At 36.7% G+C, this 144,179-nt stretch overlaps 1 protein-coding gene across 6 annotated transcripts; it reads left to right on the forward strand.

The window, feature by feature from the left end:
- The first annotated feature begins 33,452 nt into the window (after nucleotides 1–33,452).
- LOC145688299 (synaptophysin-like protein 2) lies at nucleotides 33,453–96,797 on the forward strand. 6 transcript variants are annotated; one of them, XM_081762301.1, is made up of 9 exons: nucleotides 33,489–33,609; nucleotides 37,521–37,556; nucleotides 51,557–51,586; nucleotides 57,198–57,224; nucleotides 69,218–69,292; nucleotides 75,139–75,251; nucleotides 78,957–79,161; nucleotides 86,832–87,017; nucleotides 88,779–96,797. In XM_081762301.1, exons 1-9 carry the CDS (start codon nucleotides 33,595–33,597, stop codon nucleotides 88,887–88,889), a joined length of 798 nt encoding a protein of 265 aa, XP_081618427.1. In that variant the 5' UTR covers nucleotides 33,489–33,594; the 3' UTR covers nucleotides 88,890–96,797. The 6 variants fall into 6 exon arrangements, with proteins under 6 accessions (XP_081618430.1, XP_081618427.1, XP_081618428.1 ...); XM_081762302.1 differs by lacking the exon at nucleotides 51,557–51,586; XM_081762303.1 differs by lacking the exons at nucleotides 51,557–51,586; nucleotides 57,198–57,224 and having other exon boundaries at nucleotides 33,492–33,609.
- Nucleotides 96,798–144,179: the final 47,382 nt, after the last annotated feature.

The following is a 144,179-nucleotide window of genomic DNA, read 5'->3' on the forward strand; positions in this document are numbered from 1 at the left end:
TCCGTGAGACTGCAGGTATTTTGAAACATGCTTCGTTTCTGTAAACAAGTCCTGAAACACAGATCACATCATTACAGTGTTAAATTCTGTTAAGAGCTCCTAAGTGGCTAAGCGGTTAGCGTACGCGCCTTTGGCGTGGGAGACCCGGGTTCGATTCCCGGCGGGAGCTCATGTGGTTCGGATTCCACGTTAATCAGTAGGTCCACGTCTCATATAGCCTCGCTGCTGAAAGGGACGCTAAACTAAAATCAACTCAACTCAAATTCTGTTAATTTATTCAGCAAAGTTTAGCTTGAAATGTTGATTTCGCATTAAAACTCCTGTCCTGTACATCATCATTGAGGAACAATAAAAATGAAAGAAATCTTGACGATGATAAAAAAGGACAGTCGTCTCGTCTTGGCTTCACGTTTCGTAGCGAAACTCGTTAGTGTCGACTACCGCATTCAGTGCCCTGTTTTTGCTCCACAATCGTGTTGCACCAACTTGTTGAACTTTTCGTAGTTCGTCATGTTCCTCGTGGCTTGCATCAATCATTTTCTTCCAAACATTTTTCTTCTTTTCTAGTATTCAGACAGAACACGGTACTGGTTTCAACCACACTAAATAAGTTTGCAGCTTCAGGGATCTAGTCAGTCAAATTTGTCATAGCCAAATTAAGAGTATGAGCCATGCATTGGGTGTAAATGATTTTAGGATTATCCTTCTCCAGTAATGCTTTAACTTCTTTATAGCATCCACTCAAATTAGCAGCTCCATCAAAAGAGCAACTTACAATATCAGAGATCAAAACATTGTTGGCACAAAGTACTCTTTTGTTTTCACTTTAAGTTGCTTGTCTTATAGTGTCACTCTTTACAACAACTGCTAACAGCCGCCCAAATACTTGACCGCTTATAACCCAGAGAATTACTATAGTAAGCTGATTCAGCACTGAAACATCTTAAATAGAATCAACCATTATGCTGAAAATGCCCGCTTTCTTGCCGTCTTCCACTGTTTTCTCCTGCAATTTTGTAAACGTTTTTGATAGAAAATATTTTTTAAAAAGTACGCCGTTTTTCCATTTTTGAGTTATCAAATATAGACCTACAAGATGTATTAACATCCATAAAGGACCAATCAGCCTGTGGTTAAATATGGACCCAGCTACAAACCAGACCCCAGTCTTCAACGATGAAAGGGCCCCATCTGCCCAACATAATGAAAAAAGTTCCAGGTCCCAACAGCTCAACATGATGAAGAAAGTGCCTAGGAGCCCAACTGCTCAATGAAATGAAAGAAGGTCCCCAACTGCCCAATATAATGAATAAAGGACTCAGGGCCACAACTGCTCAATGTAATGTAAGAAGGTCCCATCTGTCCAATATATTGAAAGAAGGGTCCAAGGCCCAATGATAATAAAAGACCATAGTGAAAGATGGACCTAGCCACAAATCCAGTAACAAAAGGACCTTATTGAAAAAGATAACTTACTGATTGATGAAAGGATGGAAGAGAAGTGTGTGTTGGCAGCATAATAACAGTGATCTACCGAATTATTTAGCTTTTTTCTGTTTTAGCTTTTCTCTCTTTCTCTTTCCTTATTCTTTCATATTTTTTTCTGAGAGGGCCTAGGCCGCGATTGCGGCCTAACGGCTCTGGCCAGTCTGCCCCTGACTCTTGTCTTTCTGAGTTTGTATTCTCGTGACATAGCCCAATCAAACTTTATCTATTGCTGATTTTCCCCTTACTTGTAAAATTCCATTTCTACCCCTGGATCAAAGTATAGTATGAAAAATATTCTGTGGAAAAGATTAGTTTAATTTTACTGTGAGAATACATATGTGGATCTGCATACAGGGTTAGTGAAAGGTATTGGGACAGAACAATAATAACGACAGGCGCGGACGGAGGAAAAATAAATATTACAAATGGTATTATTGCAAAACCTGCATTGCTTTGGAGTGTGGTCACCTTGGAAGGCATCTTGAATTCCGCCACATTGCATATCACACAATATTGTTTTAAATGTAAAAGGTTATGATTTTACACTTCAACTTAAACTTGAATATTCCCACAAATGAGAATGTGAACTCATTTATTACACATCATTTGTTTGAGACAGTGTGCTATGTTTGACATATGTATCTAATAGAAAAAATGTATCATGTATAACGACTCACCAAGGGTAGTCGTCAACCTGGTTCGATCGTTGATATACAAATCTCGAATGGTAACAATTGTTTGCATGCAAAAATATCTTTAATAATTATATATACTATTATTCTCACCTTTTCTATCAGAATTATAAAGTCGATGAACGGTATCAAATGGTTTATTAGTTGATACACTTTTATGTATTTTCATTCAAACTGTCATGCACACAGACATGATGATTCGGTATCCATAAACAATTACATAGCAACTAATTACATAACACTATCTATATCTCTTACAGATATTAAAAACCTTCTTTTGTTAATATTAAATTAACATCCTATTAAGTATAGTGCACATGTATGAGCACTTTCTGACCAAGGTACAGGTAATTATTAAACTATCCAAAGTATTTCGTTATATAAAATGTCGCCCGACAATTGGACTGAATATAAAAGTCATAAGCGAGCTTGGCTTTTATCTTCAAGAACCACTGGTCCGTTTACAATAATGGTCTTACATTACTTATGCCTTTCACATTTTGATCGCCCCTCGTATCTATCTTCATTTCATATATATATACATTTATAACAAATCTTTCATTTCATTAATACTTATCTTTTATTACATTAATTATATTTATTTCATTATCATTCATTACATTATTATTATATTTTATTATTAAAACGTCGTCGCCTATTTATTTAATACTTGAAGGGTGCGAAGTCAAAATCGAAAGAAGCAATTACAGCTAAAACATGAGTTACCATTATCCAGGGCGCTTTATATAATAATTATATTGGGTGATATTTTAAAATAAACATTGGATCAATAAGGCATCAAAATATAGAAGAATCTCATTCAAGACAGTCGTTGAATAATTAACTTAATAGAATGAATTTTATACTTAACATAATCTTTGACAGTTAGGTTTTCAACACAAGTCAATCTAATATAAATAACCTTTGCTTTTAATCATTTATGAATCGAATTATAATTCTTCACATTAACAAGAGAGAATTAAAATCATTTGAAAATTAACTTTCCAGTCTATCTAAAACTATATCTAAGCACTTCAAGTATTCATAAGAGTCGTTTTCATTATCAACATTAACTCACAAAATTGAAGATAAAAGTTCACAAGAATCTATAACTAATATGGGTTTAACCTAATTTCATTAACGGTAATCAGCTTACATTCGTACTTGCATATGATTCTAATAAAGTACATTGTACAGCACAATCATGATTAGGTTCCACAATATGTTGTACATGTATTTCATCGTGATTCTGATTTTGGTACGAAGTGCCATCTCTTGACCTCCAATTACGTCTATCCATGTAGCTTGTTGTATTCCTGTAATTTCGCCCTATATTCCGATTGTTTTTATGTCTACTTCTGTTGGGTGATCTGACATCAGGATTACCACGATTAATTAGGTTAGGCTGATTCCCTACATAACTTTGCCTATTTTGCTCGTTTTGATTGCTAGAGTTTACTCGGCTTAGGTTGTGTTCCGTATCGTTCACACTTCTGATATTTAGATTCCGAACAGGTACAAAATGATCTGAATTATTCTTATTTTTACCTACTCCTGCTTGTTGACTCATAGCATGGTATTGAGTTTCATAGCATTGGACAAGCATTAATAAATGGTTGAAACTCATACACTGTGTAGAAAACAAGATCTGTTGTAACTTAAATGGGAGCAAATTTCGAATCGATGCTATTATTCTAGATTCCGATTGTAATGGATTAACGACTTTTAATTCGTTGTATGTATTTACGACAAACTCAACAACAGATTTGTGCAAACGAGGATTGAAATGTTGATTTCTAATGGTGGCATCTCGATTTGCAAGCAAAAAGTCATTTTCATAATTCGCAATTAGCGCTGTTTTGAATTCCTCATAAGTATTGATGTGATCACGTACGGCTTTAAACCATAAAGAACATGGTGGGAGTAATACATGAGGGATTAATTTCATATATTGTGATCTATCTATACACATTATATTGCATTCGTCCTGAAATTTTTCCAGGAAAGAAGTAGCGTTCTCATTACATTTACCACTGAATTTACTCATAGCCCGTATTTCACTCATCTTAACACTTAATTTTACCTTCCTTTTATCATTCCATGTACTTATTGGGTGACAATTCCTATCCATGACGTGATGTGTCGTTGCACCATCCCTTTTCCGCCCATCTGTCCTCTTCGGATGAATTTCTTCCAAAATAATATCCTCATCAGACACGGGTGAAGGCGAAGTCATCTCTGGTGAGTGGGGAAAATCCAAGCGATCACTACCCATATTATTGTGGTATGTGTTGTCCTTAACCTGTAGCGTTCTAATTTCTTCCTGTAGAGTAGCTATCAATTGCGTATTTGCACGTATGTTGTTAGAATTATTGATGACCTGAATCTTTTGCTGTTGAACAGAAGATTCTATTACTTCTAAATCCTTTTTTACACCACTGATTTCTTGGATTTGGTGGTTGTGCTTATCCTGACAATCCTCGGATATTCTTTTTAATTTTTCCTTGAACTGCGAGGTGATGTCATTCATCGCCTGGACAATTGACTGTTTCGTTTCATCTGACTTCTGTTCTATCTTCTGTTCTATCGTCTGCTTTAACTCCTCGTATTGCTGGTTAGATTCTTCGGACTTCTGTTCTATCTTCTGATCTATCGTCTGCTTCAATTCGACCAAATTTTGTTTCATGGCTTCAAAATCGTCCTTTCGACATTGTTCTTGCCGCTGTAAGGTTAGCAAGATTCGTTCTTCGAATGTCATTCCTGGTGCTACACTATGTTCACCGTTATCACCATCATTGGATTCATTTTCTATTGCCTCACCGTTCATTTTTCTTATAATTATTTTACCACTTCTCAGTCTTGTAAAATTTGTATTCATTAACTTTATTACAAAAGTAAATTCACCCTTACTTTGCTTCAGGATATGAATTTACAGCAAATCCCGGGTGAGGTAAACCAAAATTTTTATAACGACTCACCAAGGGTAGTCGTCAACCTGGTTCGATCGTTGATATACAAATCTCGAATGGTAACAATTGTTTGCATGCAAAAATATCTTTAATAATTATATATACTATTATTCTCACCTTTTCTATCAGAATTATAAAGTCGATGAACGGTATCAAATGGTTTATTAGTTGATACACTTTTATGTATTTTCATTCAAACTGTCATGCACACAGACATGATGATTCGGTATCCATAAACAATTACATAGCAACTAATTACATAACACTATCTATATCTCTTACAGATATTAAAAACCTTCTTCTTTTGTTAATATTAAATTAACATCCTATTAAGTATAGTGCACATGTATGAGCACTTTCTGCCCAAGGTACAGGTAATTATTAAACTATCCAAAGTATTTCGTTATACATGATACGGCAGTAACAAACAGATGCATAGATAGAGGAAAAGCAAATGTTACAATTTGGCATTGGTGTAGAAACTGTGTTAATTGATTTAGTATACATCATAGTAGTCATCTTGAACTCCGCATATTGTATACCACACAATATTTTTAAATAAAAAGAGGTATGTGTTGAGTTTTGATTTTGAGTTTAACGCAGGGGCAAGGCCTGAGGGGAGACAGGGTAGACAGCGTCTACCCTTTACAATGTTATATGTATTAAGCCATTAAGCCTAAATTACTAACTTAAAATTTTGCAATTTAGATTCTGAACTTAAAATTTCCTATAATTTATTCTGAGCTTTTTTTCAATGCTTGCGTATGAAAGACAGAAAACAGTGGATTTCGCGAAACCTTGAATATTATTCCTATAGAAGCGTAGGAGAAACAAACAACCACGTGCGAAGTCCAAATACTCGTGCTATGTAGTACAGTGAAACCTCTCTAAAGCGGACAGCCATTCGGAATCCAAAATTATCCGCTATAGAGAGGTGTCCGTCTTAGAGAGGTTTCAATATTTTATGACGTAAATTAGTAAACAAGGTAATTTACAATTAGAAAACAAATATTTTTGCTTGAATCATGTATTTACGAATATTACAAAAATGCCTGAATTATCCTCCGCCACCCAATACTCTATGTTCGAGGCACAACATGGAAATAAGATGATATAGTTCTCTGCTCTTTACACTTGCTACTACTTACTACATTTTCGGTATGTTGTTTTAATTTGTGAGTTAATTGCAGTCCAGTATTGTCTTTTTTCAGACAATATGTGTACCCGTGGGCCAAAAATACCAAACTTGTCTTCTGCTTGCTTACAGATTCTAGCGGAACAGTACCATAACGTGTCATCCCAAATTGTGGGTAACTGTTAAACACTTTTCTGTCTAAAACAGTTTGGGTGGGAGTGGATGTAAGCAAAGGACATGAGAGTGTTGTTAAACAGAGACTTCGTCTGGGTTGCTGAGCAGCCAGTTGAGAGGCAAAATGTCACAATGCTTCCTTGATGACACATGTATGAATTACTAAAAATGTATTTTTACTGCACTTTCCAACTTGTTTCTAGAGAAAGTGTCCGTAATACGGAGGTAAATAATACCTATAAAAGACAAGAAAGACTGTCCGTGTCTGTACTAGAGAGTGTCCGCTTTAGAGAGGTTTATCAATATGTTTTTTCCTATTACAGTGTTTGGGGATTACAAAATGTGTCCGTTACGGGAAATGTCCGTTGATAGAGGTTTCACTGTAGTACTTGCGAAAAGACAGTTGCTGTTCTGACTACGTTTACAGGGCTACCTATCTTCATTTTAAGCTGGATTTGTAAGTGACAGAAACAGACCGCTATTTCTTCTTATTTGTTTTTATTTTAAACCATCTTTCGAGCTCCCTCTATAACATGTTAAATTGTTGTATCCTTGAAAAACATTAGTATATATATATATATATATATATATATATATATATATATATTGTCCCTACGTCTCCAACATCAGAATAAAAAAAAGAAGACTCCCTAATGAAAAGTTTAGATGTATTGGCAATTCTATCACTTTTATATTTTTCGCGAGAGTGACCAGTACTTTTACTTGTCTCGGTAAATGCCCCCCCCCCCCCCGGTTCGAATTTTGAAAAAGAGAAACCTTTTTGTCTTGGTCTGGGGCCTGGATCAAGGTACCCGTGACCAAATTTTGGTAACTCGGTCCACTCGTCTCCTCCGCTGGCGCATACAGATAAAAAGATATTTAGATAGACACACAAAGAAATTCTACTTTATTTATATTAGATTCTTCGCTCAATAATTGTGCAGATGAAAGATTTGAAAAATACAAAAATCTGGTCATTAAAGAACTAATAAATTATAGAATATTTAGTATGCATCAACAAATTATTCCATACGGCAAACTGAATGACTTGATATCCACCTTTCCTAATATTTTTTGCTCAGATCAGCTTAAGAATGAACTTATCAACATATGTTCCGATAGAACAAACACATTTCTCTTCGTGAATACTTGAAATATATTCTCAGTAATGAACCTCAAAGCATATATCAGGAAATAACGAAGCTGCTAAATATGGTATTGAGCATTCCATCAACTCCAGTTTTTTGTAAACATTCAATGAATGCCCTGAAAAGAGTGTAACTTACTTAACAAACAGCATGACAAACTTTCTGAATTACGGACACTTACAATAAAGAACTTGGTATGGAAGCTTTGTAGGAACCTGAATTCAAAAATATATATATATATATATATATATTGTTTTCGCCGAAATGAAGAACAGGGTATGGAGCTCATTCACAAAACTGTAAGGTATTAGTTAAGGTATTTGGTATTAGGTATTAAGTTAGGTGTTGTAAACTGTTTGGTTCTTTACTTCTATCGTTTTTTTTTTTTTTTTGTTGTTGTTGTTCACTTTACAGTTCATTTCTAAGGTATTTAGAAATGACTATCCCTAAGGAGAGTATGGGGAAGTAATGTTCCCATTTCTTGCAAGTGAGATACCATTCAGAAATCTATGCTTTAAAAAAACTATTCACCAAATTTCACTAATTATAAAATTTTATACTTAAAGAGAGTAAACATATGCCTTACAAATACTATATATATATGTACAGCGAAACCTGTCTATGCTGGCCAACATTGGTTCCATTGAAAAGTGGCCAACTTACAGAAAATAAGTGTGATTCGTGTATTTTTAGAATAGGATTTCTATTATTATTTGGTTGTTAATAAGCAATGGCACGGCAGTTACTTTAAAATAATGTATATAGATTAATCATTTAACTACTTTTTGTTAATGAGCTACAAGTGTTTTCCTTGGAGCAAAAGATGTTTTGAGAAATGTTCATTTCATGTGTGGGAATTCATATTTCAAAACCTCCACTGCCTTTGGCAAGAAGTCATGTGCCAATAGTTGAGAATTGAGATGGTTAGCTTTAGCCTTGAGAATTTTCCGAAATTATTAAAGCTCCCCACTGATGAACGGAGCTCATAGGCTATAGCTAATGATTTTACCAAAACAGATAGGGCAAACAAATACGTCCAATCATTTCCGGAATTTCTGTACGTGCTTTTTCTTATTCATGTCTTCCTTCCCCAACCCTTTATCAGGGTAGTGTTCTAGCCTTTGACTTCCAAGAACAAATCGTGGGAGTCTATGCTTCTTTGTCTCCACTTACAAATACAGAACATCTGCATCGCGTATGGGAATACGAAAGAGTTAAGAAAAACAACAAAATGGTACTTTGCGTGGCCAAGATATGCAGGTAAATTTATCATTATCATCATAGGGTAAACATTGTTTCAATGTGGCCAACTTCCAAGATAGACAGGTAGCCAAGTTGACAGGTTTTACTATATATATATATATATATATATATATATATATATATACATTGTGGCCCATTTTAATCTTTCCACGGAAATATCTCAAGAACGGTTGAACATTAATAAACTGAACAAAAACTCAAATAAGAAATACCATGGGGCAAATCGAATGACGATATCAGGATGCCCCCAGGGCCGCTCTTCAAGTGGGCCCGAGGCTAACTTAAAAATTTTAAATGGAAACATGGGGCGAGTGACACTTCATTCGATAGATCTTTAAAAACTAAAAAAACGATGTGGCAAACGGTATTTCATATAGGTCACCGTATTCAAAATGGCCGCCAAAATATGTTACCTATATCAGATAAACGTCCAGTATCACTAATATGAAAACGGTTGAAAATAATAGCGGATGAACAGAATAGAACTCCTATAGGAAATCACAGAGGGTATTATTCATTTCACGCCTTGAGAATGATCCTATGGAGAAAAAGATTATTAAAGTATAAGTGATAATGCTAAAGAGGAACTCTAATTCTTAGAAAATTATCTTTCCGATCTCCTTCCGTAAAGGGTGAAGCGGGGATCTACTGATTAACGTGCAATCCGAACTACACGTGCTCCCGCCGGGAATCGAACCCGGGTCTCCCACGCCAAAGGCGCGTACGCTAACCGATTAGCCACGGAGGAGCTCCTGAAACACTTGGGGTGTACAAGTGACTGGTACTGTAATGAACCAATATTCTGCAGACGACTTTTGAGAAAACCAACGTTTCTACACATTGTTCTAAAATTACATTGTTCGACAAATTGGTTTCGCATTTCAGTTGATTCATTTTGCACAAATTATTTCCTGCAATCAAAATGGAAGGTACCGTGTAACAAGAATTTTACCTACTTTTTTCAATTAGAGACACATATCTCATAATAAACATGTTCAGATAATTTTGTTGTGTAGATACAATTTGCAAAAACTAAAATGCTCGTTTGGAATTTTACCGTTCCTTGCCGTCCCCTTCACCCACTTATCGTTGGACTGTTTTCTAGGAATTAGATTTCCTGCTTTGCATTATGGCACGTTTACTCTAATCATCTCCTCCGTTGCAACATTTTCGAGCCATGGAATGATAAATACTCTCTGTGATTTCCTATAGGAGTTTTATTCTGTTCATCCGTCATTATCTTCAACCGTTTTCATATTAGTCGTACTGGCCGTTTTATCTGATACAGGCAAGATGTCTTGGCGGCCATTTTGAAAACGGTGGCCCATATGGACAATCTTTTTTCACAGCGCTGTTTAGTGTATGAAGACCTATCGAACGAGGTATCACGTGACCCATATTTTCATATAAAATTTATAAGTTGGGCCTGGGCTAAGATGAAAGGCGGCCCTGGGGGCACCGCGAAAACATTATCCGATTTGCCCCACGACTTTCCTATTTGAGTTTTTGTTTTGTTGATTTATGTGCAACCGTTTCCATATTAGTGCTACTGGACGTTTATGTGATACAGGTAACATATTTTGGCGGCCATTTTGAACACGGTGACCGATATGAAAAATCTTTTGCCACATCGCTTCTTAGTTTTTAAAGATCTATCGAATGAAGTCTCATTCGCCCCATGTTTCCATTTAATCTTTTTAATTTAGCCCCAGGCCCGCTTGAAAAGCGGCTCTGGGGGCATCGCGACATCGTCGTTCGATTTGCCCCATGGTATTCCCTATTTGAGTTTTTGTTCAGTTTATTTATGCTCAAACGATTTCGAGATATTTCCGTGGAAAGATTAAAATGGGCCACCCTGTATATATAATGTGTGTCTACTCCGCCACTGATTAAACGTCCCGTTCAGCAGCGAGCCTATATGAAAAAAGGCATGTGTCACAAATCTTCCTACAAACTACGTTCATCGTCCGTTTCAAAAGCACCGTAGTCTACATTATTTATTATTTCCGTAATTTCTCGGGGCGAAAATACGCCACTATCATAAGAACCACGACCTGTCGCGGTGGTATTCATAGCCAAAAGCTCAACTAAAAAGAAGGAATGGTAAGCAAACTACATGAGGGATGTGAAACAACCATACACACTTCCACTGGCTAATAGAAAAGGGGAAAACAAAAATAGCTACATGTTTTTGCCTTTTGAGTACTCATATCTTGTTGAGAATATATACTTGACACATGTCATTTAATCTACGCAATACGTGACCTGTACGCATGAAGGTGAAAAATATTCGTGAAAAGTAAACAGAAGGGATTAGTTGTTGCTGCTGGAACTGACCTTGATAGGTACTGACTAAACGTCTTGTAACAAGAGGGCAACTAATTACCCATAGGTCTCTTGCAGCTATACAGCGAGCTGTGTGCGTTCTGTGTCACTCCCTCGCGAAAATGTTGTTTGCTTTTCTTGCCTTGGGGCAAGGATTAAGAAGGCACCCTTGCGCACCTTGGGGAGTGGGACGGAGTAACATAAAATGATCGAAAGACGACCGATGTTAATATAGAGTTAATAGTTTCGAGCAGTGGCATATACTGGTTTGAAAGCATGTGCTACCACTGACCTTGTATATTATTATTATTATTAATGATGATAATAGAAAAAGTAATAATAATAATAATAATAATAATAATAATAATAATAATAATATAATAATACTAATAATAATAATAATAATAATAATAATAATAATCATTAAATTTGCTTAACAATGAACAAAAAGTGTTTTTTTTGAACGTTTGTTTTGAGACTAATGTTTTCCACCTTAAATGAAATTCCCCCATACATTTGCGCAGTTCTCGTGGATTACATTCGTAAAACGTTAATTTTTAAAATTGTAACTTCCATCAAAAGTCGCCTCTGTTACTGACGTTGGTTCTCATTCCTTAACAGTCTTCGCAAAAATTCTGAGTATAGTAACGTAATGCAAAAATGCAGACAGTCATTATAATTGTTATGTTTTGTATGGCTACATAAATCACAAATTTTTGCGTTAACAAACTATTCTCGGGCCCTTTTGTTGCGGAGATCTTTTGACCGGGGCCCTTTTAATGAGGGGCGTTTTAATTCGGGCCTTTTGACTCGGGCCCTTTTGTTGTGGAGACATTTTGACCCGGGCCCTCTTGACGCGGGGCCGTTTGACTTGGGCCCTTTTATAGCGGGCCCATTTTTGACAAAGGCCCGTTTGACGCAGGTTCTTTTGACTGGGGTCATTTTGTCGAGGGACCCGTTTGACCGGGCTTTATTTATGAGGGGCGTTTTGATTCAGGTCTTTTCGATTTGGGCTCTTTTAACCCGGGACCGTTTGACTCGGGACCTTTTGCAGCAAGACCGTTTTTCACCTGGGCCCGTTTGACGCAGGGTTTTTGTCTTGGGTCATTTTATCGAGGGAGCCTTTAACCCGGGCTATTTTTATGAGGGGCATTTTGATTCGGCCCCTTTTGACCAGGTCCCGTTTTTTGAAGGGCATTTTGATTCGGGACATCACTCGCGGCCTTTTGTTGCGGAGATCATTTCACCCAGGCTCTTTGACGCGGGGCCGTTTGACTCAGGGGCCGCGGTGGCTCAGTGGTAGAGCGTTCACCTCTGCTGCTTGGGATCCCGGGTTCGATCCCAGCCCACGCCAATTGAACTTTGTGGTGGACAAACACCGTTTCGTGGGTTTTCATCCGAGCTAGTTTGACGCAGGGCCTTTTGACTTGGGTCATTTTGTCGTGGAACCCGTTTGACCAGGCTCTATTTATGAGGGGCGTTTTGATTCGGTTCCTTTCGATTCGGGCCCTTTTAATCCTTGGCCCTTTGACTCTGGCCCTTTTGCAGCGGGCACCTTTTTCTCCTGGGCCCGTTTGACGCAGGGCCTTTTGACTTGGGTCATTTTATCGAGGGACTCTTTAACCCGGGCTCTTTTATGAGGGGCATTTTGATTCGGATCCTTTGACTAGGGCCCGTTTGATGAGGGGCGTTTTGTTTCGGAATTTCACTCGCGCCCTTTTGTTGTGGAGACCATTTGATCCGGGCTCTTTGACGCGGTGCCGTTTGACTCAGGGGCCGCGGTGGTTCAGTGGTAGAGCGTTCACCTCTGCTTCTTGGGATCCCGGGTTCGATCCCAGCCCACGCCAATTGAATTTGTTGGTGGACCAAACACCATTGCGTGAGTTTTCACTCGGGCTCGTTTGACGCAGGGCCTTTTGACTTGGGTCATTTTGTCGTGGAACCCTTCTGACCCGGGCTCTTTTTATGAGGGGCCTTTTGACTCGAGCCCGTTTGACTCGGGAATTTTTTTAGCGGGACCCTTTTTATCCTGGTCCGGTTTGACTTAGGTCATTTTGTCGTGGCACCCTTTTTACCGGGCTCTATTTATGAGGGGCGTTTTGATTCGGTTCATTTCGATTTGGGTCCTTTTAATCCGGGGCCAATTGACTCAGCCCCTTTTGAAGCGTGCCCCTTTTTCTCCTGGCCCCGTTTGACGCATGGCCTCTTGACTTGGGTCATTTTGTCGAGGGCCCTTTAACCAGGACTCTTTTTATGAGGGGCATCTTGAGTCGGCTCCTTTCGACCAGGAGCCGTTTGATGAGGGGCGTTTTGATTCCGAACTTCACTCGCGCCCTTTTGTTGCGGAGACCATTTGACCCGGGCTGTTTGACGCGGGGCCGTTTGACTCAGGGGCCGCGGTGGCTCAGTGGTAGAGCATTCACCTCTGCTGCTTGGGATTCCGAGTTCTATCCCAGCCCATGCCAATTGAACTTTGTGGTGAACAAACACCGTTTCGTGGGTTTTCATCCGGGCTCGTTTGATGCAGGGCCTTTTGACTTGGGTCATTTTGTCGTGGGACCCGTTTGACCAGGCTCTATTTATGAGGGGCGTTTGATTCGGCTCCTTTCGATTCGGGCCATTTTAATCCGTTTCACTCGGGCCCTTTTGAAGCGGGTACATTTTTCCCCTGGGCCCGTTTGACGCAGGGCCTTTTGACTTGAGTCATTTTATTGAGGGACCCTTTAACCCAGGCTCTTTTTATGAGGGACATTTTGATTCGGCTCCTTTTGAACAGGGCCCCTTTGATGGGAGACGTTTTGTTTTGGAACTTCACTCGCGCCCTTCTGTTGCGGAGACTATTTGACTCGGGTTCTTTGACGCGGTGCCGTTTGACTCAGGGGCGGCGGTGGGTCAGTGGTAGAGCGTTCGCCTCTGCTGGTTGGGATCTCGGGTTCGATCCCAGCCCACGCCATATGAATTTTGTGGTGGACAAACACCGTTGCGTGGGTTTTCACCCGGGCTCGTTTAACGCAGGGCCTTTTGACTTGGGTCATTTTGTCGTGGAAACCTTTTGACCCGGGCTCTCTTTATGAGGTGCCTTTTGACTCGGGTCCGTTTGATTTGGGACCTTTTGTAGTGGGACCCTTTTTCTCCTGAGTCCGTTTGACGCAGGGCCTTTTGACTTGGGTCATTTTGTAGTGGGACCCGTTTGACCCGGGCTCTTTTAATGAGGGGCGTTTTGATTCGTGACCTATCGACTCGGACTCTTTTAACCGGGAAATTTTGACACAGGGCCGTTTGACTCGGGTCCTTTGTAACGGACCCCTTTGTTCCCGGGCCCGTTTGACGCATGGCCTTTTGACTTGGGTCTTTTGTCGTGGGACCCTTTTGACCCGAGCTCTATTTATGAGGGGCGTTTTGATTTTGCCCCTTTTGACCCAGGCCCTTTTGATGAGTTGCGTTTCGATTCGGGACTTTTGACTCGCATCCTTTTGTTGCGGAGACCTTTTGACTCGGGCCCTTTTGACGCGTGGCTGTTTGGCTCAGGGGAGGCGGTGGCTCAGTGGTACAGCGTTCACATCTGCTGCTTGGGGTCCCGGGTTCGACCCCTGCCCGCGCCAATTGAACTTTGTGTTAGACAAACACCGTGTGCGTGGGTTTTCTCGGGGTTCTCCCGTTTCCTCCCACTTTCTTCATTCCACCATTTCATTCATTACTCATCATCACCGTCTCCCTTAGCCTAACCGGCAAAAACGTGGGACGTAAAACTCAAAGATTTTTCTATATGGGTCTTTCCCCCTTCCCGTTGGAAAAAAATTCTGCGGGCGTTAGTGATTATGATGTTGCTTAGTTACTGTATTATGTTGTTTTATACACGGAATAAATACTTCTGTGTTTTATATAATAATGAGAACCTTATTTACATTTATTACGGTCCTTGCTTTATGACAGCGAAACATATTCACGTTCAGTGTAATCAGTTTCCATTCCCAAATAATTACAGTGAGGCGAATGATATAATTCATGCACAGATTTAGGACTTAGGAAACATATCGTAGTAAATTCCTGAAGAGTGAAAAGCGCTAGTAGCAGTAATTAGCTCAGTCAGTCCCTATAGTTCCTTAGTGAATTACATAAATCTTACAGATGTTGTATCTCTTTCTTTCTCTTCTCTCTACATCATGTCTGGAGATTACTGTTTGGACAAATAAGCTAAAGTGGCAATTTTAAAAAGTAAGATGATCTACGCTATAAATGACAGATGTTGTAATTTTTAACTTAACATATAAGGCAATAAATTCAAAAACAAAGATGACAGTGCACTGATGCTTGAAATCTGTGCCTTTACTCTCTATACCTACGTTATTTCCCTAGTCAAAATAAAAACTCTTCAAAATTAATCACAAATTCTTATGCAACCATCCCTTCCTTAGAGTACTGCGCAGTCACATACCCGTCACGGCGATGTAAAGGCACTTTTGGCGACGAGGATACATAGTTTCACACCCTCTTTCATGTCTGATACATGTCGTTCGGCAACTCGAGTGCCCCATTTGGACCCTTCCCTGGTCAGTGCTATACAGTGTTGCCCCATACTTTAGTGTTCCACTTTTATAGTGTTTCCAGTATATTACAACTAATGTTCCGAGTTTTTTTTGTGTCGGTGTGTGTTCTCCATCTAAAAATAAACTTTTAGATTATTTATCCTTACCTGGGAATGGAATATCCCTTCATATTTAGAACCAACACCACGTGCTTCAGCACAAGGACCACCAAGCAGCCGTTTGAAACAATGGAAAGACATACAGAAAGAAGAAGGAAAAGAGGACGTACAGAGGCAGAAAACATCAGTCTCCAACTGATCAACTTCTACCGTTTTCTCCAAGCTGCTTTGGGCGGGATAGACTACCTAACCTTACCTCTGCGCTGCTACGGGCAAGAGGTTCCTTACCAATCTCTCCGCTGCGCTGGACAAGAAATACTAACCCACCTCTGCACTGGTATGGGCAAAAGGTTATTTACCAATCTCCGCGCTGTATGGGCAGGAGATACTAACCCACCTCTGAATTGCTACGGGCAAGAGGTTCCCAACCAACAAACCACAAGACCTCTGGGCAGGAGATCCAACTTATAGAGAAAGGATAATTTAGAGACATTGCTTATTTGTAATTCAGTGTATAAACTGTATAAAGATTTTTTATAATAAAAAAGGTTAGGGATAAACACCTGCACTGATTGTCTACACGTCTGTGAAGTTGTCTCGCCCACCTAACGAATTTTTCTTTTTTTATCTACATCGTTAGTTTATCGTTAGTTTACGTTAGTTTTGCTAAAATTATCGTTGCAAAAATAACGATTTTATTCGAGAAATAAATGGGCAGGCCAACTTCACGGTTCCCCGCCCACAAACGAATTTCAAAAGTTTTTCATATCACATCGTTAGTTTATCGATAGTTTACGTTAGTTTTGCTAAAACTATCGTTAGTTTCGCAAAAATAACGATTTTATTCGAGAAATAAAGTTTCCCGCCAACTGTGAATTAGCCCGCCCATATTGAATTCTCATAAAATTCCAACTCATATCGTTAGTTTAACGTTAGTTTACATTAGTTTTGCTAAAATTAACGTTTGTTTTGGAAAAATAACGATTTTATTCGACAAATAAAAGTTCCCGCCAAATGTAAACCCTAACAGCACATTTACATAACAGGCATACGTAAGAAGTATATAAGGCACATACTGGACACATTCTCATGTACTGTACCTGAGGGAACATGATAGGCGTATGCCTGCTATGTAATTGTGTTTACATTTGGCGGGAACTTTTATTTCTCGAATAAAATCGTTATTTTTGCAAAACAAACGTTAATTTTAGCAAAACTAACGTAAACTAACGATAAACTAACGATATGAGTTGGAAGTTTATGAGAATTTAATATGAACGGGCTAATTCACAGTTGGCGGGAAACTTTATTTCTCGAATAAAATCGTTATTTTTGCGAAACTAACGATAGTTTTAGCCAAACTAACGTAAACTAACGATAAACTAACGATATGAGTTGGAATTTTATGAGAATTCAATATGAGCGGGCTAATTCACAGTTGGCGGGAAACTTTATTTCTCGAATAAAATCGTTATTTTTGCCAAACTAACGATAGTTTTAGCAAAACTAACGTAAACTAACGATAAACTAACGATGTGATATGAAAAACTTTGGAAATTCGTTTGTGGGCGGGGAACCGTGAAGTTGGCCTGCCCATTTATTTCTCAAATAAAATTGTTATTATTGCAAAACTAACGATACTTTTAGCAAAACTAACGTAAACTAACGATAAACTAACGATGTGAGTTGGAATTTTATGAGAATTCAATTATGGGCGGGCTAATTCACAATTGGCGGGAAACTTTATTTCTCGAATAAAATCGTTATTTTTGCGAAACTAACGATAGTTTTAACAAAACTAACGTAAACTAACGATAAACTAACGATGTGATATGAAAAACTTTTGAAATTCGTTTGTGGGCGGGGAACCGTGAAGTTGGCCTGCCCATTTATTTCTCGAATAAAATCGTTATTTTTGCAAAACTAACGATAATTTTAGCAAAACTAACGTAAACTAACGATAAACTAACGATGTAGATAAGAAAAAGAAAAATTTATTAGGTGGGCGGGACAACTTCACAGATGTATTGTCTACCATACATTACAATATGCATGAACTTCCATAGATCCAGTGGGGGACGAATTTATTGAACTTCTATGAGTGTTTCTCGCCTTAAACCTACCACATAAGAGTTGACGATTATTCTGACTTTAGGCTAGTAAAAACAATATAAAATTAGTGTTTATGTACACTATTTCTTTGTAAAGTTATATATTTTATTTTTCGATATTTTCCAAGTATCTACCTATTTAACTTTATAGCTAATTGTTTGAATTACAAATGTAACACTTGCATATGTGTCTGTGGCTTCGTGTGTATGCTTTGTCAGTATAATTTCAGATGTAATTCAACTTAAAATGTAGTTCAAGAATATTCATTCGTCCCTTAAATGGTTGCGTATAGGGGCATATTGCTTGAAAGTACTAGTCTTGTACAGTCACTCACATAAGTACCTAGAGCCCTGACTGTTATAATTCCATTACTCGGGGTCCAGGTCATTTGCAGTTGTGAAAACGCCTAGACACATGCAACCCAACTTACACGTAACTTTTTTTTTGGCACTAACAGCAGTTGGTAGCACTGGGTCAGATCTTTACGCAAGTAAAATTGTGAGTAGATGACGCACAAAACATTTCTCTATTCTGACAAGTAAACCTTACGTTTGGGTGAATCGAGTTGCTGACTGAGACACATATGAGAAAGTAGTACTAAATGTGGTCAGTATTTCAGTGAAGTTGTAGGTGCGAAGCTCCAGGGGTTTAGCAGATACAGCTACCAGAACATCACATGAAAGTACAGAAGAGTCTTCATACAGTTGGAGGTAAAAGCGCTGTAAGACCTCTTGTAACGACAAAAGGTGAATAACAAATATATGGGTACATATTAGGACAAGGGGGAAGTCACATAGTAAGGGTATACCTGACGGTGGCCACCTTGAAATCCGCCATTTTGAATTAAGGTTAAGTTTTTAAAATAGGAATAGGGTCATGTGATACATGATTTAAGGCGCAAATTTAATCAGAAGAACAATGGTGACGTTAATTTTGATTTACGCGCAACTGGTAAAAAGTTACAGGGAAATTAAATATTGTTGCAGCATATGTATTAGTCCTTTACCCCACCTTGTAAATTTTGTGTTAATGATAATAATTAAATAAAAAGCAGTTGGATAAATATTAGGTCTATGGTAAGAGTTGTCTTGATGGCGGCCATGTTCAAATCCGCCATTTTGAATCACACAAAAGTTTTAAACAAAACGCATAACATCGCGTTTCCAAAACGCGGGAAAAATGTCAAAGTGAAAGTTTTGGAGGGAAAAATTTTTTTCTCGAACTTTGGCCCCCCTGGACCCCCCCTGTGTGAACGTAGCCATCTAAAAAAATCTGATAAATTGTACTTGGTATACTGAATGTGTGTGCCAAATTTCAAGTTTCTATCTTGAATAGTAAGGGCGGGAGAAATTTTATCAAAAATTCCCACAATGCCCCAAATTACCACAAAACACTATGATCTCAGGGAAAAAATTTCCTGAGACATCCCTAATTACCCTAGGGTCACGTGTTGCCCATATTCTCTTCTGGATAGAACTGCCTTTCAAGTGGTACCATTCATATGTCTCCATCATGTATCTAAGGCGGGAAATTCCAGAAAAAAGGGATTTTTTGGTCCAAATTTCCCTTTTTTCAACTTTTACCCCTCTGGACCCCCGTTTTAACGCAGAAATCTGAAAAAAAATCTGTTAAATACTACTCAGTGGACTGAATGTTTGTGCACAATTTCAATCTTCTAGGCGCAAAAGTAAGCCCGCCAAAAAAATATACCGACCATGTCCCATTTTTCCCTGTATAGAAGTATATTTTTCAAAAAATCCCTGAGACGTCCCTAATTACCATAGGATAATGATTCGACCCTCATTCTCTTCAGAATAGAACTGCCTTTCAGACGGTATGACTCACGTGTCCCCATCATGTATGTGAGGCGGGAAAATCCTGAAAAACGGGATTTTGGGGGTTAAAATATCCCTTTTTTAACCCTTTGCCCCTCTGGTTCCCTTCCTGTTTAACAGTGACATCGGAACAAAAAATCTGGTAAATACTACTCGGTGGACTGAATGTTTGTGCAAAAGTTCAATCTTCTACGTGAAAAAATAAGCCCGCCAAAAAATAATGAACATAGGCTTCATAAGGGAAAATTTCTATTTCAAAATTATGACGTCATTACCTCCTATGTCTGGACGCAGGACGGTCTGAAACCATACGTAATGTCTTCTACAATGTCTCTCGACTTGAAAAAAAACGGACGGAAAAGCTCAAATAGAAGAGAAATAACGCAATGTACCATGAAAAACGCGTATGGTACAAATTGTACCATAAGATCCCACATTACATACACAGCAATATTGAAATTAATATATGGTGTTCTTTGGAAAACACGATCCGAACCATAGAGATTCATCTTAGAATGGAGAACTGTTTCGTTAGTCACTTACTTTACAATTTTACCTGCATAAACACCTGGATCAGGGATACCAACTGCTGTCAGTGCCGAGAAAAGTTACGTGTAAGTTGGGTTGCATTTGTCTAGGCGTTCTCACAACTAGAAATGACCTGGACCCCAAGTAATGGAATTATAACAGTCAGGAGTCCAGGTACTTATGTGAGTGACTGTAATACGAGTGTAAAATTTTTCAGAATCAAATATTACAAAACTGTATATAACATGAACTCAAGACAAAGATATCAGCATTAGTATTTAGAAATAACATTTACTATTATTCTAGAATTTTTACTTCATAATATTTTAGGACCTGTAAAGAAATGTATTACAAGACTTGTTGCGTTAAGAAATAGGCCCCAGCTGTCATTAAATTCCGAAATCGTAAAGTGCATATAACATATTTTGTTCTTTCGTTTATAACAATTTGTTATACGAGCGTCGCATCGAAAACCTGGTGCGAAGTTCTGCCGCCCTTGAAGAAATGAGTCAGTCTTTTTTCCGCTAGAAGCAGGAAAATTCCTCTCCCAAGTATGTACTCCCATGCGCAATAAAAATTGCGCGTATACTGTAACTCACGATTTTCCGTATTTATTCCTTTTTCCTTACGTTTATGGGTAAAATTGAGTTATTAGTATGTGGAGATAATAGAGAGCAATCTATCTAATTAGATATTTCCAAAAAATATAATAAAATAATAAAAATATAAACAAAAAACAAAATTATGCTCGGTTTTGTGTATACTGGCAACGATGATTTCTAGGGATTTTTTCAGTAGTACAGCACGATTGCGGAGGGAATTCAGTAGGGAAGTCGAGGAGATGGATCAAGGAACTGGATACTGAATTAAAATGTTGCATTTATTGGTTAAAACCTAGTGTGTAGATTGCCTGCCAAATATAAATTAGCTTCTGTAACTAAGATGTCGTACGAAAATATAGAATTAAACAGAAAAACTCTTATGTTAAGGTTCGAAGCGATACGCACCATGGTTATGAAGATTATTTCTTAAGAAAAAAGAACAAACACAACGTACCCTCTGTTGTTAGGTGGATAGAGTGGCGGACTCGTGGATATTTTATTATTTTGACACCACATCGAATCCCATCCTATCCCATCCCATTTTTTAACAAAACATTATTGGAAGTGTATAACTTTGATGTTAATAAGAACCGAAACAGTATAATAAGGAAATAACTTATTGATAGTATCCTTTAATCGACGTATTTATTCAGTATTAGAATACGTGTACTATTGCAAACAGTTATTGTTTTCAGTTTATGGTCTTGTATGTTACCTGCCCGTTCTTGAACAGCAGACAACTCACTTCGGATTTGTGTGTCAAGAACAGGAAAAATAACATACGCGACCTTGACAGTCTTCCCAAGTTTACCCCTTGTTATATCGACATGACGTTACATCGAATGATGCTTGTTGTCGTGAAAAAAAGGAAGAAAGGAAAAAGCTGATGTCAAATTATCGTTTGTCTGTGTGTGTGTGCGCTTGTGTTTTTTTTTTCTTTTTAGAGTATTGACTTTCTCCCTCTCTCTCTTTTTTTCATATCCACAATTGCAAGAAATTATGACCGACTTTTGTGGGTTTATTGGGAATAGGACGATTTATTTTGGATTGCTAACAGACGACATTTTTTTAACCATTTGCTTTAAACTTTGGCTTTGTGGCTCTTAGCACCCACAAAAGGTCATTATAAACTATATAAGCAGTTCCCGTTTTCACCGGCCGCTGAAAAAATATTGGGGAAGAGAAAAGTGCTTGCCGTAAAGATAATGAATTAAAAAAAAAAACAAATTAAAACAAATAATTTATAAATCTTTATAATACACTGTAAAGTTACGAGCGATTACGGCTAAGAATTTAACGTGAGATTAAAATTACGAGTATTATGTATTATGATTAAACAAATAATATACAATAAGTAAACTACAAGCAAATTATATATTTAACAACCTGAGTGCTTAAAAACAATTACTTTATTTTTAATTTTTATTGTTTTAAAATTATTTACTTTGATTAGATGGCCTTTTTGATTTATAGGAATGATTTTTTTAAAAAAAATATTTATAATTTCCGCTAGCGGCAACGAATGAGAGTAGGGGATAATTTATATAACACTTGCGTTTTATTATGCACTGCACAAGGAGGGTGGGGATTAAGTCAGCCGCAACTTTTTTCTTTTGGGCTTTTTTTTTTTTACAGAAATTTGGTTTTCTGTAAAAGTCAAAACCTAATTTGAGTGTTATGCTTATATTTACTAAATTCTAACGACGACAAAAACACGATTTCAAAATGCAATCATAAGTCGGTGTAAGGAATGTTTTCGTTGAACAAAGCTAAATTATACAGATCTATGTATGCGGAACACGAATATTTCCAAAAGATGGCATGAATATGAACGATAATCATACCATATTTCTACATTATATAGTAGCGTGAAAAACTGATCTTAAAATGATATAACAAACAGGCATAAGCTTTTTTTCTAGCATGGCAACACATTAAACTTAACTCATTAAATTTTGGGAATTACAAATTATCACCTTACGTGTCGTTGTATTCCTATTCGTTTTCACGTTCGAGCGACGAAAGAAGAAATTGTAGCAATACTGATAAAAATCGAAGTCGAGATTTCAATGAATTCAAGTTTCACGCCCCCACATATCGAAAAAGTGATTTTGATGTCTGTCCATCTGTTCGTCTGTCGGTTCGTCACGCTTTTTCATGTATTCAAATAGAGGCCATACTGTTCGACGTATCTGGACCGAATTCTAGACATGAAGTTTTTATAACACTTTAAAAAAACTAACTAACTATACGGCCTATGGAACCCGGAGGTTCAATGCCGCGTTCACAAAAGCTCTCCACTGACTTCTATTCTTAGCTAACTGCATCCAGTTTCTACTTTGTATTCCTATCTCTGCGAGATCCATCTTAATATTGTCCTCCCATCTGCGCCTAGGTCTTCCTAATGGTCGTTTTCCGATTGGTCTTCCAGTCAAGACTTTGAAAGCATTTCTATTTTCTTCCATTCTAGCTACATGACGCGCCCACCTAAACCTCCTAGACTTGACGACCCTAACAATGTTGGGTAGATCATATAAATTGTGTAGTTCCTCGTTATGAAGTTTCCGCCATTCCCCATTCCCGTTCCTCTTGGGTCCGAATATTCGTCTCAGGATCTTGTTCTCAAATACTTTCAGTCTATGTTCTTCCCTCAGAGTAAGTGACCATGTTTCGCAGCCATACAGAACAACAGGCATAATAATCGTTTTGTATATTTTAAGCTTCAAATTCCTCGACAGAATTCGCGACAACAAGAGATTTTGAACCGAATAGTAACACGAATTCCCTGCTTTGAGTCGACATTTAATTTCTTCGTGAATATGATTTCCCTCTCTTAATATTGATCCTAGATATTTGAAACTATCCACTTTACCAAAAGCATTATTTAATATTTTAACGCATCCATAATTTGCTGTATTCCGGTCCCGACGCACTTCCATGTATTTAGTTTTCTCTGCATTTACTTCTAAACCCATGTCCCTGCAAGAGTTTAATAAGATCTCTGCATTTCTTTCTATTGTTCTCCTATCATCCCCTATTAAATTTACATCATCAGCATATGCCATAACCTGGTCAATACCGTTCAACTGTAGGCCCTGGTTGCTATCTTTGATTTTCCTTATAGCGTATTCCAGAACGAAGTTAAATAATAATGGCGACAACGCATCTCCTTGTTTCAGGCCATTTTCGACGTGAAAGCTCGTGGACAAAAATTTTCCTACCCGGACTTTACTTTGGGATTCATTTAAACATATCTTAATTAATCTAATTAGCTTTCTCGGTATTCCAAGTTCTGTAAGGACGTTGTATAATGTTTCTCTCCTAACCGAGTCGTACGCCTTTCTAAAATCAATAAATAGTCGATGTACCGGGGTATTGTATTCCCACTTTTTTTCGAGTATTTGGCGAATGGTAAATATTTGGTCGATAGTTGATCGATTTCGTCTAAATCCTCACTGATAATCTCCAATAATTTCATCTGCGTATGGGGTCAGTCTTGCTAACAGAATATTTGAAAGGATTTTATAGGATGTTGATAGAAGAGAAATGCCTCGATAATTATTACAGTCAGTTTTGTCGCCTTTCTAGTAAATTGGAACAATGATTGATTCTTTCCACTCTTGTGGCAATTCTTCCTTGTTCCATATAAGGAGAATGAGTTTGTGTATTTTGTTCCACAATTTTTCGCCCCCAGCTAAAATTAACTCAGCCGGAATTTCATCTACACCCGGAGATTTGTGTTCATAACACTATCGTTTCGAATTCTATATCCTCCGACACCTAAAAATAAGGGTAGTTTACTGAAGGATGAAAATTTAAAATCATTAAATTGTCTCAAAAACGGCTGTAAAGATTTTGTTTGTATTTTTACAAATATAGTATGAATCATTGCTCTGAAAAAATACGTAAGGTGTAATTTACTGTATGGGATGCATTTTTTGAACAATTTTCTCAATCACATTTTATAAATAAATGTATCATTAATAACCTGACAATATGACACAACTCGTTCGTCCTGAAAACATTCAGAAGAGGTAGTTTAGCCTACTTTTCGACGATTTTCCCATTAACGCCTGACCCAATTTTGTTCATATTTCATAAATAAATGTTACATAAATAACCTAACGATATGGTATAGTTCCATCATCCTAAAAAGCTAGAAGTGGTATATTACTTTTCGGAGCAAGTTTTACCCTACGATTTTGTCGATAATTACTCTGGCAATTTTGTTCGTATTTCATAAATAGCATAACTCGTTTGTCCTGAAAAGATATACAAGGGATATTTTATTCTTGGGGATGACTTTTTTAACGATTTTCTCAGAAAGTACTCAAACGCTTTTGCTCATAGTTCACATACAATTATCTGCTTAATAATTCTAATGTATGGCATAAGTTATTTCTAACAGAAATATGACGAATGGGTACTTTACTTTTGGACGTAAGTTGCTTCGAACAAAGTTTTCTAAAACACATTATTTTATTCGCATTTCCCAAATAAATGTTTCAGTAATAGCTGCAGCCTAACACGAGTCAGTTTAAGAAATTCGAGCGAGAAAATTCAGTGCGTTTCATCCGTACTCATTCTTAAATATATTTTTAAATGTTACACCCAATCACAATTTTCCTAAGAAAATCGAAACTTCTTTTTAAATGTGCCTTGCTGTGGCCAAATGGTTCAAGTGCATTGGTTCTGGATTTGATTCCCGGTGAGAGCTAGTGTATTTTTATCCAACGTTAAGGAATAGGTGCAAAGAGAAAAGTGTTTAAACAAGTCTAACCAAGCTAATGAATAATACAAAGAAATAATACAATATTACGAAATTCTAGAAGAAACGTTGTTAATATTAGATATTTGCGTGTAAAAGTCCAACCCATGACTGCCAACTCCAAAGGTAAGAAAGTGAAACATCCAATACCAGGTTAATCAGTGGTCTCTAGTTAAAGCTATCCTACTAGGAAGTGATTGAGATACCAAAAAATATTGTAATCGCTGGGAGACATGTTAGGAGAATACATTGGGTGAGAGAGTTTAATACTGGAACTCATGAATAGTCTCTGCACCTTCGTTTAGTATTGAAGTGCATAGGTCTATATAGGTTTGCATTGAAATGAGCATTAATGCACAACATCTGTTGAACATTACGGGGGGCTTGCGGACAGGTTTGCAGTACATTTTACAGGGTTCGATATTGTAACGATCCTAGAAAACTCCTCAGCCTTTCCGCACTGTACTCTATAAGTTAAATTCGTGCTTAATTAAAACTATGTGTTTAAATTTAACACTGTTAACCGTTAATACCTGTGCACAACGGGCAACAATCCGCCAGTAATTCTTTATTTTTGCCCTTTGTTTTAGCGCCATAAATGTCTTTGTTCATAAATTTCTTTGTCTATGGTTTTGCATATACGTAGCGTGGACATTAAATTTTGACTTCTACGCCATATGCATCTAATTACAAACACACCTATAGAACGAACACAACAAACTTGGAATATATAGTTTATGTATGGAAAATCATACACGAGGCGCTGCACGGGAGAGCAGTGTGCATACATATGGCAGTCAACTTCCTAAGAAATTTATAATAATAATAATAAATAATAAAAACAGAAAACGAAACAGTTATTTACATAATGTATTTATTTAAGCATGGAAGTGCAATAGACTTAAGTTATTTCTCTCTCTCTCTCTTTGAAGGCAACAACCTTTAGGGTGCCAAGACGTAGAAAAGGACTTGTGGCACTCATGACTATAGAGTGGTGTGTGTTTGGCACATCGGGTTCCTTCGTTGTTAGCCCCAGCTTTCTAGACCGGATGCAGTTATTCCCGGTAGAAAATACAAGAAAATATACCTTTCTATTACTATTAAAGTAAATAATTACACTCATTCCCTCAACGTGATACTTGTTTAACTGTATACAGACAGCTGATCCATGGGAGAATCGTTGATAATAATAAATAAAATAAACTCGACAAATATTCTTGTAATTTGCTGGACACGCCAGTGTGCCTGTTATCCGGTTGTGGCACACTGGAATATAGGGTATGGCTTTCTAATTTTTCCCCAACTATTTTAACTGCTTCAATTGAAATTAATCTATAACAATAAGAGTGAATTTAGTCTTCTTACCCTTCGATTTAGAAATAAGGTCCGCTAGAATTGTATATTTAAAAAATATCAGAATTTTATAGAGTAGTTTGTTTTATTCGAAATGACACACTTCCTGCAACTGTTTGGGTTGGAATTATTTGAGATCAAATCTTTAAGTTTTACGACCCATGGTTATACCGACTAGGCTAAAGGACACGGTGATGATGAGAAATAAATGAAATGGTGGAATGAAGAAAGTGGGAGAAAACAGGAGAACCCCGAGAAAACCCATGCACATGGTGTTTGTCCACCACAAAACTCACTTGGTGCGAGCTGGGGTCGAACCAAGGATCCCATGCACCAAAGGTGAACGCTTTATCACTGAGCCACCGCGGCCCCTCTGAAATTATTTATAGGAGAGAGTGACTATTTTATGAAAACTTGATATCGAACACATTTGTTTAAAAATATCAGCTTTTTGTGAAATATTGCTTAATATTCAGGAAAACCTAAGTCAATAAAATAATAATAATAATAATAATAATAATAATAATAATAATAATAATAATAATAATAATAATAATAATAATAATAATAATAATCTTAAATTAAAAACTCTCTGGACCTAGTGCATTGGCACAATTCCACGAATTAAAAAGAGTTTGTTTACTTCTCATGTAAGTGTAGAAGGACTTAATCCCTGTTGCTTTCAATATACGAAGAAAGTGTCCAACTGTCAAATGATATGCTACATAAAATGCCCTATGCAATATAATGTAATATAGAGTCATCATTTCAGGTTGTCTAAAGAACACTTTCGTTTTAGCAAGAAAGGAAGAAAATAGAAAATACTCAGTTTTAACCTAGTAGAAAGTTTGCAGATTTAAGAGAAAATGTACAGAGTTGTTGGATATTAAATGTAGTTCGGATTAATGGAGTAAGACACCGTAGTTCATTGTATGAAATATACTGGGAGTGACCAAGCCATTGCCTATGGAAATATCGAAAGAGATACGTTAATGGTGTTAGTTGCCAACTGTTGTAGAAATGAAAAATTTAAGGAAATCTCTAAAACTCTAAAATCACAGATCCAAATTGACTAACTGCTAAGTAAAACTGCTAAATCTGACTAAAGCAAAAAAAAAAAATTAATGACCTGTGTTACAGTTTCAGACACATCATTCTCATATCAAAACTACGATAGAAGTAAATTATGAATACAGGTGAATTTGCAGTTCTGGAATACCAACAAATGATTTTGCTAGATGTAAATTTTGGGAAAACATTTTTATAAGGTTTTAGATTTATTTATTGGTTTGTTTGTTTATTAGCTTCTCCATGCCGTAAACGTCGCCAACACCTAGTGGCCCACTTGCTGGTAAATGGCGATCGTCAATATAGCGACGCGTCGAAGGATTGCCGCTAGTGTGCCACTAGTGGCAGGGATTCGTCGAGTCGAAGCGGATATCTAAAATCGGGGATATTGAAGTTGCCACCACGTAACAGCGAGGACTTCATTTTGATCCCCGCTCCTTTGATTTGTCACGGAGAATTGCAAAGGGACCAACACGAACTATCCCAGTCATGTGCATGCGGTTATTATTATATATTACTTTTCCCTGACGAATTGTTATTATAAGGACAATACTTGAGCTCCGGGGGTCAAGAGTAACTCCTGCCTTTACATCATGAAGTGAAAAATCTTGAGATGGGTGCGTATAATTGTATGAATTTAGTTGGCAACTGTCGCCGATCACTAGCAAGTGAATATGGGAGAACTATGAAAAAAGTAAACAGACGCTTGCCATTTTGTTATAAAATTACATGACGAGTGCATTTGATCTGATTCCAAACAGTTATCGTCAAATATACCCGGTTAATGGAGCACTCTGATTAGAAATATTAAAAATACTTCAGCGATTTATCACTCTACAAGCTGTGTCTTTACAATCGCCTCCGTGGCGAATTCGGAAGAACACGCACCTAATAACCCTAAGGTTGGTGGTTCACGCCCAGCTCAGGGCACTTCATTTTTACTTTTTTTAAAAATGTTTGTAGACTCACCTTAATGCAAAGGCGATTTAACGTATTTTAGGGGAACAATTTTGTGGTTCGTTGGCGTTCCGTCGCTTCTCTGCCAGTGGTGGTATAGTTTTCAAGGCGGAAGTGAGACCAAGTTTTGGCTGCGGGACCACCAATTTTTGGGGACATGTCGCTAGTTGCCTATCGGTAGTCCACCGACGCTTACGGCATGGGGTTGTCCCCTCACAAGTGAGGCAGATTGTAATCGATCAAGAGTGTTTGGGAAAAATGGGAAACATCTTCCGACTTCGACTTCTGAATAATCCGTTTAGGATCAAGTCGAATCAAGGCTGAGTCACGGGAAGGTAGAACAAGTGAGGCAATCTTTCCAAGCACTACGCTGTAGAGCCTCTGTCTCATTCAAGACTTAGACTCTTCAGGAAAAGTAACAAGTTTATTACTTGTAATTTATTCGTTGAGTCAAAGTATTTTGCAATAAACCATCGTTTTGTAAGATATTTTTACGATTGTATACTATTAATTTCGAAAATTGTACACATAATATAATTTTCCATCATGGATTTGAAAAAAATCAAAGTTCGAACAAAGAAAGATCTTCGATCCACATGTCTCTTTCATTATTGATCCTTAATTTATTTTAGTCCTAGGCAAAGCGAATCGACGGGATGGCTCTAAGTGAAAACATTCATTTAGATGGTTAAGTAATCTGGAAATTCCTGCTGTTATTTCACGAAACACAACAAATCTTGAGAAACAAAAACAATTTTGCTTACCAGGGGAAGGGAATAAATCATCTGCTTACGTTTGCTTAACTAGGAAGAAGGCAAGGGCGCCGATCCTAAGGGGCCGGGCCCCCCAAAGCTCATGTAGGCCCCCTTTATATTTATGAATATACAATATTTGGCATAATTTGAATGCAATTTGCCTTAAAATCCTAATACATATCGTCTGCATTTGAATGCCCTCGCAGAAAAAAAAATTACAGAGAAATCGGCGCCCTTGGAAGAAGGTCTAGTGAAAGGAATAAAAATGTGATAACGTAATGCTTGAACAACTCTATCTAATGGAGAAAAGTAAATTAGTATTCAACACTTCTTTCAATTTTAAGAATTTCAAAGATTCTCGTAATTTAGTAGCGTCCCGGATTTGCATTTTTGAAGTACGGGTACTCTATCTATACCTTAACATTTCAGACCACGCACTTAAGCCGCTTTGCCACAAGAGGCACATAGGAGTTTTTCTTTCGATTTCCTTAGGAATATTGAGAATGGTATGACTTTTAAAACTATGTTTAAATAAAGAATACATATCGACACAATAAGATGATAATCTAATACCTAGGAAATATATTGAATTGTTTTTAATTTGTTCTCACGCTACCAAAACAGTATTTTTTTTATTCCAGCCTTTTAATATAAGCATTTCACACTATTGTCTGTTCTAGGACAATACAATTCTAGTTCATGTATATGCTAGCTTTGGAAATACAGTAGAATTTCGCTTATCCGACATAAACAGGCAGGCAGAACGCTGGATAATATGGATGTGTTAAGAAAAGACCTGTTAAAAGTAAAACTTATGTTATAATTTTACATATTACACATCTAATAATAATGTTTTATAACAAATAACTGCACTGCACTGAATCAGGGACGTATCCAGCGTGAGGGCCTGAGGGCTGTCCCCCTCCGAAACTCAAGCACTTTTTAATAAACCTGCTTTTACCCTTTTGAGATTCTTTTATATCAGTTTACTAATAGTCAGTGTCCAAACTTTGGGCAATGTGCTGTTTTCTTGTTATAATTCTAAGAACATACATTAATGCCATTATACCATTTGGAATTAAAGAACAGGAATTAAATAGGATTAACATTTTGTTTCCGTTCTGTTTTTAACCTTAATATATTAGAACGATACACTCAATGTCTTCTTGCTATTTTTGTTATGTGATATACGTAGCAGACAGTTTTCTTTAGTTACATATATGTTTCATTTTGTTTGTGCTATAATGCAGTTTCCAAAGTAAACCGGTTTATAAATGAAAAGTAGGAAAAAGTTTAAGAGAAATACAGAACTGTTGCATTATTATTATTATTATTATTATTATTATTATTATTATTATTATTATTATTATTGATATTGATATTGATATTTTTAAAACATTAGAATTCGGTGCTTACGAGGATTCGTGTTGGGCCCCCTCCGAATAGAAAACCTGGATACGTGTCTGCACTGAATGATAGATGTATGAGTCAACGTGTAGACGGGCGCGCTAGGCGATATACTCCAGAGCATGAAAAATAGATTAAGACCACAACTTGCAGTTCTTCTTGCCGATTGGTGCTTTCTGCAATGATATATCGGATCATACGGTATGTGTAACAAAGGATGGTCGGATAAGCGAGACCATTGTGTATTGGTGTTTCACGCACCTAAACCTGTAAAATGTTTGTATAAACGATTATCTTTCACTCCCTAGCTAAATTTGTGGGTATGATCACACACCTTGCCTCATAAAGTATAGTCTTATAAAGAAAAAAATATTTTTTTAGCTAAAAGCTAAAGAGAAGTCAACTTCAGTAATTTACTTTAGTTTTTTTTTAATAATGGCAAACTAGTCCATTTCATCACGATAAATCACGTTTGATATTAAGATGTCTTTTTCTGTCCGTATATATCCTTTACATTTTGTTGGAGACAAAATTGTTATTTTCCCAAGAAAACAGGGCGAGAGAAGCTATACAACAACATGAACTGAAAACAATAGCTATTACCAATAATACTGTAATCCTGGATATCAATAAGTTGTCCTTAGTATATTGCTTCGGTTCTTATTAACATGAAAATTATAATGTTTTGTAAAAAAAAAAAAAAAAAGGATAGGATGGGATTCGATGTGGTGTCAAAGTAATAAAATAACTGCGAGTCCGCCACTCTATCCACCTAACCACAGAGGCTACGTTGTGTTTGTTCTTTTTTCTTAAGAAATAATCTTCATAACCATGGTGCGTATCGCTTCGAACCTTAACATAAGAGTTTTTCTGTTTAATTCTATATTTTCGTACGACATCTTAGTTACAGAAGCTAATTTATATTTGGCAGGCAATCTACACACTAGGTTTTAACCAATAAATGCAACATTTTAGTTCAGTATCCAGTTCCTTGATCCATCTCCTCGACTTCCCTACTGAATTCCCTCCACAATCGTGCTGTACTACTGAAAAAATCCCTAGAAATCATCGTTGCCAGTATACACAAAACCGAGCATAATTTTGTTTTTTGTTTATATTTTTATTATTTTATTATATTTTTTTGGAAATATCTCCTTAGATGGATTGCTCTCTATTATCTCCACATACTAATAACTCAATTTTACCCATAAACATAAGGAAAAAGGAATAAATACGGAAAATCGTGAGTTACAGTATACGCGCAATTTTTTTTGCGCATGGGAGTACCTTCCCTCCATTCCACGCGCGATTCCTTTTGTCTGTCCTTTTTTTTTTTAATACCTGTCTCATATTTTTGGTATAATATAAAAATGCTATAGATGAAACGATATAGAGAAGCACCGTACTCAATATGAATATATGTTCGGTCTTTGGTAAAGAAATATAGGCCTATTCTGAGGAAAGTTTTTGGAGAAGATGAACACCAACAAACGGGTGTGTTATACAGAGATATTTTTACTGAACTATGCAATATGAACAGCCAATATGCTGCAGACAATTAGGCCAAAATCAAAGCGTCTAAGATGGTCAGAAATTATAATTGAATTGGAAATACGCATGTAACAAACTAGAAAGTCGATAGGAAAGATAACATTTGGGTGTGCTAGGAAGTTGATGAGCGGGTAATATAAATCAGAATGATTTAGATCAGAATATATATATATAGTGCCTCATCCAGTCTCCTCGATTTCGGGGGAGACCTGAAGCTCTATGGAGAGACAATATTCATAATTTACATGCTACAGCTATGTCTTTTTTTTTTTAATGGGGGATTTAGAACTGTGGAGGGGGATTTTTCGTTCCTAGCGTGTCTGGATAGAATACTGGTGTAGAGTAAATAATAACAATGTTGATTCAATTTATTTGGCAAAGATTTAGGAGCTGGCGAACGTTTGTTTCTGTGGCGATGAATCTTCATGCCCACAGAGTGATTTTTTTCTGAGATAGCCAACATTTAAGAAAAAAAGTATTAAGTAGGTCTACATTAACTCAAGTTTCAAGTATATGAAATCAGGAGATTTGATAAATAATTTAAAAACTGATTTATTTCTTTTTAAAAATAATGTTTGAAAGCAATATTTAAAAAACTATCTGTTAGGTCATTTTCATTTCAATTCCCATACCTTAAAACTATGCCGTGTAAATTTGAATTTGGAAGATTGTCATGCCATCTGACGTCTGAAGTAAGCATTTGCTGGAATAGAAATTTATTGTAATAGACGAATTTGGTGGAAGCCACCAATAGTTCGTAGGAGGAAGGAGTGGCGGGTTGCAAATTATTTGGCAGGTGGGGATTTGTGTTGGTACAGAATGGAATCCGCACAGGTAAGAGAAAATTTCATACTTTTATCTTATTTATGTGATAAATGAAGAAAAAAATCTCTAAGTTCGCTATTTGTAAACAGAACATTATAATCTAGAGTATTGATTATTGCATCGAATTTTGGTTCACAAACAATGAGTACATTTTTATTTCTAGTTTTTAGTTTTCATTTGATAGAATCTAATGCGTATGCCTATTCTTAATTGATGTTATAGTAATGTAAAAGGAACAGATGAGCTATCGAGAAAAATATTCTGAATCTGATATATGTTTCTGATAAAACAGGATTTTTCACTATAAATAAATTGAAGTAATTAAAGTTATCCATTTGCTAACACCAACCACAATACAATTTTCACAAATCTACATTAGTGTAAATTCAAAATACAATACTACAGATAGAAATATCGCTTTTTTTACACATATAATACTACCAACTCTACCGGTAAATTGTTTTTACTGAAGCTTTTAGATTCCGTGTCCAATTGAGGAACAAATATCTAGCTACTGTGGTTGGTGGAAGCTAGTGGCATATTGCCAAACGGAGATTTGTTTTCGTTGGGATTTAGCTAGAGGTATCATCAGTACTATCGTCTGTGCTCGTACGTGAAGGTATTTCTGCAACGTATAACAGAGGAATGGTGCAAGGATAGGCGCCTTAATAAGAACTGATAGAACAGAATACATTATATTATTGATTTTATACGGCTCGAGAGGTAACAATTCTTTCAAGAAGCTATTTCATGTTCAGTTTTGTTCTTAAAGATAGTAGTTTAATAAATAACATATAGTCTACAGTGTGCTCTATTGAACAATTAAGTTCAGGTACAGTGCCGGCATTGTAGGGAAATACGTTCTGAGTGCTTTATATGTAATAGTCTTTTTTTTTTTTTAATGTTAATATAAGTTCTGTTAGTAAATCATGTATGGCGATTTAATTTTTACCGGTAGAAATAATTGTTCAGCTTATTTGCGTCTTACGTAATATTTTGAAGTCAACCGAAATTGAAAATATTAGCACATTAATTACAGAAGAAAGAGGAGTAAATTGTAACTTACGGATTACTAAATTAGTAGACAAGCTTGTGCCATGGCATCACGTGTAACATACATGCACAGTTTCTGATTGCAGAGCTTCTGTTGGGCTATATGATTACTGTGCAGGCTTTCGGGTGGAAGATTGGGCTCAACACCCAGTGGGAGTTCGTTTTTGGATTCTACATTAAGCTATGGCTCTGTCTCGTATCGCCTGATACTGGAAGGATTGTTAAGACTCTTAACCCAGCAGTTTTGTAATTTACCTTATAGCATCGTTAATATTATTAGTAAAATTTAAATACATGTAACGATCTAGTGGAGATTACTAACCTGTGTCCGATTCAAAAATTGGAAAGTAGGGGGTAAGGTAATTCCATTGGATAATATATTCCTTGCATTCGATTACAAATTGTGGATGAACTTCACAATGACCGTTCTAGTTGGTATCCTTACGCATACACGAAAAATTATACTCTTTTAATTTTAACAAAATGGGTCCACCCCAAACTTCCCTAACTTGACCCTACCCTACTCTAATATACCTCTTTAAAGCGATTCTATTTATCAATGCACAGCTTGAACGTGTATTGTAAAGTTTACCCCAGATTATTTTGTAACAAAATTTGATGAGGGTTGTGAGAAGTTAAAAACGAGACGTCTGAAACGAAGTGTGCACAGCATAGCAGCTTTAAAACGTTATGTTGTACGCTGCAGAAATGTCATGACGTAGCACAGATTATAACGTGAAATTTGTTCTAATGTTAGTTTTGAGGAGTAAAATAAATGTATGATGCACCGACAACTCGGCCAAATGTAATCAGAGATCATTACTTTCACGATTTTGTTTTTTGGTTATCAGAGTCTTCTGGAATAAGCATTCCAGGTAGGAGCATTCTGGAATAAGCGTCTGGTAGGAGCATTCTGTTATCGTAACCATGCCTAAGAGGGTCCCCACATACCTGAGCTAGATGTTCTGAATTACTGTATTCATCCCTGGAAATAAGTGTCCTGTTCGGTCTGTTCTTTTCTACTATTTTTCCTTCTTATCGTTTGTACTCATTTTATTTATCTATATGTATTTGGTTAGCTGTGAAACGACTTTAATACATAGGTATGCTTTCATTTTTGTTAGAGATTAAATAAACAAACACGGGCCGCGGTGGCTCAGTGGTAGAGCGTTCACCTCTGGTGCTAGGGGTCCCGGGTGCGATCCCAGCCCCCGCCAAGTGAACTTTGTGGTGGACAAACACCGTGTGCGTGGGTTTTCTCGGGGTTCTCCCGTTTCCTCCCACTTTCTTCATTCCACCATTTCATTCATCACTCATCATCACCGTCTCCTTTAGCCTAACCGGCATAACCGTGGGACGTAAAACTTAAAGAATTCAAAATTAAATAAACAAACTAACTCTCCGGCCTATGGAACCCGGAGGTTCAATGCCGCGTTCACAAAAACTCTCCATTGACTTCTATCCTTAGCCAACTGGATCCAGTTTATATTTTGTATTCCTATTTCTGCGAGATTCATCTTAATATTGTCCTCCCATCTGCGCCTAGATCTTCCTAATAGTCGTTTTCCGATTGAACTTCCAGTCAAGACTTTGAAAGCGTTTCTACTTTCTTCCATTCTGATTGCACGACCTGCCCACCTGAGCCTCCTAGATTTGGTGACCCTAACAATGTTCGGCAAATCGTATAAGTTATGTAGTTCCTCGTTATGAAGTTTCCGCTATTTCCCATTCTCGTTCTTCTTGGGTCCTAATATTCGTCTCATGATCTTGTTCTCAAATTCTTTGTCTATGTTCTTCCCTCAGAGTAAGTGACCATGTTTCACAACCATACAGAACAGGCATGATTATCGTTTTATATATTTTAAACTTCAAATTCCTCGACAGAATTCGCGACAAGAGATTTTGAACTGAATAATAACACGAATTCCCTGCTTTTATTCGACATTTATTTTCTTCGTGAGTATGGTTTTCTCTGTTAATATTGATCCTAGATATTTGAAAGTATCCACTTTATTAAAAGTATTTTTCGATATTTTAACATATTCATCCATCCATTTTTTGTTGGAGACACGGAATTATAAATGATCACAGAGCATCAAGATGTTGCTTCTTGTATCTTGTCTGACATTGTCTAGACAGTGTTTTGGTTGTTTCCAACGTTCGTAACGCACTTTCTTCGCTGATAACGTCTCGAACTTAAGGAATGAGCTTTCAAGCTGTTGTCCGAAGTAATCTAAGCATTTTTAGGGCATTGAATGTAATTACCTCTGGACTGTTTTTATGCCTCGCTGTGCTTGAAATACAGATAAAAACCTAAAGTATTGTATAATTTTGCCTATTTCGGTTAGTTGAGAAGGCTGTATTCTCAGTCTAGTAGGAGAAAATACTCGAAAGGTCATGGGAACAAAAGGAAGCGTACTTTTTAAACAGAAACGACTAAGGGTGCATGCGAAAGATTTATGGTCCATAAACTACCTGCATTTCTCTACTAATCAACGTATTCACAATACTCTTTGAAGCATTTACTGACCCATCACTGGTACCTTGCATAAGCTCATAGGTTTACGAACGAGTATCGTAAATGGATGAAATAAGAGTAGGAATTATTTTCATATTACTCCTTTTACTACATTTAGAAGCTTCGAAGGTAAGTACAGTTTTGTTTCGAGTGCATAAATGAATAAATGCATAAACAAATTGATTTTATGTGCATGCACGTCGATTGTTAGTTGGAGGGTTATATGAGTTTTATAAAAGTGGATGAATGATTTTTAAAACAAAATTGAAATTTGAAATTTTACATGTTAAAAATATTCAAGTCTCATTTAGTACGTAATTTTTGTTACTAATTGTATTTTTTCTTATAGCTATCAGGAAATGTGCAATATGAGAATGATATACAGGTAGGATTATTTACGAAAGTATACGTAGGCATTGAAAGTTTAAATATAAGTGTGTATTGCAGTTGTTGTATATTGATTGAAAAAAAAAGTGTACATATAAAGGTCAAGAGCGTTTTTAAATAATTTGTGCCCCTAGGGAAAGTACCCCTTAACTCTTTGAAGCACAGTAGTACTTATATTACACCACCTTTTACATAACGTTTGCGGAACTCCGTGCCACAAAGAGTTAAAAAATACGAGTTTTGCTCTTTTCCTTTTTTTTTTTTTTTAATTTAAGCAATTGTTTCGCAATAACGCTTTTGTTGTTGTTGCTGCTGTACAGATTCAAAATCTGTAGTTGATTTTTCTGTAATTGTAGTGTAGTGACTTAAGAACAAAGAAGAACTCAGTTTCAATGTAAAACACGCGTCTTGTTTCTCGAAAATGCAAGAATCAAACTGTTATAGTCATCTTCTGATGTAATTTAGCTTTCATTGATTGAGATTACTGTCTTAATCTTAATTATATATAAAACTACATGAGCTGACATAAATTATTGAGCACTTCCTGTAGGGCTACAATGATTAAATTTGGCATGATTGTAGCTTTTCGGAATGAACCCACAGGAAAATTGCCAAAAGTGAATATTTTAAATTTTTTATGGGTCTAAAGGGGTATGAAGAAATTCCGTTGTTATTTAAATGGGCGTTTTCTTGGGATAATCTTTTCTTTTAGATAGTTGAAATAGGAAAAGAAACGATAGAATTGTCGGTTCAAAAGGTGCGAGGCCGTAGGCCGAGCAAAGACAGTGTGTAGGGATGAAGCCCCCGGATGGGCAGACTCAGGAAATATTAAGAGCAAGTTCACGAAATTCACTGTTGATGCAAAGGTCGATAGATAAGAAATGCGAGGCCGTAGGCCGAGCAGGTCTGGGGCCCTGGGGGCGGAGCCCCCAGCTAACCAAAGACTAGTCTGTATATTAAAATGCTAGGTTTATATGTTTGTCCCCAATCCTTTCAACAATGAGATCTCGAAAACCACAAGTGTTAGAAACGTGCCGTTTTCGCTGGTTGATTCCAAATTTTGTGTAAATTGTCCAGCTCTAATTGAGTATTTAAAATATATGGCCGTTATTTCTTTATTACGTTTTTTAGGAGTGCGCTGGAAGTGTTGAAATTTTAAAAAAGTAAAACATCATATCCTACGAGTTACACATTCCACCACCACATTGTTCTATAAGGGGTTGTTACATAGCCAAATGATAGTGGAAAACGAATAATAACCATTTCTCCAGTCTAAGATGAATCTATCTTTGTTTGGAATGTTTCGCCTAATGAACATCGTATATCACTGACATTATAATTAATTGCGTATGTAATGCATTTGCTTATTATTCACCGCATGCAAGAAGAAAGAAACCATTGATCATACATGAATTAGAAACTCCAACTGCAAGTAGCCTCAAATCTTGCAAACGGTGCGAGATATTGGAAAAATAATCGAAAAATCTCTTTATGGTAACCCTTGGTGATTTTTATCAAGACGTCTTTCACTTGTGTCTGTAAAGAGATAGGTACAGATGTGAGGAATGACAAGAAAAGGGTTGCCAGATTTTGTATACGAAAAACCGGGACACCAATCTCAGGCTATACAGGGTGATTCACGAAATTCGTAGTAGGGCCTTAACTCAGGTCCTAGTGCACAGAAATGTTTGAAGAAAAAAAAAAAAGACCAAAGCTCACATGCCAAATTTACACTGTGATGCTTCTGACATCAAGGGCGTCTCAAGAATACCTCTACGGGGGACAAGTTAAAAGTTATAAACCTAAACAGGAATTATTTTGCCCCCATTGAAATAATCGCTAAATTTTGAACAAGTTTGGGACGAAACATTGTCATCTCTTACCGTTTCTTTTGGGAGCTACAGGAACTCGTTAACACTTATGCGAGGATTTCCCCATGCTGCAACTCAAAAGGAATAGCAAATAATTGTTTGAAACTAAAACGAAGTACGAAAATGAATATGAGAAAACAAACTATAAAATTTTCGAAAACATCAGTGTCTCGGAAATATCTCTATTGGGGGGCGGCCAACTTCACAATGTCAAATAGAAACAGGGGTCGATTTGGCTGGCCCTGAAAGAAGTACTAAATATCGTACCACTGTCATAGACAATAGTTCATGACAGTTTGTACCGTATAGCTGCTAGAGAAGCTGAGTTGTTGGGGGAAAATATGATGAGATACGATTTACGATGCTAGATTTGGGTGTTTTTTTTAATCGTTTATACTGCTAAATATCTTGAAAAACATCGGACGAAACAATGTACGAAATAAACAGTGAATATTTTGCAGGGAGAAATTTACGTATCCATGCTAAAATTAGCCTCAGCTTCGTCACTTAGGGGCGGGACGGAGGAAAACTGATATGGGATGGGAATTCCGTCATTTTAATTGCAAATTTAAGTTCTAGAGGAAAAACATGTGAATGTTATTTGAAACATTTTTTCGAACTGTGATAGGGGTGGTGTAATCAGTTAAGTCTAGGTTCACTAAGGTATCTTCAATTAGATTGGTTAGATAGGAATTTAGTGTCTTTCTCGCATCAAAGCTACATAAAACGCAGACAGACCATTTAAGATGGAATTTGAACCACTGTAATGGGTTCAAATGTCAATATTCTCCCATCGGGAATTGAATATTTCATATACAGACGTTACCTTAGTCGTTAGTGCAAATTTTATATGAAATTAATTTATAATATGGAAGCGATGCAATACGTTGTACTGTAATGTAAAGTCAAACATCATATCATTTTTTGTATGCAGAAATAGCTACCCCTCCTGTATCACCTAAGAAATTAAAGTTTGCGTCGTCACTGCTGTAAAATTGTGCCTCAGAAGACGGCAGGGACATTTTAAATGCAGTTAACAGGTAGTGACTGAGAGCAGTATCTCCATTGTTCAAGTTCCAGCAAGCAGTTCTTCGCTGCCGATTGAAGTATAAAATAACTAGTAGTTAAAGCCCGTCACCAGGAGAAAGACGCTCTTTTCTATTGAAAGTGATATTCAAGAAATTATTGTCATAACCAGGGCCGAATTAAAGGGTGGAGGTGCAAAGGTGCACGTGCACCCCCCTTCGTTGTGAATTTACAGTACCTAAAGTGAGAAGCTAGCAGTGAGTTTTGCAAAATCGATTCATCGAGAGCAGATACTTAGCATTTCCAGGACAACTCCTCATTCACACCACAGGTGCCTAAGGGCATTTAAAAAACTCTTAATTCAAATGTACTAGCTGTTATTTGGTGCACCCCCCTCAGAAAATCGTGGATCCGACCCTGGTCATAACATATGCTCCCTCTTGAATATGTGTAAACCTACCTCCCCTGGAAGCTAAACAAACAAGAATGGATGTGATTTTCAAACTCCTTGTTGTTTGGCTATGCAAATTTTTCGAAAACCTTCCGTTTTTGGGTGTGGCATACTAGTTCTTGCTCGTTGATTTTTTTCAATCTGAAGAATGAAAACCGGGACAAACAGGCATCCCGAAAGCCTTTTCCGGGACGGTTAATTCTTTCGTTGAAAACCAGGACTGTCCCGGAACGCCGGGACGTCTGGCAACTCTAGACAAGGAGATTCATGCTCATATGTGAATGATGCGTTCAGAGCGCAGGTTCAGCTAGTGTCGTTTTAACGGTTTTCTGTTGATATCCCCCTTACTTAAAATCTACATTAACATTTGAATAGGATATCAACAAGTTATTTTTCCTAATCATTTTTAATAGTTTGAGAGCCATTTCCATCATTTTGATTGTTCCACGAAAGTCTTTTGAGTAGTATTTTAAGCAGGGTGGATTGATTTAAATTAGTCTTATTTAAATCACTTGATTTTTTTAAAATAAAAATCGTTGATTTAAATCAAATTCCGAAATAAAATAATTTAAAGTGAAAATAAGTAAAATCCCGTTTCTGTTCTGTTATTTCGGTTACGGAAGTTAATAATCATAATACAATGAGACTCAAATATACAGTATGTACAGCATAATATGAAAACAAGTGTCATGCACAGGATGATCAGGGAAAATCCCGTTTTGAACGGGTAACGGAGCAATCCTGCTTTCTTCTCTTCGTAACATTGGGTTTGGGTTTTTAAATCGTTAACTGTTCCAACGGGGGAAATCACCATCGACATTTAAGACGAAAATTCTTTCGTGTGCGCGTCTGCTTGTTTGTTTCCAAATAATAGGGCGTATTTAGAGGGGTCCTATCCCCTCACTTTTTTTTTTTCTTTTTTAGATTTATAACTTTAGGCGAAATTTATGTATTTCGTGCCTCAAGCTAGTTCCAATTTTTTTAAAATATGCCCCTACCAAATATCAGTGACTTTGTGAAAAAAAGTGTCATTTTGATAAACGTTGCTATACTTTTTCCTTAATGCTTAACCTTTTAAATTAGAGGGTGGCCGGGAAATACGGACGAATATTAAAGTGCTATAAAACTACTATAAAATACATTGATTTTTTTTTTTTTTTTTAAATAAACACATTGAGTAACTTCTCCATTTATGTATAATAAATTGTATCCGGCATATGACCACCCAAGGCTGCACAGCAATGAGCAACGCGTTCATTGAATTTTTCGATGACGCGTTCACAAACATCTGGTGTGATGCCGTTAATAACCCTCTTAATTTCATCCTTCAGTTGTTGTATTGTCTGTGGTTTGTTCACGTATACTTTAAATTTCACAAATCCCCACAAAAAAAAAAAATAAAATAAAATAAAATAAAATAAAATAAATAAATAAAAGGGTTAAGAAACATTGTTTGGGATTGATATAGGTTAACAATTAGGGATTCATTCAAAACTCAACCCTAATGCTTTTTCTTCAGTTCGCGACTTGTAATTTACGAGGAGAAAGATTTGATTTAAATCCAAAAAAATCAACAAAAATGATTTTTTTTTTAAAAAAAAAAAGAAAAATCATGATTTTTTCCCACTCTGATTTTAAGACAATCTGTGACTGGAGTCTTACTACAGCTCTGAATCAAGAGTATTTCTAAACAGTGCATGCTTTTCAAAATAATTTTCGTAAGCTGCACAGAACCGAATAAGTTCTGTCTCCAATTTTGCAGTGGTAAGAAATCCGGTACATTTTTTCGGTTTCTTTGCGTAATCATGGTTGTTTATTCTTTCATTCTTTTCTTCGCTGTCACCAAAGAAGGGCTTCTCTTTTTTCCTTTGAATTTCAGTTTTATAAATTTTTGCGTGAGATTTCAAATGTATCAACATCAGATTTCGTTAACTAGCTCAGTGAGAGATTCGTACTGCTCTACAACCATAAACTGACTGAAGCTTTTACTTACAGCATTCAATCTTTTCAATATAAAGAACCGAAATACTGCCATAAATGCAGTTTCCAACTTTCCATATTCTTTCAACAGTTCAACAGCCTTGCTTAAAATCAATTTTATTTTCATGTGAGTTTTGTGAAATCACAACCAGAGTCTTGTGGATTACGTTCCAAGGTACAGACAGAGAATTATAAACATAAACTCTTGCTGCCCATCTCGTTCCTGAGAACCACCACAGCTTTCATATTTGTCCTTTAGCAAGAAAGAATGTTAGTACTTTACCTGATATGCTCGCAGATTGTTAACTGTGAACTAAATCAAACCAAGTAAACCATTAAGATGAATTGAAACAATTACATTTTCCTTTATATGACTGGCGGCTCGGTACCCTCTAGAGCCTATCGCTTCTAGACAGGCGGCTGTGGTTACTTTGTGGTAAAAACGCCACTGCTAAAGGTAATACTTGATTATTTTCAGCCAAAGAAGAAAACAGTGTAAGTTTTCTAATGTATTTAATTCATTGTAGTTAGCTTTTCCCCTTGTTTATTCAGTAAACAAATTATAGCAATGCATATATAAATTACAAGAGAAAGTTCTTTCAGATGTTAGCCTATTTGCTTCTGTGGCATTCGTGAAGATACTATGGAAAAGAAAGGTAATGATACGGAGTAGGTAACGTTTTTTAGTTTTTATTTTATTCTTGAAATTATTATACCAAGCTCATTCAGTAAATAATCAGAAATATGTTGGCACGTATATATTACAAACAGCAAAATAACTACATTGTTCTTTTCCAGCATTGTCCCCCCCCCCCCCTCCTCTGTTAACGCATGGACAATAGCACTGATTCCACAAGAAGAAAAAAAACAAAAAAAACATTTTAACTCGTGTGTAATCACTCATGTACCCCTGACTGGATTTTCTTGTCATTATAGAACCCGATCCACTTACTGCATCTATAAGTGGGCAAAGGCTGTCGAAATCTGAGCCCAACTTTCGTTTTCAGTGAAAATACAATAAAGAAATACCTCACCGACAGCTTCATACTGGCGGAAACACACACACACACACACACACACAAACACGTCTATTTGTTATTTTAGTGTCACTTTTCGGAACCCACCTCGCACATGGTTTCCTGAACCAGGGTACGTCATGAACGGTTTGCTGGGCTGATCCTGCAGTTATGTCAATCAATGAACTTATTTTCAATTCAGTAATACGCCAGTTTTTCCATACCAATCAGTGTTGCTTTCCGTAACTGCAGTGAAAGAGCGACTGCACGTGGAGAATCTTTAACACTGGTTATTCAGTGTTTGAACTTTTCAGCCCACTCGTAATCTTGTGGTCAACTCGTGCAATTGTCACCTTATTGGGCTGTCATATGACGAAGAATTTTTCAGTCAGTCTCACTAATTCACTCAACAGAAATTTAACGATTCTCCTCTGCTTCAGCCTGGAGCAATTTTGTAAGATCGGCCGTATAATGGACAGAGGACGAGACAATCTAGCGGAGGTTCAATACCGTGAGCAGTTCAATAAAGCCTCGTACCGCATATTGACTCGAGGACGTGCTCGACAAAGGCCAAAGGGAAGGGGGGGTGCGATGGCTCAATGGTTGAGCGTTACTCTCTTGTCCGTAAGGTTCCAGGTTCGATCCCAGCTCGCACCAAGTGAACTTTGTAGTGGAAAAGCGTCGTCTGCGTGTTTTTTTTTTTTTGGGGGGGGGGGAGAGGGGTTCTCCTGTTTCACCCGACTTCTTTCATTCTCATGATCAGTCTCCTTTAGTTTGCACGGCGTGGCCGTGGGACATAAAACTGAAAGATTTCATTTCATTTCGTCAATGCCCTACGTTCTGACTGAAACACGCAGTCAATGCATGTAGACCTCTCGCTTCGCATCCACTCGTACCTCACTCTGCCTTGGCTTGGCTGGCCTTCCTCTGGTCGATATGAGGCCGGCTTAAGGGTGCCACCATCGTGTGTAACTTTTCCAACGGCCCTTGTGTGCTAGTCCGTTATGTCACCACTAAGCAACACACACATTTAACAATGTGGTCGTATTTTATGCTTTTTATACTTTGACTGTTCTGGTAATTTATTGAATGAGGCTTCTAATACTAAATTTGGTACAGTAATCCAAGACTAGTTTTGTGACAGACTCAAGTAATTTGTGTGGGGTATTAAACGCGATATGGCATTTTACGTCGTTCTATTATTTACAAATTTCCAACCCAGCAAGCTAGTTTAGAGATAGGTGTTCTTAATTTGTGTATTTAGAGGCTGCAAGCTCAAATACCAGAACAGATATGTTTCATTTTTCCATCGTGTGGTACAGTTTAATATTTCTGTAATGTCCAAAATGACCCTTTTATCCCTCCGTTTACATGAACTATCTTGTTAAGAAGAGACCACTGTCTACATTCAAAAGCTCTGAACTCTTACTTCTGAATATACAAAATAATATATTGCTTAATAAGACGTATATGTATGATCTATGTAGGACACAAGAAGTAAAATTTTGAAACTTTTCCCATGCCCTTCAGCTGACGATAAATTTTCTTTTTCCTGATAGTACAGTGATAATACTGTTATTTCTATTTGATCCGTACAGTCTTGAAGCTTTTTACTCACGCCAATAGTTAGTATTGCGGAACACGTAGACAGAGTTAGGATTGCAGCGCGTAATCTTAGCCCATGGCTATTCATAAGCGTTAGCTACGCGTTATTTCTCATGCGTACGCTTGTAATACGCTGACCATGTATTTAAATGTGGATGGCTAATCACAAATGCGAAAGCAATAAAAACGCGGAGAAAACGTCTGCACGAGCGTATTTAGTGCGTTTCGGAACAATAGACCGCCTGCTGTTTAAAAGATGTCTAAAGGAAGGAAAGAAAGGAAAGACGTGTTGCCGGGCAAGGGGATTTTAGCAAGAAACAGCTGCTTTTTAAGATGCTTTGTGCAGAGTACTGGAACTCTGTTATTATAGACCTGGACTTGGCCAAAAAAAAAAAAAAAAAATGGAAACCCTGACTGGCTCACAGTATGATTTATAACTCTGGCAAAAGTAAAGTTACCAAATAGCCACCTTCGTCGCGTTCGCTCTAGGGGGTAACGCTTCGAAAACGCATTCTCAAATAGCCACAGACTTGGTCTCCTTCAGATCTCTTTAGTATCAGAAGCCAATCTATTTACGGGTGGAAATTGAGCTGATTTTAACAGGACTAGACTTATGTATAGATTTTGTTAAAAGTAGTGGTTATATTAGCAACGTTTATAATGGTTTACGTTCTTCACACACTACTCTCAACATGTAAACTGTTTACATCTTCACATATCTTCTATTTGTTGGCAGTAGCTTGTGTAATGTGTTTCCTGAGCTCCGTAAGCATGGCAATGGGTCGGATATACAAAAATGTGCAAAAAATGTCGCATACGCTGTGACTGTTTGTCGAAAGTACCTCCGTTTACTTCATATATTCGAAATCGCTGAAGGATGCAAGATAACGCAAGACTATTGATAAAGGGTTGTATAGATGCGTTTGCATATACGCTAAGGATTGCATTCAATCTCGCTTTAAAAATATGCGTTTTTCCGGATAAATGGAAATCATCTATAGTTTGCCCAGTACCAAAAACCAATGATAAACACGAAATAAATAACTACCGGCCTATATCAATTTTACCTACTTTTGCAAAGATATTTGAACAAATCCTATACCGACGGATAATTGACCACATCCAACCCGTAATCTCGCCATATCAACAAGGCTTTATCCCACACAAATTAACAACAATAAACCTTGCACTTATCACAGACTTTATAGCAAATTCGTTAGATGTAGGATGTCAGGTTGATGTAATATATATAGATTTTGAAAAGACATTTGACAGAGTCAATCACAAGGTACTATTACATAAGCTAGGCGAATATAATTTCTCTTCTCCCTTGATCAAGTTCTTTTCATAATCGAAAACAAACTGTTATCTACAAAGAATATAAATCATCTGATTATATTGCATATTCTGGAATTCCCCAGGGCTCTAATCTAGGTCCGTTATTGTTCTTTTTATTCATTAACGATCTCTCTGATCATATATTATTAAGTAACAAATTGCTTTTTGCTGATGACCTCAAAATATACGGTAGGATAAAGACCATCCATGACTGTCTCGATTTACAACGTGACATGGAAAATATTGCTAATTGGTGTTCTCTTAACAAACTCAATGTAAACATAAACAAATGTAACATTTTATCGTTTACCAGAAACAAAAGTCAAATAGAGTTTGATTTCTCAATGAATCAGACCTTACTAAATAGATTAAATTTATTCAAAGATCTTGGAGTTATATTTGATTCGAAACTGACATTTAATAACCATATAGAGAACATAGTTAACGAATCTTTCAAGATGTTAGGGTTCATAATTAGAAGTGGAAAGGAATTTAACAATAGTACTACACTAACAAAAATGTATTATGCCTATGTCCGATCAAAACCGGAATATGCTGCTGTGATCTGGAACCCATCACAACAGCAATACAGACACCAACTGGAAAAGGTCCAATCTAAATTTATCAAATACTTGACGTAAAGGACAACTAGAATCTATCCATATTATGAAAATTATCTAACATTAATAGACAACTTCTGTATCCCTACACGTGAACAAAGGCGAAATGTGACAGATATGATTTTTCTCCATAAAATAGTACAAAACGAATTTAATTGTACGGATCTCATATCAACATTAAATTTTCATGTCCTGACACTTAAAACTCGTGCTTATAACTCTGGTCTGTTTTATTGCAATAAAGCAAGGATCAACGTATTATTGAAATCACCAATTTGGAGAATGTGTTCCAGTACTTGTAACAAAATATGTATCAAACACAAAGAAATTGACATCTGCAATATGAACTGTATGTTTAAGAAAACTATTGTAAATGTATTAGTATTGTAAGCCCAACACTATAATTGGGCTTATGTCTGTTGTGTTGACGGCAAATAAATAAATAAATAAATAAAAGTTTTCTCAGTATTTTTATTCAGTACTATCTGAAATGCTCATTCTTCACATGGGGAGAATAGGTTTATGGAAAAGATTTCAATTCCTTTCCCCATAGGATACACATTTCAATGTAAGTGTAATTGACAAATATATATGTTCCTTTACTCCATTTATGATATATATTTTGAACAATCCTTCCTTATCCATTGCTTTCGTGACGGAAGGAATGTTTTCTCCAAATTTCATGGTTCTTCCTATAGTAGTATGGCCTGGGCGATGATGAGGCCCTCACTTCTACTCTTTTATGTAATAGTATAAGTTTGAAGCAAAAAACTTCAACATGGGCACGCGACTACACTCTGTGGGTCAAGGCTGTTCTGAAATTATAACAGATATTACTTGTAGTAGTTCAATAATTGTATCAGTATATTGATTTTACATACATCTGAGGTAAACAATGAAAACTATTCACATACGCAAATTGCAAACGTTGCTTATTGACTACACACACAACTCTTTGTGAAAATAAGTGAAAATAAACAGTCGAGTGATCGAGAACGGTGGGCACTGAAGGGAATCAATTGGTAAAACCAGTAAACACCTGACATGATACCGAGACAATCCTTTTGATGAACATAAGGTCAAGATAATAAGGTAATTTCTTTGTAAACGAATGCAGACGCTAAAATGTCTTCCTCATTCATTCATTGATTTTGTGTGTGTGTGTGTGTGTGTGTGTGTGTGTGTGTGTGTGTGTGTGTGTGTGTGCTCTAATTTTTGCATTGTAAGCACATTTAATTAAAAGTGTAACCTGTTTTACAAGAGCTAACTCAGTTTCAAACTAATAATAATATTTTGATGAGTCTTAAATCCTTGAGTGAGGAACGAAACTTAGTCCCAATAGGGTACGAGAAGTTAATCTTTGGTTTTATCAGCTTATTGCGTACGCCACTTAACTACCTCTCATACTGGCACAAGACTATTTTTGTTTTGTTTGCGATTCGCATATTTCTATAGATAATTTCCATTGTTTACTCATACATATGTAAATTAATGTATACAGTAATGCGATATTGCAGGTGAGTAATAATTTCATTAGAACAAAAAAGGTTTGACAGAATATTTCATACATAAATTTAAATCCACTTAGCCTTGTTCTTCGAAATGAAGTACCAATGCTCATCGTTGAGTAGTAACATTCCCTGTAGCTCTAGAGAATGTAACCAGTTTGTAGTGTTGGCACTGGAAGAAAATATGTTCATATTTGTCTTACTTGTAATTCTCTTATTTTATGCTACTATCGAACAAAAATATAGTGAAAATATCTTTGTCAGTATATTTTCTTCTGTTGAAATCTCTAAAAATTTCAAGTTTGTAAGAGAACTGGAGACATTGTCGGCAAAATTTTACAGAATACGCATGTTTTCCTCTATACGCTTACTTCGATAAGTGCCGCATACAAAAAGAATCCATGGGTATAAGGTCAGGATAATGTGCCGCCCACGTCATATGTCCCCGCTCCCAAGTTATCTCCCACGAAGCTGAGCGTTATGGGATAGCAACAGGGTGTACTGTATTGTGGTATATCCATCCTGGAGTAATGGAGGCAGTGTAAAATGGGTATGTAGATAGGTTGCCTCATTAATGGGTCCTTCGACCAAGTAGAACAGACTAAACCCTGTCAGACATTATTCCGATTCTGATATATATATATCGTGGCGATCACCGTATTACCGACAGGAATTGGAAAACCGTGTTCCAATTTATGGTAGGCTATTAAAACGTTGATATTGTGTAAGGCATAAACGCTTCCACTTTTTTACTCTGTTGTTTTACAGCAAGTAGCATTTGGATATCCTCGGTAATGTTTGTATTGCATCTGCACTATAGGATTTATTGTCTTAAAACAAAGAAAGAATAATCTTATTAGATCAAGCTGAACGTGTGAAGATTCTCTGCTGATTCAAGCTGAATTGTGTGGTTGAAAATGCTTATTTCCGTATGTAATTAATTTGTGCTATAGTACTTGCTACTATATTTGAAAAGCATAATATTGACGTGACCCAGACGAAGAATTTTTTTTAAAAAAATCCTAATTCTGTGGCAGATAGTCTAGTAGATCATGTGCTGGAGTCTTGATTTGTAGCAAAAGTCTTAGTTCCGGCAAAAAACTCCGAAATTCCAAATGAAACTCAATTTTTGATCTTCTACTACAACGTAGTCCACAAAAGATAACGGTTACCAAGTTGAATCCTTCCTATCAGTCTTTGCAATGTATGTATGTGTGTACTGTTCTCATCTTCAGAAGTTTAATTCAGGCACTCTAATATTTTAACAAAATAATTGGTTGAATGACTTTATATTAGTAGGGTCTTGTGATATTAGCAAGACCTTTTGACGGTGAGTATGTAATGCCTTCATTTATTGTACATAAAATATCAAGCTACCGAAAATAAGCTCATACTGTAACACACAAAGAGTGAAAAAGTGACTGACTGGACCGAGAATCAGACCCGGGGCCTCCGAGATACCGTGCCAATGAGTTAACCACTACGCCACCCAATCCAGTCGGTAACTTTTTCACTCTTTGTGTGTTATAAAATTCGCACCTAGTGAAGATCTGGTGTGTTAAAAAAAAATCGGTTGTTTCCTCCTTTCATTAGTATATAAGCTCATACTAGTTTAATTTCTTTTTTAATTGCCTGTGAATTCAGCATTTTCCTCTGTGGATGGTCTCATTTAAAATTAAATGCATAATATCATTGTTACTTTAAAATACATTAACTTAAAAGTGTAGAAGTGGATGAAAATAGAATAGCAAAGTTTTAACTTCCACCATTCTTCCTAAACTGCAAGAGGTTGGGCAATCGATGATTACAAGGTTCGATATAGACTCATAGGAGATTTATACAGGAGGTACATAGGTATATTTACCTGTCGTTCAATCAAGTTTCTGCTCCTCTCTGCGAGTATTTCTGTATTTGTCACTAAAAATGAAATGTGCACTGACTTCTACTTTCGAATTTACGTGTAGTTATTCAGTTCCACTTCTCATTGCACGCCGATGAAAGTTGATCTTAAGCAGATGAGTATGAGGTACAATTGAAGCTTTAGGCAGTGAGTGAGAGGTTGTTTCCGAGCTTCAGGTAGGAACCCTTTCCGCGGTATCAATCTTCAGATTTCCTTTTTTTTCTCCACCTCCCGCACTCTATTCAATTGTGGTATACAACAAATTTACATATTGACAGATTGACAACATTAATCTCTATCCCTTAGGTCAGGATTCTCCAGTTCAGGTTGAAAAATATTTATTCAGCAGATTATTGTTCATGATCCCATGTGTTTGAATGCACCAGGAAGAAAGATCAATGCATTGGAATTCCAAAAGCTGTTACACTAGTTTGTGTCTGTATATATCCTTTTGACTAGATAACACAGTTACGCGTAGTAACAAATGCTTGATAATGAATTAATGAAAATTTATAGTCAAATTACAGAAATTCGTATATTTTAGTACGATTTTCTTAATGTAAATAGTCATTGGAAATACTCATACATGACTATAGTTTGACTAATTACGTAATGTTTTCTTCACACTACAGAAATATTTTTTGCATTAAAACGAAGGTCACTAATTACTTTTCTTTCCACAGCCAATGCCAACTCAGTATGACACTGGAATGGTAATATCTGTTATCTAATTGAATGCCTCTGATTTTAAATCACAAAATAAGAAAGAAAGCAATATGTTTGAAACTTGTTGATATGACTTGTGCATGATTTTAGTGCCATCAGTATAGCTATAGCATGAGTGGTTTAATTACTTTTTGAGACAGAAATTTATTTTTACTTATAGAATACATTTAGATTGATTGATTGTTTCTTTTCTTTAAGTTCGCAATTGCTTATTACGACTAGAGTGGGTTTATTCGTGTAACTAGACACCACTCAATATTTGATTCTGGATAAAAATGTTAATAACGTCGTTGCTTCTATTGTAAGTTTCTTCTAAGACTTAGCGAAAAGCAAAATATCTTTGCTCATAAAATAGCACACTGGTATTTTATTATCAAATACGAACAGGAGCACTATAATCAAAGTATACTTTATTGTTCCCTTTTATTTTTGCGTATCCAGTATATTCATTGTTTCTTCTTATATACAATTACGCTCTTACGCTTACATATCTTGCCATGAAGGTAAAAAAAAAAAAAAAAAAGTTACTATGTCAATAAATGAGCTGGGTGAAAATTACTAGGTCTGCTTACTGTGATTTAAGATAAGAATCTTCTCAATTCCTGAAGTTGGACATGATACTGATGTAATTTGAGCGATAGATACATAGTTTCTTTTAAAATACATCGATTACATATATTTATCTCTATTAAAGTTATGTTTAATTTATCACTCATGAATAGGACAATGTTAAACTTTTTCCGCCAAACCACATGAAACATATGATTATTATATTAACAGAAATATCATCTGGATGATTGCCATTTCGAAGATTTTGAGGTGACTCATTGGTTGCACACGTTATCCGCCTCTAGTTAAAGGGCTGAACAAGTAATGGGGTCTTGTCGACAGCCATCTTAATAGTCTAAGCGGCGATCATCCAATTTATATTTGAGGAGCCCAAGCTCATAAAAAACACTAGGATTGAAGTCTTGGAGGATGTTTCAGAAGTTCTAACTGATGGTGTCGAATAGTTTTTTGGCTGCAGAAAACTAGAAGCTCGGCACGATTCTTCTTTCGTGTACTAACGTAACACAACCATGTTCACTTAATTAACCGTGACGCGTAGCACTCAACTTTCAATGGTTTTCACTTGGTGTGGTTTTGAAGTTTGACTTACCCTGGTGTAAGTGCTAAAATGTTAAAAATTGTTATGGACTAAAAGATCACTTTTTCAGTACTATGGTATATATTCGTAATTATTTCATACTCAATTATACGAGAAATCAAGATCAAATTATTAACTGTGTTGCTTTCTTTTTGAGTTAGTGACTTCAAACTCAGTAATAGTTAATTAAATCGTGACCCGTAAATGTAACAGAAATCTCTCTCTTTCTACGAAAAGTAGTTTTTAAGCAGAAAAACGCGTGTGAGTAGATCAAATGAATAACGAAAGAGTAACTTAAAACAAAATCTGAGAGAATAACATGAAATTAATATCTGAGAGAGATGGATATTCCTGAATGGATTGAATTGGCATAGCGTAGAATCGAATGGTTGATATTGAATCTCTGGCTTATTTTAAGCCAAGAGTGAGTGAGTTAACCGTTGATTATGTTAAGAAATCGTCACATTGTATAATGAATGCCTTGTCTCCCAGAGTTCACAATTAAATCTGACAGTGAGTCATTATTTTAATATTACCTAAAGTGACTGTTAAATTGCCTACACACACTTCCTAGTATATGCAGTAAGTAAATTACTTAAATACAACGCGTTGAAAACAATGTTTAGCTGTATGTGGACGGAGCAAGCCCACTAGTAAGATTTTCCTTTCCATAAATTTTTTGTAGGTCTGGAGTACATTAGTTTTGCTTTAATATCATTATGTATTTTAGCATTTATTCCATGTTATGGTTAAAGGTATCTGTTTGTCATGGCTTATTCGATGAATTGCATTAGTTTTTATTATGGAGTTGCCACAAGCTTATTTATCGTATTGTACTATTTGAAATCTGCAAGATAATGGAAAAAGCATACTTTGGTTTGAAGAAGCAGATGCAAATATTGTTCAATTTTTCAAGATTTTTTTTTTTCCACTTCCATTTGCTGATGCATTCCATACATTTTTTAATGTTGATATTTAGTTGGGTTGAACTATTAGTTCTCACTATATTTAACTGTATGTATCTTTCGTTTATTGAATGAAATCAAAATAGTACTTGTTTATTTATTAGTTAATTGCTTGAGAGGAATGAATTGTAGTTAGTAGTTAACTCGAGTGAATGTGTCTTACGAGGTTCTGCGAAGTTTCTTTTATAGCATGTGAAATTTCTTTTTCTTTCTTTCTTTCTTTGATACCCATGGAAGCATGCTTTTGAAGCACCGTTGGTTGTTTTAATAGCTTTCCTAACAACTATATACATGTGTAATCAAAGATTTGCTTGATCGCACATACTACGTTAAGCTGGATACTCTAACTTTATGATGTGTCGTTAGTAGCTAGAAATTAAAGACGCGTGTTGGACAAGTCAAATGAAAAATTCTGTTGTGAACCTGTATACCAGTGAAGTATATAAACTGTTTTTACGTTTCAGGGATAGAATATAATGAGACCACAGTTATGGTTAAGATCTCCACTTAACACTGAATTCAACAAGTTTGCACTAATTATTGTTGTTGAAAGTGTCATTTTTATATATGGTGTGATTTGAAAGTCATCAAACTCATGAGTTTAAAATGTAATAACTAAAAAGCGCGAAAATATTAACGGGTATTGTTGCTTGCGATATTTGTGAGAGACCATGGAAAACGTTTCCTACCACCAGACAGTAGCACCAAGTGACAACACATGCTCTATCATTTTCAAAAAGTCAGGACGAAGAAACGAAAACCTGTTGGAACGTTTTTGTCAGACAATGGTTGCCGTGTAGCACAATTTCTGGACAAACAATTGTGGAGTTACTTTTTCGACACTAATGGAAAGTCAGATGTGTGCGTGGATATCATCACTGAGTTCGTGGCTATGTTTGGAAAAGGTTAATGCTATTGTTGGGTCCAACAGGGCGGGTCAAAGAGCCATACATCAAACATGAGCATCGAAATGTTGTGCAATTCTTGCAAGGTCGACTGATGTCGTTTTGATGTGTGGCCCCGTCGCTTACCTGATTTGAGTACACCAGGCTGTGTTATTTGAGAAACATGGTATACACAACCACCCCAGGATATTCTAGATTTGGGGATATAACAATCAGGAAAGTGGCAAGGAACATACGTTGCCGGTCAATTCGTGTCTAATGGAAGCCATTTTCTGAAAGTAATTTAAGGATTCTATACTAAAGTGTATTCCATGTAAAATATAAGTATTTATTGTACGTTGTGCATCAAGACACTCTTTGAATAATTTCAATTCAGAGTTTGAGGACTTTTGAATCGCACTTTTTACAATGTTTAATACACAGAAAAACACTATAATTATAGATTTTGTTGGTATAACCTTTCCAGAAATATATCACATTAGCAAAATATGTCAACATTGAGAAATCTATTTTGTCATCGCCTTAGAGATGAGTTGAACTTACTGAAGGTTATTTATCTAGTGTACCGGGCCAAGTTTGAATCATTCTTTTAATCTTGCAGTGATGGATCGTTCTTTGTTACTCCGTAAACTTTTTATTTTTTTATTTTTTATACATATTTTTCTTGTTACTCATGTACCCCAATAGAATTGGCAGAATGTTGTGAAATGTTTGTTTTTTCAACCTACCGAGTTAGGACAATTTTTAGTTACTATTGAGGTAAAGCTCCACATACAATTCTTTTGCTTGTTGTATGCGATATATTCTTTGACTTTTTATTACAATATCCCCTAATGAAAGAAACTTAATTTTTGTTGCCGTATTTTTATCACTTGCTATGGTTATATTCGTGGTTCATTGAATACAACACTAATTTAGAGAAAATGTGGGAGTGGCTTAGTACTAATTGAGTGGGAGTTGATTTATCTCATATACTCATGAGCAATTTAATTAGATATCTGGCTAGTGGCGTGTAGCACTCCTTTTGCCTTGATGACAGCGGTGGTGCGGTATTGTAGGGAAGCCGTACTAAGCCAAGATCGCTGCACAGTTTGCCATAATGTACGAAGATTTGTCGGAACGGGGTTCCTCCGTGGGCAGGCAAACATCTTCACACCCGTAAAACTGCCATCAAACCAATCAGTCACAAATCAGGACCGATGGGCTGCAGCATTGTATTGCTGTAGGTACAGGGCGCCTGCAAGGTGCTGAAAGCAGGCAAAGGAATGAACATGATCTCCCAGCAAGTTCCTGTAACGCTCCCCAATGAAGGACATTGTCAGATGTACCGGGGTTCCCATTTAATCCCACGTGAATAATCTCCATACCGGGATACCACCAACGCAGGCGTGAGCAGTACTCTTGTCGGAAGATAGATCCATTCCCTCATGTGGTTGACGACGCACTCTTACCCGGCCATCGGCGTGTAGCAACTGTTACCTTGATTCATCTGTTCAGGTTACTTTTCACCATGTTTCGAGCGTCCAATGGCAAAGCTCTCTTGTCCATGTCAGTCTTGTGACAGATATTGACGAGTTACCCTAGTATGACGCTCGCTTTTATACCCATAGTGAGGATATGATTCTGGATAGCATGGCTGCTTACATGCATTGAATTAACGAGTAATCTTTTCACTTGGCCGGTCTTATTCACTCTTGCCATCCGAGCTAGCCGACGGCGATTCCCAGTCATCAGCTCGTCATACACCACGACAGTTGACCCTGGTTGCGGTGGTTTCGCCCGAATCTACGAAAATCCAAGTTCCTGTACGACTTCAGAGATGGAGTGATACATATCTGGACTGACAATCTGGCTGTGATCAAAAGCGCCGAGATATCGTGTCTTACTCATCCTGTATTACAGTGTTATTCATTTAGCGTGTACCAAGTCTGATGTCCTCACTGTCATATGTCACGTCCTCCTATTACACTTAACGGGCCAAGTACAGCGTTATTTAGCCAGAACGACAGTTATCTATGAGCTTCTTCTTGGTGGCTAAATGGTTAGCGTACTATGCGCCTGTGGCGTGGGAGACCCGGGTTCGATTGCCGGCGGGAGTTCATGTGGTTCGGATTCCACGTTAATCAGTAGATCCCGTCTCGTATAGCTTCGCTCTGAAAGGGACGTTAAACTCAGTATCAACATCAATGACAGCTATCTCTAATTCATTTGCTCATGAGTGCGTATATAAAACAAAAGCGTGTCGAATATGCCTTCGTTTGTTGCTTGTGATGTATTCATGAAATTATAATAATACTGTATTGTTCAAAAGAATACTAGCCCTTTATTGGGATTTCAGTTTGACTTTTTTAAATAGGAGAGAGAGAGAGTGTATATATATATATATATATATATATATATATATATATATATATAATATAAAATTTTCTTCTGTGCAACTATCATTCAGTATTTTTAGTCTGGAATACTACAATTGAATCTTCTTTCTTGGTCTCTTTCTTTGGATGTGTGATATTTAAATAAGGATAGTCCTTTATTTTTAATGCGAGTGTTACTGATTACTTTATGTATTTACATGCAGCGTCCAGGTCAGGAGACTGGATATCAAGTATGTACAGTAAATTTGATATTCCTTGTATCATTTTTTTTTTGTTATATTAAGTAGTCATGTGAGAACAAAGGTGGATTTTTTTCTTTTCATTTTTCTGTTTTACAAATGTATTTATCTCCATATTGATTATTTAAAAAAATAATAATAACTTACTGTTAGATTTTTCCAGCCACCTGGGTTGATTACTGGCCAAAAATTCTTTGGTGTTAATTTTTCCATCATTTATAACGAAATACTTTGGATAGATTATTAATTACCTGTACCTTGGGCAGAAAGTGCTCATACATGTGCACTATACTTAATAGAATGTTAATTTAATATTAACAAAAGAAGAATGTTTTTAATATCTGTAAGAGATATTGAGAGTGTTATGTAATTAGTTGCTATGTAATTGTTTATGGATACCTAATCATCTTGTATGTGTGCATGATGTTTTGAATAAAAATACATAAAAGTGTATCAACTAATAAACCATTTGATACCGTTCATCGACTTTATAATTCTGATAGAAAAGGTGAGAATAATAGTATATATATTTATTAAAGATATTTTTGCATGCAAACAATTGCTACCACTCGAGATTTATATATCAACGATCGAACCAGGTTGACGACTACCCTTGGTGAGTCGTTATAAAAATTTTGGTGCCTTCACACCGGGATTAGCTAAAAATTTTGGTTTACCTCACCCGGGAATTGCTGTAAATTCATATCCCGAAGCAAAGTAAGGGTGAATTTACTTTTGTAATAAAGTTAATGAATACAAATTTCACAAGACTGAGAAGTGGTAAAATAATTATAAGAAAAATGAACGGTGAGGCAATAGAAAATGAATCCAATGATGGTGATAACGGTGAACATAGTGTAGCACCAGGAATGACATTCGAAGAACGAATCTTGCTAACCTTACAGCGGCAAGAACAATGTCGAAAGGACGATTTTGAAGCCATGAAACAAAATTTGGTCGAATTGAAGCAGACGATAGAACAGAAGTCCGAAGAATCTAACCAGCAATACGAGGAGTTAAAGCAGACGATAGAACAGAAGATAGAACAGAAGTCAGATGAAACGAAACAGTCAATTGTCCAGGCGATGAATGACATCACCTCGCAGTTCGAGGAAAAATTAAAAAGAATATCCGAGGATTGTCAGGATAAGCACAACCACCAAATCCAAGAAATCAGTGGTGTAAAAAAGGATCTAGAAGTAATAGAATCTTCTGTTCAACAGCAAAAGATTCAGGTCATCAATAATTCTAACAACATACGTGCAAATACGCAATTGATAGCTACTCTACAGGAAGAAATTAGAACGCTACAGGTTAAGGACAACACATACCACAATAATATGGGTAGTGATCGCTTGGATTTGCCCCACTCACCAGAGATGACTTCGTCTTCACCTGTGTCTGATGAGGATATTATTTTGGAAGAAATTTATCCGAAGAGGACAGATGGGCGGAAAAGGGATGGTGCAACGACACATCACGTCATGGATAGGAATTGTCACCCAATAAATACATGGAATGATAAAAGGAAGGTAAAGTTAAGTGTTAAGATGAGTGAAATACGGGCTATGAGTAAATTCAGTGGTAAATGTAATGAGAACGCTACTTCTTTCCTGGAAAAATTTCAGGACGAATGCAATATAATGTGTATAGATAGATCACAATATATGAAATTAATCCCTCATGTATTACTCCCACCATGTTCTTTATGGTTTAAAGCCGTACGTGATCACATCAATACTTATGAGGAATTCAAAGCAGCGCTAATTGCGAATTATGAAAATGACTTTTTGTTTGCAAATCGAGATGCCACCATTAGAAATCAACATTTCAATCCTCGTTTGCACAAATCTGTTGTTGAATTTGTTGTAAATACTTACAACGAATTGAAAGTCGTTAATCCCTTGCAATCGGAATCTAGAATAATAGCATCGATTCGAAATTTGCTCCCATTTAAGTTACAACAGATCTTGTTTTCTACACAGTGTATGAGTTTCAACCATTTATTAATGCTTGTCCAATGCTATGAAACTCAATACCATGCTATGAATCAACAAGCAGGAGTAGGTAAAAATAAGAATAATTCAGATCATTTTGTACCTGTTCGGAATCTAAATATCAGAAGTGTGAACGATACGGAACACAACCTAAGCCGAGTAAATTCTATCAATCAAAACGAGCAAAATAGGCAAAGTTATGTAGGGAATCAGCCTAACCTAATTAATCGTAGCAATCCTTATGTTAGATCATATAATCAAAACGGATTTAAAAACAATCGAAATATAGGGCGAAATTACAGGAATACAACAAGCTACATGGATAGACGTAATTGGAGGTCAAGAGATGGCACTTCGTATCACAATCAGAATCACGATGAAATACATGTACAACATATTGTGGAACCTAATCATGATTGTGCAGTACAATGTACTTCATTAGAATCATATGCAAGTACGAATGTAAGCTGATTACCGTTAATGAAATTAGGTTAAACCCATATCAGTTATAGATTCTTGTGAACTTTTATTTTTAAGTTTATGTGTTAATATCGATAATGAAAACAACTCTTATAATGTCGCTATACAGACAGTATGAGGAATTATAATTCGATTCATAATTGATTAAAAACAAAGATTATGTTAAGTATAAGATTCAGTCTATTAAGTTAATTATTCAACGACTGTCTTGAATGAGATTCTTCTATATTTTGATGCCTTATTGATCCAATGTTTATTTTAAAGTATCACCTAATATAATTATTATATAATGCGCCCTGGATAATGGTAACTCATGTTTGTTTCTTACGATTTTGACTTCGCACCCTTCAAAGATTAAATAAATGGGCGACGACATTTTAATAATAAAATATAATAATAATGTAATGAAGGATAATGAAATAAATATAATTAATGTAATAAAAGATAAGTATTAATGAAGTGAAAGATTTGTTATAAATGTATCTATATCTATGATATGTAATGAAGATACATACGAGGGGCGATCAAAATGTGATGAACATATGTAATGTAAGACCATTATTGTAAACGGACCAGTGGTTCTTGAAGATAAAAGCCAAGCTTGCTTATGACTTTTATATTCAGTCCAATTGTCGGGCGACATTTTATATAACGAAATACTTTGGATAGATTATTAATTACCTGTACCTTGGGCAGAAAGTGCTCATACATGTGCACTATACTTAATAGAATGTTAATTTAATATTAACAAAAGAAGAATGTTTTTAATATCTGTAAGAGATATTGAGAGTGTTATGTAATTAGTTGCTATGTAATTGTTTATGGATACCTAATCATCTTGTATGTGTGCATGATGTTTTGAATAAAAATACATAAAAGTGTATCAACTAATAAACCATTTAATACCGTTCATCGACTTTATAATTCTGATAGAAAAGGTGAGAATAATAGTATATATATTTATTAAAGATATTTTTGCATGCAAACAATTGCTACCACTCGAGATTTATATATCAACGATCGAACCAGGTTGACGACTACCCTTGGTGAGTCGTTATACATTAAATTGAGAATCCAAATTTTTGAATAGTAGTATATACTATTTTGAGAGTTTAGGATCACTATCAATCCAGAATTGTAATACTTCCATTTTTATTTAGTTTTGATATATGTGAAAGTGACACGTATTGAAAAATCAAGCACAGATTTTGTCATACGGTGGAATTACGGATGTGCATTAACTTCTTGTTGTGCACTCCACTTTAGTGAGTTTCTGAAGTTCAGTGTAGAAGGTGATCTTGCAACTTAAACATTTTTGTCATCTACCCTTCTACTCATCGATCGTTCATCTGACAATACATATGCCATTATGCATATTATTTTGAATACTGTTTTCACTCATATAAGGTGGCTAGTAATTTAATGAGGCTAAAACTTGAGAATATTAATACCATATAATAATTCGTAAGGATACATCAAACCCCAACATATATATATATAATATGAATTGGACAAAAAATCTAAAACGTTTGCAAAAGTGTGAAAATCATACCTAGTATGGTGTGGGGCCTCCTTTTGCGTCCAAAACAGCTTGGATCCGACGTGAAATGGACGTATACAGCTCCTGAATCGTGTTGTGTGGAATTTTGTACCATTGTTCCTCCAAAACATGCTCCAGTTCCTTAAGGGATGCTGGTGGAGTTTAATGAGGTCGAACATGCCTTTCTAACTCGGACCACAATGGCTCAATGATGTTCAGATCTGGTGCTTGTGGGACCTAGGGGAAGTGTGATAGCTCCTGGTCATGCTCCTCAAGCCATGATTTCACCGTTTTTGCAGCGTGAAGGGTGCCAAATCATCTTGGTAGATGCCATCACCACCAGGGAATAAAATTTGTGCCATGGGTAGAACCTGGTCCCCCAAAATGGCCTCATACGCCTTAGCATTCATCATTCCATGCAGGGCTATGATGGGACCTGCAGAAAACCACGATATTACTGTCCATACTGTAACAGAACCACCCCCATGCTTTACAGTTGGGAGCAGACAGTCTGTATCATAGGCCTGCGACGGTGTTCTCCATACGTAAACACGATCGGTCGTTGGAAACAAGATGGTCGATTCAGCGGACCACATTACATGTTTCCACTGCTCATGAGTCCACGCCTTGTGGTCCTTGCACCACTGGATACGCCTCTTCGCATTTACTGCTGTGACCAGGGATTTGGCGATAGCGGCCCTGCTATGAATTTTCATTTTATGAAGTTCCCTCACACTGTTTCCGATGAAACCGAGTTCTGTAGACCGGAATTGAGTTCAGACGTAAGTTTCATTGCAGTGGTCTTCTTTTTAGCTGCTACAATCCGAGCTCCTTCGTGGCTAAGCAGTTAGCGTACGCGCCTTTGGCGTGGGAGACCCGGGTTCGATTGCCGGCGGGAGCTCATGTGGTTCGGATTCCATGTTAATCAGTAGTTCCACGTCTCATATAGCCTCGCTGCTGAAAGGGACGCTAAACTAACATCAACCCAACTCAACCGTTTTAATGCCCTCCGTTCCCTATTTGACAGGATTGTCTTTCGACCACTGTTGTGCTTTGCAGGCGTCGTTTGCCCATGAATTGTGTATGCCCTCGTGACATTGGACACAGTGCCTTTCGATACCTTCACAATGTTCGCCACTGTTGCTACTGAAGCTCCAACCGGACGGGCACCAACGATCATGGCTCTTTGGAAGTCTGTCAGGTCGCCCATTTTACCGCACCACTTTCACACCACGACACACACAGGTGAACTGGTTACTGCTGGTGGAAGAGAGAGGTCCACATGACACATTGAAAACAAAAAACGATCGGTAACCGCAAAACTTACGTAAGTGTTTTTAGATTTTTTTGTCTATCCCATATATATATATATATATATATAATGAAAATACGCAAAAATGAAACAGTATTACTAAGGTTTCCTGGTTTTTTAAAAGGTACTTGAAATGTTACAAACAGTTATCAGTGTTCATGAGGAAACGAGCGCATCATTCATACCGTTGCTTTCTTTCTACATTTCTCTAACAGGGCAACATGAGAAAGCACTGGTAATTGCTTCCAAAAAATATAATTGAATTGCATAATTAGCTTTTTCATTATTACTATCTTCGAAACTATCACTATTACTTAATTTCTTTTTAGAACGTATTATTGAGTATTAAACCTCACCTATTCGTCCCCTTTAGCGTAAAAGACATAACTGTGGGACACAGGGTGGTGAAAAACCAGGAAAAACTGAAATGTCATGGAATTTAAGCAGCATGGAATTCTGATAAGGTTAGGTAATTTCTAATTGCTAAGAATGAAATTGAAAACATTTAAAATGAAATTTTGGGGTTATTTCAGATGAGGTTGAGTGCTTCTTTTTTAATTGCCAACTCGAAATTCAGAAAATTTTCTGTTTTTCACAAACGATATGTAAGAGACTTATGTTCTGTATTAGCCTCCTGAGACCCTGCGTATTGTATTGTATTGTATTTATTTCTTTTGTATGAACTTACAAGTACGAGAAATGTCGTCAAGTAAGCGTAAAATGCGTCATATGTACAAAAAAATTTACATGAGTAAAATAAAGTAATATTACCTTGTCATGATATTTACGTACTCCTCAATCGTATAACAAGAATTTTCTAATAGAAATAATTTTAACTTTTGTCTGAACCTTTTCATATTTTCTTCATACTTTATATCAATAGGCAACATGTTGTACAACTTAACACCGCCATAACTTACACTTTTTTGATACATTGCTGACCTGTGATTACACAAATGAAAATCATTCTTATTTCGCGTATTGTGATTATGTACATCCTTATTTGTTACGAATGCCGATGAGTGTTCTTTCAAATACAAAAACAGACGATGCAAATATAAACTATCCAGAGGAAGTATATTGACTTCCTTAAACAAATGTCTACAAGAAAAATTCGGCTTCTTATCACAAAGTATTCTTATGGCTTTCTTCTGAATTTTGAAAACATTAAATCTCTGACTTGAATTTCCCCAGAACATGATACCATATTACAAGATAGAGTAAAAACACGAATGGTACAAGGTTTTAGCTAATTTTAAATTCACCTTCTTTCTAATAATCCTTAGCGCATAACATATTCTATTTAATTTATTAATAACTGACTCTATATGAAATTCACATGTCAGGTTATGATCTATAGTAAGACCTAAAAACGAACAGTGTGTTGTATAGTTAATTTTATTTTGGTTCAGATATAGGTTAGGCTATATTGGTTTACTGCACTTGTTATGAAAATTTATAGCAATGGATTTTTCAACATTAACAAAAAGATTATTGTTCTTCATCCAAAGAGATACTTCATTTAGTGTTTGCCTAGAATTCTGTTCCAATAATTTTTCATTTTTTCCGCTCACTAGCAGAGTGGTATCGTCAGCGAAAAGGGTGACATCTGCCGAAGATATGCATACAATACGTTTTCTGGACGCCCGTCATGGCTACGAATATTTAAGAGCATGCCGGAATCTCGGTTATTGTATTCGGGAAGTGTCGAAATTACTGCAGAAAAGGCAGCTGGTTTTTGTGTTTACCTACAGGTGGCTCTATTGTCAGCTGAAGGCGGGTAGAAGACAATTGGGGTTATGGACGCATCTGATCCTGGTACATTGATTGAATAATTTCTCAGAAAATAAAACATAGTGCAGTAAATTTCAAGTTTAATGATTTACATATTTTATGCTTATATTACGAAGGGAAATCTACAATTTTCTTTGTATATTGTATGCAATACATAGCAATTTGAGACCCAAAGTACTGCATACAATTCGACCCATTACCGATCAATAAGAAAGCAGTATGACAGAATGGTTTCTAAATATGTACTATTGGGTCTATTGTTACCTAATATACAAAATTTCATCAAAAGTTCTTGACAAATAAATGCTCGGGTCTCAGGAGGTTAGTGCGCATTATTTTTCGCTTTCGCTTGTGCAGTGGAATATATTGATGGATCAACCACAAAATGCAGTTAAATCAGTGATCCAGTAGAAATTCATTTGCGACCCACATAATACCAGTCTTTTCCTCTTTTCTTTTACACTAGTTTCGATGTTGGGGCCGCAGTGGCTCAGTGGTACAGCATTCACCTCTGGTGTATGGGGTCTTTGGTTCGATTCCAGCTCGCGCAAAATGAGCTTTGTGGTGGACAAACATGGTGTGTGGGTTTTTAAGGGGTTCTCCCATTTCCTCCCACTTTCTTCATTCCACCATTTCATTCATTTCTCATTATCGTCTTCTTTAGCCTAGCCAGCATAAGTGTAGGACGTAAAACTTAGATTTTTTTTAAAGTTTCGATGTTATGGGAGTTTCCTTTCTGCATTAAGTGAGTGTAGCTTATCATACAAATAAAAGAATTTTAGAATATGGTTACTACTCGTATTTGAGCTGCTATGTTTTACTATGTATTTTAATTCGCTATGAAACCCTACGGATACGATGTTGTCCACCACAAACTTACTTGGCGGGGGGATAGAAGCAGAGACTCCACGCGCCACAGGTAAACGCTCTACCACTGAGCCAGCGTTCCCCCTGCTCCAATGATGAACTTTGAAATGGATTAACAATATCGAATTGCCATGAGTATGAGATAAAGTGCTTCACTTTAAACATTTTGTTATACTTTTGCCCTGGATATGGATCATAAAACGTTCCAAAACTATACTACTTGATCTATTTTATTGTACTGCCGTTCACTTTCCGTTCCTCCTTCAGTGCTCATTCTTCCAGAATAGACGAATTGTTTAGTGTGTACTAGTTCTACCTTTTCTCCAACTTCAAGAATATGTAACCTGTAATTAATTTTTAGGGAGTCCAGCCCTAATTTTTTCGCAAGTTGTTTATTGACTACTGTTCTCACTAACTGATACGCTAAAGGCGTCAGACTAACGCAAATATTTTTCTACCTTTGTACTATTATTAATAATAATAATAATATCATTATTACTACTGTCTACAAAATATAACATTAACGTCCAGCTTGCACAGTGTTTGTAGTAAGATCTGCGAAGAGGTCCGTAACAATGACTGTTGGCTGATCCATTTCCAGTAGATTTATTCAATGAAGAGCACGAAGAGTTTTTGTAGAGAAAAATATTGTAACTTACAAAATGTATTCATAAATACAAGGAAGATAATGCGCTTCTAATTATGTGTATAACAAAGTAAAAGAAAAGAAGAATGAGTGTTTTCTGCATGAAATATATATATAGATAGATAAAATATTAAAACTATATATATAGTTTTAATTGGAAACAACCTGTCAAATTATTTAGCAAAATTAATCCATTTTTGAAATTTGTTGGAAAGTGTAAAGGCAGGATAGTTTTTTTTTTTTTTTTTTTCGTTCAGCTTTGAAAGAAAATGGATTTCTTCGTACCATACATACAGGTAGGAACGTTTGGTAACTATCGTTATGTTCTAGGCACTAAAAAGTATCGTTATATTGCATAGCAGAAACACTCACGTCCAAAATTTTTGGCGCGTGTGTTTAGAAATTGCATGAACAAAAATAACTTTTTCATACGAGAGAAAATTTCACGTTTCTTAGAAATGTGCAGAAGAAAAACAAATGTTTTCAATAATAATAATAATAATAATAATAAAAGGATAACCAAGCTATTTAGTTACGAAAGAAAGTTCCGAAACTTTTATCGCCAAATTCTAATTTTCTTTTTCGTAAACACGAAATTAACGAAGAGAGAAGGAATTTTATGCTTTTAGAAGTAAAACTTAAATCTTTCATTAGTTATTATAACGTAAAATAAGTGTATATTAGTATATTATAAGCATAGTCTTAATATGCATAGGTAATATAATCATTTTACACATAAACAGAGAACTAAAAGAAATAAGTCACAAAATACGCGAAGCAATCAGGCATTTTCTCGTAGTGATTTTCATATACCTAGGTATAGTTCTCAACCTAAGTAGAAAAAATCATCCTTTTCTTCATGAAACTAATGAACATTTTACAAAAATAATTGCAGGAAAGTGATAGCGCTCTCTCTTCGTAATCAGTACTCCCAAGGTTAAAATTTCTATATCAAGCCATCTGTCTGGTGATTTTTTATTTCCACCAGGCGAATACCGGGATATCTTTAATACATAAGCCTTGGCAGACTTTCTTTAAAACATGTTATGTTTCAGTGTAATATGCCCTTTTCGTTACATCTGAAATATTTTAATATATAAAATACACATTATGTAGAATAGTCACTGCGGCTTGATAGCTGATTGAGTGAGAAACCAAACTAAACTTAAAAAAAAAAAGAAAGAAAAAAAAAAGAAAAAAAATTACAAGCTGTTATATACCTAGTTAAATGAAGGGAGTAGCTACAAATTATTTATTCTAAATAAGCTGTTGCAAATAAGGGAAAATACAATATTGCGTCTTCAAACGAACTAAAAGTTTCCAATGATTTCGTCATCTGAGTCAGTCTTCATCATCCAGTATAAAATGGTTATTGAGCTGTATCTTGTGATAGTTAAATAAATAAAGTTATTGTGATCTGTATACCTACGTTCATGTGGAACAATTCTAGTTCGTGCCGTTTTCATTATCTCAATTCCAAGAACCAGGCGTGATTCAAAAGCGTGGAAAACATTCGAAGTTCGATAATTTTTACTAGTTTTCTTGGAAAAATTCACTCACACACAAATCGTTTACTCGATTGCGCGCTTCAATAAAAATAATAATAAGCCGAGCTGAACTCCCGACGTACAAAGCTGTGAAATATATGTTTTTTTGTCGAGCCGAACCTGTCCCTGGCCAAGCCTGGCCACAAAGTTTAGTGATCTTTAATTCCTAGAAGATGGGCTACTTTCCTATCGAGTTCCGTTCAGATCCGGCCAGTAGTTACCGAGAAATAAAGTACCACATACAAGTCGAGTCGAGCAGAGTCGAACCGTGCCACTAAATATAGTATTATTATTCATTTTGCTGGTTGTTACCGAGAAATAAAGTACTACATACAAGACGATCCGTGTTCAAATCAGATTTTTGAGTTTTTCACCTTATTCTGATAGTGTCTTTTTTCATGTAAGTACAATCTTAAATGTCGTGGTGTAGATGATATTTGGCATCTGCAGTTATTATGTTCTAATATACCAACGTGAGGACTCCGACCAGGTCTTTCGCGGACTGGAGGCGAGTTTGATAGCCGCATTATACGCAAGGAACATGCATACCATTTATATGTATGTAATTTGTGTTGCAGAACATAAATACTGTATGTCCACTCTGTAGCACATATATTAAATACGTTCAGACAGGCGAGTGTATTATTTCTGTTTATGCACATTATTCCCGCTTTTTAAAAGTTTCCAGCGTTTTACAAATTCCATTGTTAAGGAGAAAAATGGGCAATTTATACAATGATTTTCCTCAGAGTAAAATCTAATACTGTCTCATCAATATGAAAAACTTCTGAACCATTTGAAATGATTTTCGGAATATAGTTAGTAGTTAACTCGAACCGGGATTATATCATGTTAGTTTCATTAAAATGTGTACCGAGGGGGGAAAAAATAGTGGGTTGAAAGTTTACTGTATGCAAAAAAATTTAGTATCTCACAAGCCCCTAATATTACGACCATCAAGCTTGGTATATAAACTCCTCCTCAAAAATAAGTGAAACATGCTCCAGCGTTTTCAAAAATTTCACTTTTAATGGGAAATGGGGGCAATTTCTATAATCTTTTCTCAATAGATAAAATGACGTAAAGATAGCACTTGGTCGAATTTAGTTTCCATCAATTTACTTTGATGCAACGGTTCCTAAGGAAAGAAAGGAGGCTCAAACCTCCCAAATGTTTTTCAAATAAGCCTACGTTTTCTGCATTTCCTTCAACCAGACACAAGCTACAATAAAAATATGAAATACGTCCTTGATATGTAGACTATACTATATCCTATTTCATCGTAGTTACATTTACTTTGCTGGTCTTAAATGGTATATGCATATTGAATCCGATGTTATTGCCACAAAGTAAATTTAAAAATTGTTCAAATATAAGTGGTTTAAAATGTTTGTTAAAGTGTGCTGCGTGAGCCAGTTGAAATTATCGAGGGAAAGAATTCCAAATTAGGATTCAGTATGACTAGCGGGAATTATTATAGACTAAAATCGGCTGCTCGATACACTGTATTTACTTTATTAAATAGTTTCTCCTTTTATTTATAAAAGTGACGTTAGTGTCTAATTGTAATGTACAGCGGTGGACACTTCTAAATGGTACACTTTAGCAGTAAATCTCCATATGGCTGTACCATTTAGAAGTGTCTCCCGCTGTACAATGCATTCATATTTCCATTTTCCGTTTTATGCACTAATAGTAACTTAATTTCTGTATGTGTTCTGTACATTGAAACTTAGACATTCTGTTTCATATATATATTTAAATTCTGTTAAAATTTATGTTTGTGTACTTATGTTTTCAGGCAATCAAGACTGCAATGACACTAAATCTCTCAGTTTTCAGAGAACCCCGAGGGGTTATGCGGATTATACAATTCGTAAGTATTACTTAAAATTCTTTACTTTCTATAAATGTTCTGCACAGTAGCTTCAAAAAGTGGGTTAGCTCTCAGTGTAAGTTGCTGTGTCAGTATCTGAGATTTGTGATTTCTTTTAACGTTGAGGTTATGTAGGACGGGAGCTAAGTATTGATGTGAGATCCTAACCATTATTCGAGTTTAACCGAGGTGGTGATGTTTGTGGCCCAGCGACCCTCCAGTTTGAATCTTTAAAACAACTACAGAGAGCGAGTTCTTTAGCTCTGAGATTATGAGGGAACCTGTCAATAAATTTGAAATAATTGTATTAACTTGAATAGATGTAACTTTTACATAATTATTTTATTTGCTTTGACATAGAGGACTTTGTTGTTTATATTACGTATGGTTGGTATTTGATAATCAATTATAAAAGCATTCATTCATACCAGAAACTAGTTTTCCTTACCCTTGTATACTCCTGGTATGATCACGCTACTTGGTTTTACAGTTGCCATATTTGGAATTGATAAACGCCTCTTACATTTCAAAAACACCTCCAGAATTGTGTTCGGGCAGGAATCAACTGGACCACAATTCTATAGGTGTTTTTAGAATGTAGAAGACGTGCTGTCAATTCTGAAACAAGGTAGCATTGTCATACCAGCTCATGGAAATACCAAAAGAAGAAATCACAATGTACCAAGGGCGTTCAAAAAGTTTTGCTCAGTGGGCCATAACTTTTTTATGGCTAGCAATAGAACCTTTTTTGTGCATGTACGTGTGTCCTTTATGCTGAAGTTGTGTAACAAATTTTCTTCCTCTATTTACGGATGCGCCCACAATGGAGAAGGAAGTAGACAGCCGAACCTGCCAATTGTCGATCATTGAGTTCCTGCACAAGATCGGCGATTACTCAGCCACATCCGTCCGATGCAAATTGCTCTGTATATGGGAATGAGACATTGGAGCTCAGCAATATCCAGCGATGGGTACAAAGGTTCCGTTGTGATGATTTAAATCTGCTAGACCAACATGGTACGGCAGACTATCAACTGCAGTAAACGACGTAACAAAGACCGCACTCACAGATATGTAACTACACGACAGCTAATTGAAGCGACTGTGTTATCTGTGGGTAGTGTTCTAACACCCATACAGTCTTTAGGTTACAGAAAATGTTATGCCTGTTGGCTGCCACACCTGCTCACAAAGGAACAGAGACAAACCCATTCACACACAGCAGAAAGTCAGAAATATGGGATGGAAAGTGGTCTTTCAATCCCGCTATAGTCCGAGTCCGGTCTGGCCCTGTCCGATTTCTTTGTTTGGTCGTCTGAAGGCCCAACTTCGTAATAGGCGGTTTGCTAGTGACCAAGGTCTCATTGCGTGTGTGAAACAGTCGTGTAGTAGCCAGCGTCCGAGGTTTTGCCAAAGTACATTTACGGCATGGAAAGAACTGTGGCTAAATGTGTCACAGCGGAGGAAGGATACATTGAGTAACATGCGTATGTAATAAACGACACAAGTACATGCACACAAAATAATATGGTCCTGATGATGCTATTTAAAAAGTTACAGCCCATTGTGCAAAATTTTTTGAACATCCTTTCTATCAGTGGTTTTTAGAAGTACCTATACGTGAGTTGGATTCATGCAGTTACGTCGTCCCGTCTTTGTTTTCTAGCTCCATTCTACAAAATCTTTAGTACCCTAATGTTAAATGTAATAGTGATATTATTGTAGATTCTGTTGTGTGTGTGTGTTAGAAAGAAAAAATAATAATATATCATGGAGATGAACTGTGTATGTTTGAGTTGTTTATAAATATGATAGAAGTGGTAAGTGTAAGGATATAATTGTTCTAATTAGTTAAATCATTCTCAAGATATAATATCTATCTTAAGAAAATGCGTAAGCAAGTATTTGTTGTAGACAAGTGTATAATAGGTAAATCATTCTTGCAAGTTTATGTTTAAATTATTATTAGAATAATATAAGAATTTAGTTCTTTTCAGTTCTCAGTGTGTAATTGAATGAATAGCAAAATAGAATCAGAAGGTAAAACATAATTGGTTATTGAGCATAATAATAATAATTACAGCTAACTTGACTAATGTTCTTTTATGTATTTCTAGCCAACGTGGAAAGTATTGGAAGTGATGGATAGAAACACATGATTGGTGCGGGCTACCGCACTAAACTTTCCCAGTTCAATTTCTTAACTAAATCACATTATGTTAGTTATAAGTGAAACATTTATTAGCAAAAAAGGAACAAAATTTAGTCTCTTTCGAGGGGAAACTTCCAGCGAAGAAATCTCATCCTCAAAACTAAACTACCCTTTCTGGTTATTTTCGTAAGACATAAGACTCAAAATTCTTAGACATTAATGAAATATTTATTTGTGAAATACGAAAATGATCATATGAGCCGTTAAAAAGAAAAAAAACAAAAAAAAGTCCGAAAAGTGTCACTGCCAAAAGTGACCTTGCTGATTGATTCATGAGAAATGACATATCATATATTGTGAGCTTGTTAATGGAATCTTTAAGAAATATGGACCTCATTAACTGGGATATTTTTGAGAAAGTCGACCAAAAAATAATAATAATAATAATAATAATAAAAAAATAGAAGTGAGTAATGCCACATTATCAGGATATTAATGAAATATTTATCTACGAAGTATGGATAAAATTGGGATTACTTTCGAGGAAATCATCCAAAAGGATTCAACTTTAATGTAAGAGTAAACTGTCCCTTTGTGGAGTTTTTCAGGACAAATGAATTGCGCCAAATTATCAAGTTAATGAAACAGCTATTTACGAAATGTGAACGAAATCGCCTCAATCATTGAGAATATTGTTCGAAAAAAAAAAAAAAAAAACCACCACCAAGAATAAACTATCTCTGGTAGATTTTTTCAGGACAAATGAGTTATGTCGTATTGTCAGGTTAGTGATGAAATATTTATGAAATATGAACAAATTCATCAGTCGTTTTTGAGAAAATCTTCCGAGAAAACTCCTCCGAGAATAAATACCCCGTGTATTATTATTATTTTTTTTTCAGGACAAATGAGATGTATTTATGAAATATGAATAAAATCTCTGGTCGTTTTGAGGAAACCTTCCGAAAGAAAACTCACCCCCAAGGATAAACTATCCCACGTATATTTTTTCAGGACAAATGAGTAATGTTATATTATCAGGATAGTGACGAAATATTTAAATATTTATTTGCGAAATAATATCAAAATCGCTTGAGTGGTTGTTGAGAAAATTGTCGCAAAAAAACCTCACCCCCAGGAATAAACCACCCCTTCTCGATTTTTCCCAGTGAAATGACTTACTACAGTATGGAGTTGTTATTGAAAAATTCATTTATAAAGTATGAATAAAATCGTTGGAGCCGTTTTCGAGAAAATCGCAATTTTTGATGTTTACCCTTCAGTAAACTACCCTTAATTTAAGGGCGGGAAAGAAAAATCGAGAAATCCCCGGGAGAATCACATGAAAGCCGGAAGTTTTAAAATTAGGTTGAGATAAACTGAAGGATATGGTCTCTAGGCAAGTGTACATCAGAACGGACAGGAAAGCTAACTTTTTCCACGTGTAAGAGCTGTGTGTGTTAATACGTTGAAATCTAGAATTATTTTATTTATTTATTTTTCATGATCCCGTACGTTGCTCGAAAGTAAAAAGGAACATTATTCAGGTTAATTATAACTATTATTAGAAGGTAAAGACTGTATTGGGAGTTTTTCCACAGTTAGAAATAAATCATCCCTTTATTAAATTGTTTTCTATTATTAAATTATTTCCGACACAAAACCCGATGGTTCTTTCTCCATTATCATGTAGTATAGTTTTACCATATTGTCTTAATATTGCATTATAATTCTTTAGTTTCTCCCAAGTCTTCCATTTAAATCTCTTCATTAGTATTCTTGATATGCTGCTGGCATCTACGGTTTCTTGTAATGTTTTCTAAAATTTTTCTTTCTGTTCGTACACTTTAGCTTGGCCTGCATCCTATAATTACTTTTTGTTCTTTTCTTCCTCATCTAATATGATTTTAAGTGCCATTATATTTTCTCCCAGTTTTGTATTCTGTTGATAATATCTTGCACTATACATTCTACTTCTCTTTTGTGGTCCTTTCAAATTTCGACACTCCTGAATAAGAGTATACCCATTTCCTATTTTTTTCTACTCTTCTTTTTAGTTTGTTATTCCAGTAGTTTTCAAATTCAAATTCTTTGCTTCTGTTGTTAGTTCTTGTTCTTTTCCAATCACTTCTCTAACCTTCCAGGTTCCAATCCTCTTGGATTCTAATCTTTGCGGGGCCGCTGTGGCTCAGTGATAGAGTAGAGCGTTCACCTCTGGTGCTAGGGGTCCCGGATTCGATCCCAGCCCCCGCCAAGTGAACTTTGTGGTGCACAAACACCGTGTGCGTGGGTTTCTTCAGCGTTCTTCCGTTTCCTCCCACTTTCTTCATTCCACCATTTCATTCATTACTCATCATCGCCGTCTCCTTTAGCCTAACCGGCATAATCGTGGGACATAAAACTCAAAAATTTCATTTCATTTTTTCCTAATCTTCGCGTTGTTATCAGGGCATCTCAACCTGCTCCCTGTGTTCCTTTTCGTTTGATGGTTTATAAATTCAGACGTGCAGGTGATGTTCGGGACAATAATAGGGGCGCAATAGCTCAATGATAGAGCACTCACTTCTGATTCAATCCCAGTCCATGTGAGCCTGTGGTGAACAACATTGTGTCCGTGGATTTTCTTGGAGTTCTCTAGTTTCCTTCTACAACTGCATTCCACAAATTCTTCTCTAATCATTGACTTTCACTGATCACTCGTGTATCCTTTAGTCTAAAATACATAATTTTCGGACATTAAAGACATGAAATAAAATTTCCATCTCTCTCTCTCTCTCTCTCTCTCTATATATATATATATATATATATATATATATATAAAATAAAGAGTTTGTTTGTGTGTTTGTCTGTCTGTGTGCGGACTGGGGACCAGACGAGTGTACTGAGAGTTACCAAATTTTGGTCAGGGGTACTTTGGCCCAGGCCTCAGATCAAGACGAAGCCCTTTTTCCTAATTTCGAACCAGGGGGAGCGTTTACCGGAACCGGCTTGGGAACCAGACAAATTGGCCGAGAGTTACCAAATTTTAGTCACGAATACCTTGGTCCAGGCTCCAGACCAGACTTAAACGATTTTGTCAAAATTCGAACCAGGGGGCATTTACCGGGACATGTAAAAGTGGTAGAAAATGACCAATATTAGTGTCGAATTCATAGTTTTCGCGGTCGTTGAGATCAATGGTGAAACTCCGATCGCATTAACTTCCAAATTCACGCTATTCGGCTCCGGGCCGGGGGCCACCGGGAAGGAGGGGGGGGGTACCGAGACATGTGAAAGTAATAAAAAATGATCGATATTAGTGTCAAATCCATAGTGTTGGCGGTCGCTGAGATCAATGGTGACACTTCCATTAGCGATGACTTGCAAATTCAGCTACAGCTGTATGCGGGCGGGGAGATACCAAGACATGTTAAAAAAAAAAAAAAAAAAAAAGCCCAAAATGACCGATATTAGTGTCAAATATATAGTTTTCGCGGTCGCTGAAATGAATGGTGATACTCCCACAGGCATTCACTTCCAAATATACCCCCTATGCGAAGAATCGGTATATTCAGCTAGTGTATAATATTACTAAGTTGAGTGTAAATTTTTATATACATGTTCAAATTTTTTTCATTTATTTTATTTTTATGTATATGAATTTTAAGCACTTTTATATGTTTAAGTATGAAATTATGTATTATTATATTTTCAGATATTTTCCATTTGTGCTTTTGCAACCATAACAGGCTATACTAACACGATTGTTCTTCATGTATGCAGTACTGAACCACAACTTATTAGCGTTCATTTCTCATATCCTTTCAGGTAATTAATTAATTTGTTAATTTAAAGTGTTCTTATAAAATATTTTAACATCGTGCTATATAGTAGAAAAATTTTATTACACCCTGCTTGTCTAACTTGAATATGAAGTATGGTATTATGTTGATTATCTTTATGTATTTTAAACAAGTGGACAATAACGTTCATTTGTGTGAATGTATCACAAGTTTGAGATAGTTGCAGTTTTCACTAGTGCATTGAATACAAGATTTAAATAGGTGCTGACTTTTTTTAACCTATGTAGGTTTCTTTCCAATTCATATATGATTTGTAACTTGCATCAAATTAACCATTTTTTTCTTATCCCTGTTCAGAAAATGGAATTTTGAGCAGTGATAGGAAATAGTAACTTAGAACGCTTTGAAATAATGTAATTTAGATAATTTAGAAGAATTCTTCAGCTCTATCCTCACTTCCATTTTTTCAGATCAAAGCAGATGACAAATTCCTCTGCATATTAAAAATAAATAATTGGGCCGCGGTGGCTCAGTGGTAGAGCGTTCACCTCTGGTTCATGGGTCCCTGGTTCGATCCCAGCTCGTGCCAAGTGAAATTTGTGGAGGACGGACACAGGGTTTGCCCAAGTGAGCGCAGCCCGAAAAAAACCCAGCGGGATTTTTCGGGTTGGACCCTCCTGAAAAAAAAAACACACCTTAAAACTCACCTGGGTTTTTGACCTCTCTGTTATATTATTATTGGTACAACTAAGGTGATCATATTTAAAGTTATTTTCATCAAATTTTGAACTTTCTTTGGGCGAATTATATGCTTTCATGTTAAGGTAGTCAACAACATTCAACATAAGACCTTTATGAAGTTCTGAATGAATGAATTTTAAAAACGCAGCTTGAGATAATTATAGAACAAGTTAATGTGGATTATGCTTATAGCCTATTTGAAGTAAAATAAGCAATTATGTATTATGTGATATGCTGCTGGCATCTACGGTTTCTTGTAATGTTTCCTAAAATTTTTCTTTCTGTTCGTACACTTTAGCTTGGCCTGCATCCTATAATTACTTTTTGTTCTTTTCTTCCTCATCTAATATGATTTTAAGTGCCATTATATTTTCTCCCAGTTTTGTATTCTGTTGATAATATCTTGCACTATACATTCTACTTCTCTTTTGTGGTCCTTTCAAATTTCGACACTCCTGAATAAGAGTATACCCATTTCCTATTTTTTTCTACTCTTCTTTTTAGTTTGTTATTCCAGTAGTTTTCAAATTCAAATTCTTTGCTTCTGTTGTTAGTTCTTGTTCTTTTCCAATCACTTCTCTAACCTTCCAGGTTCCAATCCTCTTGGATTCTAATCTTTGCGGGGCCGCTGTGGCTCAGTGATAGAGTAGAGCGTTCACCTCTGGTGCTAGGGGTCCCGGATTCGATCCCAGCCCCCGCCAAGTGAACTTTGTGGTGCACAAACACCGTGTGCGTGGGTTTCTTCAGCGTTCTTCCGTTTCCTCCCACTTTCTTCATTCCACCATTTCATTTGTTTCTCATCATCACTGCCTCCTTTAGCCTAGCCGGCATAACCATGGGACATAAAACTCAAAGATTTAATTTCATAGAAATAAATAGAAAAGTACTATTCAGTGAACTAGACAGTATTTGTAAAATGGTCTTCATTCTTGCCCAGTTCGTCGTTTAAACATTTTTTGACAACAGAGAACATACCGACACTACAAACTGTTTCACTGGGCTTAGTATTTTTCTAAATACTAAGTAGTTTCTCAGAAACATTTTAAGATTGTTTCTCGTGTTCTGCAATATGTTGAAGAAAAATAATAAACTCTAAAACAGTAAAGGGAATCACGTGAATCAGTATCATTTTATTATAGGCAAGCAACAGTTCTGTGCTACTATGCATGTATAGAAACTAGAGAATGTTATAATTTTAAAAGGATATGGATAATCACTGTTACTTATGAAGATACTACTGGATTTACTCCATTAGCGAACTCGACCAAGATAATCACTCGAGCTGTCTATTGCAAAATAAATCCAATAATTTACTTTAGTTCAAGAGTTATCGTGGGGAGTAACGGACGGAGGTAGTACCAGCCCAATCTTATAGGTACCACTGGGTGATGGTAATAATAATATTATTAATAATAATAATGGACTGGGACTGACGAACAAACTTCAGCTGTTTCGAATGTGCATAGTTTTCAAAATATTATGAAATATAGAATCGTGTTCAAATTATTTTGGCCTCGTAATTACGACTCTGTGATAAAAGTAAGTTTCTTGGTAAGTTTGATTTTATTATTGTCATATATCAAATTACTGGCATGTGCAGAGCTTTCAAAAGAAATATATTATCAATGTTCTAGATGAGATATTTAGCTCTTCTGTGGCTTGTTTTGGAGTGAAGGAATATTCAGTGTAGATTACTTTCTGCAAAACATTTCGAGAGATTTTGTTCTGCATATATTACTGAATTCCTGAGATTCTCTTGCCAGTCACAAAATTTGTGAAACATCATAAATTCATTCTGTAATTTATGGCTATAAGTTATATATATACAGTGTTTTATTTCTGGCGGTACGCAACGGTAAGGCGTACCCGCAACTTTTTAATGTGAACTTAACACTTCCTCTTCTGTCTTAAGAGGTTGACGAGAAACTTAGAAAATATCAAATCTAAATATAAAGTTTTATTGAAAACCAGGGTTTTTATTGTTCTCTTTTCCTTTTTTTGTTTCTAGAAAAGAGTTGCGATTCTTTGTTCCATCTTGAAGTCAGTTAATTGTATTCAGGGACTAGAAATATTCGGCCGCTGGCACGCCCTCCCTTTTTTCATTTCTTTTCCGCACGGTAATATAAATCATAAAGGCTCTGAAACGACTAATGTTCTTTTTTTTTTTTTTTCTCCTCTAAAAAGACTGAGCTCCCACAACAAAATAATACCAACAAATTTGTCGCTGAAGTTCGACTAAACTGAAAGCCAGTAGAAAAATTGTTGAGACTCCCGCTTTGTACCTTCTCCGCAGAGGAGCCTTTGCTCAGTTCCTATTTTAATGTATCCAATTAATTGTGTTTATTCATTATTAGGAAGAGGATTAAGTGAAAACATCCCTTGATTTTTCCGCAAAATTTATCCATTAATTTAGTAGAGCATTTTGGTAGCATGACTACCATTCTGAAGAACATCATATGAACAACGTACTGTACTGTATGCATGTTGTTATTGAAATACACTATTTGTAGAAATCTTGATGCCTTTTGAAAACAAACAATAGTAGCATAATTTCCTCCGCTTACAAAAAGAGAAAAATCAAGAAACAAATCACTAACAAATATTGATTATCATTACGTTCATTGTATTATAAAATTAAGATGTAAAAATCAGACATTTTAAAAGTATCTTTATATATATGTACGTAAGAACTTTTAGTTACAATACTGCAGTTATATGCTACTGGATATCATTATTGTCTAATAATAATATCCTGAAATGTATGCAACTTCTTAACCATTATGAACCTGCGATCCCGGCACCTTTATTTTTAGAAATAAAACTCTGTGTGTATGTATCTCCAAGTTTAGCTGTACGGACTTGGTGACTAGCCAGTTTTACGAGAAGTTTATTTGATTGGGAATTTTCCTTTCGTGATTGGTTGATGGGAGTTCTATTATACAAACTAAAGGTTTGGAATAATGAAATAATGTTTTTCTGCCCCCTCTAGATTAGACCAACTGTCAGCCAAATGGGCATGCAATTCAACTGGAGTTGTTGAAAACTTTGATGCACATTTCTATGGTGACTTCTCGTCAGATGCGCAGTTTTTTGTTGCTACTGGAGTACTCTCTTTCCTTTACTGCATTGGAATTATTGTACTTTATATACTATTTGATGCTCTTTATCAGAATAATTATATGCTACCTTTAGCGGTAAGTAAATGTTTGTTTCTTTTATCTTTGAGAGTATTCTGTTGTTGTTTTTCTTAATCTGAGTATTCTTCCTTACAAGTTAGTTTCTAGTCCACTGAACATAAGTGGCGTAACTAAGGTGGAGAAAAGGGTAGGATGGCCACTTTCTTTTCTCGTTGATTCTAAAGGGCATACAGAAATTTTAAAAGCAGTTTAGAAACTGCACAAGAATTGAGGAATTATTTTCATGACCAAAGTAGTTACTTTCTCATATCAATTAATATTCTTCCGATATAAGGACAATCGCACCTCTAGTATTAACCAGAACTTTGACAAAGGTAGTGTTGTTACAGATTCATGATACTATTTCAATACTACTCATATTGAAATTTGAGTGAAAATGTGCAAGACTGAGCCGGGAATCGAACCCGTACCTCCAGTTTGCCGTGTCAGTGCGCTAACTACAACGCTACTCAGTCTACTCCTGAATAGTCAGACAGCTTCATTGTTCTTATTTTAAGACCACTTCAACGTAGTGTATGGGAATCGGTTGACACCTCTCATTTTCTCACATAATACAGAGTTTAGTCAACATAGCTATTCATTAATATAGGCACTGACTTCTTTTAACACAAAATAAATTGTGGGACAGTTCATATGTCGGGAAATATAAACGCCGACCTCAGGCTTGAACGGTGTGTGGCTGTTTCAGAAGCGGACTGGGTAGCGTAATGGTTAGCACACGAGCAGAGTAAGACTAGTTTGATTCTATGCTCAGTACTGCAGTTGTTTGAATTGTCATTGAATATGCGCTTACGTAGGAAGTATTATAAAGAACGTCAGATGATTCTTCTCATTTTACTATATATACTGCTAATATTATTAAAATTTGGAAATATTAGAAAAGACATATCGATAATTGATACCGCTTATATACTAGGAGAAAGTTAAAAAAAAAAAGTGAGGCGGTTCTAGGTAAGGCAGAATGCCAGCTCATTGGAGTCTCCTTTCGTACCAGAGGTAACAGCAAGTATAAGAGAATGTCTTGTGGCAGTGTTACAAGAAACGACTTTGTGTAGTACCCATCAATCTACTAAGTATGCCTAGGAAATGAAATAGTGCCCACGAGCAAGAACATAATTTGAGAAGGAATATAAGGTGAGTTGTCTTTTAGACGAATTTCAGAGAGAATAGGATAAAATGTTGTGCATAATGTTTGACGCAATGGCCCAAGATGTTCATAAGCCGAGACTGGATTCGGACAATCCAGGAAAGTCAAGACCAGCACATCTGTTACATTACTTTGATTGCACGGCAACACGAATTCTATTTCGAGCAGTTTTCGCGGCAGAAATATCAATCTGTATTATCTTGTGCCCTCTCACGGAAGCAGGTGTTATATTCGCTTGTCGCTTTGAAAAGATTATTTTTCACTTTTCATTACAGTCTGGAGTGTCTGTGTTGTAGGTAAAATGGGCTTACTAAAATGCTGAATTGGAATCTGTAATGCTAAGTGCTTAAAGGAAATGCATTTGTAGAGGAATGATGCATTTTTCCAGCACGTAAAGTAGTAATTTCCATGGAACTCGGAGCACATATTCTGTTTCTCCCCTTTATGTAACGACTCAAAAGGCTGCTCATAAGTAGCATGGGGAACCATACTGCGAAATATATTGCAGTTTGAACGGACTACATGTCCTATTAGTAGTTGTACAGATTTACCAGGAACATTTGAATCCCATGTCCACTCCTTTGAAAACTACTGTATCACAAGCATCTGTACACGTTATGTCTAATGACGTGATTTTTGTGTTTGGTTCTGTTTCTACTTCGGTACATTGTTAGAATATCATTGCGTACTTACATGTGTATATGAAGTAATAAGATTTAATAAACTGTAAAAAGGAAATAAGATTTAATACAAAGTTAAATAATGGAAAGAAGGGAAGCAATAAAAATTACAAGATAAAAATAGGTGTATGGGAAACTGAGGGAGTTCAGTGATGTAGAATAGTATATAGGGAGTCAAGATTAGAGATGGTTCACGAGTTAAATGGCAATGTAATTGTTTTTTATAACACGGAAGAGTCTAGGGAAAGGATTTTGAGAATATTTTTTAAATATGTACTGACCTTGGTGTTTCAGTAGTGGTGATCCAGTACTCATTAACTTCTCAACCACATTTGCATATAAATTATTTAATTTACTCTGCAAGTACATCTCGGAAAACATCTCAAAATTTATATTTGTAATTATCTTGAGGCAAGAATTAAGATTTGTGCATTAGTTAACGCCAACCAATTAAAACTGGCTTCAATTCCATTCCTATAGATGTAGCTATCGCGTGTACTCAGAAATGGTTGAGAGTGAATAAATTTAATGACCTTGAAATTTATGAGCTCACCAAGAACTTAGACGTGTGTTTCCATAATAATTATTGTAAATTTCAAGATAACATTTGTCTTCAACAAGAGTTAGCTATAGGGAATCCTCTTCTCCATCATTAGCCAATATTGTGTTGGATCATTAAGAAACAATTTCCAAAAAAAGAGGAATTAAGGTACATAAAGTACTTTCGTTTTGGTGCTTACTAACTGTAGTTATCGGACTGAAGAGCAATTAAAAACATTGCTAAGTATGTTGGAGCAAATTCATCCAAAGATTAAGTTTACTGTAGAATGGGAAAGGACAGTAGAATTAGCTTTTTAGGTGTACCATTTTACAGGAAGCAAAACAAATTCCAAATAGAAATCTACAAAAAAAACTTACTACCAGTAAATATCTATGTACACTACTTCAAATTTTAATTGCACATGATTTTTTTCTAAGTCTTAAAATTTGCATTTTGGCAACACCGCTACGTGCATAACTGTGTGAACAATTGAAAAGCTACCTACCTTCAGTTGTGTGGAAGGTGAACTAACTTCTAAGCAATCTTTGTTTTTCTTTCTTCAATCTTAGTTGTCGAGTAAATATTTTAAAGCTACAATTAAGATTTCTGCCTATATCAAGGCACTACGTTGTTCCGAAAATAACATTACATTAAATAACAAGATAAGACCTAAATATTTCAAACTGCAAACTGCGAGCTGTGTTCGCAGTGTTCCGTCATAGAGTAATGAATATTCTAGGACTTCATTAGTGTTTCTCTCAATGCGATGTTGCGAAAGTGCAGTTTTTAAGGGACTTTGAAAAATTCAGGGCTCAATTTTTGGAAGAATGTAAATAAAAAATTGCTGAACCCTTGGCAAGTTAAAGCCAATATTTGGATCAGTATGTTTCTGAAATTCTATAGATTAGTCTTCACCCTCAGATGTGTTAGAATAATAATAATAATAAATAAATAAATAAGTAGAATTGGGATAGCTAAAGGCTAGTTTATAAATACATTGTAAAGATGCAGAAACACGCACATAATTTTTTAATGGTGCAATAGTTTAGTCCGGTAACAGTAGTACTAAATTCACTCAGTCTATGGGCTATGAAACCCGAAGGTTCAATGCGGCCGTTCACAGAAGCTTTCCATTGACTTCTATCCTAGCCAACTGGATCCAGTTTCTGCTTTGTATTCCTATTTTTTGCGATATCCATGTTATTGTCTTCCCATCCGCGCCTATGTCTTCCTAATCATCGTTTTCCGATTGAATTTCCAGTTAAAACTGAAAGCGTTCCTACTTTCTTTCATTCTGGCTACATGACCTGCCCACCTAGAGCTCCTAGACTTGATGACCCTAACAATATTTGGCAAACCGTATAAATTATGTAGTTCCCCTATTCCCGTTCCTCTTCAATCCGAATATTCGTCTCAGGATCTTGTTATCAAACCCTTTCAGGCTACGATCTTCCGTCAGAATAAGCGACCCTGTTTCGCAACCATATAGAACAGACGGCATGATTATCGTTTTATATATTTTAAGCTTCAAATTTCTGGACAGAATACTCGACGACAAAAGATTCTGAACTTAATAATACGAATTCCTGCTTTTAGTCGACGTTTAATTTCTTGAATGTGGTTTTGGTCTGTTAATATTGATCCTAGATATTTGAAATCAGCTACTTTATCGAACGTATTATTTGATATTTTAATGCATCCACAATTTGCAGTACTGTAACAATAGTACAGAAACTTAAAATCGGTATAGTTTCCATTATTCTCTTGTTTGACAATAAATTTAGGAAAGATAGCTAAATAAATAAATAAATATATATTGAAAAAGGGGGAAAAAACTTTGGAAAGGAGCCTGAGTCAATACAAGAACTATTTTGTTGACAGACAAAAATCGGCATTTGTCAGGTATTTTGTGGTTGTGAAGAATCTTACATTGGTATGACAAAGAAAAACATAAATACCAGAGTTATGAAGTAGTGAGAATCTGAGGAGGACAAACACGCTTTTTCAGGACATTCTAAATATTTGAAAAAATCGAAGCATACGGTTGAGCACATTACTATATTACATCGTGCTACCTCTCATATTGAAAAAAAAAAAAATGTTTTCTAGGGGTACTACATCAGAAGTAAGAATCCGCTCTCAGTACTGATAACGGGAATCTAGGTGAACAATGCGATGATATTATTAAAAATTTTTAACAAGAATAAAAACTGTTAAAAATACATAAATTGCTTCTCACATATGGAAATTTGTATAATAGATTGATACTGTACATACCATTATCATTTTATTTATCATAAATATATAAAAAAGGAATTTTATTATTCAGGAGACATTAGAAAATATATACAAAAGTGGAAATAGAAAAAATCACCAAATTGGATATGTTTGTTATGGCAACATTGATTACAAGACTATATCGTATTTAAACGCATAGAAGTTTCTGCAACATTGATATAGAAAAAACGGATGCATTGTTCAACGAAGGCTTCAAGATTGGCCGGGAGACGGGTAAAAACACAAAAACAGCCTGAAATACAAAATTGCATTGTAAATATATTAAAATAGTGCACTGTTTAGTCGATCCTAAATGTGAGATGACTCTCTATTTTTAAGAGGCGTATTGAGGATTTTTATGTTTAACAAATTCTGAATAAACAAAATTATAAATTGTTTTATTGATATAAAATATCTTAAGACACACCAAACCGTAAATGAAAGTAAATAAGGAACTTCACGGTACTTGCATTTTTACTGTAACAGTGACGGAAAATTGAAATGAAAAGAATAGAGAAATATTTTAACGTTTGATATGCTATTGCACAGCTCACAATCATTGACCTCAACTACCAAAGCTTAATCTGCGAATGTAAGACGACCCTATAAGTCGACGAATTTGAAAAAAAGAAAAGTCATAATTCTTATAATTGGGTAATTACGGTAGATATAAAACTGTAATGATACTTGGTCATCGGTGCAACACTGGACTACTTCCAGTCTTGGTAATTGATTATTGCCACCAAAATGCCACTTTTCACAATTTAGCGTAGTATTCATCCATACGAAAGACGTTCGTGTATTATGCCTAAAATACATTGAAAAGTTAAGGGGGATTGTTGGATCATCACTTGGAGCACAAAACTTAGTACAATGTTTTTAAAGAAAGAAAAAAATAAAAAACAAAGAAAACGCGTTCTATATCTTAATTTAGTTGTAATTTTGAGGATACTTACGCAAAAGGTATGATTAAATACGCTGTTGTGATGGGTTGTGTATTCTGGGACAGGTAGAGGGATAATTTGAGCGCTGCAGGTGTATCGGTAATTGATGATGCGGACCAAAAAGGAGCTAAGGGAGGAGAAAGGAAACAGTCTATATAGAAAACAGGACAGTCAGTGCATTTAAAGATGTAAATGAGAAGTCTGTACTACCTGAATGGCGGAATTTGTTATCTTTGTTACGACCTATTGGAAAATGAGGCTAGAATAAAATAAAATAAAAATAAAAAAATGCTAAGTTCTGCATCTCGGCTTTTTCTTCTGTCATTTCATCTGCTAAGATGCGGAATATTTCAAAGAATCATTTCTTATAATGAAACTTGGCGGGCGTTTGGCTCCAGTTTTTAGGGTGGGTCGTGAAAGCATCGTTTTTAGTGAAATGGTGAGTATGAGATAAGAAAGAGTCATGAGTTTCCGTAATGAATAGAGGTTTGGATGGTGTTGAGCAAGAAATTGGAAGTAGAGAGTTCTGTGATAGTATTCGGTAAGTTTTCGAATAGGATTGAGGGGGAAGAGTTCGATCAGTGAGTCCTAACGAGAAAATCGATATTGTTCCGGGAGAATGGTGGATCAGATAAGGGTTTCCTGAGTAACTTTCTGCGGTGAGAGTAGAGAGGACGTTTGTGCTGGTGAGTGCAGCTCTGAAGTGAAGGAAGAATACGTCAATTAGGACATGTCCGTTCTGAAGAGTGTTACCACTTTTTTTAAATGTTTTTCTTTCTTTTGACTAATGACAAAGCGTCAGCGAAAGTGCGTACGGATTCCTTTTTTAATTATTATTTTAGTTGTCTTCTTTGGAATTCCTTTGTTCCTACGTTATATATTCGAATTGGGAGTTTATTGTTTCAGGTCGCACCGCCTAATGTCTCGTAATGCAAAATGGAACTGAAATATGTTTACACCAGGAATAGAATTTCAGGTGATATAGTCTCTAATGACGATAAAACTGTTTCACCTTATGCGAAGTGTTGATTTTGTATGTGGACAGATCGTAAAGATTTTTTTGTGACCTTTGTGACTCTTTTAACTGACTTGCTATTACGTGGCAAATATTAATTCGAAGTAGCTCTTCTTTTTCCTTGTTAATCAAGTTCTGTGTCTAAGGAAGTGGCATTTCAAGCATGTACACTCATGTCCAAAATTATTGTCGTATATATATAACTGTGTTCTTGCAAGAATATAATTTGATGATTTTGCATCGTACTTTTAATACTGATATTATGTGTATAATTGGGAAATGTATATATGTGGTAAATTTCATAGAAAATAATCATAAATACAAAAATTATAATGAGTAAAATAAAATGTTGCTAAATGGACAAGAAAATTTTATTTTCGTTTTATTGTTCTTATTTACTGCTCTTTTGACATGAAATTTTTAACATAGATGTCTTTGCCTATTATACACATACTAACATTATAAGAAATACCGGGCGAATTCGTTATCAAATTATATTCCTAGAACAACATATTTATAGACATGCGACAATAATTTTGCACATGAGTGTACGTTTTTGTCAATTTGATAAGTGAACCAGTGAAACAGCCTTCAATCTACATTATTTTTACCCTATTTTCGAGAGCATTGTAAGCTCTGTGGTGGTGCACACAGATCTCATGTGCAGCATAGAAGATTCTGTTCCAACCCATGCGAGTTTGGAATGAGTAAAATTTTGTATGTGGGTTTCGCTTTTTTCGTTTCACCAATTCTTTAATAATCACTCATTTGTTTTAAGTGTATAAGGCTTAATTGTGGGACGTTAGACTATATATATATATATATATATATATATATATATATATATATATATATATATATATATATATATATATATGTGTGTGTGTGTGTGTGTGTGTGTGTGAGTGAAAGAGATATTTTACATTCAGTAGTAGTTCTGTTTAAAATAACAACTAAACTGCAATGCCGAAGTACTGTCATAGTAAATCATATAAGAGTTGTAATTTCTTTCGGGTATCAATGTAAAAACCTTCTACTGAAATTATCTTTTTTATTTTTAAAGGATTTCGTTCTTACTGTGATTCTGGCTGTGTTCTGGTTGTCTGGCAGTGCTGCTTGGGCAAATGGTTTAACGGGACTTAAGGGAGCTACTGATCCAGCTATGATCACTACTCTAAAAAGTGTATGTCCTGCAGGTAGTTGCATTAGCGCGTCTGTTGGAAGTTTCTCGGATCTAAACATATCTGTGGTGAGTATTTATTTAGTTTAAAGGGCTTAACTATTTCTACATTTAATACAAGAAATTATCAATATTACAAACTGGATAATATTTTGGAGATTGTTACTATTAAGATATTCATTGAGTTATGTTTGTAAAGTCATAAATTAAGTCACAGACGTAAAATGCCCTGGTCAAATGGCTAGCTCGTGCGCCTGTTGTGTACGTGGTCCCAGGTTCGAATCCCTATGGGAGGCCATTAAACTTCGAAAATATTACGTTAGTTAGAATTCCACCTTAGGTCGTAGGTCCATTCTCATATAGCTTCAGGTTGAAAAGGGACGCTGAAGCAATCAATCATAAAATGCTGTTTAATTTAAAATGATTTTGAAACACTAGTCAACTTGTGTCCTGCTATAATTTTCTCAATGAAAATATAGAAAAAGGAAAATGTTCGAGAGGAAATTTATTAATGTTTGCTGTAGATTTGTCTTTCCCTACTACCTATTTGTAAATAATATGTAATACATATTTTCGTAATTTAATAGAAATGTCTCGAAGACCTCGGAAGTGTACGTTCTGTTTCACATGTTAACGTTTTCTCATTAACCCTTTATTGCGCAGTGTTGCTCTCTAGCAACATCGCATTCTATTGCGTTATCCGCACGAACTATAACTTCAGTGATCATTTAATTGGCATTATTGCTTTCATACAATATTCATATACATGATTTGCGGATCGCTTCTTTAGATACTTCTAATCTTCGTCAACGGGGGACAGTCAAATTTAGTATTGTAGAAGCTTTATCTCCTACGTTCCGCAAAAGTTCTTTTCTTTTATTATTATTTTTTATTTGTGGTTTTTGCTCTGTAGGAAAATATTTCAACGAAACTGTTGGTAATTACTGAGAGTATTCTTATGATATTTTACCATAATAGGGCAATGCTGCTCTGTAGCTACACATAAGACCTATTCTATAGCAATGTTGCTTTGAAATTAACACCCTATATTTTGTAACCAAATTACAAAAATACTTTAAAAAAATATGAAATTGTGATCAGGAAGACATGGTTCAACCATAAGAGCAAACTAAATATTTTAATGGTAATGCTATCAATGCTTGCCAGTTAGAGTTAAATACAATTCATCCCAATGAAGTTTTATGGAGTTGGTTGTAATTTACTACCCTTGAAAGCGAGGAATTCGGAGTTTCGATAGGTCATCGCTAGTAGATTTTCGTGAAAACCTAATGAGCTGAAGCTTTAAAATATATAGTCTATGAGTTCGCTTCTTAAAATATTGATCGTAACTTCGATTAACGTTATGCTAGGTGTAACTCATACACCAAAGTCTTATACTTTTCTCATGATTACAAGTGTTGGTAGCTGTGTTTAGCACTAAAATCTAGAAATAATCCAAGTAGGAATTGAATTGTATGATAATGCTGTAATTATGGTGATAAGATACGCGCTTTACGATTGAACACATTTCTGATTGAATCGATTGTAATATCAGTTGGAGCGTACCTTGCAATCCCTCTTTCCTGGATTTCACTACTTCTACCAATATTCGAGAGTTATACGTGAAATTGCATCTCTGAAACCGTAAGTAGTAAACACAACAAAGTAAATGATGAGAGATGGTTGATCAACTGTGTTGTAAATGCTGTGTGTACGTATAATAAAGATTTGCTTTAAAAATCAATGAAATACGAATTTTTCTCCAATACGGACAATTTACTGGTTATTAATTCAAAAGCCTTGATGAATGGTGATTTTAATTTGTTACAGATTTTCGGCTTCTTGAATTTCTTCTTATGGGCATCTGATCTCTGGTTTCTGTATAAAGAAACTTCTTGGTTCAAGCTACGGCAAGCACCTGATATGGAAGGAAAGGCGTAAACGCAACATTCACGAGGACCCGATGATGTCAATTAAGTGTGCAGTTGCACGCTATCAAAGAAAGTTCATGTATTTGTGAAGTCAGCCAGCAGTAGAACATTTCTAAATGGTATGTGAACTGTTGTAGAATATTAGCCGGTAAGTCTTATGTTTGTTGTGACTTCCTTTATTTCATCTGTGCAGCTAGTGATCTCTCTTAGTTAATCGTACTGTCACTGTACAAACAAGAAAAAAGCCTATTACAAGCTTCGGCTTTGAAAACAAAATGTAGCTTTATCATATCGCCATTGTAAAAGTATGTACACTGTATAGAGTTTTAAAGGATTCGCACTGCACAATCTTTTTCATGTATTTAATTTCTTTTGTAAGTAAGTCATAGCGAGTTCTTGTTAATTCACTTTCTAAATATATATATATGTCAGTAACAAACAGGTGTTGGGTGTCCTGCTTTTGTAGTTCCAAAGCTGGTAAATGTGTAAACAACCTTAAGAGTGAACATAAAATTCCCGCTTTCGAGTGTTTGGGTCTGTTATGTATGTAGTAATGCCTTAATTCTTTGTATATTTCTAAGTACATACACAATCAAGTTCGCTGAAAATGCACACTTTAGATGTGTATGTATTATATTTATGCGTTTGATACTCATGGAAACGAAAATACCCCAGTATTTGATCATTTTGTTTTTATAGTACTTAATTGAATTACAAAGTTAACATCAGAGGGTGTTGAAGTTCACTACTTCATAGTGCACATAATTCTCTCGCAGAATATCTGTACAAAACGTGCTTTTGTTACCTAGATTGTAGAAGAATAAATGTTCAACTTGAAAAATGAAGACGAGTATATTTTCGGGTACAAGAGGACGTTGAAATACTCTTTTTCATTATTTTCAGAGGCATTTTGTGTGACGAAACTGTGAGCGAAATCTTGTATTATTGCCTAAGAGAACTGTTAATATTGCGCATGAATATAATAACCGTACTTTCCGGAAGTATTTTACGTAACAAAAACTAAAAGTTCTTACTGAAACAATTAACAGGGTTGTACTTTCACTTACAAACGTATTTTACTGTTCCGTGAATTTAAAAATAGTTACGTACTATATACAGTTGGAAGATAACGATACGCCAAAGTTACTTTCACACGTTGCAAGCTATTGAGATTTTTTAATGATTTACTGACACGAACTGCAAATGTGTAATGCAAAAAATGTGAAGAGGACAAATCCATTGGTGCCATATCACGTAGGGACCCACTTCTCGGTATGCTTGCAATTTGTATAAATAACTTTAACGAATATTAACTTAAGAAGTTATTGTTGTTGCAAGATTTTTCTTTGCAAATATTTTGAAACAATCATTATGGCCATAATTTAAAATTCACAACATTGTTGTCGTAATATGTTGAAGAATATTATAAATATTACTTAACCATATGAACAAGCATACAAATACTGAGAGTCCTGCAAATACAATTTATATGCTTTTTTTTTTAAGCATTCCTTCGGTTTATAAATCTTGAATCACTGTCTTTTCGATACTGGGTGTAAAATAACATTTTGTGAGCATGTGTTGGATATTACTAGGTAGTTACGACACTACTCAAAATTAACTTGAAAATATGATATATGTCAATATTTAGGTCAGTAGCTTAATATTTTTGATATTTCATTTGCTTACTTGAAGTTCATGATTGTGTTCATTTCTTTTCCCGAAAAATACATTTATGAGTCAGATGTTTTTATTGTTTTCTGGTTCTTAAAATTTCAAAAGTGAAGGAATGCCTTATGTAAATCACATGTACCAGACCAAGTACAAATTAAATACATGTTTTTTTGTTGGTACATTTCATTTTTCATTTTCCTATGTCCAGTGTCAAGTTCTGCATTAACTTAAATTCTTTATCTGATACGAATTATGTATCAGACTGAAACGATATGAATATTGTAAAAAAAATAAAAGAAAATATTGTAAAAATAAGACATTTTTGTATAAAAGAAACACGTGTAAGCTTTTGTTACTTAAAGGATGTACATAGAAAAATTATATATATATATAATGTTTTATTTTACTATGAATTAATATTTTTCAAACTAGCAATGTAAAGGCTGTATTTATTTTTAGTCTACTATCTGTCAGGGTAGTTTCCAAGTAGTATGTCCACCAATGCACCAGCTTATTCTAATAACAAAAGTGCAAAAATTGTTGGAAATAACGCAACAGTTTGAGATAATATATGCTTTGTAACTAACCAAAAAGTTCATTCCAGCGTTAAAAATAGCAGTTAAGCTTGGTGCATTACGGTAGTTTTGTTCCGTCGTATCAGACTAAAAGTTATTCCGTAATATGAGGTCACTGTGAATGGTTGGAGGGACGATTTTGAGTAATAAATAAATATATACGTAACTGTACCCACTATTTCTCAATTCGGCATGTGTACAATGGGACCATACTTTGCAACAGTCCTTCCTGTGAACAAGGATGATTCCTGTTCATCATCGTGAAGTTTCTGGGCAATACGAACAAATTTTTATTTTCCAATGGTAAATAGTTAAATGTGTTGTTGTGTAACTGTGTATTGACGTTCGGGGTATAAGGATGAATAGAGTTTTGCATAATCCAAAAGTCTACGATCCTGTTCAAATTACATATTACTGTATATCTTAATGCATTAGATATATTTTTATGTATGTTTTACTCACTGAATTCGACTAGGTTATTGAAGTGATCATCGTAAATGAGATACTGTCTAGTGGCGATCAACATGACATTATTCTCTTCAAATACTTCGATTTTGAATGAAAACCAATAAACACAAAGTGATCTTGCACTTTCGATTGTTTACATGGTTCTTAGTTAATGAAAGAAGGTAAACATGAAGAAAAGTAAGTAAAGTTAGGCTGATATCTTGTGAATTACGTGAGCATTTACATTTATATATATATAAACTTTATTATATTTGAAATTATCGAATTTGTTATTGTACAGTCACAAACATTAATAAATGGAGGTTGGAGCCATAAGAAATAATGGCTTCAGCCTCCACTTATTAATGTTCGTGACTGTACATCATACTATAGTCATCAAATGTGGTATCAATGAATGTGTTTTGTTTCATATTCAAACTATATGAAATTATGCCCTTTTTTGGTAGTAGAATATTTTTTGGGGATGTTCAGTTAAGAGAACAGCTTCCGTGTGTTATTCTGCCATATATTATGTTTTGATTAAACATAAAACTGACCAAAACAATAAATTAACACTTGTGTAACAATTTCGGCAATGTAACAGTTTTAATCAAACAAGTTGTGAAAAATCAATCCAGAAAATAACTGTAATCAAGTGAAAGGAGGTCACACCTACTCTTTCCAGAGCTAATGAATTTTTTCCTTCCACTTTTCCTTCGACCTGTACAAAACATACCTTTTTTAATTAGGTGTCGGTCACATGCTCTTCCTAATTATTTTTACACCAGCCCATCTGACCTTTTTTTCGTCCTATCTTGTCCAGCACTTCATTCAATAACTCATGAATTCATGAGCACTTTTATCCAATTCATCAGGATCAACCAGCCTCGTCTCTTTATCCTTTGAGCTTCTTTCACTTCCGTGTCACACTTCTCTTTACCCCCCTGCAACTCTTCTATTCTTTCCCAGTCTATTTTACGTCCTGTTTTTCACGTGCTTATATACAGTATTGTTCTCTCTTCTTAATCTGATATCATCTTCGTTATTTTTTCTTCCAGTCTTTCTGGTTTCTCGCATGTATTTTATATTACATCCTTTATAATTGATTCTATATATTACTTCTTCCTCTTCTGCCTTTATATTGTTTTTCTTTCCTCTTTCTGTTTTTTCTAAGTCTAAAATGTTTTCCCCTCTTTTTCTGTTTGTTTTGAGTTTTCCTTTCCTCAGCAATGTCTTAAGAATCTGTCTTGTGACCTAAGATTTCAATTCTGAATCACCATCACCTCACCTTTTCTTCCTTCGTGTCGCCTTTCTTTTTCTCAAATCTTCTCTTCTGTATTCTCTTTCTGATTTTCTTTTCTCTATTTTCAAATTTTCTATCAGTAACCAGTTAAATATTTTATATTTCCTTCTTCCTATGTTACTATCTATCATTTCTATTCTTCTTTGTATGTTTCTCATAAAGTTTTTTTTTCCCCCTAAACCCACGTCACTTCTTCTTATGGCAATATATTCACGCAAAGCATTCTGTTAGATGCCACTTTATCCTGTACGTTCCACTGACTTTCTCTATAGTCGTATCCATAAAATTTATCTTATTACCTTCTTCCACTTCCATTACTAAATTTATTACTTTTCTTCATCTCAATTCTTGTAAATTTCTGCAGTTGTCTTCTAGTCCCTTTCCATGTCTTCAGACAACCGCCTACATATCTACAGATCATTATAAGATTATTCTCCTGTTTTCATTCTTTGTTCCCACTTATTCATTACGATTTCCGCGAGTACCGGATTCAATCTCGATCCTGTGCTTAGTATTCGTTTTATTTTCACCAATTTTTCTCTTATGGTGCACACACACTATTCTCCCAAATTAACAGAAAGAGCATTTTCTGCTTTCTTCTTTTTCTACTTCTTCATAATGCTATCTCTCATTTCCTCTTCTACTGCCTTTATGACGTACTCTCTCTTAATGCTAGGAGTCACTGCCTTCACATCTGCGCTGAAGAACGCTATTTTTCTTGGTTTCCTATCTGTTATAACATGCTCTTAACCTCTTCTGTGTTCTTCACTCGTCTGCATTCTTGTCCTTTTATTTTTTCCCCTCTTATCCTCTTTATCTCCTCTTCTAACGGTTCAAAAATATTGTTCCTGCAATCCATTACTTGTCTTAGTGTAATTTCCTTTTTATGAATTTTTGGAAATCTTTTCATATTTTTTTTTTTCTGCCTGCCTGCCTTGTATTATTTCATTTTTGCTTTGAAGCCTTTCTGCTCTCTGTTCTCTACTACTTTATCTCATCTTCTTTCACGTTCTTGTCCCCTGTGATTTCATGTGTTTCATCGCACAGGTCTTCAGTTTTCCTCTTGTACCATTCCATTACCACTGTTGCTCCTGCTGTGTCTGCCTGTTGGATCACATCATTTCTTTTCCTTACGAAATCCTTCTTTCCTTCTCTTAGTGTCCTGTTTTTCTGCCTATGTTCTGTTTCACTACTATCACTGGCTTTCTTTTTATTCTTTCTCTCTGTTCTTTATTTTCATAATGGCTTATTCTACTGAAAACATTACTTTCTTCACTTTTCTCTTCTTCCCTTTGACTTTAAATTTATAACCTTTTCCTGGGTACTTCTCTTTATCTCCTAGTTACACCATCCCTATTCCACTACTCTATTTTCACTTAGTTTTATCCTTACGGTTTTCCCCTTTTCTTTCAGTCTCTCTCGTCTCAAATTTATGTTCTTATTCATTCAAGCTTCTCGTCATTTCTATCACAAACACGATTTATTCAGCGGTTTTCACAGAAATTTCTCTTTTGTAGTTAATTTTGTCTGGCATCAAATTCACTTCAGTCAAATTCTCATTTGCAGTAAAATACAGAGTATTCGAAGATTCGAAGCGTACACTGCACTGTTGTCTACCATTGAATAGTATATTTCTAATGACCCAGATTTTAGACTTAGCTACAGAGAAGTACAACAGGAAGGAGTGGTGTATAGAATCAGTTGTAAAGAATATAATTTGAAATACATAGGAGAAACAGGAGAGATATTGGAAGAAATAGAGATGACCTCAGATTAAGAGAGAACAATTCAGTATATAAGCACATGAACCAAACCGGACATAAAATAGATTGGAAAACAATAGAAAGGTTGGAGACAGGAAAAGATGAGTGTGATACGAAAATGGGGGGGAAAAAAAGTTGGGACTAAGAAACATGGCTGGGAGGTATTGACGAATTGGATGAGCGGGCTTATGATTCATGAGTTACAAAATATACTGTTGGACAAGATAGAAAGGTGCGAAATAAAAACTTACATAGAATTGTCAGATGAGGAAATAATTAGGAAAAGTATGTGACAAGCACCTAATGAGGAGTAAGTTTTGTACAGTGGATGTAAAATGCGAAAGGAAGAATCTCATTAGCTCCTGGAAGAATGTGTGTGACCATCTTTCACTTTTGGTTTTGTATTTTATTTCTTGGATTGAAGGGGGCACGGTAGCTCAGTGATAGAGCGCTTACTACTGTGTGGGGTCCCTTGTTTGATCCCTGGCCAAGTAAGCTTGTGGTGAACAACATTGTATGTGTGGGTTTTCTCGGGATAGTCGCGTTTCCTTTCACATTCTCATTCCACCAATCCTTCCACCAATTTACTTGTCTTAATCAGCCGTCTTAGCCTCAAGGGCATAATTGTGTAACGTTAAACTGAGATATTTCATTTCATTTTTTGGGTTTTATCATAACTTATCTGAAGGCGATGCTACATTATCGAACTTCTTACACAAGTGTTACTCAAACATTTGCTACCTTAATAAGTTTTGTGTTTTATTAATAGATATTGAATATTTCCAAAACTATTACGAATAATATACGTATTCTAATAATTTGAATTTAGTTCTTTAGCTGCATATCGAGGTTTCAGTTTATTTGAATAATTGAAAATGACTAAAGATCATTACTTTGTTACGATATTATAGTTACCAGTCATTTAAATATTCGTTATCGATTACACTGTTGTATTAGTGTCTGTGTGTGTATTTGTGGCATGTATGTAAAGTTTGTTTCCTATGTGATAAAGCCTTTGTTTTGATGCCTGTGACATCCCGGCTGCAATTGACTTGTACACTAAGTTTATAGCACATGAATAGTTTCTTTTGGAATTTCGACACATCAGTACTTCCTGACGTTTCTTTCCGAGATTAAACCCAAATGTTGCAATTATGCGTAAACAACAAATATATTTTCAATTACTAGAACTCTTTATACATCATTTATTTTCTAACGCAGTTTTACTTGATTTTTCATACGAATTAAATGTCGCGTAATCATGAAAGGTGTATTCTTAACTAATTTAGGAGTGATGAGAATCCGAACTTTAGGTTGTTGTAGGTAACTTCAATGAAAACTCAAGTTAACGGTCCTTAGTTTGAGTACTGAGATTTCAGTTGTCTTTTTAATTTCTGAGATTTTTGAGCTTAGTAATTAAAAGCTGTAAGTTAGTTGTTTCATTACTGTTATTATTTATTTCAATTAGTAATTTGAAGTAACCATTAACTTACCTGTAATGTAAATTAATTAAAAATTAGGTAAGGTATCTGAATATTGTGCGCAAAGAAAAAGAATAACTATTTGTTAGTGGTTGTCCCTTTACCTCAGTGACTTCATTCTACGGTAAAAGGTTTATGTTGAAGCATTAAGAATGATATCTATATGGTATGTGTATATGATAATTCGCGATATATATGTACTTATTGCGTACATGTGGTGTGGTGGTTATGTGACAGTACGGTGTTAAGATAATGATACCAAGCTCGTCTTCCAGTTGTTCAGACACCAAATTATCCACGTGCATATTTACTCCGTTACTTTTTGATTAAGAAATCTACTACAAGGGTCATTAAAAGTGTAGTTCGCTCAATTGCTAAATCCTAAGTGTGTCTATACGTGGTGCTCAAAGTGTGTAATTGCAGGGAGGATTATGCGTTATCTCAAGTCAAGAGCAAATGCACCTCTTGGTAATATAGCTGATGTTTTATTACAGCATAAACTGAAGTTATTTTTACCGTGAATTTAGTTACCTAAGGGTATGCGACATTCGCGTAGCCATTGACTTTGAGCACTGTGTTTGCGTGTGTATGAATGAACGTGTGAATGTATGGATGCATGTACGCTCAATATGGTATGTCTTCTATGAAAATAAAAATGTGTTGAACCTCACCTTACTTCATGAGTTTTCTTTGTGTCTGTGTTTAACCAGTTAGTTCTTCATTCTTCAAGGAATCGGGAGATCAAACTAAGTTTTATTTCTTTATTATGTATCTGTCATATGTACAGTATAACGAATTGAGAATTTTTGGCATTTACGGAAAACATTCATACCAAAAAAAAAAAAAAAGGAATATCTGTATGTTCTCGCATGCCTTATTACAAGTCATTCTGAAACATGCAAGACGTTGCTTAAGTGTCTACGGTAAATATTTTCTTCTGAACAAAAGTTGTCTAAGGAACAAAAAATATCACATAGTACTAGAAAAAAAGAAAATATTACATAATTCTAGAAAAAAGAAAATATTCTTATCAAAACAGGTTTGATAATGTTACCGTTTCTAGTAGGCTTTTCCAATCCGTCACTTAAAAAGTCAGTCAGTTCATGTAGAGACTGATCCGTTTCCATCCGAATAAATTGAAATTATTGCTTGCGTAAGATATTCCATTCCGGTACTATTGATCATACTCAATGGCGACCGGTATAGTCCGTTGCACGACATCGCATTTTTCACTACAGCAGTTCGTTGCAGGTATACCAGGGGTATTGTGTGATTCCGTGCAGGCTTTCCAGACAGCTTGCGAATCTGGCGTGACGATAGATGTTTAAGTTCGAAATCACAGTAATCTATGGGAATGTGGACTTTCAATGGGAATATCCTCGGAAGGAATAGATTGGATACCAGTTGCACGTGCCATGCAGCAGTAGATCATCAACGTAATTTTGGTTCTATGACTTGAAGCTTTGTTGTGGTGAAGTTTCTTACACTGTGTGTCGTCTCCATACATTGCTGGTATTTTGTATGTATAACTTGAGGATAGGACATGTCCGTGGTAATAATCAGCATTATTTTGACTTTTTGACCTCGTGAATGTTGAGTTTCCCTCTGTGGAAAAAACCAGCAACAATCATGAAACCTTTCGAGAAACTTTCTTTACATTGATGTGCGAATTTACATTGGTCTTTTTCATGAATATCTCTGTAATTGATGCCCCGAAATTTTCCACAATCTTCCATGTTCTGGTAGATCCACGCTACGTCCATTGGAAGAATAAATTTCTAGCGGTCACCAGCTAGGTGGCGCTAGTACAGTATTCTGTCTTTGTTCTGCGATATGCCGTGGTGTAAACGTGTGTATGCTGGCCTTGCGTTTAGTTTGCAGCCACAATTTGTGATGGACTATTGACTGCGCTACATGTACTCGTTTGGTCATAACACATTGTGGTGATGGATTCTCACAGGTCGCCATATCCCAATTTCCTTAAGCAAAGGTCTTGTAAATTTCACTGACACCTTTTCTGGATACAATTTCATTGACATGATGTGAGAGTCTGCCGTGCATAATGTTTAATTATAACACTAAGAATGGCCCGTTATACCGTCAAGTTGTTTCGATACTGTTGCACTATGCGAAAAATGCAGAAGTTTGCGTGAGTGTCATGACGTAACCTTCCGAAAAGTTTTTTTTTTTTTTAAAACTGCATTTTGTTCTTTACTCTGCTTAACAGTTCAGACTGATGCATACAGATTTGTTGCTATGCAAACCCCGGTTTGACAGGTGTTGCTGTGTATTTTGTTCGGATGGGAACGGACCAGCTTCTTCTGTTTCTCGTGACCATCCTAAGTTTCACAAAGAGCAAGTGCTTGGACTGTAAGGACAAACCCACGTAGATCCTTTTTTCAAGGAATTTCAGCAATATAGAGAAGTCTTTTCTCTCATAAAGATACGTTGAAATTTAACCCAGTGATGATTGTGTACGCATATGTATCAATAGTTTACATCTTTCAATAAACTAGTCTTATATAGACCAGGTAATGTGATTGTTTCTAAAGCAGTTGTTGTCCTTGATTATGTGGTACCGAAGTAATGTTTGATTTGAGGTTTTCATTTATAAAGGAGAATTCTTTACAACTTTTATTAAAAGTCGTAAGAGAAGTGTTACTTCAAATAGCAGCATTAAGGTTTTTCCTGGATAAACCATTTCCCCTTTGGAAACCGAATACAATCGAATTTGTTAATACAAAATAATAATAAATAAATAATGCTGTGATATACCATGATCTATTTCTCGCCAATGGTATAGTGGTACTTGAAGACTTTCGATGCTTGTTCACTTGACAAATGACTTAGATGTAGGCCAATATACTGTGGTTAATAAAATATTTAATTGGTATAGTCGCTAACAGAAGTCGTTGGAGAACGCTCAAGTCTGTGAAGGACTGTTACGGTGATGGTTAGGTTGGGTTTTAGTATAAATATACAGGTGATTAGAAAATAGTGGAAACAAAACTATTTGCGTGTGCAAGGTAACGTGGGACTCCGATAGCCTGGCAGGAGTTGCTGGACTTCTAACAGGTGGCAGATAGGGGAACGCCTATCAGATATGGTGGATACCGGATATTTCCGGGATGGATCAAAACCAACACTGCTGCCTTGCAGTTAGTAGAGAGATCTACAAAGGCTAAGGTGTGAGAACCCTGACAAAAAAACTCATGGTTAGGGGTTAAGCGTTGGGCTAACAACCCATTCTTGTGAAGAAGAACAAGTTCAAAAATCTCGATTTGAGCCTCGGATAGACAGGATGACGAGAACTAAGACTATGGCGGAGCGGGATCTGGCTATTGCGACATGGGATATACGAACAATGATGCAACTGGGTAAAATGCAAGAAGTTGCCGATGAAATAGAGAAGTTTAATATAGCGGCGAAGCAGGAAGTTCGATGGAAAGGTAGGTCAAGGATTGACAAACCCGACTATGTTATGATGTATAGTGGAACAGTAGAGCAAATAGGGCAGTGTGGAGTGGGATTTATGGTCAGGAAGAGACTAGTGAGAAGTATTTTACAATTTGAACCTGTAAATGAACGAAATGCAAACTAAGAATTAAAGGAAAATTTAAGAATACGACACTTGTTTCGGCATATGCCCCAACAGAGAAAGAAGGAAAAGAGGAATTTTACGATAACTTGGAGAAAGCCTGTGACCAAACACCAAAATATGATATGCTAATCGTTTTAGGAGACTAGCGCAAAAATCAGGAATGAGTTGTTTCAGGAAAAAGTAGCGGGAAGATATACACTCCACGAGGAAAGCAATAAAAATGGGATCAAACTAGGGCAGTTTGCGGTAAGAAATAAGCTGCTAATAAAAAACACATGCTTTCCACATAGACATTAATCTTGGAACATGGAAATCGCCCGATAATACAATAAACCAAATAGATCATGTATTGGTAAATAGATGATGTGCCACCTCAATTATGGATGTGAGAAGCTGTCCAGGCCCAAATTGTGATTCAGATCATTATGCAGTAAGAGCTAAGGTAAGAGAATAAGCAAATGGCACGGGATAAAGGGCAGAAGAAGGAGATGGAACATCGATAACTTCAAAGATGAACAAATTAAGGAAAAGTATAAAACAACAAGGGAAGGAATAAGAGAGAGAGAGCAATTCCGGAAGAACAGTCGGAACACGTGGAACAAAGGTGGAAGGCGATTAAAATGGTGTTAAAAGAGACAGCAGAAGTGATAGGAAAACAAAACACCGAATAGGGACTGGTTAATGATGAATGTAGAGAGATAACACAAAAGAATAATGCAAGGAAGAAAATGCTTCAAAGAGAAACTAGAAGAAATGAAAATTATACAGAACTGAGACATAAAGCAAATAAAATTTTGGGGGATAAAAAGGGATAGCTTAAAACAGACCCTAGAAGAGATCGAGCAACTAAACCGAGAGAATAACATAAAGCTTTATGCAGCAATTAATAAAACGCTATAACAACACTATCCGTGGTTTTGGGTTGGATATTATAACAAAAGAAACACTGACCAAAGCTTAAACATACACTGTATTTTAAACTATTATGTGTCTAAACGGTTTCAGATATATAGCATATCCTTCATCAGACATTGAACATAAATGAAGATACAGACATACCCTTTCCACAAGCAGAGGCAGTCATCCACATACTAGGGACTAGGAGACAGAGAAGTTCAAAGATAGTATGGAGGATAAAGAAAAAGGCATAAGCTTGGACATGGAAGAAAATGGAAAAATAAACTTTTTACACATGACCACAATAAAACAAGGAGAGGGGCTGGTTACGAAGTGGTACCAGAAAGCGTGCTCAGCGGGGGTGTTCTGCCGCAAGAGGAGCGACGTGGATAGAAGTACGAAGAGGAATTTCATAACCAATATGATAATGCTGGATGACGAAGAGGGAGGAAAAAAGAGCATAAATAAATTCTACAAACAGAGAAGTTCGGTTACAGCAGAAAGGAGTTCGAGAAGAACACAGGAGGAGGAAGAGCGGGAGAAAGAAGGAAGAGGATGATAGTGAAAAATGACATGGTATAGAAAGCATGGGAGAAGAAACGGAGAAACTGAAGAAGTTATTGATGAAACAAGGGGTCAGAACTTCTAGAGGGAGCGGAGAAAATTTATTGAGATCAATAAAGAAGAATAGAAAAGGCACCAAAACGATTAATGAAGAGGAAGGAGTAATCTACAGGGTATGGTGTGGAGACTGCTATATGTCATATGTAGGAGAGACGGGAAAGAGAATGAAAGAAAAGATAAAACATAAAGATGATGTGAGGAGGAAGAAAGATACTAATGCAATATACAAACATGTTAAGGAGACTAATCACAGAATTAATTGGGATAAGACGGAGGAATTGGAGATAGAGAAGAGAATGATAATAAGGAAGTGGAAAGAAGCAGATTGGCTAAAGAAGGTAGGAAGAGATAAGCTGATGAACTGGACAGGGGCTTACCTATTAATGAATTATGGCAGAGAATTTGGATAGCGTAGATAAAATGAAATTGAAAAAGGCCCTTATAAGGACCAAAAAATGACGGAACGTGATTGTTTGGAAAGTGAATACGGGAACCTACGGGATTGGATGAAGGCTTCAGCCAATAGAAGTTAGACTTTTTCATAAAAATGAATATATATGTATGTCTATCTTCATTTATGTTCTAGTGTCTGATGAAGGATATGTTAGATATCTGAAACCGTTACACATAATAGTTTAAAATAGAGTGTGTGTTGAAGCTTTGGTCAGTGTTTCTTTTGTTATAATAAAATGCTGAAGGGATATGAGCCTACTACTACAGGTTGTAGAGATAAAAGTGGGAAGGTATTGGAAGAGGATAAGATGATGGAAAGATGGGCCTAGTATTTCCGTGAACAGCTGAATATAGAAGAGATAAGGGACGACCAACAAGATGAAGAGCAGAAATTGTACGAACTACAACGCGACGAGGAAGGTGTAGCAAACCCAACTGAGGAAGAGATATGCGCAAAAATTAAACTGAGAAATAATGGAGCACCCGGCGAAGACGACATCATCGAAGACATGATTAAATACTCCGCGCCTGAAGTTAAACAAGAAATTTACAAGCTTATAAAAGTGATATGGGAGGAAGAAAGGATGCCCAGCAGCTGGAAAGTGAGAATAATATGTCCAATCCAGAAGAAAGGTGACAGGTTAGAATGCGCAAACTATATAGAGGAATCACATTACTTAACATAGCATAGAAAATAATGTTCACTGTAATAAACGAAGGACCGCGGAAATACTCTGAGAAAATAATTGGGGAATATCAAGCAGGGTTTAGGCCCAACAGAAACACAGCGGATCAATTATTTACATTCAAACAAATAATACAGAAGCATCATGAACATAATGTTACTTTGCACATGTTATTTATAGATTTTAAGAGTGCTTTCGACAGCATTAATAGAACGACCCTGATTAACACATTGAAAAAATTTGGCGTACCTAGGAAATTGGTGCGATTAATAGAAATGACAAGGGAGCAAACAAAAGCCAAGGTGAAAATAGGAGACAATATAACAGACTCATTTGAATATAATGGTGGAGTCAAACAGGGAGATAGTCTCTCGACGACATTTATTCAATATAGCCTTACATAGAGCAATAAATAAAATAGACAAACGAGGAACCATATTCACTGAGCCAGATATTAGCCAGATATTAAACTGAGCCAGATATTAGCCTACGCAGATGATGTTACAATCTTAGCGAGAACTGAAACAAGTATATATCAAATTGGAAAAAGAGGCTGGATAAAAGGGATTAAGAGTCAACGTAGAAAAAAACTAAGTACAAGATAATATCCACAAAAATGAAAGAAAGGAAAACATAACGGAAAGAAACAAAGATAGAAAACAAGACCTTCGAGGCTGTAAGAAGCTTTAAATATCTAGATGTGACACTGAACCATCTAAACGGAATGAGTGATACAATACAGGAAAGAATACAAGCAGGGAACAAAGTATTCTATTGTAATATACAGCTGCTGAAGAGTGCATTAATTAGTAAGGGCACAAAAATGAAGATTTATAAAACAATGATTCGGCCGGTAATAACCCACGGGGCGGAAGTATGGGCCATGACGAAGCGGAAGTGGAACATGCTCAGGATATTTGAAAGAAGAATTGAAGAGTTTGATGCAAAAAGGGCGTAAGTCTGAAAAATGCAGTTGAAGAAAAACTATGTTGACAATTTAAGTAGTGTTTTTTCTTGCATAAAACTATGTAATATACAGCATTTTATTCCGATATTGAATTGAAATGTTACCAGGAGGCTAAACAAGCACGGCAAAAACCACAAATGTGTTTGATGCAAAAAGGGCGTAAACTCGCTCACACTCTTATTACATCAAACTCCTCAATTATAAGAAAAAATTACGAACCCATTAAAGAGGGCAACGAATGGAGAACTACTAATGAGGAAATAGCTGACATACTGGGGAATCAGGATATAGTTAGGTTCATTAAGGCCCAGCGGTTAAGATGGTTTGGATTGATTGATTGATTTTTACGTCCCGTTCAGCAGCGAGGCTATATGAGACGTGGACCTACTGATTAACGTGGAATCCGAACCACATGAGCTGCCGCCGGGAATCGAACCCGGGTCTCCCGCGCCAAAGACGCGTTCGCTAACCGCTTAGCCACGGAGGAGCTCTAAGATGGTTTGGACATGTGGAAAAGAATGACGGTTGACAGACTGCCGAAGAAAGTCCTGCACGAAAGAATGTATACAAACAGAGGAAGAGGAAGACCCAAGTCGCGATGGATTGACGATGTAAAGAGAGATCTGGAAAAGATAAAGATAAAAGGATGGGTTAACAGATTGAAGAACGGAGACAAATGAAGGCTAATAGTTGAGGAGGCCAAGGCCCACATAGGGCTGTAGCGCCGAGTGGTAAGGTAAGGTAAGGGACTCCGATAGCCTGCAGAACGGCTCTGTCGTCCTGGAATGGATGCATGTCAGTCACGAATGGTTTCAAGAGAAGTTGTGCACCATTCTTCATGCAGTGCAACAGTTAGCGAAGATGGTGGGATATCTGCTTCGGATTACGAGCACCAGAACTGACAAGTGTTTTATAATGTTGAGGTCTTGAGATTATCTTGTCAAGAAATGTGTTGTAGTTCATCCTGATGTTTATAAAAATATACCGTTGGCTAATTATCCTCTTTGAAAGTTGCGTCATTAATCGGAAACAATCTGGAACATACCCAGACAGCAATTTAAACTTGCTGCAAGGTTGCACCAAACTTGCCGTTACAGGCTAATTGACTTGCTGCAAGCTCTACTATGGAAGCCAATTTGCTTGCTGCAAACTTGTATTCACTAATGAAACGCAAGCCAAGTGAAACTCATTAATGTCAAGCCTGAGTAAGCTAAATACAAGCGAAAGACACACCAATCAATCCATATGCAAGCTTGCGACAAGCGAATTCAGATAAAACAATAAGAAATCCATGCCACAATCATTGAGCACATCAAAAATATGACATCTCAGCATGTCCAATAACAAGCAAAATTCCAGCAGCGATAACATCCACGAATCCACTCTGCTTCTGCAAAAAATCAAAATAATAATCAACGGTTTTGTTATGATAAGCAATTCGGCATTCCTTTTTACCAATATCAAATACATTGCTATATTAGCCGCGAGTACTTGAAATTTCTACTTTTTTATATAAAAACAGCAAAATATTTAAACACAGCATTCACATAGAGTTTATACTGTAAGTTAAAATTTTAAGTTCATATTAAAGTATCTGCAACAGTTCTGTATTCTTTCGCGAAATAAGTAGGCTCCAATCTACTGCCATCTATGCTCACGTTTATGCTTTATACATAAATACTACAATTCGTTATGCCTCATGGTTACCGAAATATGAGGAAATAAAGTGTGACATTATACATACGTTGGACTAGAGTACTAGACAGCACAATTTAAAAAAAAATGTTTTGTCCTTTATTCAAGGTCAATGCTAAAAAGACGCTAACAACGCGAACACTACCTTGGCGCCGAAAGTTAAGAGGTCATCGTCACGTGTTCTTTGAGAACAGCTGAAAATCGATCGCGCTCTGGCTTTTTACTTCAATTTAAAGAGAAACGTGTCGCAAGTGAAGCTTGGGTTGCTTGCACTACAGCTTGCGCTAAACAAAAATAAGCTATTGTGTATAAGTGAAAGCGAAATAAAATCAAATAAAAGCGACATGCAAGTTTGCGGCAAGCAAGCATGCTTTCTCGGTAGGATGCATGTGGCCATTTAAATTTTCAAGTGATCCCCTAGCAGTAATTTGCCCTGTGAGTGTAATCACAGGACACGGTATACCAACGAATTGCGGCCCACAACACCACGTCCTCATATTTCACACTAGGGAGTTAACACTTTGGAGCTTAAAGTTATTTGAGGACATAAATACGTTTTTTGTTGTTGTTGGAAATAGGTGAAAGAGGACTTACTGAATCATATTACGCGCTAACTTTTTTAGTGCTGATCATTCGTTTGAAAAATTGCAACCCAAGAACCAATGCTCAGAATCCTCTTTTCCTAACTGCTTGCTAGCCATAATCGGCTATATGAATTGTGTACGCGCTTTTGACGTGGGAGACCCAGGTTAGTTTCCTGGCGGAAGCTCATGTGATTTGGAACCCATGTTAAAATAGGTCAACGTCTCATATAGCCTCGCTGCTGAAAGGGACGCTAAATTCAAATCAAACTGAACGATTTGAGTTAAGTCAACCAAGATTTGTGTTCTGGAACCCTCTATTTATCGCAATTTTTTCAGCCTGTCTGCCATAATGTATATTTTGTATTGAGGTCTGCAAATTTTGCGAAGATATACGGAATGAGGTCCCATATTCCACAACTAGCGTAGGACTGATTTTTGCAATATGTTGAGGTGTTGTTTGGCCGCATTCTCTCTACGATCTGTGGTAACAATCTCCAATGTTCAGTGAGCTCAATTACTAAGGTTTCTCGTCCATCCACCATTATTCATTTCCGATATTGTTTTGCCGTGAGTCCTTTAGGCCCCCGTCACCTTGAACACGTTCCTCGCAGCAGAACTAGTACATTGGTTACCAAGTAACCACTCACAATTTTGTCTCTCTGAAACAGCAGTTTCACATTTTGCATCACTGTCTGCTTTAGAATGTCCAAGTTCTACTTCGCCTGACATACTACAGACGATCACATAACACACAAACAAACATCGACATGGTGTTGCAATCACCTTAACCAATAATAGGCTTCTTAAACCTGGCTGAAGGGTGAAGGTGACGTCAACAGTGGAATTGGGAATGCAGTTATAAGAAGCCTATTATTATACAACTGACCTGTTCTGTTGCGTTTTGTTTTATGATATTAACACTGCCCACCCGATCATAAACAACTGCAACGTAAACCTGATTTATGAATGTAACATACAAATAGATTATTAGTAAATTTACCAAACGTCATCGCGAAGTCAGGTCCCAACAATGTTACATGATTGCTGTCAATTCTACTACGCACTACGGTCTTTGCCATTTCATTGAACGTAAGCACCAGCATTGGTAGCACAACGTTACAGTCGGGGACCAACGTTCCTCACAGACCGTTGCAACATGTCGTTTGGTATTCGCGCACACTCTTCCTTAATAACTGCTTCCAAAGTTTCCAAGTCACGCGGTTTTCTGGTATACACTCTCTCTTTCAAATACTCCCAGGGGAAAAATCCAATGGTGTCAAGGTTGGACTTCTCGGTGGCCACTCAACATTCCCTCGACGGCTGATAATATGGCCTACAAAAGCATTCTCAAGCCATTCTCGTGAAATCAAAGAAAAAGGGGAGGTGCCCTATCATGAATAAAGTAGAAATTGTATTCTCCGTCCCAGGTTGAAACAATGGCATAAACAAACGTTTGTAGCATGTGTACATACCTTTCCCCACTAATTGTTTCACGAAGAATGTAAGGACGGACAAAATTGTCATTACGCATACAACATCACAGAGTCAGCGAAGGACATGACTGCAATTTTTCAATTGTAGCTCTAGGACTCTTGTTACTAGGAGCCCAGTAATGCCTGGACAAAGTGTGATTTCCATGGTCTTCAGTCGATCTCCTTCATTAGCCGTTGGACCGAACCATACTATAAACCAGACTTCCTATGATGTTGTCTCAGGCATAGATGTTCATTTTACTTCGACCTCACTCACCCTCGCCCTCGCAGTAGCAGTTGGCCCTCGCCCTCGCGAATGGAATTGTCCATCGCCCTCGCGCGCCCTCACCCTCGCTGTCGAAACTTGTCCTCGCCCTCGCGCACCCCCGCCCTCGCTGTCGAAGCTTGTCCTCGCCCTCGCGCACCCTCACCCTCGCCATCGAAGCTTGTCCTCGTCCTCGCGCACCCTCACCCTCGCCATCGAAGCTTGTCCTCGCCCTCGCTGCCGAAACTTGTCCTCGCCCTCGCGCACCCTCACCCTCGCTGTCGAAGCTTTTCCTCGCCCTCGCACACCCTCGCCCTTTTCGTCGAAGCTTTTCCTCGCCCTCGCGCACCCTCACCCTTGCCATCGAAGCTTGTCCTCGCCCTCGCGATAGGAGTTGTCCATTATCCTCGCTCGCCCTCGCCTTCGTGCTCAAAACTTTTCCTCGCCCTCGCGCACCCTCGCCCTCATATCATTGAGGGCGAGAGGGCCTCCTTCGTGAGGATCAGAGTATCAATTATTCAACCTATTTGTTGAATTATTTCCTTATCGTCAGTGGCGGATCCAGGGGGGGGGCGATCGGGGCGATCGCTCCCCCCAGAAGAGGAAACTTCTTTATTTTATATATATAAATAAAACGCATCCCAGAGTTTGGAACTCTTAAAAGTAGCTCTAAGTAGCAGTATTACAACCCCCCACAGTAGTTGTGGGAAAACTACTCGCCCATATTAATGAGGCAGTTTGGGCGATAATTTTGACATGGTAGCACTTGGTAATACACGTTTGAAAAAATGGATACACCCTTTTTTACGCATAATAATGACACATAATGTATGCAGGTGCGGCCGGAGGTTGTATAAAGAACATGACACATAATAAATGTTTCCGGTTAAAAGAAATGTTAATTGGACAAGCAGAATACAGAAAAGACCTTTCGGAAAATAAAATATGCAGATCACACACGTAGAACAAGGGAATTCATTAATATGCAGCACATGTAACGCGACAGCTGCTGCTGGAGAATTCTAGAAATTGTGATCGTTGGTATGAGTGAAAGAAAGCACTGGAAACTTCCAGATCTTTTTCCAAGCTTATTATTGTTGGAATAGGGGAAAGAACACTCTCGAAACTTCTGGAAAGATTTCTTGTAGTATACTTGTTTACTTTTATATGGGAAAGGGATATATTGTAATTGTCTGGAGTATAAGGGGACGGAACTGTTTGGTTTTAATCGGGAATTGATTGCGGATTTTCCGGTATTGAAAATGATATGACTCGGTGTACTTTTATGGAATTATAACGTGACTAAGATATAGTATAATGTAATATGGAGGGTACAGGGAATGAACATTAATGATTGCACCGGGACTCGAATTAGTATTCTCCCACGTGGAGAACCGTACGCTAAATATTTTGCTTGCAGTGTGAACTTGTTACTTATATGTAGCTATGAATTGTGTATGACATAACAGGTATATATAAATTATATTGTACAGAAAGTTAACAGAATGCGCCCCCGGGAATCGAACCAGGACTCTTCCACGTGAAAAGCCGTACGACAAACATTTTGCTTAGCAGATGTTGTTACTTATATGTAGCTATGAATTGTGTAAGACATAACAGGTATATATAAATTATATTGTACAGAAAGTTAGCGGAATGCGCCCCCGGGAATCGAGCCAGGGCTCTTCCATGTGAAAAGCCGCACGACAAACATTTTGCTTAGCAGATGTTGTTACTCATATGTAGCTATGAATTGTGTAAGACGTATAACTGGTATTTAGAAATTATATGGTAAGAATTATTATTATTATTATTATTATTATTATTGTAAACTGTTGTGTTTTGTTTCATAAACGCTAATGTAACAATGAGGTTATATGGCGACAGAACGTTTAACGTTACCGCAGATTGAATTTAAGGGTTTTTATGTTGAAAGCTAAGGCAATAAAAAGAGACCCGAGACTGTTTGAACATATTACCCAGGATGAAATGTAGTAGTGAAGTTAAAAGGGAAACTTTATACTTATATTTTGTAATTGGAAATCGTAATACAGCAAATAATTAATTTTTAATTCTTTTATTGTTTTTAGGTGGTGAAGGAAATAAAAAATTTTAATAGAAACAGTGGAGAACAAACCTTATTTTCCTGAATTGTTTGTTTTTGAAATATAGCGGAGGTTTTTTAGTGAAAAGGAGTTATAGATTAGTTTTAAAATATGGATTCACTGAAACCGTTGGATCTTAGTTGTATGAAATATCGAAAATATTGGATAATGTGTGATATGAATATTGAATACTGAAATATCGACATAAAAGTTATTATAAGTGTTACATCCAACGAATATACTGGCTAGACTAAAGGAGACGGTGATGATGAGAAATTAATGAATATGGTGGAATGAAGAAAGTGGGAAGAAGCAGGAGAACCACGACAAAAACCCACGCACATAGTGTTTGCGCACCACAAAGCTAACTTGAAACAAGCTGGGATTGAATTAAGGACTCCATGCACCAGAGGTGAACGCTGTATTGCGTACCCACTATAGCTTTTCTATGTATTATATTTGGATGAATAAAGTACACATTTATAATTTGGTGGAAACCGAGGATTGTAGGAGGAAACGGGAGAACTTTACACACAATGTTTAAACTAAAAATACACTTGGAATGAGCGAAAGCATTTAGTTTCAGAAGTGACTTTTTTATGATTAGCGCTATTTAATGTGTATGAAGGAGGAAAGAAACTTACTGTAGCGGTTATTGGAGAATTATACTTTTGATACTCTTTATACAAAACTAGGTGTTTATATAACTTCATACATACTAGTAAAGAAAATATATCTAATAAGACGTAATGTACGTTAGGTACAATTTTGACATTATTTAAACAGTGTAGGTAACGACTCTTTTAAGGCAATACAAGAGACGGACAATTATTTGACAGCGCAGATTGTGATAGTAATGGTGTGCTTGGTTTATTAGGATTAGTCATATGCAGATAAAAACAATTACGTTAAATAAGAGATAGCACTTTGAACGTATAGTTTGGTTAAAAGTGCTTTACTTTAGAATTCATAACATTAAGTACAAGGTAACCAACACCATTGGCGATAACTATTAGCAGGACTGTGAACGATGGGAATTAGCGTGTTGGAGAGACAGATACATTTTGCGTATATAATAATAATGAGCATGAATATTTAACTTTGGCACCTAGAAGATTATGCAACCGACAAGTTAAAAATGTTTTGAGGATTGCATATTATATTTACAGACAGTCTGATAGGATTTTGTATTTTACTTGAAGTGTGATGAATGTTTGTTGAACTAAAAGGGTATTTTATTTATAGATCTTGTTTGTAACTTAGAAAAAAACAAGAAAATATTCTTGTAATGGTGTTACGACCGCCAGAAACGAAATAATAGCTAACATGTCCTTTTTACAGTTGAAATAGATTTCTGTCAATATTAAACTTTAATAAAAACTAGTCTGAATTTCGACAATTTTAAACTTTATTGTAATTGTTACAAAATGCATAAGAAAATAGTATTTTAATGTTTTAGTTGTCTGCATATAGAGTGTGTATATATATATAGTTGTGAGCGAATGCATGGCATACAGTTATAACATATTAGAAGTGTTGTGCTCAAGAAATTAGATTTTCCTAAACGTTAAAGAGATTATATTGTGCAGTTTGCACTTATTGAGTTAAATTTGGTCATTTAAGACGAACTGTGGTTTTGCTCTTTTACCCAATGCAATTGTATTGCATTGAAATACGGAAGTTACTATGTTTGGAATTTTTAGTTACTGTTTTGCTGGTTTTCACGAGCGATTTCGGAGGGCTGTTATTAAAAGTGGAATTTGAACCATTACTAATGCTTGTAACGAGAAAGTATATCTATTGAGAAGTGTGGATTTTCTTTGACGCAGATGAGAAGTAGCCCGTGTGTAAGACAGCTTGACGAAAACGAATGTTTGCACAACGAATTGAATCACTAATGCTCACACCAAGATTAATTTAACTGTATCTGGGACTTTTGATTGATTAGTAAATGAGTAAATTATATTTTAAAGCGGTGTTGAGATTTATTTCGTATTAGGTTTTTAACTACTGTTTGGATTATTTTTTAAATTTATGTTTTATATAATAACAAGGTTATAAGGAACAGTATATTAACAGTAAAATGGGTTTTGAACCACAATAGGGACAACGTTAATGCAGTTGCTGTGTATATGAACTGTTATGGAAGATTAATTTTCATAGTATATATCATTTCTTTTATGTTATCGTAACTGCAAGAGAACTGTATTATAAGACTACCTACCACATGTAAATAATAGTTAGAGCTAAAATACTAAAGTACTGGCAACTGAATTGTCAGTGAGAGTAATGTATTGTTTTAAAGAATAAATAAATAGATATTAGAAAAAATAATCTTAGTTGTTTTCTATGCTATATAAAGAAACTAGTGTTTAAGAAGCAGTGCATTAGAAGAAAAATAATTGGTTTCGAAGAATATGGTAGGAAACTGAAAGTATTTAATACTTAATTTTAGATTATTTTTACAGACATTACCAACGTAACTGAATGATGAACTGTTGTCCATTGAACAAGAGTCACTGAGCTTGATACCTTGTGTTTACTTTATGATATGAAGACTTTAAAACTTTTCTTTTCAAAACTTTTTAAAGAAAATTATGGTTGCAGTAGGAGAGAAATGCGTGATATACTGTAGAAAAGTTGATGTTACAGTACCCTTGTGCTCCTTTCTTATAAAAAGAAGTTAGTGTACTATTTTGTTGAGAATATAGATGAAAATATTGTAAAATTACATCTTGTTTTATTGCAAGTAGAATAATGCTACTTCAATAATGCTTAAACGCAGTGACTGTTAGGGCTGGATTCACCCTTCAACAAATTTCAGGATGTGCAGACCCTTACTTGGTATATGCTTTTTAAAAGAATAAAGCTTAGAGAGCTCAATACTTTGAGGTAAAGGATAAAATGTCTATGAAATGCATAGAAATATACAGGAAAATACTTCTTCTTATTAAGATGATAACGTGAAATACTTATTCCATTTTATATAGTAAAAGGACAAGATTGTACTTTTGTGAATAATTACCTTGGACTTGAAAATCAAACACAACCCTTTTGTTAGACAACCACTAGAAATCCTACGTATAATGAATTGACACACACTGCAGACGCTTTACTTTTATTGATCCTGATAATAAACATTGTATGGTAACCTCTTGAAACTTGTAGACCCACAGTGAGGTATACTCGGATATGGGGAGAGCACTATGACTCAGTGGTAGAACGACATTTTGATGGTCGTGATTTAAAAACGACCAAGTGAACTTTGTGGTGGACAACACCTTTTTTCTCCTGGTACTTCCATTTCCTACAGCATTCATTTATTGGCTTAATTGGCTTATCCCTTAACCTAAAGGACGTTCTTCAGAGTAAGGAAGCTATCATGTTCCATAATATATAGTATAACAGGTACGATTTTCGTTGTATATTAAAACCTCAACTTCCTCGATAGAATTTTACAACGACAAAAGATTTTGAATTGAATAATAATACGATTTCTATGCCTTGGCGGGCTAAGATCGAACCATGGATTCATCATGCGCCAGAGGTGAAGGATTTGAAGGCAATGAAGAATATTTTATAATTCCACAGTAGTATTAATGATTGTTTGAGATTCTTAGTATACTATGTGATACAAAGGTTACATGAATTTTATTTTGTTCTTTTTGGACTAATGTTTAAGAGGACCAGAATGATAGATTTCAAGAACTACCTATGGTGCACGGATTACAGTTTTAATTTTACAGCTTTATACACATGCATTCAAAATTATAAGGCCATTAGATTTTTGTATAAGACTCTTGTTGGACTTGATTTGATTTGAGTTTAGCGTCTCTTTTCATCAGCGAGGCTATATGAGACGTGGACCTACTGATTAACGTGGAATCCGAACCACATGAGCTCCCGCCGGGAATCGAACCTGGGTAGACTTTTGTTGGAATAAATGTTTTCGCTGGAACCTTTTTTAAAATTTAATGTAAAACTTTAAACATAATGAAGAAAATAAGAACATACTGAGGTGAAATAAACTTGAAAACTCCCACCGTGCAAAAGAACTAAGGAAAACAGCCTCTGTTTTCAAGCTGAGACTATCCATGGTTGAGATTGACCACCAAATATAACGATTATTTTTTCTCAGATGATGAGTTTGTATGCTTATGCCAGTAGCTAAAACTGGAAAAGTGAACCAGGTAGTGTTTGCTTCCACGAAACTTGTGAAATTTGACGAGTAGCAACTCGAGAAATTTCACTTCGTGAATACGAGTTTCTTCTTTTCTGGCTTGTGAGCAAAGCGAAAACACTTATTCTGGCATGTAGATATGAGTTTCTGCTTTTTTTCTGGCTTGAGAGCAAAGAGAAAACATTTTGTTCTGGCATGAGTCTTATATACTCATCTACTCGAGACATTTTACAAGTAGGCAACGTTGAATGGTTAATGATTGTAAAAAATGTTGAATATGAAGAAAGTGGTAGGAAATGGAGAACCCCGAGAATATCCACAGGGTGTTGTCCATCACAAATTGTCACGGTCTTGGGATAGAACTAGGGATCCTCGTGCCAGATGGGTGCACTCTACCAATGGATCAAACTGTTTCCATTTAAAGAAGTATTCCGTACAGTGATAATTATGAATGTTGTCTAATATTTTTCTTGTAGGTTTTCGTGCTCATGTTGTTAAATAAAAAACATTTTTTCTACTAACATTACAATGGACAAATGATGAAAGCGAATATGTATAAGAAATAATAAAATATTAAATGGTCGTATAAAATAATCTCTAATATTAAAAGTTAAATAAAATTGAATTACTCGCACACAACTCGTATTCAAAAATCAATACATAAACTTTTCATCCACACCTGTATCGCGCCCTCCTATAATGCAACTAGATAGTTCGTTCGTTTATTATAGTTTAAGTTGAATGCTTGTTCCGATGAAATTTCAAAAAAGTATTAACAGTCCAGATAAAGAAACATTTCGTCTTTTGAAAGTTCATGTATCGTTAATTTTAATACCAACAGATGTTTCGTGAAGTTGTTGTTGTCCACCAGCCCCACTACCCATGGAATTTTTGTCCATCACAATTGCACATGTTCTGAGATTAAACCATGTAATACCATTTTGCAAACACTACCTGGTTCACTTTTCCAGTTTTAGCTACTGGCATAAGCATACAAACTCATCATCTGAGAAAAAATAATCGTTATATTTGGTGGTCAATCTCAACCATGGATAGTCTCAGCTTGAAAACAGAGGCTGTTTTCCTTAGTTCTTTTGCACGGTGGGAGTTTTCAAGTTTATTTCACCTCAGTATGTTCTTATTTTCTTCATTATGTTTAAAGTTTTACATTAAATTTTAAAAAAGGTTCCAGCGAAAACATTTATTCCAACAAAAGTCTACCCAGGTTCGATTCCCGGCGGGAGCTCATGTGGTTCGGATTCCACGTTAATCAGTAGGTCCACGTCTCATATAGCCTCGCTGATGAAAAGAGACGTTAAACTCAAATCAAATCAAGTCCAACAAGAGTCTTATACAAAAATCTAATGGCCTTATAATTTTGAATGCATGTGTATAAAGCTGTAAAATTAAAACTGTAATCCGTGCACCATAGGTAGTTCTTGAAATCTATCATTCTGGTCCTCTTAAACATTAGTCCAAAAAGAACAAAATAAAATTCATGTAACCTTTGTATCACATAGTATACTAAGAATCTCAAACAATCATTAATACTACTGTGGAATTATAAAATATTCTTCATTGCCTTCAAATCCTTCACCTCTGGCGCATGATGAATCCATGGTTCGATCTTAGCCCGCCAAGGCATAGAAATCGTATTATTATTCAATTCAAAATCTTTTGTCGTTGTAAAATTCTATCGAGGAAGTTGAGGTTTTAATATACAACGAAAATCGTACCTGTTATACTATATATTATGGAACATGATAGCTTCCTTACTCTGAAGAACGTCCTTTAGGTTAAGGGATAAGCCAATTAAGCCAATAAATGAATGCTGTAGGAAATGGAAGTACCAGGAGAAAAAAGGTGTTGTCCACCACAAAGTTCACTTGGTCGTTTTTAAATCACGACCATCAAAATGTCGTTCTACCACTGAGTCATAGTGCTCTCCCCATATCCGAGTATACCTCACTGTGGGTCTACAAGTTTCAAGAGGTTACCATACAATGTTTATTATCAGGATCAATAAAAGTAAAGCGTCTGCAGTGTGTGTCAATTCATTATACGTAGGATTTCTAGTGGTTGTCTAACAAAAGGGTTGTGTTTGATTTTCAAGTCCAAGGTAATTATTCACAAAAGTACAATCTTGTCCTTTTACTATATAAAATGGAATAAGTATTTCACGTTATCATCTTAATAAGAAGAAGTATTTTCCTGTATATTTCTATGCATTTCATAGACATTTTATCCTTTACCTCAAAGTATTGAGCTCTCTAAGCTTTATTCTTTTAAAAAGCATATACCAAGTAAGGGTCTGCACATCCTGAAATTTGTTGAAGGGTGAATCCAGCCCTAACAGTCACTGCGTTTAAGCATTATTGAAGTAGCATTATTCTACTTGCAATAAAACAAGATGTAATTTTACAATATTTTCATCTATATTCTCAACAAAATAGTACACTAACTTCTTTTTATAAGAAAGGAGCACAAGGGTACTGTAACATCAACTTTTCTACAGTATATCACGCATTTCTCTCCTACTGCAACCATAATTTTCTTTAAAAAGTTTTGAAAAGAAAAGTTTTAAAGTCTTCATATCATAAAGTAAACACAAGGTATCAAGCTCAGTGACTCTTGTTCAATGGACAACAGTTCATCATTCAGTTACGTTGGTAATGTCTGTAAAAATAATCTAAAATTAAGTATTAAATACTTTCAGTTTCCTACCATATTCTTCGAAACCAATTATTTTTCTTCTAATGCACTGCTTCTTAAACACTAGTTTCTTTATATAGCATAGAAAACAACTAAGATTATTTTTTCTAATATCTATTTATTTATTCTTTAAAACAATACATTACTCTCACTGACAATTCAGTTGCCAGTACTTTAGTATTTTAGCTCTAACTATTATTTACATGTGGTAGGTAGTCTTATAATACAGTTCTCTTGCAGTTACGATAACATAAAAGAAATGATATATACTATGAAAATTAATCTTCCATAACAGTTCATATACACAGCAACTGCATTAACGTTGTCCCTATTGTGGTTCAAAACCCATTTTACTGTTAATATACTGTTCCTTATAACCTTGTTATTATATAAAACATAAATTTAAAAAATAATCCAAACAGTAGTTAAAAACCTAATACGAAATAAATCTCAACACCGCTTTAAAATATAATTTACTCATTTACTAATCAATCAAAAGTCCCAGATACAGTTAAATTAATCTTGGTGTGAGCATTAGTGATTCAATTCGTTGTGCAAACATTCGTTTTCGTCAAGCTGTCTTACACACGGGCTACTTCTCATCTGCGTCAAAGAAAATCCACACTTCTCAATAGATATACTTTCTCGTTACAAGCATTAGTAATGGTTCAAATTCCACTTTTAATAACAGCCCTCCGAAATCGCTCGTGAAAACCAGCAAAACAGTAACTAAAAATTCCAAACATAGTAACTTCCGTATTTCAATGCAATACAATTGCATTGGGTAAAAGAGCAAAACCACAGTTCGTCTTAAATGACCAAATTTAACTCAATAAGTGCAAACTGCACAATATAATCTCTTTAACGTTTAGGAAAATCTAATTTCTTGAGCACAACACTTCTAATATGTTATAACTGTATGCCATGCATTCGCTCACAACTATATATATATACACACTCTATATGCAGACAACTAAAACATTAAAATACTATTTTCTTATGCATTTTGTAACAATTACAATAAAGTTTAAAATTGTCGAAATTCAGACTAGTTTTTATTAAAGTTTAATATTGACAGAAATCTATTTCAACTGTAAAAAGGACATGTTAGCTATTATTTCGTTTCTGGCGGTCGTAACACCATTACAAGAATATTTTCTTGTTTTTTTCTAAGTTACAAACAAGATCTATAAATAAAATACCCTTTTAGTTCAACAAACATTCATCACACTTCAAGTAAAATACAAAATCCTATCAGACTGTCTGTAAATATAATATGCAATCCTCAAAACATTTTTAACTTGTCGGTTGCATAATCTTCTAGGTGCCAAAGTTAAATATTCATGCTCATTATTATTATATACGCAAAATGTATCTGTCTCTCCAACACGCTAATTCCCATCGTTCACAGTCCTGCTAATAGTTATCGCCAATGGTGTTGGTTACCTTGTACTTAATGTTATGAATTCTAAAGTAAAGCACTTTTAACCAAACTATACGTTCAAAGTGCTATCTCTTATTTAACGTAATTGTTTTTATCTGCATATGACTAATCCTAATAAACCAAGCACACCATTACTATCACAATCTGCGCTGTCAAATAATTGTCCGTCTCTTGTATTGCCTTAAAAGAGTCGTTACCTACACTGTTTAAATAATGTCAAAATTGTACCTAACGTACATTACGTCTTATTAGATATATTTTCTTTACTAGTATGTATGAAGTTATATAAACACCTAGTTTTGTATAAAGAGTATCAAAAGTATAATTCTCCAATAACCGCTACAGTAAGTTTCTTTCCTCCTTCATACACATTAAATAGCGCTAATCATAAAAAAAGTCACTTCTGAAACTAAATGCTTTCGCTCATTCCAAGTGTATTTTTAGTTTAAACATTGTGTGTAAAGTTCTCCCGTTTCCTCCTACAATCCTCGGTTTCCACCAAATTATAAATGTGTACTTTATTCATCCAAATATAATACATAGAAAAGCTATAGTGGGTACGCAATACAGCGTTCACCTCTGGTGCATGGAGTCCTTAATTCAATCCCAGCTTGTTTCAAGTTAGCTTTGTGGTGCGCAAACACTATGTGCGTGGGTTTTTGTCGTGGTTCTCCTGCTTCTTCCCACTTTCTTCATTCCACCATATTCATTAATTTCTCATCATCACCGTCTCCTTTAGTCTAGCCAGTATATTCGTTGGATGTAACACTTATAATAACTTTTATGTCGATATTTCAGTATTCAATATTCATATCACACATTATCCAATATTTTCGATATTTCATACAACTAAGATCCAACGGTTTCAGTGAATCCATATTTTAAAACTAATCTATAACTACTTTTCACTAAAAAACCTCCGCTATATTTCAAAAACAAACAATTCAGGAAAATAAGGTTTGTTCTCCACTGTTTCTATTAAAATTTTTTATTTCCTTCACCACCTAAAAACAATAAAAGAATTAAAAATTAATTATTTGCTGTATTACGATTTCCAATTACAAAATATAAGTATAAAGTTTCCCTTTTAACTTCACTACTACATTTCATCCTGGGTAATATGTTCAAACAGTCTCGGGTCTCTTTTTATTGCCTTAGCTTTCAACATAAAAACCCTTAAATTCAATCTGCGGTAACGTTAAACGTTCTGTCGCCATATAACCTCATTGTTACATTAGCGTTTATGAAACAAAACACAACAGTTTACAATAATAATAATAATAATAATAATAATTCTTACCATATAATTTCTAAATACCAGTTATACGTCTTACACAATTCATAGCTACATATGAGTAACAACATCTGCTAAGCAAAATGTTTGTCGTGCGGCTTTTCACATGGAAGAGCCCTGGCTCGATTCCCGGGGGCGCATTCCGCTAACTTTCTGTACAATATAATTTATATATGCCTGTTATGTCTTACACAATTCATAGTTATGTATAAGTAACAACATCTGCTAAGCAAAATGTTTGTCGTACGGCTTTTCACGTGAAAGAGCTCTGGTTCGATTCCCGGGGGGGGGGCGCATTCCGCTAACTTTCTGTACAATATAATTTATATATACCTGTTATGTCTTACACAATTCATAGCTACATATAAGTAACAACATCTGCTAAGCAAAATGTTTGTCGTACGGCTTTTCACGTGGAAGAGTCCTGGTTCGATTCCCGGGGGCGCATTCTGTTAACTTTCTGTACAATATAATTTATATATACCTGTTATGTCATACACAATTCATAGCTACATATAAGTAACAAGTTCACACTGCAAGCAAAATATTTAGCGTACGGTTCTCCACGTGGGAGAATACTAATTCGAGTCCCGGTGCAATCATTAATGTTCATTCCCTGTACCCTCCATATTACATTATACTATATCTTAGTCACGTTATAATTCCATAAAAGTACACCGAGTCATATCATTTTCAATACCGGAAACTCCGCAATCAATTCCCGATTAAAACCAAACAGTTCCGTCCCCTTATACTCCAGACAATTACAATATATCCCTTTCCCATATAAAAGTAAACAAGTATACTACAAGAAATCTTTCCAGAAGTTTCGAGAGTGTTCTTTCCCCTATTCCAACAATAATAAGCTTGGAAAAAGATCTGGAAGTTTCCAGTGCTTTCTTTCACTCATACCAACGATCACAATTTCTAGAATTCTCCAGCAGCAGCTGTCGCGTTACATGTGCTGCATATTAATGAATTCCCTTGTTCTACGTGTGTGATCTGCATATTTTATTTTCCGAAAGGTCTTTTCTGTATTCTGCTTGTCCAATTAACATTTCTTTTAACCGGAAACATTTATTATGTGTCATGTTCTTTATACAACCTCCGGCCGCACCTGCATACATTATGTGTCATTATTATGCGTAAAAAAGGGTGTATCCATTTTTTCAAACGTGTATTACCAAGTGCTACCATGTCAAAATTATCGCCCAAACTGCCTCATTAATATGGGCGAGTAGTTTTCCCACAACTACTCCCCACCCCCACCAGTAATCCGTCCTGGATCCACCCTTGCTTAACATACGTCCTAAAGAAAGGAAACTAAACATATCGTTGTATAACTTACTGTGGAACACCTAAAATGGCACAACTGTTACAATGGAGATATCGGTCGATAGTGACGTTTACATCATTTATCAACAGTATCCAATGCCTTTACTTCAAATTGTTCCTTGAACTACGATGCAAGCATAAGTATTCAGCCACACAAGGGTGGCTCTCATGAGGGTGAGGGTGAAATCAAGGTTTGATGAGTGGCGGTAGAGTGACTGCCGCGGACTATCTGTCAGAATTTGACAGTCAACACGTTGGCCATCCCTGATGTATGTAGCGTAACTGAGGAATTTGAACAAATTCAAAGGGAAAGATCTAAAGAGCTTAATTTTGAAACTCCGTCAGCAAACAAATAAAATACTTCAGAACACTATTGTTGAATTATCACTCGGAAATATATACCCACTCTAACCTATAACATGAATGACTTCATTGATTTGAATGTGAGTCTAAGTTAATTGGTATTTTAAAATATAAACTGAAATGTGTCAATGTGCTTGTAAGGTTAATTTCGATGCTCAAATATTGTTAATATTCACCATTAATAGAGATACATTTGTCCTACCTTAACAATGTTAAAATTTTTAATTTTTTTCAATAATTGCCATAAATATGAAACTTTTTCTTAAGAAACTACCCTAGGGGCCAATTTGTGCACTTTATCACTTTGGTCTTGGTTCATTTTTGGCCATGAAATACTATTGCCAGCCAGATGGCTCACATTCAACTGGTTAATGAGTAACTACTGCATCGGTTTCCAGGCGCAAATATTTCTGGCCTTTGTGGTGATCTGAACTAGGTACCTCTTAATGCAAGTAGCTTCACAATTACATCATTATACCGGGTCAATATCAGAAAACTCCAACAATAGTAGAACGAGGGAAAATGCACAACGAGGTCACGCACGCAAATATTCTACTGATGCTAAACCGGAGTTATAATAAAATTTAAGCATCCACTTTATTTTTATTGCTGTCTATTCGCACCCGCAGATAGTAAATTTTAATGACTATGGTAACGAAATAATTGAAATATATTAAGAATACAATATATAATCAATCTGCCAAAATCTTGTGTAGGGTTAAAAATAGAGTTTGTGTTAAGTAAGTTTTTCTTTAAACATGTCTGTGTAAAGTTTGCTTTTCGTGACAAAAAAGTATCGCAACATGTCTATATAGAAGCCACAAATTAATACTACGTGAAAGCAGAAACCATTGAGGTAAGACTGTACTAAATGGGAAAAGGCTTAAACCGAGTCCACGCCCTGCTGTGCCATTGATATTTATTTATAATCAGCGTTGTACTCTCATTTACCTAGCTGGATGCACAGGCGTAACTTAGGGGGAAAGGGGGTAACTGTCACCCCCAAATTTCTGAAGTTTATTAGAATTGTCATCCAGTGTTATCTGTGAACTGAGCTGCAGTGAATACGATACCGTTTTGCTTAATTTTATGTTTTTGTTTCATTGTATTAAGGTCTTTAGGCAACTAACCAGGCCAGGCAAGGAAGTGAAAAGAAGCGACTCTGCCTGACAAAAACGTCCGAGAAGTTGCCCCCCCCCCATTGAAGCACTAATGATCCTTTCTAGTGCAATCGTTAGTGCTTCGTTAGTGCTTCTTAGAACATCAACTCCCAACATTAGTGCTTCAATAGTTTGGACGCTAGAAGCAAAAAACTTGGGGGGGCAACTTTACGTTAGCCCCCCCCAGAAAGCACTAACGATTAAACCTAGTGCAATCGTTAGTGCATCGTTAGTGCTTCCAGAAAACACTAATAGTTTCGTTAGTGCTTCAAAATTAGTGTGGCTATGGCCAGTTATATGTCACGAAATTCCCATAAGGAATAAATGGGGAATTTTTAATTGGCTCAAATTCCCGCCAAATTCAAAAGCGCTAATGACCTCTTCTAGTGCAATCGTTAGTGCTTCGTTAGTGCTTCTTAGAACACCAACCCCAACATTAGTGCTTCAATAATTTGGACGCTAGAAGCAAAAAACTTTGGGGGGGGCAACTTCACGTTATCCCCCCCCCAGAAAGCACTAAAGACTAAGCCTAGTGCAATCGTTAGTGCATCGTTAGTGCTTCCAGAAAACACTAATAGTTTCGTTAGTGCTTCAAATTTAGTGTGGCTATGGCCAGTTATATGTCACGAAATTCCCATAAGGAATACATGGGGAATTTTTAATTGGCATAAATTCCCGCCAAATTCAAAAGCGCTAATGATCTCTTCTAGTGCAACCGTTAGTGCTTCGTTAGTGCTTCTTAGAACACAAACTCCCAACATTAGTGCTTCAAAAGTTTGGACGCTAGAAGCAAAAAACTTTGGGGGGGGCAACTTCACGTTACTTCCCCCAGAAAGCACTAACGATTAAACCTGGTGCAATCGTTAGTGCATCGTTAGTGCTTCCAGGAAACACTAATGGTTTTGTTTTGCTTTACTATTATTGTAGATCTGCGCTCTTATATGTCACAAAGATGTCCAAACTCACGAGATCGGCGCTCACGAGTTCGAAACTTACGCTCACTCGACCTCAACCTCACGAAGTGAGCGTGATATGGCTGGTGATGTGAGCGTGAGGTTGAGTGAACTGTAGGTGAGACTGGTGAGGTGAGCGTGAGGTTGAGTGAGCGGGAGGTCAGACTGGTGATGCGAACATGAGGTTGAGTGAGCGTGTGGTCAGGCTGGTTTTTTGAGCGTGAGGTCAGACTGGTGATGTGAGTGTGAGGTTGTGTGAGCGTGAGGTCGAAATGAGTTCGTGAGTTCAGGTCGAAATTAGTTTTTGAGCGTGAGGTTGAGTGAGGTTAGGTCAAAGTGGTCACCTCTGGTTACGAAACTCCCATAAATACATGGAGAATATTTCACTGGGACAAATTCCCGACAAATTCAAAACAGCTAATGATATCTTTAATACAATCGTTAGTGCTTTGTTAGTGCTTCCTAGAGCAGTGACTCTTAACACTAGTGCTGCAATAGTTTGGACACTAGAAGCAAAAAACTTTGAAGGACAAACTTGAAGTTAGCCCCCCAGGAAGCACTAACAATCAAACCTAGTGCAATTGATAGTACATTGTTGGTGGTCCTAGAAAACATTAATAGTTTCATTAGTGCTTCATTATTAGTGACGAAACTCACGTAAGAAAAACATTCGGAATTTTTCGTTGAGTTAAACTTCCGACAAATTCAAAAGCACTAATGATCTCTTCCAGTGCAATCGTTAATACTTCTTAGAGCACCAAATCCGAACATTAATGCTTCATTAGTTTGGATGCTAGGAGAAAAAAGAAAAATAGAGCTAACTTCACGTTAGTTCCCCAGAAAGCACTAACGACAAAATCTAGTGCAATCCATAGTGCATCGTTAGGACTTGTAGAAAACAGTAATAATTTTGTTTGTTTCTCTATTAGTTCTGTTTTGGGAGATGAATTTCATTATGTTTCTAGTTTTTTCGTATGAAAATGTAATCCTTTTTCCTTGGTTCATATATAAACAGTCATTTTATTATTTTTTCTTCTGCATTGTTTTACGATACGATAAAAATTAACTACAATCCTTTGCTAATTTTAGTATGTTTAATTCTGTTTTTTTGAGTATGTAAAATGGTGTTTACAGGTTTTGGAACAACGTTAATTGATCTTTTACAATAGTATTATTTATTTGTGAACTTTAGGCTTCATGATTCAAAGTTGTATACGAAGATGAAAATGCTAAGAAGACTGTAATTAAAAAATGTAAGTGTCTTTACAGTTAATTAATGTGAAGTAATTAAATAATGTGAAGTAACTGTTATTGATTAACCTTTCTCTTGAACAATTCTTCTAAAGATATTCCTGTTGTCACCCCGGTTACCCTAGTAGACATCTCCTACGTTAAATACAAATTGTTAACAGGGTTACCAGCAACATACGAAATTTAATACCATACAGTGTTCTACTAATTATTCAATATACACAAACCAAATAAAAACAAAGAAAGCATACTTCAATAATTATAAATGTATCAACTCAACGGTGATATGTATACACGACCCCAAAAGTGCATTACCACCTGCAATTCTCCTTTTCCTAAAATAGCAGGCAACCCAAACAACTCCGCGGTTGGGTATGTTGCAACTTCGAAAGGCGTTGGACTAAACCTCAATTTTGTCAGAAATATATCAGTGTGGCAAACTGCAAATAAGAGAGAAATAAAAAAAAACTTTCTTATGGTAAATTCTAGTTCAAAGTTCGAAGCACTTGCTTTTGGACGTGATTTTTTGTTTCTTTTTTTCAGGGAACAGAAACGTTCTGGTATCTAAGAAATTATATCATATAATATTGCAAATTTGCAAGTGGATGTAATTACATTGCAATTTGTGGTAATAAAGATATAATGATTGTAAAAATTAACTTTAATGTCTTCATCCTTAGGGGCTCCTTCATCAAGTCTTAGGGGCTCCTTATATCTCGTCGGCCCCCCGAATATCGATATCGAAAATTTAGAATGATATATTCATGTTCATATATTTGCGATATCGAATGTTGATATATGATAATGTAGATATCGACGATAGCGTTATCGACATAACACAGGCCTAGGTCCGAGAAGTGATGCTTGAAATATAATGGAATCAACAATCAAATTCTAAATAAGTTCTCCATTTCCGTATTCAATGTTGAGGGGGAATTGTGTGAACCCGAATAGAAATTTTAAGAAAGAAAATGTTAAGATAAAAGAGGGTTTCCCGTTTCCCCTTAAATACAAAACTATTAAGAGAAAACTATTACTGTAATTTACCTTTTACTTCTGTTTCTGATTGTTATCACAAATCAGCGACAGTACACATACTTTCTACAAAATAGTCATAATTCATTGGCCATATTTCTATCAGTACTTTCATACGGACTAAGAGCTTCAAGACTAAAAGACTTCTGCATTTTCCTGAGATTTTCATTTTCTTAATATAAGTCCCCTATCCTGGGCTAATTCTGGCTACCGCGGTTTCGAGGTAATCGGTAAACGAGAGAGTAAGGTTTGTCGACTCTCAACCCTCGACAGTTTGTTGAAAGATACTTCACAGTTCATGTTATTTCTTCGTTACAAAAACACTTCTAGTTGACTCTATTCATGGTGAATTACTGAACTTAAACATTTACAATTATTGAAAAATGAATAATTATTTTTAAACATAAAAAGTCGTTACAGTTCAGTAGAATGCAGTAGTAGATGGAAGGGAATGAAAATATTGTTTGTTTGTTGAGATGTGCAAACTGAATGTGAATAATACGTCCATTTAGACAGCCCCCCCACCTTGTCAAAATTAAACGAAAATGGTGTCAATCGTTTGTGCATCGTTTCTGCAGAAATGTGCAACACAAATTTTCGTTTGTGCAACAATGAACAATGAGCTAGAGCGAAAACAAAGTGGGGGGGCTGTCTAAACGGTAGCCCCCCCACCTTGTCAAAATTGATCAAAAATGGTGTCAATCGTTTGTGCATCGTTTGTGCAGAAATGTGCAACACAAATTTTCGTTTGTGCAACAATGAACAATGAGCTAGAGCGAAAACAAAGTGGGGGGCTGTCTAAACGGTAGCCCCCCCACCTTGTCAGATTAAGTCGAAAATGGTGTCAATCGTTTGTGCATCGTTTGTGCAGAAATGTGCAACACAAATTTTCGTTTGTGCAACAATGAACAATGAGCTAGAGCGAAAACAAATTGGGGGGCTGTCTAAACGGTAGCCCCCCCAACTTGTCAAAATTAGTCGAAAATGGTGTCAATCGTTTGTGCATGGTTTGTGCAGAAATGTGCAACGCAAATTTTAGTTTGTGCAACAATAAACAATGAGCTAGAGCGAAAATAAAGTGGGGGCTGTCTAAACGGTAGCCCCCACCTTGTCAAAATTAGTCTAAAATAGTGTTAATCGTTTGTGCAGAAATGTGCAACACAAATTTTCGTTTGTGCAACAATGAACAATGGGCTACAGCGAAAACAAAGTGGGGGGCTGTCTAAACGGTAGCCCCCCACCTTGTCAGATTTAGTCGACAATGGTGTCAATCGTTTGTGCATCGTTTGTGCAGAAATGTGCAACACAAATTTTCGTTTGTGCAACAATGAACAATGAGCTGGAGCGAAAACAAATTGGGGGGCTGTCTAAACGGTAGCCCCCTCACCTTGTCAAAATTGGTCGAAAATTGTGTCAATCGTTTGTACATCGTTTGTACAGAAATGAGCAACACAAATTTTCCTTTGTGCAACAATGAACAATGAGCTAGAGCGAAAACAAAGTGGGGGCTGTCTAAACGGTAGCCACCCCACCTTGTCAAAATTGGTCGAAAATTGTGTCAAACTTTTGGGCATCGTTTGTGCAGAAATGTGCAACACAAATTTTCATTTGTGCAACAATGAACAATGAGCTAGAGAGAAAACAAAGTGGGAGCGGTCTAAACGGTAGCCCCCAACCTTGTCAAAATATGTCGAAAGTGGTGTCAATTGTTTGTGCATCATTCGTGCAGAAATGTGCAACACAAATTTTCGTTTATGCAGCAATGAACAATGAGCTAGAGTGAAAACAAAGTAAGGGGATGTCTAAACGGTAGCCCCCTACCTTGTCAAAATGGTCGAAAATGGTGTCAATCGTTTGTGCATCGTTTGTGCAGAAATGTGCAACACAAATTTTCGTTTGTGCAACAATGAACAATGAGCTAGAGCGAAAACAAAGTGGGGGGCTGTCTAAACGGTAGCCCCCCCACCTTGTCAGATTTAGTCGAAAATGGTGTCAATCGTTTGTGCATCGTTTGTGCAGAAATGTGCAACACAAATTTTCGTTTGTGCAACAATGAACAATGAGCTAGAGCGAAAACAAAGTGGGGGAGCTGTCTAAACGGTAGCCCCCCCACCTTGTCAGATTTAGTCGAAAATGATGTCAATCGTTTGCGCATGGTTTGTGCAGAAATGTGCAACGCAAATTTTAGTTTGTGCAACAATGAACAATGAGCTAGAGCGAAAACAAAGTGGGGGCTGTCTAAACGGTAGCCCCCACCTTGTCAAAATTAGTCTAAAATAGTGTTAATCGTTTGTGCAGAAATGTGCAACACAAATTTTCGTTTGTGCAACAATGAACAATGGGCTACAGCGAAAACAAAGTGGGGGGCTGTCTAAACGGTAGCCCCCCAACTTGTCAGATTTAGTCGAAAATCGTGTCAATCGTTTGTGCATCGTTTGTGCAGAAATGTGCAACACAAATTTTCGTTTGTGCAACAATGAACAATGAGCTAGAGCGAAAACAAATTGGGGGGCTGTCTAAACGGTAGCCCCCCAACTTGTCAAAATTAGTCGAAAATGGTGTCAATCGTTTGTGCATGGTTTGTGCAGAAATGTGCAACGCAAATTTTAGTATGTGCAACAATAAACAATGAGCTAGAGCGAAAACAAAGTGGGGGCTGTCTAAACGGTAGCCCCCACATTGTCAAAATTAGTCTAAAATAGTGTTAATCGTTTGTGCAGAAATGTGCAACACAAATTTTCGTTTGTGCAACAATGAACAATGAGCTAGAGCGAAAACAAAGTGGGGGGGCTGTCTAAGCGCTGGCCCCCCACCTTGTCAGATTTAATCGAAAATGGTGTCAATCGTTTGTGCATCGTTTGTGAAGAATGTGCAACACAAATTTTCGTTTGTGCAACAATGAACAATGAGCTAGAGCGAAAACAAATTGGGGGGCTGTCTAAACGGTAGCCAACCCACCTTGTCAAAATTGGCCGAAAATTGTGTCAAACGTTTGTGCATCGTTTGTGCAGAAATGTGCAATACAAATTTTCATTTGTGCAACAATGAACAATGAGCTAGAGAGAAAACAAAGTGGGAGCGGTCTAAACGGTAGCCCCCAACCTTGTCAAAATATGTCGAAAGTGGTGTCAATTGTTTGTGCATCATTCGTGCAGAAATGTGCAACACAAATTTTCGTTTATGCAGCAATGAAGAATGAGCTAGAGTGAAAACAAAGTAAGGGGATGTCTAAACGGTAGCCCCCTACCTTGTCAAAAATGGTCGAAAATGGTGTCAATCGTTTCTGCATCAATGTACAACACAAATTTTCGTTTGTGCAGCAATAAACAATGAGCTAGAGCGAAAACAAAGTGGGGGCTGTCTAAACGGTAGCCAACCACCTTGTCAAAATTGGTCGAAAATGGTGTCAATCGTTTGTGCATCGTTTGTGCAGAAATGTGCAACACAAATTTTCGTTTGCGCAACAATGAACAATGAGCTAGAGCGAAAACAAAGTGGGGGGGCTGTCTAAGCGGTAGCCCCCCCACCTTGTCAAAATTGATCAAAAATGGTGTCAATCGTTTGTGCATCGTTTGTGCAGAAATGTGCAACACAAATTTTCGTTTGTGCAACAATGAACAATGAGCTAGAGCGAAAACAAAGTGGGGGGGCTGTCTAAACGGTAGCCCCCCCACCTTGTCAGATTAAGTCGAAAATGGTGTCAATCGTTTGTGCATCGTTTGTGCAGAAATGTGCAACACAAATTTTCGTTTGTGCAACAATGAACAATGAGCTAGAGCGAAAACAAATTGGGGGGCTGTCTAAACGGTAGCCCCCCCAACTTGTCAAAATTAGTCGAAAATGGTGTCAATCGTTTGTGCATGGTTTGTGCAGAAATGTGCAACGCAAATTTTAGTTTGTGCAACAATAAACAATGAGCTAGAGCGAAAATAAAGTGGGGGCTGTCTAAACGGTAGCCCCCACCTTGTCAAAATTAGTCTAAAATAGTGTTAATCGTTTGTGCAGAAATGTGCAACACAAATTTTCGTTTGTGCAACAATGAACAATGGGCTACAGCGAAAACAAAGTGGGGGGCTGTCTAAACGGTAGCCCCCCACCTTGTCAGATTTAGTCGACAATGGTGTCAATCGTTTGTGCATCGTTTGTGCAGAAATGTGCAACACAAATTTTCGTTTGTGCAACAATGAACAATGAGCTGGAGCGAAAACAAATTGGGGGGCTGTCTAAACGGTAGCCCCCTCACCTTGTCAAAATTGGTCGAAAATTGTGTCAATCGTTTGTACATCGTTTGTGCAGAAATGAGCAACACAAATTTTCCTTTGTGCAACAATGAACAATGAGCTAGAGCGAAAACAAAGTGGGGGCTGTCTAAACGGTAGCCACCCCACCTTGTCAAAATTGGTCGAAAATTGTGTCAAACTTTTGGGCATCGTTTGTGCAGAAATGTGCAACACAAATTTTCATTTGTGCAACAATGAACAATGAGCTAGAGAGAAAACAAAGTGGGAGCGGTCTAAACGGTAGCCCCAACCTTGTCAAAATATGTCGAAAGTGGTGTCAATTGTTTGTGCATCATTCGTGCAGAAATGTGCAACACAAATTTTCGTTTATGCAGCAATGAACAATGAGCTAGAGTGAAAACAAAGTAAGGGGATGTCTAAACGGTAGCCCCCTACCTTGTCAAAATGGTCGAAAATGGTGTCAATCGTTTGTGCATCGTTTGTGCAGAAATGTGCAACACAAATTTTCGTTTGTGCAACAATGAACAATGAGCTAGAGCGAAAACAAAGTGGGGGGCTGTCTAAACGGTAGCCCCCCCACCTTGTCAGATTTAGTCGAAAATGGTGTCAATCGTTTGTGCATCGTTTGTGCAGAAATGTGCAACACAAATTTTCGTTTGTGCAACAATGAACAATGAGCTAGAGCGAAAACAAAGTGGGGGAGCTGTCTAAACGGTAGCCCCCCCACCTTGTCAGATTTAGTCGAAAATGATGTCAATCGTTTGTGCATGGTTTGTGCAGAAATGTGCAACGCAAATTTTAGTTTGTGCAACAATGAACAATGAGCTAGAGCGAAAACAAAGTGGGGGCTGTCTAAACGGTAGCCCCCACCTTGTCAAAATTAGTCTAAAATAGTGTTAATCGTTTGTGCAGAAATGTGCAACACAAATTTTCGTTTGTGCAACAATGAACAATGGGCTACAGCGAAAACAAAGTGGGGGGCTGTCTAAACGGTAGCCCTCCAACTTGTCAGATTTAGTCGAAAATCGTGTCAATCGTTTGTGCATCGTTTGTGCAGAAATGTGCAACACAAATTTTCGTTTGTGCAACAATGAACAATGAGCTAGAGCAAAAACAAATTGGGGGGCTGTCTAAACGGTAGCCCCCCAACTTGTCAAAATTAGTCGAAAATGGTGTCAGTCGTTTGTGCATGGTTTGTGCAGAAATGTGCAACGCAAATTTTAGTATGTGCAACAATAAACAATGAGCTAGAGCGAAAACAAAGTGGGGGCTGTCTAAACGGTAGCCCCCACCTTGTCAAAATTAGTCTAAAATAGTGTTAATCGTTTGTGCAGAAATGTGCAACACAAATTTTCGTTTGTGCAACAATGAACAATGAGCTAGAGCGAAAACAAAGTGGGGGGGCTGTCTAAGCGGTAGCCCCCCACCTTGTCAGATTTAATCGAAAATGGTGTCAATCGTTTGTGCATCGTTTGTGAAGAATGTGCAACACAAATTTTCGTTTGTGCAACAATGAACAATGAGCTAGAGCGAAAACAAATTGGGGGGCTGTCTAAACGGTAGCCAACCCACCTTGTCAAAATTGGCCGAAAATTGTGTCAAACGTTTGTGCATCGTTTGTGCAGAAATGTGCAATACAAATTTTCATTTGTGCAACAATGAACAATGAGCTAGAGAGAAAACAAAGTGGGAGCGGTCTAAACGGTAGCCCCCAACCTTGTCAAAATATGTCGAAAGTGGTGTCAATTGTTTGTGCATCATTCGTGCAGAAATGTGCAACACAAATTTTCGTTTATGCAGCAATGAAGAATGAGCTAGAGTGAAAACAAAGTAAGGGGATGTCTAAACGGTAGCCCCCTACCTTGTCAAAAATGGTCGAAAATGGTGTCAATCGTTTCTGCATCAATGTACAACACAAATTTTCGTTTGTGCAGCAATAAACAATGAGCTAGAGCGAAAACAAAGTGGGGGCTGTCTAAACGGTAGCCAACCACCTTGTCAAAATTGGTCGAAAATGGTGTCAATCGTTTGTGCATCGTTTGTGCAGAAATGTGCAACAAAATTTTCGTTTGTGCAACAATGAACAATGAGCTAGAGCGAAAACAAAGTGGGGGAGCTGTCTAAACGGTAGCCCCCCCACCTTGTCAGATTTAGTCGAAAATGGTGTCAATCGTTTGTGCATGGTTTGTGCAGAAATGTGCAACGCAAATTTTAGTTTGTGCAACAATGAACAATGAGCTAGAGCGAAAACAAAGTGGGGGCTGTCTAAACGGTAGCCCCCACCTTGTCAAAATTAGTCTAAAATAGTGTTAATCGTTTGTGCAGAAATGTGCAACACAAATTTTCGTTTGTGCAACAATGAACAATGGGCTACAGCGAAAACAAAGTGGGGGGCTGTCTAAACGGTAGCCCCCCCACCTTCTCAAAATTGATCAAAAATGGTGTCAATCGTTTGTGCATCGTTTGTGCAGAAATGTGCAACACAAATTTTCGTTTGTGCAACAATAAACAATGAGCTAGAGCGAAAACAAAGTGGGGGGCTGTCTAAACGGTAGCCCCCCCACCTTGTCAGATTTAGTCGAAAATGGTGTCAATCGTTTGTGCATCGTTGGTGCAGAAATGTGCAACACAAATTTTCGTTTGTGCAACAATGAACAATGAGCTAGAGCGAAAACAAATTGGGGGGCTGTCTAAACGGTAGCCCCCCCAACTTGTCAAAATTAGTCGAAAATGGTGTCAATCGTTTGCGCATGGTTTGTGCAGAAATGTGCAACACAAATTTTCGTTTGTGCAACAATGAACAATGAGCTAGAGCTAAAACAAATTGGGGGGCTGTCTACACGGTAGCCCCACCAACTTGTCAAAATTAGTCGAAAATGGTGTCAATCGTTTGTGCATGGTCTGTGCAGAAATGTGCAACGCAAATTTTAGTTTGTGCAACAATAAACAATGAGCTAGAGCGAAAACAATGTGGGGGCTGTCTAAACGGTAGCCCCCACCTTGACGTCCATTTAGACAGCCCCCCCACCTTGTCAAAATTAAACGAAAATGGTGTCAATCGTTTGTGCATCGTTTGTGCAGAAATGTGCAACACAAATTTTCGTTTGTGCAACAATGAACAATGAGCTAGAGCGAAAACAAAGTGGGGGGCTGTCTAAACGGTAGCCCCCCCACCTTGTCAAAATTGGTCGAAAATGGTGTCAATCGTTTGTGCATCGTTTGTGCAGAAATGTGCAACACAAATTTTCGTTTGTGCAACAATGAACAATGAGCTAGAGCGAAAACAAAGTGGGGGGGCCGTCTAAACGGTAGCCCCCCCACCTTGTCAGATTTAGTCGAAAATGGTGTCAATCGTTTGTGCATCGTTTGTGCAGAAATGTGCAACACAAATTTTTGTTTGTGCAACAATGAACAATGAGCTAGAGCGAAAACAAATTGGGGGGCTGTCTAAACGGTAGCCCCCCCAACTTGTCAAAATTAGTCGAAAATGGTGTCAATCGTTTGTGCATGGTTTGTGCAGAAATGTGCAACGCAAATTTTAGTTTGTGCAACAATAAACAATGAGCTAGAGCGAAAACAAAGTGGGGGCTGTCTAAACGGTAGCCCCCACCTTGTCAAAATTAGTCTAAAATAGTGTTAATCGTTTGTGCAGAAATGTGCAACACAAATTTTCGTTTGTGCAACAATGAACAATGAGCTAGAGCGAAAACAAAGTGGGGGGCTGTCTAAACGGTAGCCCCCCCACCTTGTCAGATTTAGTCGAAAATGGTGTCAATCGTTTGTGCATCGTTTGTGCAGAAATGTGCAACACAAATTTTCGTTTGTGCAACAATGAACAATGAGCTAGAGCGAAAACAAAGTGCGGGCTGTCTAAAAGGTAGCCCCCACCTTGTCAAAATTGGTCGAAAATGGTGGCAATCGTTTGTAAATCATTTGTGCAGAAATGTGCAGCACAAATTTTCGTTTGTGCTTCAATGAACAATGAGCTAGAGCGAAAACAAAGTGGGGGTTGTCAAAACGGTAGCCCCCCACTTTGTTAAAATTGGACGAAAATGGTGTCAATCGTTTGTGCACAAATGTGCAACACAAATTTTCGTTTGTGCAACAATGAACAATGAGCTAGAGCAAAGACAAAGTGGAGGGCTGTCTAAACGGTAGCCCCCAATTTGTCAAAATTGGTCGAAAATGGTTGCAATCGTTTGTAAGTCATTTGTGCAGAAATGTGCAGCACAAATTTTCGTTTGTGCAACAATGAACAATGAGCTAAAGCGAAAACAATGTGGGGGTTGTCAAAACGGTAGCCCCCCACTTTGTCAAAATTGGACGAAAATGGTGTCAATCGTTTGTGAAGAAATGTTTAACACAAAATTTCGTTTGTACAACACTAAACAATGAACTAGAGCGAAAAGTAAGTAGGGGCGGTCTAAACGGTATTTCCCCACCTTGTCAAAATATGTCGAAAGTGGTGTCAATCGCTTGTGCATTATTCGTGCAGAAATGTGCAACACAAATTTTCGTTTGTGCAACAATGAACAATGAGCTAGAGCGAAAACAAAGTGGGGGGGCTGTCTAAACGGTAGCCCCCCCACCTTGTCAAAATTGGTCGAAAATGGTGTCAATCGTTTGTGCATCGTTTGTGCAGAAATGTGCAACACAAATTTTCGTTTGTGCAACAATGAACAATGAGCTAGAGCGAAAACAAAGTGGGGGGCCGTCTAAACGGTAGCCCCCCCACCTTGTCAGATTTAGTCGAAAATGGTGTCAATCCTTTGTGCATCGTTTGTGCAGAAATGTGCAACACAAATTTTTGTTTGTGCAGCAATGAACAATGAGCTAGAGCGAAAACAAATTGGGGGCTGTCTAAACGGTAGCCCCCCCAACTTGTCAAAATTAGTCGAAAATGGTGTCAATCGTTTGTGGATGGTTTGTGCAGAAATGTGCAACGCAAATTTTAGTTTGTGCAACAATAAACAATGAGCTAGAGCGAAAACAAAGTGGGGGCTGTCTAAACGGTAGCCCCCATCTTGTCAAAATTAGTCTAAAATAGTGTTAATCGTTTGTGCAGAAATGTGCAACACAAATTTTCGTTTGTGCAACAATGAATTATGAGCTAGAGCGAAAACAAAGTGGGGGAGCTGTCTAAACGGTAGCCCCCCCACCTTGTCAAAATTGGTCGAAAATGGTGTCAATCGTTTGTGCATCGTTTGTGCAGAAATGTTCAACACAAATTTTCGTTTGTGCAACAATGAACAATGAGCTAGAGCCAAAACAAAGTGCGGGCTGTCTAAACGGTAGCCCCCACCTTGTCAAAATTGGTCGAAAATGGTGGCAATCGTTTGTTAATCATTTGTGCAGAAATGTGCAGCACAAATTTTCGTTTGTGCTTCAATGAACAATGAGCTAGAGCGAAAACAAAGTGGGGGTTGTCAAAACGGTAGCCCCCCACTTTGTCAAAATTAGACGAAAATGGTGTCAATCGTTTGTGCACAAATGTGCAACACAAATTTTCGTTTGTGCAACAATGAACAATGAGCTAGAGCCAAAACAAAGTGCGGGCTGTCTAAACGGTAGCCCCCACCTTGTCAAAATTGGTCGAAAATGGTGTCAATCGTTTGTGCATCGTTTGTGCAGAAATGTGCAACACAAATTTTCGTTTGTGCAGCAACGAACAATGAGCTAGATCGAAAACAAAGTGGGGGTTGTCAAAACGGTAGCCCCCCACTTTGTCAAAATTGGAGGAAAATGGTGTCAATCGTTTGTGCATCGTTTGTGCACAAATGTGGAACACAAATTTTCGTTTGTGCAACAATGAACAATGAGCTAGATCGAAAACAAAGTGGGGATTGTCAAAACGGTAGCCCCCCACTTTGTCAAAATTGGACGAAAATGGTGTCAATCGTTTGTGATGAAATGTTTAACAGAAAATTTCGTTTGTACAACACTAAACAATGAACTAGAGCGGAAAGTAAGTAGGGGCGGTCTAAACGGTATTTCCCCACCTTGTCAAAATATGTGGAAAGTGGTGTCAATCGCTTGTGCATTATTCGTGCAGAAATGTGCAACACAAATTTTCGTTTGTGCAACAATGAAATATGAGCTAGAGAGAAAACAAAGTGGGGGCTGTCTAAACAGTAGCCCCCCACCTTGTCAAAATTGGTCGAAAATGGTGTCAAACGTTTGTGCATCGTTTGTGTAGAAATGTGCAACACAAATTTTCGTTTGTGCAACAATGAACAATGAGCTAGAGCGAAAACAAAGTGAGGGGCTCTCTAAACGGTAGCCCCCACCTTGTCAAAATTGGTCGAAAATGGTGACAATCGTTTGCGCAGAAATGTGCAACGCAAATTTTAGTTTGTGCAACAATAAACAATGAGCTAGAGCGAAAACAAAATGGGGGCTGTCTAAACGGTAGCCTCCACCTTGTCAAAATTGGTCGAAAATGGTGTCAATCGTTTCGGCATGGTTTTGCAGAAATGTGCAACGCAAATTTTACTTTGTGCAACAATAAACAATGAGCTAGAGCGAAAACAAAGTGGGGGCTGTCACAACGGTAGCCCCCAGCCTTGTCAAAATTGGTCGAAAAAGGTGTCAATGGTTTGTGCATCGTTTGTGCAGAATGTGCAAATCAAATTTTCGTTTGTGCAACAATGAAGAATGAGCTAAAGCGAAACAAAGTGGGGGCTGTCTAAACGTAGCCTTCCACCATGTCAAAATTGGTCGAAAATGGTGTCAATCGTTTGTGCAGAAATGTGCAACACAAATTTTCGTTTGTGCAACAATGAACAATGAGCTAGAGCGAAAACAAAGTAAGCGGATGTCTAAACGGTAGCCCACCACCTTGTCAAAATTGGTCGAAAATGGTGTCAATCGTTTGTGCAGAAATGTGCAACGCAAATTTTAGTTTGTGCAACAATAAACAATGAGCTAGAGCGAAAACAAAGTGGGGGCTGTCTAAACGGTAGCCCCCACCTTGTCAAAATTAGTCTAAAATAGTGTTAATCGTTTGTGCATCGTTTGTGCAGAAATGTGCAACACAAATTTTCGTTTGTGCAACAATGAACAATGAGCTAGAGCGAAAACAAAGTGGGGGGGCCGTCTAAACGGTAGCCCCCCCACCTTGTCAGATTTAGTCGAAAATGGTGTCAATCCTTTGTGCATCGTTTGTGCAGAAATGTGCAACACAAATTTTTGTTTGTGCAGCAATGAACAATGAGCTAGAGCGAAAACAAATTGGGGGCTGTCTAAACGGTAGCCCCCCCAACTTGTCAAAATTAGTCGAAAATGGTGTCAATCGTTTGTGGATGGTTTGTGCAGAAATGTGCAACGCAAATTTTAGTTTGTGCAACAATAAACAATGAGCTAGAGCGAAAACAAAGTGGGGGCTGTCTAAACGGTAGCCCCCATCTTGTCAAAATTAGTCTAAAATAGTGTTAATCGTTTGTGCAGAAATGTGCAACACAAATTTTCGTTTGTGCAACAATGAATTATGAGCTAGAGCGAAAACAAAGTGGGGGAGCTGTCTAAACGGTAGCCCCCCCCACCTTGTCAGATTTAGTCGAAAATGGTGTCAATCGTTTGTGCATCGTTTGTGCAGAAATGTTCAACACAAATTTTCGTTTGTGCAACAATGAACAATGAGCTAGAGCCAAAACAAAGTGCGGGCTGTCTAAACGGTAGCCCCCACCTTGTCAAAATTGGTCGAAAATGGTGGCAATCGTTTGTAAATCATTTGTGCAGAAATGTGCAGCACAAATTTTCGTTTGTGCTTCAATGAACAATGAGCTAGAGCGAAAACAAAGTGGGGGTTGTCAAAACGGTAGCCCCCCACTTTGTCAAAATTGGACGAAAATGGTGTCAATCGTTTGTGCACAAATGTGCAACACAAATTTTCGTTTGTGCAACAATGAACAATGAGCTAGAGCCAAAACAAAGTGCGGGCTGTCTAAACGGTAGCCCCCACCTTGTCAAAATTGGTCGAAAATGGTGTCAATCGTTTGTGCATCGTTTGTGCAGAAATGTGCAACACAAACTTTCGTTTGTGCAGCAACGAACAATGAGCTAGATCGAAAACAAAGTGGGGGTTGTCAAAACGGTAGCCCCCCACTTTGTCAAAATTGGAGGAAAATGGTGTCAATCGTTTGTGCATCGTTTGTGCACAAATGTGGAACACAAATTTTCGTTTGTGCAACAATGAACAATGAGCTAGATCGAAAACAAAGTGGGGATTGTCAAAACGGTAGCCCCCCACTTTGTCAAAATTGGACGAAAATGGTGTCAATCGTTTGTGATGAAATGTTTAACAGAAAATTTCGTTTGTACAACACTAAACAATGAACTAGAGCGGAAAGTAAGTAGGGGCGGTCTAAACGGTATTTCCCCACCTTGTCAAAATATGTGGAAAGTGGTGTCAATCGCTTGTGCATTATTCGTGCAGAAATGTGCAACACAAATTTTCGTTTGTGCAACAATGAAATATGAGCTAGAGAGAAAACAAAGTGGGGGCTGTCTAAACAGTAGCCCCCCACCTTGTCAAAATTGGTCGAAAATGGTGTCAAACGTTTGTGCATCGTTTGTGTAGAAATGTGCAACACAAATTTTCGTTTGTGCAACAATGAACAATGAGCTAGAGCGAAAACAAAGTGAGGGGCTCTCTAAACGGTAGCCCCCACCTTGTCAAAATTGGTCGAAAATGGTGACAATCGTTTGCGCAGAAATGTGCAACGCAAATTTTAGTTTGTGCAACAATAAACAATGAGCTAGAGCGAAAACAAAATGGGGGCTGTCTAAACGGTAGCCTCCACCTTGTCAAAATTGGTCGAAAATGGTGTCAATCGTTTTGGCATGGTTTTGCAGAAATGTGCACGCAAATTTTACTTTGTGCAACAATAAACAATGAGCTAGAGCGAAAACAAAGTAGGGGCTGTCACAACGGTAGCCCCCAGCCTTGTCAAAATTGGTCGAAAAAGGTGTCAATGGTTTGTGCATCGTTTGTGCAGAATGTGCAAATCAAATTTTCGTTTGTGCAACAATGAAGAATGAGCTAAAGCGAAACAAAGTGGGGGCTGTCTAAACGTAGCCTTCCACCATGTCAAAATTGGTCGAAAATGGTGTCAATCGTTTGTGCAGAAATGTGCAACACAAATTTTCGTTTGTGCAACAATGAACAATGAGCTAGAGCGAAAACAAAGTAAGCGGATGTCTAAACGGTAGCCCACCACCTTGTCAAAATTGGTCGAAAATGGTGTCAATCGTTTGTGCAGAAATGTGCAACGCAAATTTTAGTTTGTGCAACAATAAACAATGAGCTAGAGCGAAAACAAAGTGGGGGCTGTCTAAACGGTAGCCCCCACCTTGTCAAAATTAGTCTAAAATAGTGTTAATCGTTTGTGCATCGTTTGTGCAGAAATGTGCAACACAAATTTTCGTTTGTGCAGCAACGAACAATGAGCTAGAGCGAAAACAAAGTGGGGCTGTCTAAACGGTAGCCTTCCACCTTGTCAAAATTGGTCGGAAATGGTGTCAATCGTTTGTGCATCGTTTGTGCACAAATGTGCAACACAAATTTTCGTTTGTGCAACAATGAACAATGAGCTAGAGCAAAGACAAAGTGAGGGGCTGTATAAACGGTAGCCCCCACCTTGTCAAAATTGGTCGAAAATGGTGACAATCGTTTGTAAGTCATTCGTGCAGAAATGTGCAGCACAAATTTTCGTTTGTGCAACAATGAACAATGAGCTGGAGCGAAAACAAAGTGCGGGCTGTCTAAACGGTAGCCCCCACCTTGTCAAAATTGGTCGAAAATGGTGGCAATTGTTTGTAAATCGTTTGTGCAGAAATGTGCAGCACAAATTTTCGTTTGTGCAACAATGAACAATGAGCTAGAGCGAAAATAAAGTGGGGGTTGTCAAAACGGTAGCCCCCCACTTTGTCCAAATTGGAGGAAAATGGTGTCAATCGTTTGTGCATCGTTTGTGCACAAATGTGCAATACAAATTTTCGTTTGTTCAACAACGAACAAATAGCTAAGGCGAAAACAAAGTGATGCCTATCTAAACCGTAGCCCCCACCGTCTGAAAATTGGTCGAAAATGGTGCCAGTCGCTTGTGCATCGTTTGTACAGAAAGGTGCGACACAAATTTTCGTTTCTGCAACAATGAACAATCAGCTATAGCAAAACCCAGTGAGGGGCCTTCTAAACGGCAGACCCCCACCTTCTCAAGATTCGTCGAAAATCGTGTTAATCGTTTGTAAAGAAGATATTGCGATAGTGTAAAGAGAGAAATTTCCTCTGTGCAATTAATTTTCTTTGAATAAGTTAATTTTCTTGGAACAACATTTTTTTTTAGATTACTAAAACACTTTCTGATACGATAACATATTCTTTATAGTTGACGAACGACAGGGTTAGATTTTAAAACACAATCTCACACTACGATAAATATTATTTATTCTTAATTCTAATTTCTATTTTACTAAGTTCAATTCTAGACTTCAGTTGTATCACATTTTACCAATGTTGATTGGAAGTCAAGAAATTATTTCAGAATATTAGAAGATCGTAAAATAAAATTAATTTCCAAACAAAGCTCAATAAAAATAAATAATTAACTAAACAATGAAAGAAAAAATTATAATCAAGAATTATTCTTATTATTGTACAATTTGACAATCATTATTAACGCAACAATGCTCAAAAAACTGAAACCATCATAACTGGTTAAGGCAAATTGAAAAACCAGATAAGACAGCAACAAGTTTATTTTTGTAATCGTTCAATGTTGTAAAAAAAATGTGTTGCACATTTCTGCATAAACAATGAACAAACGATTAAAATAATTTCCGACCAATTTTGAAAAGGCGCAACCTACCGTTTAGACAGCCCCATTTTCTCTTTGTTCATTGTTGCACAAACGAAAATTTCTAATGCATATTGCTGCACAAACTATCGACATCATTTTGGATTGATTTTGACAAGGTGGGGGGTACCGTATAGACAGCTCCCACTTTATTTCTCCTCAAGCTCATTATACATAGTCGCAAAAACGAAAATTTGTCTTCCACATTTTGGAACAAAAAATTCACAAACAACTCAAACGATTTGCGACCAATTTTGACAAGATGGAAGCTAAAATTTAGACAGCTCCCCACTTTATTTTGGTTCTAGCTCATTGTTCACTGTTGCACGAACGAAAATTTGTGTTGCACATTTGTGCACAAACGATGCACAAACGATTGACACCATTTTCGACCAATTTTGACAAGATAGGGAGCTACCGTTTAGACAGCCCCCCACATTGTTTTCGCTCTAGCTCATTGTTCATTGTTGCACAAACGAAAATTTGTGTTGCACATTTCTGCACAAACGATTAACACTATTTCAGACTAATTTTGACAAGGTGAGTGCTACCGTTTCGACAGCCCCTATTTTTTTTCGCTCTAGCTCATTGTTCATTGTTGCACAAACAAAAATTTGTGTTGCACATTTCTGCACAAACGATGCACAAACAATTGACACCATTTTCGCCAGAATTTGAGGAGGTTGGGGGCTACCGTTTAGACAGCCCCCACTTTGTTTTTGCTCTAGCTCATTGTTCACTGTTGCACAAACGAATATTTGTGTTGCACATTTGTGCACAAACGATTCACAAACGATTGACACCATTTTCGACCCATTTTGACAAGGTGGGGGGGCTACCGTTTAGACAGCCCCCCAATTTGTTTTCGCTCTAGCTCATTGTTCATTGTTGCACAAACGAAAATTTGTGTTGCACATTTCTGCACAAACGATTAACACTATTTTAGACTAATTTTGACAAGGTGGGGGCTATTGTTTAGACAGCCCCCACTTTGTTTTCGCTCTAGCTCATTGTTTATTGTTGCACAAACAAAAATTTGCGTTGCACATTTCTGCACAAACCATGCACAAACGATTGACACCATTTTCGACTAATTTTGACAAGTTGGGGGAGCTACCGTTTAGACAGCCCCCCAATTTGTTTTCGCTCTAGCTCATTGTTCATTGTTGCACAAACAAAAATTTGTGTTGCACATTTCTGCACAAACGATTGACACCATTTTCGACTAAATCTGACAAGGTGGGGGGGTTACCGTTTAGACAGCCCCCCCACTTTGTTTTCGCTGTAGCTCATTGTTAATTGTTGCACAAACGAAAATTTGTGTTGCACATTTCTGCACAAACGATGCACAAACGATTGACACCATTTTCGACCAATTTTGACAAGGTGGGGGCTACCGTTTAGACAGCCCCCCCACTTTGTTTTCGCTCTAGCTCATTGTTCATTGTTGCACAAACGAAAATTTGTGTTGCACATTTCTGCACAAACGATGCACAAACGATTGACACCATTTTCGTCCAATTTTGACAAGTTGGGGGAGCTACCGTTTAGACAGCCCCCCAATTTGTTTTCGCTCTAGCTCATTGTTCATTGTTGCACAAACAAAAATTTGTGTTGCACATTTCTGCACAAACGATGCACAAACGATTGACACCATTTTCGACTAAATCTGACAAGGTGGGGGGGCTACCGTTTAGACATCCCCCCACTTTGTTTTCGCTGTAGCTCATTGTTAATTGTTGCACAAACGAAAATTTGTGTTGCACATTTCTGCACAAACGATGCACAAACGATTGACACCATTTTCGACCAATTTTGACAAGGTGGGGGGCTACGGTTTAGACAGCCCCCCCACTTTGTTTTCGCTCTAGCTCATTGTTTATTGTTGCACAAACGAAAATTTGTGTTGCACATTTCTGCACAAACGATGCACAAACGATTGACACCATTTTCGTCCAATTTTGACAAGGTGGGTGGGCTGTCTAAATGGACGTCCCACCTTGTCAAAATTAGTCTAAAATAGTGTTAATCGTTTGTGCAGAAATGTGCAACACAAATTTTCGTTTGTGCAACAATGAACAATGGGCTACAGCGAAAACAAAGTGGGGGCTGTCTAAACGGTAGCCCCCCACCTTGTCAGATTTAGTCGACAATGGTGTCAATCGTTTGTGCATCGTTTGTGCAGAAATGTGCAACACAAATTTTCGTTTGTGCAACAATTAACAATGAGCTAGAGCGAAAACAAAGTGGGGGGCTGTCTAAACGGTAGCCCCCCCACCTTGTCAGAATTAGTCGAAAATGGTGTCAATCGTTTGTGCATCGTTTGTGCAGAAATGTGCAACACAAATTTTCCTTTGTGCAACAATGAACAATGAGCTAGAGCGAAAACAAAGTGGGGGCTGTCTAAACTGTAGCCACCCCACCTTGTCAAAATTGGCCGAAAATTGTGTCAAACGTTTGGGCATCGTTTGTGCAGAAATGTGCAACACAAATTTTCGTTTGTGCAACAATGAACAATGAGCTAGAGAGAAAACAAAGTGGGAGCGGTCTAAACGGTAACCCCCAACCTTGTCAAAATATGTCGAAAGTGGTGTCAATTGTTTGTGCATCATTCGTGCAGAAATGTGCAACACAGATTTTCGTTTATGCAGCAATGAACAATGAGCTGGAGTGAAAACAAAGTAAGGGGATGTCTAAACGGTAGCCCCCTACCTTGTCAAAAAATGGTCGAAAATGGTGTCAATCGTTTGTGCATCGTTTGTGCAGAAATGTGCAGCACAAATTTTCGTTTGTGCAACAATGAACAATGAGCTAGAGCGAAAACAAAGTGGGGGGCTGTCTAAACGGTAGCCCCCCCACCTTGTCAGATTTAGTCGAAAATGGTGTCAATCGTTTGTGCATCGTTTGTGCAGAAATGTGCAACACAAATTTTCGTTTGTGCAACAATTAACAATGAGCTAGAGCGAAAACAAAGTGGGGGGGCTGTCTAAACGGTAGCCCCCCACCTTGTCAGATTTAATCGAAAATGATGTCAATCGTTTGTGCATCGTTTGTGAAGAATGTGCAACACAAATTTTCGTTTGTGCAACAATGAACAATGAGCTAGAGCGAAAACAAATTGGGGGGCTGTCTAAACGGTAGCCACCCCACCTTGTCAAAATTGGCCGAAAATTGTGTCAAACGTTTGTGCATCGTTTGTGCAGAAATGTGCAATACAAATTTTCATTTGTGCAACAATGAACAATGAGCTAGAGAGAAAACAAAGTGGGAGCGGTCTAAACGGTAGCCCCCAACCTTGTCAAAATATGTCGAAAGTGGTGTCAATTGTTTGTGCATCATTCGTGCAGAAATGTGCAACACAAATTTTCGTTTATGCAGCAATGAAGAATGAGCTAGAGAGAAAACAAAGTGGGAGCGGTCTAAACTGTAGCCCCCCCACCTTGTCAGATTTAGTCGAAAATGGTGTAAATCGTTTGTGCATCATTCGTGCAGAAATGTGCAACACAAATTTTCGTTTATGCAACAATGAACAATGGGCTACAGCGAAAACAAAGTGGGGGGCTGTCTAAACGGTAGCCCCCCACGTTGTCAGATTTAGTCGACAATGGTGTCAATCGTTTGTGCATCGTTTGTGCAGAAATGTGCAACACAAATTTTCGTTTGTGCAACAATGAACAATGAGCTAGAGCGAAAACAAATTGGGGGGCTGTCTAAACGGTAGCCCCCTCACCTTGTCAAAATTGGTCGAAAATTGTGTCAATCGTTTGTACATCGTTTGTACAGAAATGAGCAACACAAATTTTCCTTTGTGCAACAATGAACAATGAGCTAGAGCGAAAACAAAGTGGGGGCTGTCTAAACGGTAGCCACCCCACCTTGTCAAA

This window comes from Thermobia domestica, chromosome 6, assembly GCF_964235325.1.
Source record: "Thermobia domestica chromosome 6, izTheDome1.hap1.1, whole genome shotgun sequence".
Classification (NCBI taxonomy): Eukaryota; Metazoa; Arthropoda; class Insecta; order Zygentoma; family Lepismatidae; genus Thermobia; species Thermobia domestica.

What these genes read in the sequence shown, in the direction of transcription:
- LOC145688299 (XM_081762301.1), top strand. An exon ending in ATTATATGCTACCTTTAGCG is followed by an intron (nt 79,162 to 86,831) that starts GTAAGTAAATGT and finishes TTATTTTTAAAG; the next exon opens with GATTTCGTTCTTACTGTGAT. An exon ending in CGGATCTAAACATATCTGTG is followed by an intron (nt 87,018 to 88,778) that starts GTGAGTATTTAT and finishes AATTTGTTACAG; the next exon opens with ATTTTCGGCTTCTTGAATTT.